The sequence below is a fragment of the Varanus komodoensis genome, unplaced genomic scaffold, assembly GCF_004798865.1.
Source record: "Varanus komodoensis strain SLA01 unplaced genomic scaffold, ASM479886v1 scaffold32, whole genome shotgun sequence".
Classification (NCBI taxonomy): Eukaryota; Metazoa; Chordata; class Lepidosauria; order Squamata; family Varanidae; genus Varanus; species Varanus komodoensis.
Window position 1 is genome coordinate 290,804 of NW_025335798.1, and position 137,171 is coordinate 427,974.

The 137,171-nt window shown below is 46.3% G+C and overlaps 4 protein-coding genes across 7 annotated transcripts; 3 read left to right on the top strand and 1 right to left on the bottom strand.

Moving 5' to 3' along the window:
- Window positions 1-2,865: 2,865 nt before the first annotated feature.
- On the top strand, window positions 2,866-24,331 carry ANKRD13D (ankyrin repeat domain 13D). Its single transcript, XM_044438413.1, has 15 exons — window positions 2,866-3,256; window positions 8,165-8,300; window positions 9,070-9,194; window positions 10,589-10,634; window positions 11,253-11,396; window positions 11,512-11,701; window positions 12,378-12,444; window positions 12,583-12,664; window positions 15,344-15,405; window positions 15,589-15,719; window positions 16,000-16,157; window positions 16,658-16,816; window positions 17,125-17,288; window positions 17,886-17,965; window positions 23,250-24,331. The coding sequence occupies exons 1-15, from the start codon at window positions 3,167-3,169 to the stop codon at window positions 23,524-23,526; spliced, it is 1,911 nt and encodes a 636-aa protein (XP_044294348.1). The 5' UTR covers window positions 2,866-3,166; the 3' UTR covers window positions 23,527-24,331.
- Window positions 24,332-28,448: 4,117 nt separating this feature from the next.
- SSH3 (slingshot protein phosphatase 3) lies at window positions 28,449-60,461 on the top strand. 2 transcript variants are annotated; one of them, XM_044438383.1, is made up of 14 exons: window positions 28,449-28,565; window positions 32,691-32,728; window positions 34,439-34,622; window positions 42,802-42,920; window positions 45,955-46,026; window positions 49,109-49,174; window positions 50,095-50,289; window positions 50,904-50,997; window positions 51,268-51,396; window positions 56,119-56,165; window positions 56,492-56,638; window positions 57,838-58,038; window positions 58,796-59,228; window positions 59,460-60,461. In XM_044438383.1, the coding sequence occupies exons 1-14, from the start codon at window positions 28,500-28,502 to the stop codon at window positions 59,958-59,960; spliced, it is 2,292 nt and encodes a 763-aa protein (XP_044294318.1). In that variant the 5' UTR covers window positions 28,449-28,499; the 3' UTR covers window positions 59,961-60,461. The 2 variants fall into 2 exon arrangements, with proteins under 2 accessions (XP_044294318.1, XP_044294319.1); XM_044438384.1 differs by lacking the exons at window positions 28,449-28,565; window positions 32,691-32,728; window positions 42,802-42,920 and having other exon boundaries at window positions 34,450-34,622.
- A 4,965-nt stretch (window positions 60,462-65,426) lies between these two features.
- LOC123027368 (carbohydrate-responsive element-binding protein-like) lies at window positions 65,427-82,910 on the top strand. Its single transcript, XM_044438166.1, has 17 exons — window positions 65,427-66,036; window positions 70,720-70,826; window positions 71,084-71,166; window positions 71,256-71,345; window positions 71,854-71,895; window positions 72,068-72,221; window positions 72,468-72,563; window positions 75,748-75,785; window positions 76,022-76,472; window positions 77,900-77,943; window positions 78,109-78,208; window positions 78,351-78,427; window positions 78,560-78,676; window positions 78,818-78,945; window positions 79,062-79,185; window positions 79,341-79,470; window positions 79,979-82,910. The coding sequence occupies exons 1-17, from the start codon at window positions 65,666-65,668 to the stop codon at window positions 80,098-80,100; spliced, it is 2,274 nt and encodes a 757-aa protein (XP_044294101.1). The 5' UTR covers window positions 65,427-65,665; the 3' UTR covers window positions 80,101-82,910.
- Window positions 82,911-84,659: 1,749 nt separating this feature from the next.
- On the bottom strand, window positions 84,660-90,747 carry POLD4 (DNA polymerase delta 4, accessory subunit). Of its 3 annotated transcripts, XM_044438170.1 has the most exons (5): window positions 90,437-90,744; window positions 89,652-89,782; window positions 88,511-88,618; window positions 87,786-87,897; window positions 84,660-86,679 (listed from the first exon to the last, which is right to left on the bottom strand). In XM_044438170.1, exons 2-5 carry the CDS (start codon window positions 89,746-89,748, stop codon window positions 86,655-86,657), a joined length of 342 nt encoding a protein of 113 aa, XP_044294105.1. In that variant the 5' UTR covers window positions 89,749-89,782; window positions 90,437-90,744; the 3' UTR covers window positions 84,660-86,654. The 3 variants fall into 3 exon arrangements, with proteins under 3 accessions (XP_044294105.1, XP_044294104.1, XP_044294103.1); XM_044438169.1 differs by lacking the exon at window positions 87,786-87,897 and having other exon boundaries at window positions 90,437-90,747; XM_044438168.1 differs by lacking the exon at window positions 87,786-87,897 and having other exon boundaries at window positions 89,652-89,754; window positions 90,437-90,568.
- Window positions 90,748-137,171: the final 46,424 nt, after the last annotated feature.

The following is a 137,171-nucleotide window of genomic DNA, read 5'->3' on the forward strand; positions in this document are numbered from 1 at the left end:
ATCAGTTTTCTTCCTGGACAGCTTTCACTGTCCATCTTTCACACCCATAAACAGTAATCCAGAAAGATAAATGAAGTAAAATATTTGCACTTTTCTAATTTAAGCTACTCTGTTGTTTGACAGTGGGCCAGTTTATCAATTCAGAGAAAGAACTGACTTTTTCCCAAAACTTACTCATGGGTAGATCAACTGGAACACACTTTGGTAAGACTATTATTAAATAGGTTTGTGGGGGTTTGCAAAAAGATTAAAATGGATATATCATTTTTCTGCTTCCCTTGGAAAGATCTTCCTCTCAATAACAGAAAAATGTATAAACATGTTCCCTGCAGTTTCAAAAATGGGAGAGGGTTAGTCTTGGAAGAATGGAATGCAATCCAGTTGAGATGCGTAATAAATACTCAGTTACACAAAGCTTAACTGAAAATGGATGCTTCTCAGAACCAACAGGCTACCAGACCAGACCATACAATGAAAACTAACTCTCTTCCTTTTTCCATGCAGGGAATACTATTACAGATCCTAATAATGTCCCTCATTCATGTGCCCATGTACCTACATCTATACCATCACCTGCACACCAAGCCCTCCTGCAAAGGGGGCATGAAGCTTTTGGCCTCAAGAACCACGAGTGATACACAGGCTGGATACTCACACACACACACAGCTCCAGCAATCTGATCCAGGTCACCCTTTCCTCAAAGTTAGCCACAGCAAGGAAAGAACAAACGCAAAAATGCACATTAAAGAGTACGATGAGTTAAAAAAAACCTGCGTAAAAGGAGAACTGCTATTGTCTCCAGTGGCTGCTTGTGAATGCATCTTTCTGTTTTTATCTTATGCATTTGGGCACTGCATAGAAATATGTCAGCCCTTGTATTTTATAACCATTTGAATTCACTGTTTACATCTCTCTTCTGCAACTATGTGTATGTTTATACAATCTGCCAACTGAGAAAAACACTTCATGAATCTGATGTAGTGGGCTTTAGTCCATGAAAGTTTCTGCTTCCATAAGTCAGTTCAGTCCTGAAGGTACCACAAAGGCTCTTTGTTGTTATACACAGCAGCCTCAATGAACTTGGAAAAAAACTGGGCATAGATGGGCTGGAGCTGCACTCCAGGGCTGAAAGTCCTTTCCCTTCAGTGATCTTGGAAACAAGCGACTGTTCCCCTTATTTTCCTGAGTGACCTTGGAAACAGTGACTGCTCCCCTTATTTTCTTGAGTAAGGCTAGATTTTTACTGGCTGCAAACTAGAACACAAACGGGGACAAGTGTATCTTAACACAGTCTGAAGGAAGAAGTGTAAGGGGGAGGGACACTGGTGAATGCTGGGCCATCATGTGCCACCTAAAAACCGAAGGTCTGACTTTCAGACCTTCCTTCTCTCAAACGTTCCTTCTTTGGGGCCTGGCCTGAGGGGTACAGCAGCAGAGGTGGAGGGGTTTTATTTGTCAGGGATAACATCTCTCAGCTCTGAGCAATATGCAGACCTAACACATTCCAAAAGAAAGGCTGGCTGGCTTCCCCACATGAACACCTCCTTGAGGCTTTAAGGTGCCTACTCTTCACTTCTGTGCTACATTTTTCTAAGGCCTAGTCATGGGAGGCCTCTTTTTTACTGGAGGAAGCTACATCTTGTGCATTAACTGGGTGCCAACTGTACTGTCCTCTCAACCAAGCAAGTCCAACCAGCTGGTTTGGACTTGCATGAGGATTGCATGAGGACTGCTTTTTGCTGTTGGCCTGATAAAGCCCATGCTGGCTGAAACAGCAGAGCGAGGCAGGGATGACAAAATCCACCTCTCTTCAAGTCATCCGGCAGCAAACCAGTGATCTGAGAACAAATCACGATTGTAGCATTCTCCAAGCTGGTGCTGCCCAGAGGTGTTAGGCTAATCCTCTAATTCCCAGCCACCAATACCTCTAGAGGGCACCAAGTTTGGGAAGATGGCCAGTACAGTCCTAGCTGTATTTACTCAGAAGGAAGTCACTGAGTTCAGTGGTATTTACTCTGATTCCAGGATGACACTTATCTGGGATACAGCTGGAGTTACTTCTGTCTAAAGATGGTTAGCATTATGTGGTTAGAGGAGTTTCTTCATCCCAAATAATTTTGACTTGAAGGTCATAAACAGGAAATAGTAATTCTAAATAAACAGTGCCAGATGATCCATATTTGGAGTTGTAGGAACAGAGCAAGATTTCCAGAATGAGAGGTGCTTGGTTCAGGCATGGGGGCGTTCACATGCTCCAAGTACAGCTACGCTGGGGAAAGGAGGGATACACATGCACAGGGGCACTCTTTTACTAATTCACACATGTTCCATAGCTGCACCCTGAAGGAACAAACAACTCGGCTAAGGATCATAGGAAACTTCATGCTCCCATTTGTCCTGAACCAGGCGTCACGGGCCACCCCGTGGAATTCTAAGAAATTTTCCTTGTCCTGGAGGAGCTATAAAAGATGCCAGTGAGAGAGAGGTCCGAGTCAGCCTCCCCACAGAAAGCAACGGGAGCCCAGTAGCTCACTGCCCCGTACGCCGCTCCTTCTGGAGCTCGAAGGCCAAAAGGAAGTCATGGGCGCCCCCGAGCAGTGTTGTAAGCCCCGCAATCTCCATGGTCAACCGATGAGGAGGAACTGCCTAGTTCCGCCGGCTTCTCCGCCGCCCTGATCCCGCCTGCTGACAGCGGTGACGCAAGAAGCGTCGCCTGCCCAAACCCTCAGCGTGGTCCTCTCGCGTGGGCTGGAGCTGACATCCAGGCCGGAAAAGTGCCAGGGCTGGGCCAGGTTTCCGCGCCCCTGCCGCTGTCTCCTCCCTGCGCCCCGCAGGCCCGCCCCTTCTTCCCGGCCCGCCGCTCTCTGGCTCCGGCTCTGGCTCAGCCCCGGGAGCCGCAGCGAAGCTCGGCCAGGCCGCGCGTGCGCCCCTCCCTCCCTCTCTCCCTGCCTCTCTCTTCCTGCCTTCCTTCCTGCCTGCCTGCCTTCCTTCCTTCCCTGTCTGCCTGCCTCTCCTCCGGGAGCGCATCCGCCACCGCCGCAGCGGGGCCCAGCGCACAGCCGCGCAGGACGGGAGCCGCTGGCTCGACTGCCGCCACCCGGAAAGGCCTTGGGCAGAGAGGGATCGGAGCAGAGACCCTGCCGGGCGCGGGGACATGGTGACGGGATGGCCCGCATCGCAGACGCCTTCCCTCTGCACCTGCTCGTCTGGCACAACCGGCACCAGGCGCTGGACAGCGAGCTGCGCAAGGGACAGGTATGGGGGAAGCCATCGATGCCCCCTCCCTCTCACTCACCCAGAAAGATCCTCCTCTCCTGCCCGGTGATCCTGGTCCTCCCTGTACAGCCCTTTACAGCTAGGGCTGGAGATGTGCGGGGGAAAGGAGAGGTGATGTGGGATCCTTTTAAGATGCTTCTCATCTTTGGCTTCCCTTACTAGTATCCCTGCTGGAGCTGGAGGGACTGGTGAGCAAGGCCCAGAAGGTAGCACTAATCCTGAGATGGCTATTTCTAAGCGAGGTCTCACCTGCGTCCTGTTGGACCACCTCTTCTATTGAATTCCTCTATCCTGGCAAAACACACACATGCATGCCCACACGCAGACACATACTGTGTGGAAACTGACCAAGGGATCTCTCTGGACCCTAACTGGGATGGCACCATCATTCTTTCCTCTCGTCCGACCTCTTCTGACCATATTCCGGATCCTACATTTCCATCATCATTCCTGTACCCCTGAACTCTCCTTCCTCTTTTCCCACTCCAACTCAAGTAGCAGGCTAGAGAACAGATGTAAAGATGAACAGCATGCTTCCTTTGGTCTGGGAATTCCCAGCCTCATCATTCCTTACCAGCTTGGCAGCAGAAACCTCCAAGAGAATTGCAGTCCTCCTCTGAGGCCATCTGCTCAGAATCCCACAACCTAAACACCTTCATTCGCTACCCTGCAGTGTCCCTAGCCCAGATTTGGGCTCATAAGGGCAAGTAATGCTAAAGAGTCACACTCAGTGGGTTCTGAAGGAGCATCCACCATGATAGTATGCATGACCATCCCTTGACCCTGAGACCTAGCATGTCATACCCCTAGTGGTTTCTATTTCTTTCTTTATTAGATTTATATCCTGCCTTTTTTCTTACAAAGAGCTCAAACCGGCTTACATCATTCTCCTCCAGCTCTCAGTCTTATCCCCACAACAAGAGCCCTGTGAGGTAGGTTGAGCTGAGCATCTGTGACTGGCCCAAAGTCACCCAGTGGGCTCCATGGCTGAACGAGGACTAGAACCCAGGTCACCTGTGTTCCAGTCCCACACTCTTAACCACTACAGCACACTGGCTCTCCATTTAGTGGATGGATAAACACCATTTTGAAAAGGTGAAATTAATTCTTAAAGCTCCATATGCAGGAAAATACATTCCCTCTTTTTAAAAAATCTATAATTTGAATCTGAATGTCGGTGCCAGTTCTGGCACACTGTTGCGCCAACACAAAAACCGGCTTCCAGGTCTCAACCTCCTGCCTAGTCGAATAGATTAGCAATGAGCACTGAACAGGCACTGGTGCTAAGAAAAGGTGGTGGAGGGCTGAGTGGTGAAGGCAGGCTGGCTAATAGGGCCCAGGTGGGTGGCAGTTCGTTAGACAACTGAACATGTTAAATGTTATCTCTTTGTTCTTCCACCCAGAGGGGAAGATTAGAGAAGAGGGTCATTATGGAGAGAGTTTTGCAAAGAAACTGATTCAGAACTTAGAGAAATGCAGAACAGGCGACGTGGGTTGCCCGCTGGAGAAAGTTGGCAGTGACTCGGAAAATGGGGATTTCCCCCTCTCCTTTTTTTTGCACTTTGAAAGAGGAAATAGGGGAGAGACTTAATTCAGGCACCTGAGAATTTTCAGATTCTTTTTGAGGGGGAGAATATACCCACCCAGATGTCTCTGGAAGCTTACCGATAGGGCATGAAAGTGGTGGCCTTCTCCTTTTGTTTGTCACCCGCATTCAATACACAAGAGGTGCACTGCATTTGAACAAAAACATGCCATTGTCGCTACTAACTGTTGATAGGCCTGTCCTCTCTGAATCTGTCTGACTCTTTCAAAAGTTATCTGAAACTGCAATTGCTTGTAGAACTTCTTTCTGTCTAAACAGGTATGATGGGATGTAAGCATGTATAGGATTGCAGTCTAAGCTGATGGTCATTACCTTCCCTTGCAGTAATGAATTTCAAATGTTTATCATGCATTGTGCTAAGAGATAAAGGTATACAGCAATATTTTACCAGACTGTCTGAATAGGCTTTTCTTTGACTCTAAAAACATGGAAAGTCTGTTCCAAGTATGACATGCCATTACATTACAGCCAATGCTGGATCAGAACAAAGTGGTAATTTCTGCAAGGGAAAATTATTGCCAGGGGGCAGGGGTGTTGTTCTAGGGTCTCTGCCTTCTATTCAGCTTGTGGTCTTAGGATAGTCACCTTTGGCAGTTTCTCCAGTTTGCTTTCTGTTAAATGAATATTGCAGCATCAATAATGAGGTCAAGGAAATGGTTTGATTGATGTTTGGACTTCAAATCCCACCTTTTCCTTGGGGTTCTAATCCCATCTTTATGGTCTTGTATTTCTGTCTAGTCCAGCAGTGTGCTTTTGGCATTGGTCAGGTGAATGCCTCTGGAAAATTTGCAGACAGGCTATGGGATCAACCATTGTGTCTCAAGCAGGTGCAATTCAGAGGCATCTTGACTCTGAAGGTTCCAGATCTCATGATCCTTCAGGAGCAGAGCAGGGATGGGACAAATAGGAAGTGCCTCAGGTAAGGGAAGCAAGGGAAGGGAGTGACTTGGCAGGATGAGTAAGACAGGTGGCCTCCCACATTTGGAGGCATTAGGCACCCCTACATACCTTCCGCTGAGTAGCCATCTCAGGATGCTCAATGCTTTTGCAAGGCTAGCATTAAAGCTGATCTCCAAGCACCCCTAGGTCAGGGTTAGGCAGACCTATGGGATCATCTTTATTTTTTGCTAAAGCCCTAAAAGACACCGACTGGGACCTAGGACCAGTCATACTTTCAAGATTAAAGAATTCTGCATCTAGGAGGTTGTGAGCTCCAGCACTGAATGGAGTTCACTGTAATTCTGCACAAAATTCCACATCTGAAGCTTTCTTCATTTCAGTAGTATAATTTAAGAGAAGTGTGGAGTGATTTTATTGTTGCTATTATTAAGTAAGTGGGAGTCAAAATCCTGGCTGATCTACTGCAAATTGCTGAGAGATCTACTAGTAGGTCAAGATCTACCTTCTGCCCACCCCTGCCTTACATGACAGACTGCATAAAAATACCTGGTTGCTTTCTTTGCTAAGAAGTGGGAAGCAGTGAGTGTAGAAATAGGTGACAAAGTGTTCATCCTGGGAGGTCTTAGAATTTCATTTATACAAGGCAGATTGGGGATTATTGCCTGTCCCAAAGCCATGCTACAGATCTTAAATACATGATATGCTTCTATATGCTAGTTGCTGGGGAATGTGTGTGGGAGGCTGCTATTGCGCTTGTGTCCTGCTCGTGAGCTTCCCATGGGAGCAGTTGAATGGTGAACGTGGGAGCAGAATGCTGGACTTGATAAGCCTTTGATTTGATCCAGAAGGACTCTTCTTATTCAGTGGCAATTTGATGGTGGAGGGATTGTCACTCAGCCTGTGGCCACACATATTCTTGGCAGATAGCTGATTTGCATGTGCGGATAAATTAGTCTCAGCTAATATAGTTACAGTCGATTTTGGGCTTCTCTAAACAAAGCAGTTGGTTTAAAAGAGTTCCGGATCTGCCACTACACAGCCAGATTTGGAACCAAGCAGGGTGGAAAAGCAGAGCATCCTTAGTCTGGCTGAGGGGACACCTGATAGCAGGCTTTGAATCTCTGAAGAGCTGTCATGCATAAGGTGGATCAGACATGTTCTCTGTTCCTCCAAACGGGGGGGGGGGGGGTAGAATCAGCAGGAGGAAACTGCAGGGAAGTAGATTTCCTCTAAACATTAGGAGAAACTTCCTAATGGTATGAGCTGTTTGGGAGTGGAGCGGGTTGCCCGGAGAGACAGTGGGCTCTCTTTCACTGCTGCTATTTAAGCGGGGACTGGATGACCCTTTCTTGAGGATGTTGTAGTTGACTCCGGCATTGTAGATCCTGCATTGAACAGCAGGGTAGGTGAGGTGACTTCCAGCATCCCACCCAAACTCTTTGATTCTGAGATTTCTCTGCAGCTAAGTACTCCAGCTTTGGCTTTTGGACGGCAGAAATGTAATAAATGCAATGAAACAAAATGAAATCATAAGTCAGTCCTTGAAATATAGTGGTTCCTGCACCCAGTGTTGGTAGATGCTGTGCTGCCCTCAACATAGAGAAGATGTCTATCAGCAGAAGGCACCATGATTCCCTCCACGTAATATCTGTCCCTCAAAAGTACACTTTTCCAGCCCTTTGTTTCATATTCTTTTTAAATTAGGGGCCGTGTGATCATAGACTGCAGTGCCTGAGAGCACGCTTCCTACAGCTGAAAGTAAAGCAGATTAATGTTAGCACATGGCAGAGCTAGTCCTGCCTCCTTCTGTAATGCAGGGACAGAGGCTACTGTCGTGAGGGCCACCTTTGTCAAACTCCTGGCAGAAAGCACCTTGCCACTGCAGAGGAACTGCCTTTCAGGACCCAGAAGTAATGTAGGTTTATATCAAAAGAAATTCTGGCTCCTAGTGTACACTAGCTTAGATTATGCCAGCTGTCCCCAGCCTGGTGCCCTCGCAATGTCAGTGCTGGCTGGGGAATTATTGGAGTTGTAGTCTAACATATCTGGAGGCAGCAAGCTAGGGAAGGCTGGAGGAAGCAATAAGCCTTGCTTTTTTGTTCTCCAGCCAATGGATATGAATATGTCATGGTCCCTTGGGTCAGACCCGTCTCTGTTGCAGATGTTAATTCTGTCCTAGAATCCTGATCTCCTTGCAGAATCAGAAGAGCAGAATCTGGGGACAAGTGCCTGATAACAGAGACGAGTTTGAAATCCCCATGGGAAAGACTGAGTCCTACTAAAAAAACAAAGAAACTGTAGGGTTGAGGCTCGGTGCAGATGAAAGTCTCTGCTGAGAAGGATTGCCCATCCAGATCATTAATCCTGTGGTTCCCTTACAGCATGATATTGAGATGTTGGACCCACGTGGCCGAACACCACTGGAGCTGGCCGTATCTTTGGGGAACTTGGAATCTGCCCGAGTGCTGCTGCGACACAGCGCCACTGTCGGCCAGGAGAATGCCAATGGCTGGACAGGTATGGAGGCGTGTGGTCCTGGGGACTGGCTGCGTGCAGAAGGCCCTTGGTTCAGGTGCCCCAGGGGACCAACTGCACGCAAAAGGTTGAGTGGTCAGTCAGGGTCCCGGGGCCAGTGGTCATGGGGCCAGCTTCATGCAGAGGGTCCCAGGTTCTGTCTCTGGCTTCTCTGTTGAAAGGACATTTGGTCACATGGCTGTGAAAGGCCTTTGCTCGAGGCCATGGAGAGCTGCTGCTTGTCAGCATAGACCACATGGGCTCAGGAATAGCCAGAATCTTTGGAATCAAGCTGCTCTTTAAATCCCAGGTGAGGGAGAGCAGGGATGCAGAAGGAGCTGCTTTGAGGGCTGAGCAGGGGATGCCTGAGTGGTTGAGAAACAAAGGATCTGAGACGTCCAGGCTGTGGTGGCAAGGAGCCTGGTGCACGATGTTTTCATTCCAGTAGCCATCAATATATTTTGAAGATGGAGGTGGGTGCGTCCTCCTTCCCTGCAGTTTTGTTGGAAGTACTATCCTTGTCTTTCTGGCTTCACTTTCCAAAGCCCTGCCTTTGCCTGCCAGGCCTGGCAAATGTTTCAGCAGCCACTGAGCAACAGTTAGCATGGTATCCATGCCCTTTGCAGTCAGGTGTGCCTGCCCTTTTGGCAAATCTGTGTCAAGAGTGAGGACAGAGGAGAGCTTGGACTGGACTTAGGGGCAGAGCAGGGACATGCTGAGGACAGAAAACATTTCCCAAAAGCCAGATTGTTCCTCTTTTCTTGCCCTCTAGTTCTGCAGGAGGCCGTGAGTACGGGAGATCCAGAGATGGTACAGCTGGTGCTTCAGTATCGCGATTACCAGCGTGCCACACAGCGTCTAGCTGGCATCCCAGAATTGCTCAATAAACTACGCAGAGTATGTACTTTCACTTTCCATCTGACATTAGTCCTTGAGTGTTTTCTGTCTCCCTCTAATGTCTACAAATGTTGTCACTGGGGTGCCCATTCTAGACTTCGATCAGAAGCCCTGCCAAAGGTTGAGAGACAAATCTTGCCAAAGGTGCTCTTTCCTAGGATCTCTCAGGGGCTGGGTTCCTTCCTTTCTTCTCTCAAACAGCAGACATTCGTTTGGCAAACAGCACTTTATTTCCAACATACAGTCAGCACAGTAAAAGCCACCTGAGGAAGAGTCTTTGAGCATGCACAGAGAGGTTTGTGGAGCCCAAACCAGAAACCGTTTCCAGGAACCCTCCTTTTCCGTTCTTCCAGGCTCCGTCCCACTGGGTGGGCCCCTCGGGAGACAGGCAGACCGACCCAGCCCCTCCAGTTGGCTAGCCCGTCTCCTGATGTCACTTCATGAGGTCAGGGGCTGCACCAGTCTCCCTTGGCTCTTTTGCTGTGTCTCCGCCCAGCGCTTCCAACCCCTGTCAATTCCCAGGGTCTTTCAGAGCACCTGGAGACAGTTGCCTTGACATGAACTCTCCCTCCTCCGTCATCTCAGTGTCCACAGGCCTCACCATCCTCATCGGAAGAGTAGGTGCCACTCTGGGCCTGGAAAGCATAGCGAGAATAACTGCCTCTTTCATTCCCAACGTGATGCTTCTCTTTTTTGTAAAGCACTGATTGTACTTCTGTTTCAGAAGAATAAGCACTCTAGGTCAAGGGTATAAAGAGAGCTGAAAGAGTGTTGGAGAACTGTTTGAGCTCTACATTCCTGTGATGGGGCAGTGCCAATAAGCCAAAAATTAGCAGCAGAGTATAAGGTCAAGCTCTTGCTGCCAGGAACTCTGCCTTAGGACAGGCATTTTGACCTTTTAGAATAGGAAAAAAGGGAATGGGGAATGCACAAAACCACCTGATGATCTGAGAAAAGAGAATGGAGCAGGGGAAGGAGCTCCCAGTTCTTGTTCTCCACTCTTGTTCTAGGTTCTTGTCCCACAGACAGAATCAGCCTAGAATTCATACATCTGCGCCAAAGGCAGGCATACAACCATTCTATTTTCCCTCTCATATTCCCTGACAATGGGATTGAGAAGAGGGTGCATTGAACCCCCCATTTTCAGGATGGCAGCAGAAGTCACCATGTGCCATGCTTTTAGCCCTGATTTCTCTGGGATGCTTGAAAATACTCTCGGACTTTCTAGCTGGATTTGACTGAATACTGAACCCCCATTGGCAAGTGATTGCTTGGATACTGTTTTCTCTGTGGCAAACTTCACTCCCTCCTGCCAGAGAGAAAAAATTTGCTGTCACAGCCTTTCTTCATCTGTACTGATCAATCCCCTCACTTCTGGTTTTCTGTCTCTTCAGGCTCCTGATTTCTATGTGGAAATGAAGTGGGAATTTACTAGCTGGGGTAAGTCAGTGCCTGGCGTTGCATCTTCTGGACACTGGGGGCGGAAGCATTCGCAAGTGATGCAGCAGATGATGGGGAAAGGCTGCCCAGCAAAGCCTGGGGTGGCTTGGGGAATGAGGTCTCCTTGGACAATGAAGGGAGCACTAACTGCTCAGTGTTCCTTGGCCAAAGTTGCACGTTGCTGGCATAGCATGGAATAATGGCCATCACCTGGTCTGCATTTTGGGGAAGCAGGATGCCTCCTCCCCCCGTTTCATCAAGGCCCAGAGGCTATACAGTGGCACACCCGCCACATGACATTACAGCAGTGCTCCAGAAGTTGGACATGGGAAAGGGCCCAGGCAGATGGGAAACGAGTCCCTCAAAGCCCCAAGAAACCCTTGGGCCTCATCTTGACCTGCCCCACAGAGGCTAGAGTGCTTAATTGGAAGTACAGATGTGGCGAAGAAGTTGCCCAGACTCAGCCTTCCCCGCTCTGGTGCCCCCCAGATGTGCTGGACAGCAGCTCCCCCATCACCTGAGGCCTTGCTGGCTGGGAATGGTGGAGAGGGGTCCTGACTGAAGGTGGCTGCCACATGTTCCCTGCCCCCCTGCTCACTCTCTCTCTGCCTCTCCCAGTTCCCCTGGTCTCCAAAATCTGCCCAAGTGATGTGTACCGGGTGTGGAAGCGAGGGGAAAACCTGCGGGTCGACACAACCTTACTGGGCTTTGAGCACATGACCTGGCAGCGGGGCCGGCGCAGCTACATCTTTAAAGGCGAAGGTCAGAACGTACCCTTTCCCTGCGGGGGCTTGGTGAGTTTGGGGGCCTTGAAACTGACCGCCGCTCTCCCGGCGTTACTCTTCCACCTCCTCTCTCTCCCTCCGCTTGCGGCCAGATGAGAATGCCGTGGTGATGGAGGTCGACCACGACAAGCAGGTTGTGTACACGGAAACGCTGTCGCTGGCCTTGCACGAGCCTGAGCTGATGCTGGCTGCCATGCAGCCTTCCGAGGAGCATGTGGCCAGCCGGCTCACCTCTCCTATCGTCTCCACCCACCTGGACACCAAGAACATTGCCTTTGAGCGGTGAGTGGCGGCGGGAAAACGGGTCGGGTGCGGGAATGTGTGGGGTGTGGCTGGGACTGTCCGCGTCTTAGCCAGGGTGTTACATACGCAGAACCGCCAGGGTCCCTTGCCGGGGCTGGCCCTGTCATTGGTAGAGTGAGCAGTGGCCTCAGGTGGCAGGTGCTGGGGGACAAGGCCCTGTGTGCCACTCATCTTCAGCTCTCTGGAATTGCTGTCCAGCTGGCCTGCCCCTCCTGTGCTACCTTGCTGCCTCAGGAGCAGCTGCAGCCAAGATGAAACTGAAGTGGAAAAGGCTTAAGTCTGCCCAGGTCCTTGGGCAGTGGCTATTTCTGCCAGATGACAAAGGGCCAAAGCCCCCACCCTGCCGCTGAAATGGTCTTCAGACTCATTACCATGAACGCCACACCTTTGCATCTCCTTTTTGCCTCTGGTTTGGTAATTGAGAAGCTGGCCATCGCCCCTGAGAAGACAAGTCTTGGTCCAAAGACCTCTACCTGCTGCTTCCTAGTCATCATTTTTCAAGGGCAAGATTGAAGGAGTTGATGGAAGAAAGTGTGAGTGAATGAGAAGTTCACATGTGAAGAAATTAATGTCTTTAGGCTGGAAAGGCAGGCAGTGCTTTATGTGTCAACCAAGGACTCTCTCTTGTGTGACTTGGGGGTCTCGCTCTCTGCAGGAACAAGTCTGGCATCTGGGGCTGGCGCTCAGAGAAAATGGAAAACATCAGTGGCTACGAAGCCAAGGTACAGCTCTCCTGCGTTCCTACCCGTCCCTCGTGTGCATGAGCATCAGGGCTCCCTGCCGCCGGTTTAGCTTCAGCTGCTCCACTTCTGCGAAGTGGGTTTGTGTTGGTTGGCACTAACGGCCTCTGTGCTTGCCAGGTTTACAGTGCCAGCAACGTGGAGCTTGTCACCAAAACCCGTACTGAGCACCTGTCGGACCAGGACAAAACACGCAACAAAGGTAAAGCGCTCTTGAAGGAGCTTCCTGCTGTGAACCACCCTCACCTCAACCGACTGCCTCTCGTGCTGCAGATAACTGCTTCTCTGTTGTGCCGACTGCTTGGTGGTCGCTGACCTCTGACTTCACAGGGCTTGTCTTGGTTGGGCTTGACCTAGGAGAGGCCCTGCCCAGGGCTCACGGCCCATTTAAGATCACCACTGTGAAACAAAAGCGGCAGGTTGACCGACGTTCTGCTTGTGGGCTTCCCGCAGGCAGCTGGCTGGCCGCTGGGCAAACAGAAGGCTGGGCCTTGGTCTGCGCCAGCGGGGCCCTTCTCATGTTCTTACTCCTATGAGGGCACTGCGCATAGCACAGCGAGGTGGGCCACCCTGTGGCAATTCATTTGCGTTGTTTCTTTACGAGATGTGTAGCCCGCCTTTCCCAGTGGACAGACTCGCAAGGTTAGTGGATAGTAACGGCGAACAGCATCAGCAGCCCAGGCCTGAGCATGGCGACTCAGTGCAGCTCACCCCCAGTGTTCAGGACTGCAGCCTGGAAGGGCCCGCAGTACCATTGCAAGCACACGAGGAAAGGGCAGACTCTGCCCGCCTCCTTTTCCGGATGAGAGCATCAGGCTGCGATCCAGTTGTGGCTGGGAGGGTGTCTTGAGGGCCATCAGGTAGCGGCTGCCTGTAGGGAGGAGGTCTGCGGGTGGAGACAAAGCTCTGCTCCTGCAGCCCACCATCAATGGTCCAGTGGTGGTGCCCGAAAAAAGGCGTTCTGGGGCAGATGGGGGCAGTTTTGGTTCCTCCAGATCTACGGCTCTGCTGTTCCTCCTGACGGCATTGGTATAAGGGAGAATATGAGCTCATCCTCGGAGCTGGTGTCTTATTTCTACTCCAGCCTCTCCCTTACCCGCAGCTTGATCTTGGTGGTTCCACTGCTTTGGCTTCCGCCTCGCCCACCATCTTTGAATTCCTCTGTGCAAAGCAGGGGACACTGGGAAACTTGACTTGTGGGGGAGAGTCCAACTGGGCCCCACAGGCAACGTTCCTCCCTTCACTCCCTACCTCCTGCCTGACCTCTAATGGGAATGTGCAGAGGCAGATCACTCCGTGAGCAGGGCGGTTCCTGTGGGAGAGGGCAGCCCTTCTGGCGATGCCTCGTGCTTCTCACCTGCCAGCTAATGCCAGCAGCCATGGGAGCGTTCCAGGGCTAATTTGCCCTTAATACCAAGGCACTACCCAGGACACAGCTCCCCTCTTCCAGTGGCAGGCAACTTGTGGCATTCCGGGTGTTTTGGGCTATGGCCCCCATCAGCCCTGGCCAGCCTGGCCAGTGATGAGGGATAATGGGAGCTGTAAGCCAAAACCCCTCCCCCAGCACTTTCTCTAATGCTGATGTGGAGCAGGGGGTAGTTGCTGGCCACAGGGAGGAGCACCTGTGGTGTCCATGAGGAGCTCCAGGTTCCAGTTGCCCCCCAGCCATGAAACTCACTGGATAAGGTCGGGCCAGTCACTCTCTCTCAGCCTAAGTGATGGATTAAGCAAGCAGAGAAGAATTACGCACGCCAGCTTAGCTCCTTGGAGGGCAGGTGGGATATAAATGTAGTAAGTTCCTGGGAAGAAATGGAAATTGCCCTCTCCTGCTATACCAGCCTCTGAGATCAGCTGCCCTTAGACGATGTGGAAGGACGAACCCGAGGAGGGCCATCTGGGGCTTTTTTGTGTACCGTCCAGGCTGTGCAGCTGGCAGGGGTGGAACGGGAGGAGAGCCGCTTGAGCAGGGGATGGCCGGATTTAGCGCAGGGACAATGCAGCTGCGTAGGCATTCTGGCACCGGCGGCTTTTCCCATCGTGGTGCTGCAGCAATGAGGAAAGTTGCCAGTTTCCCTGCAAGATGCAACTATTACTTATTGTTATTCATGACATATATTAAAACCCTTCAGCAGACAAAAGAAATATAAAAATGGGTCAAGCAGACCACATTAGGGACTTGGCTTTTTCTTTTGATACAGCAACCTGAGAGGGGAGGAGCTGCTTGTGGCAGCAGGCTGGCAGAGGCCATCTTGGCTCTCTCTCCTCCCTCCTGCCTGGGCAGCAGCAGACTTCTTTGCCCAGGGAGGAGGGTCTTAGGTGGTACTTGGACTAGAGCAACAACAGGAGGCGGAGGAGCCTTGTTGCACGCCGAATCTGGCGATCCCAGGCAACAGATCTTCCCCATCATGTAAAAGCCACTCGGTCCATGGGGCTTGGTTGGTATCTGCAGGACACAGGAGAGACAGGCCATCAGACTTCTCTGGAGCTGTGCCTAGGCTTTGACGCTCTTTGCCAAGAGAAGCCCACCTTGCCTCTGCACAGAGGGGGCAAGGTGGGCTTCCACATGCCTGCACCCTGCACGGGTATCGCTGTAAGACCATTTGCCCACCAAGCTGCTGAATGGACCCTTCCAGGCACGTTCCTTTCCTTCCTTCTTTTATCTATTTTAAGGTTTTCTTTACTGTCTCCTAGGACAATAATGTGAAATTGTATTTCATTGTTGCAAAGTTGTGAGTTCCCATGGATGTTGGGCCAAGTAGGCAGGATAGAAACACTTCAGATGCATGAATTAGGCTAGTATCAGACCAGTGGCATTCAAGGTTTCTTAGGATGGGGACGTGGGACTTACCGACTTGGGTCATGCCCTCTCTTCACCACACAGGCTCCAAGACTCCATTCCAGTCCTTCCTGGGGATCGCCCAGCAGCATGCTGCACAGAACGGGGTGAGTGGCAAGGCCCGATCCCGCCCTTGCTTGGGGGAAGGGGCTGGTGGCCCAGCCACACACATGAGCTGCAGGGAGGGCGGTGCTCTAGCAGGGAGAAGGGGCTGCAGGTGCCGGGGAAGAGCACTGCAGGTTCCTGGCCAAATCTGTGCCTGAGGCCACCCCTGCTGCCCACTCTTGCAGGCCCCTGTGCTGCAGTCTGCCAACCCCACCAACCCAACATCGATTACCCCGGAGGAGTACTTTGACCCCAACTTCAACCTGGAGTCGCGCAATATTGGCCGCCCTATTGAGATGTCCAGCAAGGTGCAGAGGTGAGGGGCAGGGAGAGGAAGACGGAACTGGGGCTGGGGTGACAGACAGAGAACCAGCCATCGGGATGCACGAGCTGGGGTGTGCCTGCTGTGGGGCCGCTCCACAGGGCAGCACCTTTTCAGGGCTAAGAAAGAGGCAGAGGTGGGAGAAATGTGAGTTCGACTGAGCAAAGACCCACCTCGGGCCGTGAGTCGCGGGCCTGGTCGTGCTGGGCACTGAGATGAGGAGGGAGGGTGGTGCCTGGGTCTCTGGGAGCCTGACCTGTCCCTTGCTCGCTAGGTTCAAGGCCACACTGTGGCTCTGCGAGGACCACCCCCTCTCCCTGGGGGAGCAGGTGACACCCATCATTGACCTGATGGCGATCAGCAACGCCCACTTTGCCAAGTTGCGGGACTTCATCACCCTCAAGTTGCCTCCGGGATTTCCTGTCAAAATCGGTGAGAGATGCAAAGCGCAGCGGGCTGAGAGCGGGCAAGCAGAGAGGGATGATGCCGGCTAGCCATGGTAGGCCAAGGCCGGGAGGCAGCACTGACTGGAGCCAGCCCGCAGGGGCAGGCAGCAAGAGGAGGGCAGCAACTGCGAGGGACCATTGGCCTTGCTTGTGAAGAAGGGCTCAGTGGCCACCAGCTGTGATAGTCATGTGTTACCTGTAGTGGCAGCAACAGCAGGATGCTTCTGCAGGCTGGGTGCCGAGGATTCCAAGCCGAAAGCTGTTCTTGCACGCTTGCCTTTTGCACACTTCCTGCTGGGCATCCGGTTGGCTGCCCTGCAAACAGAATACTGAACGTAATAGGCCTTTGATCTGATCTGGCATGTGGTTCCTCTTACGCTCTTCTGGAAAATGTCCTGGCAAGGCAGCCAGTGAAAGACTTGAAATGGGTGGCTGGGGGGGGGGTGGTCAGTCTCACCTCCCTCTATGTCTCCCGCTTGTTTTCAGAGATCCCCCTCTTCCATGTGCTGAATGCCCGGATCACGTTTAGCAACTTGTGCGGCTGCGATGAGCCACTGAGCTCCGTGCGGATCTGTACTCCCCCACCCACACCGGAGAGCACTGAGGAGCCGGGCGCCGGGGCAGAGGCAGCCAGCAACACCAGAGGTAGGCGTGCAGCGGGCGGGGAGGAGAGAGATCCTTGGAGGCGGCTGTCAGCAGCTACGGCTTCCGACGACTACAGACTGCGACCAGTACTGGAGGGTGTGTCCCTCCCAGGCTCGGCTCGTTGTGGCGCAACACGAGTGGTTGGGTGCCGTTGCGCTCCTGTCCGTCGTGAGCTTCTCGTGGGCTACTGTGCAGAAACAGAGCTGGACAAGACAGGCCTTTGGCCTGATCCCGCGTGGCTCTTATCATGACCTCAGTCCTTGAGCAGCATATTAACCGTTCCTTTGCTTTTTTCTCCTCGGCCCCAGTGTACCCTTTTCCCTGTGAGGTGGACCCATCGGTATTTGAGGTGCCCCAGGGCTACACAATGCTGGGCGCAGGCCGTACAGAACCCATGAGGGACGAGGATGATGACTTGCTCCAGTTTGCCATCCAGCAGAGCCTTCTGGACGCAGGCACAGAGACAGACCAGGTGAGCAGAGGGCAGCGACGGTCCAGGGAAGGTTGGTTGTGTGGGCACCACTCAGGAGTCCATTGCAGTAACAAAGCAGACCAGCTGCTGGGTGTGGACGCCCCGTGGGCATCGTTCTTGGCTGCCCTGTCCTAATGCAGCACTGCATCCTTTGCAAGACTTTATCTTGTATGCCTTTTATTTCCTTTTCACACATGTGCTCTGGGGAGGGATCTGTAGCTAAGCTCTTAGGCTTGCCCCAGGCCACCCAGCAGCTGAGTGGCTCAGCTGAGGGGCCAGTGCATTATCCCAGGTCCAAGCCTCAAGTCCTTGTCAGCCACAAGGCGGCAGGGGCGGCCGGTCCTATCTCTGGGCACCGTCCAGTGGAGCGTAATTCACATAGTGCTGGTACAGATGCCCTCTAGCCCCATGTTGATAGCATTCACTGATGCGGTGGGCTGTCCAGGGAAACCTGTCCCGTCAGCTAATGCTGCTGGCATGGCCCCCTGGAGGTGGCTTCCTGTGGCCCACTGTAATTCACGCTAGTGCGCATGTTGCCTGGGATGCAGCCCTCCAGGCGCCCAATTTCAGTGTGCGTGTTCTTGGATGTTGCCCCAGGTCACCATCTGGGAAGCTCTGACCAACACACGGCCGGGATCCAATCCCCCATCCTATGATGAAGAACTGCAGCTGGAACGGTGAGTGTGAGGCTGGCAGACATGCACACATGGTTGCCGTGCCTGCTGGTCCCTCTCTTGTTCTTTTTGCAGTGACAGCAGTGGCTAGAAAGGATGGAAGAGGAGGCACTGACGAAGGCTGCTGGGGCGCCATAAAGGAAGGCCAAGGGCTGCAAAGCCCTCTTGCAGCAGGTGCCCACCTCTGCTGTATAATTACACAGATCAAGGCAAACATACATATATTTGCCTAGTGTGCACAAAATCCTCTGCTAGCCCCCTTCTGCAGGCCCTGGAGATTCCTTCCAGCTTCTGAGGTCTCCCCAAGTCATACAGTCACAGTGTTGCAAGCAGTATTAGAGCTTCCTTTTTTTCTTTTAAGAGAAAACCAAGATTCATAAGAAGCAGGGTTGAAGCTCAGCCTTTTCAATGAACTTAAACAACTGATCTTTTGAGTTTTAGTTGATTGGTCTTTTATTTGCAAATTAAAACAAAACGTATGAGGCAAGGAGCAGGCTTTGCTTTCAGATAATCTATATGTAACAGGCATTAGTCTAGAAAAGATAGGCACTCTTACGTGGGGAAGGGGGCATCCCTCTTTGAAGAGGAATTGTATATGCACTTGCATTACAAAATAAGGGTTTTCTTAATCCACTGCCAATTGACTTTTTAAGCTGATGAACAGGTTTTTAAAATTAATTATGTAATAAATTGACCATTGCACTCATAGAACATTCAATTATGTACCCAATTCTGTGAGGATTCAGGATATACACATAGCCCTGACCCAATTGTGGAAGTGCAAGATTTCATAAACTTGACATGAAATCTCAGCACAGTGAAAACAGTACCTTAGAGAGCAACCCCATGGCACCTAGACAGCATTTAGCGGGGGTCATGGGATACTTTGGATCCATGGCTGGATGCAGAACTCTGACGTTATCCATGTTCTAACCTGTTCTGTGCCCCCTGCAGCTGGTGTTGAAAGAACTGCTGGCTGTCTCTCTGAGGTCAGGATGTCGACCTTGGAGAGGAGGTAAAGGGGCACTTGTGGGGGAGGGGACGAGGGTGCAACATAGCCTGTATCCTCAGCAGCCTCCTTCCCTCCCCCTCCAAAGTACCTCTGCTAGATGGCCAAGAACAGCCATCTGGTGAGAATACAAAGAGGGAGAATGAGAGAGGCGAAGATCACTCCAGCACTCCTCCCACTCTGCACTGGATGATCATCAGCTTCCAAGTTCAGGGGCTGCCAGCCATCTTGATAGGATGAATGCTAGAAGCAAATGCATGCATCAACCCCCCCCCCCCCAAAGCCTTTTTTAAAGAAGAGGAAAGCTGTGTTGAGCAGAGAGGAGAATTTAGGCGAGAGAAGCCACAAGCATTTGCAGAGGAAAGTAATGATTTTCCTACATAACACAATTTCTCCTCATCAAGCTATATTCCCATAAGATTCCAAACATACTGAACTTAGCAAAGCATGTTTGGAAACTGCAGCTAGGAAGGGTTAAATTGCAGAGGGAAATGCCCATCAGGGAAAAGGTTGCATGCCACTTCCTTCCACCATTTCTTTGCCTGAGTCCAAAGCAGCTTTTCTGAAAAGAGGAAGGAGAAGGAAGAAAGGGGTACAGAGAAGGCCATGCACCTTCCAATGTACTTCCTGAAATAGGCAAACCATCACTAGGGCCTCCTGTGATTACAATATGCGGAAAGACACGCTCTTTTAGGTTCCATAGCTCAGGCCACTTAAGACTTTGATGGGGCAGAATCCAGTGGGCTGCACACACTTCTGCTCACCAGTTCTGTTGTGCTAGTGGGACCCATCACTTGTGCAACAACAATTTGTCACTTCCCAAAGGAAACCCTGAAACTAGTGAAAATGCTCATTTCTGGACTGGGACAAATCAGCAGAGCTCCCCTCTGCGACCTCCACCGATCTGCCCCATTCCAGAAATGAGCATTCTCTCTTGTTTCCAGTTGTGATGGGTCCACTTGCAGACAGGAATTGTAAGAGAATTGGCAGCGGCATAAGTGCCCAGTTGGATTCTGTCCAGGAGCGGCACAAGCATTTTTAATCAAGCATGGAAGCCCATTTAGCAAAGAGTGTCTCATCTTCAAGAGAGGTGTGATTGCAGCTTTCCCATTAAATCTTCTCTAGTAGTCTAGCTATGGCATTCTAGACCATTCCAATTTTCTGAATGCTCTACAGAGGCAGCCCCATGTGGCGCACACGGTAGTAAGCCAGTCTCAGAAGTTGCCAAGGGAGTTCTCGTGGTGGACTTAGAGCCACCGTGTTTTTTTCAGGAAAGGGTGCTGCTGGAGCAGATGGGAAAAGGTGGTTGCGCCCATCGCCCCCTAAGAATTGGGCTGCATCAACGGATCCAAGAACATCCCCGTTTTAAGACTGGTGGCTTGGTCCAACCAAGTCATTTTTCTTTAGATTTGAGGATACCTAGAAAGAAACAAAATTGTAGTAGCACCTCGGCTCACGAACACCTCAGTTCACGATCAAATCGGGTCATGAACAAAAATTTCATACAAAATTTCACTCAGGTCGCTAACTCCGCATTGGCTGGTGACTGCGATCGTGGCCATCTCCCCCCTGCCCCCCTCCCGAGTGGGAAGATGGCCACGATCACAGTTGCACTTGTGCAGGGAAGACAGGCGCGATCACGGCTGTGTTCAGGGTGGGGTGGGGAGATGGCTGCATTCGTGCTGGGTGGAGGGAGATGGCCAAGATCGCGCCTGTCTTTCCTGCATGAGCGCAACCACGATCTCAGCCATCTCCCCCCCCCCACAAGCGCTCTCGTGATCGCGCCTGTCTCCCCCCCGCCCCCGAGCACGCCCGTCTATGGCCATGATCGTGATTGCGCCTGTGCTGTGGGGCGGGGGAGATGGCCATGATCTTTGTTGTTCTTTGTCACTTTGCTTCACATTTTTCTGATTAAAAAAAATAGTTACAGAACGGATTAACCTTATTTACATTGAACCTTATGGGGAAATTTGACTTTGCTCACGACCAATTTGGGTCACAACTAGAGTCCTGGAACGGATTAAGTTCGTGAGCCAAGGTACCATTGTATCTGTGTTAAAGACGATAGATAGTTTATTGAATAAAATGGAGAAAAGTGGGTGCAGGGTATAAACAAGCAAAAAGAAGCTAACATTCCCCTTTATTGCAGCTGTACTAAATCCCTGTGTAGGCCAAGGGATGCTCCAAGGGCTTCCAAATGTATCTGGGTGAGCAATGCATCAGTGCCTCTCCCAAGGCTGCGAGTGAAAGACAGCGCCTATTGCCAGGAATTTTATAAAGTGCCTCTCTCCTGCTACTGAAGAGTCCAGCAGGATGCACATCCTCCCATTCCTGGAAATGAAGCTGCAAACACCTTTGCTTCCACAGCAAAAGCAGCTTTTATCTACTGAATGGTTGGAGAGGCAGCTTTAAAGCTGTTATCTGTGGTGCTTTTTCTAATACACTGAAGGTCATCAGGCCTTGGCACACCTTCAGAAAACTATCCTGAACCATTATAAATTCCTTCCCATTCACCTGGTGGAACCTATGCAATACAACCCCCTTTATGGGAACCTGCTCTAGGACTCAGAACAGGGCAGACTAACACTCACTCCCTAATTACTTAATCCACCCAGCAGCTACAAATTCAAAGTATCTGAAATGTGTTTCAGTTCATTAGCTCTCATCTAAACCTTCACTGCTTCTATTTATTGATTAATCATAATTATATCCTGCTTTCTTCCAAGAAGCTTAAGGGCCATAATTCTCTTCACAGAACCCTGCAAGACGAGTAAAACTGTAAGAGTATGACCAGCCCAAGGTCACCCAGCGAGTTTCATAGCTATGGCGTGATTTGAACCTGGGTCTCCCCAACATTCTAACCACTAAGCCACACTGGGTTATTTAAGGGTTGTTCTTCCCCACTGGGATTTGAACAAAAGTACATAACTGTGTGGCGTCAGCCTACAAATGACATCTGGATTCCAAATCCTCGCATGGTCTCTTCCATCAGCTTCACATCAATTCTTCCTTCTCTCTCTCCAGTCACTCTCCTTTATATTCCGTGATGAGAGCATCTTCCTTGATTAAATGCACATGTCCCTTCTCTCATCCTTCCTGCCCAGACAGAATATAATGGTTCACCTGGGAAACGATGCTAGAGAGAGAATGAGAGTGTACTTATAACTGCTTACTCTTGGTCACCAATAAGTTCTATTATCCTAAGGTCTGTAACTGAGAGATTGAAGAATTTACAGGGGTACTGCCAGAACATTAGTTTGGCAGTACTGATCCTGTATCACTTTGAAGAGGCTTAAAATGTTCCTGGCCAAACTCAGCGAGATACAAAAAGGTACAGAGAAAAGCTACTGATTCACCTCATCACAGCTGTAGCTGTGTGGATTGAGCTGGTTTAACTTTCTGTCTGCCTTTTCCTGATGACAAACTTCCATGAGTGAGGGACCACAAGCACGCAATAAATACCTTGTATAGAGAAGCCCAAAGTCTCTGAACTTAGTTGGAGGACGCACATGCGTCTAAATGCAGCATGTGGACACAAAATACCCTCCTTTCCTCAGATGGTCAGTGTTGCTAGAACTGTTTCAGCTGAAGCTCCTCTGCCCCTTTCTCTGTACTCAGAGAGAAGCCGAGTACCATGCTCTGACTGGTGAGACTTTGGGAGGTGCTGTTGTGGGCAGAGGGAGGGTCAACTTTATTGTCCTATATACAAGCAAAGCCAGTGTAAAGCATCCTAATCAAAACCGCTACTAAATATCCATAAGGTAAAACACACCCTGATTTGTAAGACAGGCAGTTGCTTGATGACCAAAACTACAACAGCGAAGAGCCTTCAGGACTGTGGCAGTGTTTGGTTGATTAGCCTGGGTGGTTGACTTCTCTGGCAGGGATATTTGGGGTGAACACAAGGGTGTTGCATGTACCCCTTTTCCCCTGTGAGCTGTCAAAAGTTATGAGGATGGCTGTTAGTAGAGAGCCCAAGGTCTTCTACTGAAAGCTGGCTGGAAGGCAATACTGGTGGGAGACAGTGGAAACCGGTCCGGTCAGAGGCTTATGCACTCTTTACTGGTGGCCAGCAGCTGCTGGGAGGCCCTGTGGGAGGAGGGCAAGCCCAGACTGGGTGGGGTGTGAGAACGGCAGAGTGAGGTGGAGATGGGCAGCTGGACCGGTCTGAAAGCACTGAGGGCAAGATGAGATGACAGGCTGCAAAGCATGACCAAGCCACAGATGGCTGCCCTGCCTGCTAACACCATCCCCGCCTCTCCCCTTCTGTCCTCTCAGGGCTATCCAAGAGAGCATGTTCCTTCAGACAGGGCCAGGCCTGGGCACCATGGAGTCGGGCGGTGGCAGTGTGGTCCCTCCTCCCGAGGGCAGCCCAGCGCTCAGCACCAATGGAAGCAGCTCCTCGGTCCTGCCTCCCCCTTACCCCAGCTTTGACGAGCAGCTGCGTTTGGCCATGGAGCTGTCCTCGAGGGAGCAGGAGGAGCGGGAGCGCCAGCGCCGGGAGGAGGATGAGGAGCTGCAGCGCATCCTCCAGCTGTCCCTGACGGAGAAGTAGCATCCCAGCCTGCCAGCAAGGGGCCCCTAAGCCTCCCTCAAGCCTCACGTGACCCAGCCTAACTGTCCTTGCCGTCATTATATTTTTAACCTCTTGGGAGGGTGGGGTGGGGTTCCATGCTTTGCCCCTCTCCTGTCCGGGTCTGGCTGGATGTGAGAAGACAGCACCTTCTGCATTTCCTGGGACTCACTTAGTTCCATCCTCTGGTCTTATTTCCTGTAAGATTTTTTTTTAATTGCTTTATATCCTCATCCTTCACTGAGGAAATGTTTTATACAGCACAGAGGGAGGCGGGGTATGGAGAAGAAGAGAAGCAGCAGATAGAGAGGAAGGCCAAAAAAAAGAGAAAAGAGGAAGATGTCAAGGAAATTTTAACCACCTTGACCTGAGTGTGAAGTTTTCTGGGACTGGAGTACACACACTGTTTTCTGTGTCCTTCCAAGGGTTCGGACCTGTTGGGGACAGGGCAATAGAAAGGGTGGAGTCCTGGATCCTGTTGTGTTGATGTTTGCAATGAGGCCTGAAGCTAGGCTAAGTTTGGCAAATAATTTTCACTCCTGCGTTCCCCCTCCTCATTGTGAGCTGCTGCTCTCCCTCTACCCCGCGTGTTTAATTTATTTTATTTAAAACTCTGAAGATATATACAAGGAGGAGTGGAAGGTGTGTATTTTTTTTTAACTGAATCCAGTGGGTCTAAAGGGAAGAGCTGCAGTTATGCTCAAGCAGTGTTCTCCTGCCGTCTAGGGACCAGGCACATGGGGCCTCTCGGCAGCAGGAACTACTAAATAAAAGTAAGAAACCAGCATTTCCCTCTGTGGCATTCTTCCATTTCTTTTGTCTTACTCTCCGGTTGTGCAGATGTCACAAACACTTAAAACGAGATTCTGCAGCCTCCTGGGATTTCAGTGCTCTTACAGTGTTCCATGCAAATTACTGACCAAGCTGGTTTGTGTTCTCAAAAGCAACTTGTGGTTTGAACCAGAATGTGGTATCAGCATGATACTCCAGGAAGGGACTTGAGTGTTGCTTGCAAAATAACATGCCCCAGCCATCAGGACTGCACAACTTGTACCCCACCAAGCCAAATATGCCAGTCTTCTAGAGGCTTGACAAAACCTCATTTTCACAATCTTAAGGAGGAAGCAGAAACAGGACCATTCAAACAACTAGATCCCAGTAGTCAAAAACATAACCTGGTTAGTTTAACGCATTATGTGAAGCAGTGCCTTCTTCACCCATTTAGTTGCAGTGCAACAATACAAGCAACAAGTAGAATGTCCTTGTCTGGGTCCAGCAATCCCAGACAAGTCATACTCCTTTGGAGCTCCCTTGCAATTGCTGGTGCACAGCCCATCCACCCTCTAGGGCAGGGGTCAGCAACCTGCGGCTCCCGAGCCGCACGTGGCTCTTGAATCCCTCTGCTGCAGCTCCGTTGCTCAAAATACGCGTCACAGCCCCCGATCTGCGACCCATGCCGGCACAGCCCCTGATCTGTTTCATAAATGCAACACACTATAGTTTTTTTATACATAACATAAAGGTAAAAAACGATATATGCAGTGTTATTTTCATTTCAGAGATCAAAAGAGTTCTGTGGCTGTGTTTTGTTTTCTGTGGGAAATGGGTCCAAATGGCTCTTTGAGTGTTAAAGTTTGCTGACCCCTGCTCTAGGGCCTAGATGCCCTAGGTTCAACTTCAGCCCAGTACAATGTTTTCCTTGGTTCCGTTCTCCAATCCCCCCAGTCATTGCTTCCACAAGTCCTTGCTTTTCAGGACACAACCTTCCTTATCCTACCTACTTTGGCCTCTCCCTGGGAGTCCCTTCCCTCTCTCTGTAGCTTAGGATCACCAGCTGCATGATGGGACTTTCACCTCTTCCCTCCTTGCAGTCTTTCCTCAAACTTTCTAGAGCGGATTTTAAGAAGAGATGAAGGGCTGCAGGGCACAGAGGGAGTCTCCTCCCTCTTTGTCCCACTCACAAAAATAGTTCCAGCAGGGCAGAATTTAGCAGGCTATTAACCATGGAGAATGTGCCTCTTCAGTTTAGTCCCTTGCTTTTATCTTCTGAAGGCTTGTTCTTCACTAAGTCTTTTGTGAAACCATTTTTTTTCCCTTCAGGCTGTTACCTACTCTGAACTTTTCAATGTTCTTGCCTTTGGCCTCCCATAGTTTCCCTAGGAACTTCTTCCGAGTTTCTAGTCTGAGTCCTAGTCAAGCTGACAAACTTCTCCTGCCTCACAGAAGCTAAACTATAAAATTACTTTGAGCAACTGAAATTCTGAGTCATCACATCTGCTCAGCCAATCAGTGTCCAAATTTTCAGAGCAGCAACCCCAAAATTATACATCCTGTTGTCCTTATCTGGCAGTATGCATATCCCCATCTAGTGTCCACTGATGGAACTAATTTGTTCCTGCATCCTCCACCCTTTTGCTCAATCTGGTGAAATTTAAGAAGTGGGCCACGATTGTACATTGTGTGAGGAACCCTGGCTAGCTCATGAAGCTATACGATTGAGCTGGGACAAGTGCAGAGTTATCTGCCTGCAAGAAGAGCAATGGGGCCAATATTGCTAATATAGCAACAACCACCATTCGCCAGTGTTCATTTGTCCCAGCTTTCCCTACTGTATGCATTCCTTTATCTTGAAAGGTGTGCCAGGAACCCCAGAGCCACTGTCCATCTTGTAACGGCCAAGCTCCATCACTTTTCTTTAGGAGAGGGGCCAGAATTCAGTGTTCAAACATGTGCTTTGTGTGCAAAAGGTTCCATGTTCCACTGCCAACAACTCCAGGTAAGGCTGGGAAAGACAAATCTGAAGCCTTGGAGAGCCCTGGCTGGTTACAATACAGTGTGTGAGATGCACTGGTGTACAGTTCATACTGGTATGCTGTGTCCTGGGGTGTGTTAAGACTCTACCTGGGACTAACTGGCATGGAAGATTGAGGGAGGGTGGATGAAATACTAGGGTTACCAGCAGTGAACCCCCAGATCCTACCTGTTCCTTTTGAAAGCTCTAGAGCAGTGAGAAAATGCAGTTTACTGACACACCTTCCCACCCCAAGCTGGATCCACAGCATAAGAAGACAGCAGTGGCAGGGAGCACAGTATTTATGCATCTTCTCTCTTGTGTTAAGAACATTTAAAGATCAAATGTAACATGAGCCAACTAATCCAATATGTGCAAGAAGTAGCAGTTGGTATAAACAATTTTCCTAGAGATTAGCTGCCTTTTGTCAGTTCATGCTCCACTTGCAAAATCCAAGCAAAATCTCTTTGAGGTTTAATATGTATTTACTGTGGTAATTGCAGAGTGAAATGGTATAATGTAGTGCTTTAATGTTTTCAATTACACCATCATAACCCCCCCCCCCCAAACTCCATCCCCCAAACAAAAGGACTGATTGTTTGAAATCCTATCAGTTGAGTTTGGTCAGTATCCTCCTGTCCCTTTTGCAGATCTGAACCTTTAAAGCAGCCTTTTCCCTGTCCATCACCCTTGCTTGGTGGTGGTGACAGGGGTTGTAGGCCCAACTATCTTGGGGGCCCCACGTAGAGGCAGGTCATTTGAAGGGAGCAGCCAAGATTTCTAGTCAACTACTGGTAAGCTTACCCCAAATGCAACCCAGCAGGACTCCGGCACTGCACGCATTTTTAAAGGGAGATGTTGAGTTGCCTTGGCTCGTTCAGTCGGTGCTGTTTGAAGGCCTTTCTGTGCTACTTGCCACGGCTTCCCGGCTCCGGATCATAATAAAGTAGGAGCCGAGGGCGCTTGAGGAGGAGGGAGGCATTGTACTGCTTTCCTTGTTTTCTCTCTACACGACCCCCCCCCCTTCCCAAATCTTTGCTTTCCCTGGTTCTGATACTCGGCTTTTGGCTCGACCACCTGCTGAGTCATTGTAACTCCCACCTGGGCGGAGTTTTCTATTTTCAGCTCCGGCTCGGGGTTAGCGAAGAGATTTTGAATCTATGTGCAGGAAAACCTATCAACGCATTGCCCTCCACCATCATGATTAAGCCACATCAAGTGAAAGAGAGAGCCCCCCGCCGCCCCCATCCTGCATGAAAAGACAGCAAAGGTCGCAATAATGTGCAGAAAAGCATTAGGCCTTTCTTCCCTTGCATAGAAACGAAGGACGATGCCTTCCAATAAGTCTAGACCAGAGGAGGCTCTCCGAAGTTTCAGACAGGAATTTGTCCAGCCCCCACCCGCTTAAAGATGCCAGGACTGAATACGGGATCTTCCTCATAGCAGCATCTCTTCCACCGAGCTGCGGCCTTTCCCATGACTCAAAGTGCTACCCTAACAGCCAGGTGATGTTCTGTGTAGCTCTTCCTTCCAGCCTGAAATTCCACCTAATTCATATCTAAAACAATAGAGGGGTGGTTCGCCTGATATCTTTAAGCGGCCAGGCATGGTTATTAGATGATGATGAGGGCACTCTGCCCATCTTCAAAGACGTTCTTGTTATTCGTACTCCCATGTTCCAAAATATGAAGGCCTGGCATTCAGAATAAGTGCCGAGGCTGTGCCTTGGAGGAGGAAAAAAATCGCGAGGGAGCTGTGGGTGGTGGTTTGCTGCCTGGAAGAGCGAGTACACAAGCAGCAGCCGCAGCAGCCGCAGCAGCTCGGCGCTCTTCCTCCATCCTGCCCTACTCAGCCGTGAGATCCCCTCGCTTCTTGAGCCGCTTCCCTTAAGAGCCTCCTCCAAGATGTGCCCGATGTTACTTTGCAGGAAATGGTGGCTTCTCTTCCTGGTTGCAGCGGCCGGCTGAGCCGGAGTAGAAAGTTTCCAGCTGGTACTGGGTCCCACCCCGAGCCGGGTGAATGAGTGGCTCGGTACGCCCGCCCCCTGGAGGTTGCAAGCGGCGGCGGCGGCGGCGGTGGTAGTGGCAGGGCTGGCTCCGAGTGGCACGATCTCTCCTGCTTGGCTTGTGGGCTGGGAGCGGAGGAAGAACTCCAGGGTCTGCGCATGGCGCTTGTGACCGTCTGTCGCTCCCCGTCGGGGAGCGGCCACTCTACACCTACCGGCGGCAAGGTGAGCTCCCCACTTTTCACCCGCCCTGGCGAGGCGAGGCCAGGCGAATCTCTTTGCTCTCAGCAAGGCTTGGATCAAGCTGCAGCCCCAGCCCGCAGAACCCCGCCCGGAGCGACGGTGCTTCCCGCTGCTCCGTTGGAGAAAGCCTACGAGCCTCCCTCCATCTCCCCCTCCCCACTTTCCCGTGACAGGCGTGTGGGGATGCCTGGGCGCCGATTGCACCCTGCGCCCCCTTTCCTGAACGGACACGCCGTCCTTTCTTGGTGGTCTTCACTGCAAGCTGCGGACCAGGCTGTACAGCCAGCCACTGACTGCAGCTTTTCCTACTGTCCGGGATGGAATTTGTCCGTTTGTTCTCGCATCACCCTGCAGGGGTCGCTGTCGGAAGAAGGGCAGCGGGGGAAAGTGCATAGCTTGGTGGGACTTTGAAAGGTCAGATAAGAGTTTTCACACTTTCTCTATACCTTCTGGTCCCAGTGGAAGGAAATGCTGGACTGAAGTAGCAGCACTGGTAGAATGGCGGAGTAAATTAACCGTGCCACTCAAGGCACAGTCTGTCTTCCTGGCTATAACAGACTCTAGCTTCCTACCTCACTGCTCAAGGAGGATCAGCCAGCCCTTTAACAGGAATTCCTCTAACCCCCCTCCCCATGTTCACCATAAATGTCTTAATTTTTAAGGTGTCCCAAGACTAGTTATTTTAGCAGCAACAAACTGATGCAGCTAGTCCTCTGGAAATTTACAAATGGGATAGCCAAAGAGTGGTAAACAGGTGATTAAAAATGGCCAGCCTTTCCATGTAAGCTTGGCTTAATGCAGAAAAGGCATTAAAATGTTTAGAAAAGGAAGCTGAAGAAGAGTTTACCCTTTGGATTAGTGGTTATGAATGCAAAATCAGGAGGTGGTGGTTGCTCTCTGTTATCCAGTGGTGATGGGGGGTGGGGGAGCAAAGGCCTTTCCCAGTTTGGCGCGATCTTCAGATATGTTTATTTACAATTCCCACTGTCAACACACTACATGCCCAGAGGTCCTCAGGTTTGGAAAGGCTTGAATTGGTGACATACACCTTTCCCAGAAAAGTGGACTGGAAGCTATATTGGCCTTTGCCTTGTGTTGGGCACTCACAGCCAGCAGGGCCTTCCCCAGAAGGGGCCTTTCTAGGGAAGGCAGCACTCCAACTCATGGCAGCATGTTTACTTGAGTCTTGGGTCCTCCCGGGAAGGGACTGGTTCTCAGACAAACCTTCAGCTATCTCATCTTGCATGGCCCTTTCATCCAACAGAGGGTGGCTTATTGTAGCACTCTTTCCTTTCCTGCTCCAACTGCTCCAGTTCCAACTATTCCTTGTAAGGAAACAGTTTAAGAAAACTGTGGAAGAATACCAGTGACCAATAGGCCTTTTTTCCCCTTGTGAATCCCACAAAGATGCTGTTTTGCTAATCAGCTTTAAACAGCTCACAATTCTGGGCACTACTGGCATGTCAGTAAGTTTCACAATCAGCCACTTCCTGCTAGCTCCTTGTAGACTGCAATGTCAGAGACCCAAGGAGTGTAGCAGAAATGGCCCTTGCAGAATGATCTCTCTTCCTTCAGAAGATGAAGAGTCCCCAGACCATAACACCAGTGTGGGATACGCCCTCATGTTTCTTGCACTGCAGCACCTTACACTGTGTACACATCCCGAGCTGAGCCTGGCAGTCTGTGGGACTGATTGAGTTCCAAGTGTAATTAGACATTATGCAAGGACCTGCTCATTAGGAAGTGGACTAGGAACATTATTTGTCTGCTTTTTTCCTATGCTTAAAAATGTCACAGGAAATTGCCAGCAGACTGGGAAGCACATAGATAAGGTTATGCAAGTGCTGGAATTCAAGGCTAGCCCAGCGGGAAAAAATATTTGCAACCATTCCAAGAAAACAGAGTAGCCATGGACAGTGCCCTAAAAGGGGAATCATTTTGTTCCCTGCATATGCATTTCCAGGCGTGGCATTTGTTGAAGTCTCCTGTTGCTGTGAAGCTGTGATGTCTACACATTGAGTAATGCACCAGCCTAGGGACAGACATATATTGTGGTATATCTACTAGCATTTAATAGATCTTCTGCTTTGCTGTCTATGCAGGAATGGACCTGTTGTGTTCCTCCAGATGTTTTGGCCAATAATTCCCATCATCCCTCACAATTTGGCTTGCTGGCTAGGATTAATGGAAGTTGTTGGAAGATATCTGGAGGAACACAAGTTGCCTATCCTAGTTGTGCAGCAAGGAAGTACAAAATAGGAGTGTTGTCAAGCACTTTACAGCCCATTATATGTGCCCAATAGGAAGCGTTCAGCTTGATGGGCTGTAAGATGTCTGGGCTTGGTGCAGGAAAGCTAGAGTAGAGCTCTAAGGTTTCCTGAAAGCTGGAGTAGTGGCTAAGAGTGTAACCTGGAAGGTCCTTCGTTCACTTTCTACATAACATTGGGAAAGCCACTCTCTCAGTCGCATCATCCACTGTGCAGAGATAAAAGTATTGATTTAACTTACAGGGCTGTTGCAGGAGTTTGGAGAGTATGTATTGGGAAGTGCTTTCAGTGCTGAAAAGTGCCATCATAGTGAAAATGTTGTGACAAATGTATGTTGTGACAAATGTAATAATGAGTCAGTTTCATTGTCATAGTTGGTTCCGCTTGCTTACAGCTTTCTGCGCGACTGTGTGTTCTAGCCACTTAAATAGGCCAAAAGTCAGCATTTATGAAAGCAGCAGTTACAAAGCAGAATCTCTAATCTAGTCCTTGTTTTGCACCCAAAGCAAAAATTAATTCGCTTTTTTGAACTGAACGTTTCGTTTTTCATTTTTCTTTTACTGGTAAAGAGACTGAGATCAGAGACAGAGAAATAGCATGCCACTAAAATACATTGATCAGAGCAGCAAGTTTCTATTGTTTCACTATAAAGTTTTGATGACCTGTATAAGAAAGGATACTTCCATCTTTTCAGCATTTCTTTATTTAAAAGGGGCCCCTATTATGAAAGCATATGATATATTTATCCACACAGGGAATTAAAAGTTCCTTTTCTTTTCCTTTTTTTAAAAGAGTCAAGTCTCTAACCTTATTGGTATGGAATTTGTTTGAGAATACATGTGTGCTTCACATGAAATTACAGAAGCCTCAAGAGGGACTGAGCAAGAGTTCTTAGTCCTCAGGGGATGAGCTTCAGTATTCACTTATCCTCATGACTAGCTGTAGCAAAGCAAGGTATCCAAAATAAACACACACAAACTTCAGGCTGCACGTTTTAGCCAATAGCATTCAGGACTGTAGCAGGACAAAGTAATCCCAAAGGATACGCCTGGGCCACAGAGGTTGTTTAGAACAGGAACAGTTTGTCACACAGGGTTCTTCCTTGACAAGCTGGTAGTACAAGCGTTGTTGGAGGATGATTCAAAAATACCTGGATTCCACATAGTTATCCTGGAACTACAGAACTGCCAATGTTGAAAGACCCACACCATTACTGACCATTGATCTAAACAGCAAGAATTTGGATTTTTGCTAGCAGCTGGCATACAATTGAAGCTTTGACTGTGCACTTTGATGATAAGTAATCATGTATTTAAGGGGTTTTATCTGCAGTATTTATTATGTTTGTCTGTTACTGGATGTCAATGGCTACTTGTCATGATAGCTGTTCCCTCCAGATTCAGAGGCAATTTGCTTCTGACTGCCAGTTGCTAGACAACACAAGAGGCAGGGTGCTATCACACTTGCAGCCTGCTGTGGACCATTGTGGGAAGAGAATGCTGGATTAGAGCAGGCCTTTCATCTGATCCAGCATGCTGCTTCTTATGATTGTGCTGTGCCCTGTGGTCTAGACAAATAAACTTATCTGGCACTTAATAGAATGGAGCCTTCTGTCACTCCAGGTTCCAGCTAAGGAGAGGTACAGCTTTGCCTTGCCAGGGCCTCCATGATTTCACTAAGATGAACTGTCAAACCCTTTTGGAAAATCCTTCAGAATTGGCTTATTGCAGCATTTGATACCAAGAATATAGAAACAAGCAGTTCTTTTAATTTGTAGCAGGAGATACTTCTGCTCTTGTGTGGAGCAGTGGTGACTAATCTACCTGGAATTCCCTTGCAGGATGAAGATGCTCCCAGGAGAAGGCAGCTGCAGAGACGGTGAGGAGGTGGCCTTCATAAACTTGTTCTTTTCTACTCACAAATGTAAATAGTCCAGTGTCCAGCTCACAAATGTAAATAGTCCAGCCATGGGGTCCTCTGGGCTTTTGCAGGTTATATTTAAGCAATCTTATAGGTTATAGAACTAATGTGACGCGCACACACAGACACACTCTCCCATTAGCTTACTCTAGCATCAGTACTGCAATGGATGGGAATAGCCAGGCTGCCTATTTTAGGTTTGCAACCTAAAATGGAAAGGGAAGGAAAGAAAAGAAGATGGCTCCAATACTAGATTGAAGTGAAAAATGCAGAAGTATGTGTGTGTGTATGTCTAGGTTCCTGAAATGTTGGCCCAGAAGAGGACTCTAGCTGTTTCTGAGCTTTTTTATACTGATGTGCACAGGTGCTCAAGTAGTAAAAAAGCATATTAGACCACCTAGGAGAAAAATAGTTCACAACTGTGAGTATTTGGTTGCAGGAAGGGGAAGAATGGTGTAACTTAGTAGTAATGCATACTATCCATGTGGACACATGAAACTTACAGAGCCAAATTCCACATAACAATTGCAATTGCATTGTGGGAGGAATCACATTTTTCCAACAGATGTGTAATCTTGAGGGAAGACATCTGCATTGAACACAACGAAAGTGTAACAGCTGCTCCTTTATTGCTCAAAAATGCACCGTACAGAAAAGTCCTCAGAGAGAGCAACAGGGAAGTGGGTTAAGTATTTTCTAACAGAAAATGTGTAACATATAAAAATCCTGATGGAGTCATTAAATATCTATGCATAATGGAATGATCTCTAATTCTGGAGAATGGCAGGATCCAGTTCCTTCTGCTTCCATAGAACTCTCTTTTTTCAAACAGATTTGAACCTTAATGGGAATGAAGAAACAGGAAAGCTTGTGGAGCTCCTCCCCTTCACACTAAATGTTTCCTTTCCATAGAGCAGTTCTGTTTGCAAAAAATAATGCTGGGGCTCTCTTCCTTACATTAGCATGTAAAGGGCAGTCTTAAGCAGCCTGACACCATCCAGGTACCTGCCTATAATTCCCACAGTCTCAGAGAGAGCCTATGCTGGTTGGAGGATTATGGGAGCTGTAGTCCAACTCTACTGAAAACAGAATTTTGGATAAGTGGGGCTCTCTTAGGTCAAAAGTTAGATGATATATTTGAAAAGTCATACTAAATCCATGTTTACAGTTCTTTTTAAAATGAAACTGTAATTTCTAAGATGCTTGCATCATCTTATGCTCTCAAGTGGAGTGTGTTTACAGTTAGTCATGCATTCCTCAGAATCAAAGCTATTTGGTTGTTTTTTAAAGTTGAAAATGAAATATTGTCTGCAATTTAGCACTTCTCCTGAACTCATTTAATGGGTTTTCATGGTTCAGGCTAACTGTGTCTGCTTATTAGTTTTCCTCTGAACTCAGAGGCTGCCTCTCCTTCAAATGATGAGATTTGATTTTGTAGTCACAAATTGTTTCTAATGCTTTCCACTTGGGATAAGGCAGGACTTAATGGGGCAAGCTCTCTTCTCCCCTAGAGCAAACCTGGGACTTGACTCCCCCATCATTTGCTGCTGCTGGTTTCCCAAAGCAGGGGCCAAATCTAATCCTGTGATCTGTGATTTCCACCACTGGAGAAGAGAGGGGTCTTTAAAACACCACTTTCCTTTTTCTTCCTGGCGCCTTTTTCTCCAGCCATAGCTTTGTCATGGTCAAAGGGGCAGCTCTGCTCCTGCAGGATGAAGAAAAGTTGGAGGCAGTGCAAGAGGGTCCAGCTACCCCTGTAGAGTCTAAGAGTGAGAATGCGGCAGCAGGACAGCAGGAACTGCACTTGCAACAGATGGTGGGACTGCTGCGGCCGGAGGACACCATTCAACTGGTGAGCCTGTTCATGGGAAAGACGGATATGGCCATGTGGGAAAGATGGAATCTAGGCAGCAGCTGGCCTGTGTGTTGTCCTGGCTGGGAGCTTGATTTGAGAGATCCCCAGGAATTGATATGCTAGATTCAGATTTGCTTACAAGGAGACACTATTGTTGCAACAGGCAAATTACTAGCTAGCTTTTCAAAGGGTTTAGTAGCAAGTCACTTATAACACTCAATGTGAACTAGCCTGCAAGGCAGGCTCCAGTCAGCTGGAATGGAGGGTCAGTGAATCCCCCTCAAGGATGTTGGTGCCTGACCACTAAACAAAGGAAAACGGCCAGCTTATATAGGTTGACTGCCAGAAAGAGAATGGCTGTTACGTAGGTGCTGTGACCTAAGTGGTGTGAATCTATTTGTTTACCTTGTTAGCAGGCTGAAATGTATACCAGGTGCAGCTTCCCATCATTGTACTCCATGATGCATGAAGTTTTTCATCTTCATTAGCCTGCCACAAGACATAACCCAGGTTTCCCATCCTGGCCAGTCGGAATATTTCTTCCCCATGTGCCAAAATGTTAGGTTGTAGTATCATATGTTAATTAAGCTAAGCATACAACAATGCATAAGCTCATTAGCAGGTTCAATAAGGTCCATTCTCCCAAAGAGGACAGCTGCTTGTCCTTCCTTTGGCCATGCCCTTCTTAGGACCTTTGGAAAACAATACCTAGTAAGCTAAACAAGGTGACTATAGAGTAGTACTATACTGGTGCTAAGCAAGGCCTGGAGTTTACAGCACAGGCCCAATACAGCCTGACCACAAAATGTTTTTTGGATGAACTTAGTAAGTCTGCAGCAGCTAGTTCTCTAGTTTAGTGAATTCTATAGTAAAGCAGCTTCCTGATGAACAGATGCCAGAAGGAGGCAGTAGCATCAGATTCCCCCTACCATTCCTCTGGAGTCCCCTAAATTAGCACATCAGGTGTAGTGGAGGCAGGCCTAATATCAGGGGCTGGCAAAACTTGGCAGCTGCCAAGGGCCATGGGCTGAGAAAGGCCTGCCTTTGCTGACCCTTATGACCCTTATCCCCTCGGCACTGCCACCACGCATGCCCTGGAGAGCCTTGTTGGCAGAAGAACACGCACGAGGTATTTGCCCATCCCCTGCTTAGGCTAACAGGATGGGCAGCTTCTCCCGCTACCAGTCCAAAATGAAACAAGAGTTAGATGAGATTCCAAGGTTGGAAAGGACTCAAATAGCTACTGAGGAAGAGCAAAGGACAAGTACAAATAGCATTGCTGCTAACGACATGATTAAATCAAAACCAAAAGGAAGGCTAGTGGCTGACATGCACGGAAGTGAAAGCAAAGTTCAGTACTGCACAGCACATGCAATTGGAACTTGAACTGTGAGGAGTATGGGTCAAAGCAAACGGGAAACCAAAGCCAGAAATGGGATGCTTAAGCATCACAGTGCTTGGTGTGAGTGAACTAAAGTTGACTGGAATGGGTCATTTTCAGTCAGAGAAACATCAAATGTTTTACTTCAGAATGACGAATTCAGAGAAAACATAGTGCCTCTAATACTGTGCCTCTAGGCAAGATGTGGTACAAGCAGTGAGGGGCTATAAGGCAAAGTCCAACCAAATGATATCAATCAGAATTGTCAGAAAACCTATCAACATAACCATTACTCAAGCCTATGCTTCAACAGCAGATGCTGAAGAAGAAACAGCAAACTCTTTATTCGAGTGTTCTAGGAGATCAATTGCTTGTAGCACAGATGATCTCCTAAAATACCTCTCCTCCTCCATACTGACCTGGTTCACATGATAAAACAGCCCATAATGAGCAGCTAGCCATGGTGGGTTTTTGTGTCATCCAGGCCATGGGCATTTTCCATGGTGTAGCTTATGTTTTGGGAGCAAGTCATGCGAAAACCCTATAGTTTGTTGCAGGGTTGTGTTGTTCTTGGTCGTGATAGGTTGCCATGTCAGTGGCTGCTCTTCTACCAGTGCCAAAACAGCACCTTGGAAGGATTGTCATTCATTCACCAGTGTTTTCTTTTTAAGTTTTAGTGCCTCAGGAATGCATAATTGGAATTGTATTTTGTTGGTGGTGCAGTTATTTGCAAGCATGGTCTCCTGGCTGTCCAATATGTGCAGTCTTGCCCAATCAATTTCCTTCTCTGTTTTAGCTGCAAAGGGGAAAGAGCGAGGGGAAACGAAGAGAGTAAGTGCACCAAAAAGGGTGGGGAACAATCTCTCTCCCTTGGCAATGTGATGCTCTTCTCTTTAAGAGTTGAAAAGGTGGAGGACATTGAGAAGTGTCAGTTCAGCACTTCCCTAACTTTCCACTTACTCCAGAAATGGAAGATAATAAAACCCTCACCCTTTCTCCAGCTCCTTACCTCTGTAGTTATTATGGTAGCCTAATAACTCCTCTAAAAGCCCTTAGAAGATAGCTGCAAGGGACAGAGCAAATGGGGCCCTATTATGGGGTGGGTGACTATAACTGTTGTAGTTGGACAGTATAGATTTCTACAACATGCTCTACGTGGGGCTGCCCTTGAAGACAGTCCGGATACTTCAGATGGTGCAAAATAGAGCAGCCAGGTTGCTGACGGGGACTGGGCGTTGTTCTCATATAACCCCAGTCCTCTATCAGCTTCACTGGCTTTCCATCGAAGTCTGGGCTCAATTCAAGGTGCTGGTTATTACCTATAAAGCCCTTAACGACTTGGGACCTGGATTCTTCCATATTTGCCCTTCCGTCCCCTGAGATCGGCAGCAGAGGCCCTCCTCCGGGAACCCTCTGTGAAAGATATTAGGAGGCAAAGTACCTGGAGGAGGGCTTTCTCTGCCGTGGTGCCCCGCTTATGGAATGTGTTCCCCAGAGAGGTCCGCCTGGAGCTGTCGTTATTTGTTTTTTGGCGCCAGGCCAAGACCTTTTTATTTCAGCAATATTTTAATAAGTTTTAATATTGTTTCCTATATGTTTTTAACTGCAGCCAGTGTGGGTCAGTAATTTATTTATGTTATATTTTATGTTATTTCATTTTTGTAAGCCGTCCTGAGGCTTTTGCGACAGGACGGCATATAAATATTTTAAATAAATAAATGGAAAAGCTTTAAACAAACAAACAGACTGATAATTATGGCAGGTGCCCCATTTGTTCCACCTCATTCTACTGCCCCACAAGGGGTGGTTGCTGTTATATGCCATCAAGTTGTCTCCCACCTAGGAATGAAAGCCCTCCAAAATGTCCTGCCCATAACAGTCCTGCTCAGCTTTTCCACGTTCAAGGCTGTGGCTTCCTTTATGGAGTCAATCCATCTCATATTTGGTTTTCCTGTTATTCTTCTGCCTTGAACTTTCCCTAGGGAATTTTGCCTGCTTGTGACGTGTCCAAAGTATGACAGTCTCAATTTTGTCTTTTTTTGCTTCTAGTGAAAGTTCTAGTTTGATTTGATCTATGATCCACCTGTTCATCTTTCTGCTGGTCCAGGAGATTTACAAAGCTCTAAAAGTGGTGTTTTTAATTATTGGGAATATTTATTTATTTATTTTTGACCTGGAAAGAAATGCTCACAAATTTAATGACTGGGAAGTACATAGAGTGAAATTTACACAAACATAAGGGCTAGAAAGTACATGGGGGCAAGACCACGTCCCTACAGTAAAGCAGCAATCAGTGCAGCTGTGCAAATTTCTCATCCATGTATTTCCTTGACATTAAATTTCCATACGTTTCTGCATTTTTAAAAAAACATCAGGGAACCACAACAATAAGGAACTCTGAAAAGGAATAGCTTAGAGAGTTGTGGGGGACTGATGCTGAATGGCATCAATTCAGCACTTAAACATTGCCCCCCCCCCCCCACACACACACACACACTCTCTTTTACTGTGTGTTCTCCCTTGGCTCTCCATATACCCCAAATTTAGTGCTTCTGAATTGCACTACTGAATGAATCTCTCTTTTCTCTTACTATGATTTCTCCCCTGGTCCTTTGCAACCGTGCACCAATAAGGCTACATGCAACCACACCAATTTCATTGTATGTTGCCTGTTCTACTAATCCACTACTTTTGACAAATGGCACGAAGAAAATTGACCAGGAAAGATTATACGTACCAGAGAGCCATAAGAGTGTACTTGCTAAAGACTGACAAAAAAACAATTAAGAACAATTGTGATCCAATTGTGTACTTTTGAGGCCCCAAAAGTAAATAAATTTTACTATATAGCAACTGGAGCAGGGAGGGAGAGGCAAGTCAAATTTTGCCATGAAGTCCTTTGGGATATGCACTGGATCCAGCTGGAATACTGAGGGGAAAGGAGAAAGAGAACAGGCCAGGCTGTCTGTCAGGTGTATCATGGCTTATTCTCAGGGTGGCTTAACATGATTTGTGAACCCACCCAATGTTTGACTTTGAGGCAGGATCTCATTAGAACCAGAGTTGTGCCAGTGGATGGAAGGGAGGTGAGAGGACAAGGTGCGGGGAAGTGGAAGCAGAAGCTGGGAGGTAAGAGGAGGTGGCAGCAGGAGGGGCAAGCAATGGCAATGGAAGGAGGTCAGGAGCCTTTGGCAACGCCACGCACGACGGTACCCAAAAGTGTGGCACCAGCCCCATGTGCAAGACACACTGGTTGGATCCTGCACATCAGGGGTGCAGAACCTCATGCCTAGGGGCCCAATCCAGACCTCTCAGTCTGGCGCTCGAGTTCTCTTGAAAGCTATACACTCTTGCTCTGACACCCTTCTCCCTTTTTCTCCCAGGCGCTGATCACTGGGTGGCTTCCTAGCTTTGTGCAAGGAAGTCTTTCCCCCATTCTCAAAGGATGAAATGCCTCATTATTATTATTATTATTATTATTATTATTATTATTATTATTATTATTATTATTACATTTCTATGCCGCCCCTTGCCGAAACCTCGGGGCGGTTTTGTGGTTTTGTGACTGGAAGTCAGAGCTTTAGTGAAAAATTGCCAGCATTTCACCCAACACACACACTGAGATTACCCCTTTTGTCACCAATAGATTGTGGCCCTTGGGAGCTTCTCTGGCATGGAATTTGGCTCTCTGGCTGAAAGAGGGAATTGGATCTTTTGCCTCAGGTAGTATAATATTGTGGGCCAGCCCTGGCTTTTATTGCCTTGTACAGGAGCTTGCTCGGATCTGTGCCCTTTTCCCATCAGCTCCACTCTAAGTTAGCTTTTCTGGCCAGTGCCTGCCAGGTCCAGCACTCCCTTCCCCATCGTAGCATTCCTCACTGGTGCATAAATACACATCCCACACCAAACCAGCTAAGGTAATTCCAGGCAATCAAATTATCTTATCTGTGGTATCTGGTTTTGTGCCATATGAAGCCAGAGGAGTCATCTTGCCCCTCCGTATCCATGGCAGCAGGCCATGACATGCCAGGGGACTGTTAGAAATAGGGGGGAAAGTGTTGTTTTACTCTGAGGAAGCACTGCTTCAGGAGAGGTGGTGTAAGGAAACCTACATTTGGACACGCATCACTTCAGGCCACTTGACTGAGAGAGATGAGTGTCAAGGAATTCAGCTGCACATAGAAAGTTAACTGTTTGGAAGAAGCCCTTTTGCTGAGGCTTCTCACTGACTTGCTTGTTTTGCAGACATGGGGATGTTATGGATTCCAGCACACACACACACACACACACACACACACACACACACACACCATTCTGTTGTGTTCGCTCACACCTGCAGGCTGAAGGGATGCTTTTGAGAAATGTGTTTACTGCCTCAGCGAGGATTTCTCCGTGACCCACATTGCTTCCCAGGCTACTTCCAATTTTCTGTGCAGTTGTCATCAAAATATCGCTCCTTGTTTATGACCTGACTTTGCCTTTCCCTCTCCCTCCACTCAGTGCAAGATCAGAATCAGCACTGCCTTTTGCCTGGCATTTGTGAATTAAATGGCCTCAGCCTTGCCTGCTGCTCTGGAGATCCAGGACTTTCTGCTTGCTGGGGCACATCTTGGGCCTCACTGCCCGTGCTGGTGGAGGCTTATTTGGGGGTGGGGGGAGGGATTCCTTTCCTTCTGGAATGTGGCTTTCAGGCAGACATTCAGACCAGAGCTGCAGCCACTTCCCCATTTATGGCCTTCAGGTCTTTTGTGCTCTTGGGCAGCCAGCCAGAGAGCTGGCGTCTCTGCTGAGCCTGATCCGAGCTCTGGGGACTCTGCTGGGAGATTTCCAAGTGGGCTTAAGTAACTTTTTTTCTTCTGTGAGAGAGTGTGTCACAGCAGCCTGCAAGCACTCGGGACAATTCTTTAAGGCAGTGGCTTTTCAGCTGCTTTCTGGTGTACCCTGATGTTTTTGGAAAGTTTACCAGGGTGTGATCAATATTTTTTTAAAAAAATATTTATATTTGTTTTTTCCCTGAAAGGAACCCAAGTGTCTTACATAATGCTCTTCCTCCTTCTCAATTCATTCTTGCGACAACCCTGTGAGATAGATTAGAATGAGAGTCAGTGACTGCCCCAAAGTCACCCAGCAAAATTTACGGTCAGGTGGGAACTAGAACCCAGATCTCCCAGATCTCCAGTCTGCCAATTTGATGGCAGACAAGCTACCCTGAAGACAGTTTATTTATCATTGCTGGCCTTCCCCTGTGGTGTGCAAAACAGAGAAATGTGCATCTTCTGGGTGTGCTTTCTCAATTCAAGGAGGGCAATAGTGAGACCCAACATACCTGTGCAGTATGCACACACCAAGATCATATGCACCCTCCTAGTACTTGCCCCAGAATCTTTGGTAAAGCTACTGGTGTTCTATAGCAGAGGTCAGTGCAGAAAGACTTCCCTGAAGGCAGGAAGTTTGAGAACATCGCCTTAAAACTGGGTACAGAGGTTTCTTCCCTGAGATTCCATCATAAAACTGGACACAGAGGTCCATTTCCCGGGTTCACATCATACAGTGCCATCAACTAAGGGCATTTTCACTAATGAAACTTAAAACTTACCTGAACTCCACATGTGAAAATACCTTTAATGACAAGGGTTACATCAGTTTGCAAGGCAAACATTTAAAAATTGTTATTACATTGCATTAATATCTTACCTTTTTCCTCTTATGAGGAAATCAAGGCAGCTCCGTTTTAATCGTCACAACACTCCTGTGAGGTAGGTTAGACTGGGAGTCTGTGACTAGCCCAGAGTCACCCAGTGAGCTCCATGGCCGAGGGGGACCAGAACCCAGATCTTCCAGGTTCCCAGCCCAACACTCTCACTACCATACCACACTGGCTGACTTTATATATTTTATTTCCATTTAATGTTTACAATTAATATACATTTGGTTTATCTTTCATATTCCATCCTGCATTAGCAACATTCATATAACATTCAGTGGCAAGAGAGGGGATCAAATACAGTACACTTTTTCATGGCAGGTAAAAATTGTCTGAAGTTTATAATAATCTGGTAGTCCAATGGATAGGGAGACCTTGTCTAACCATAGACTACCCAGCAACTGATAGACTGTACTTCCATCCATCATTCTTCTGATGCTATTAAGGGACTCCCAGCAATTTGACATCTCAGAAGACTACATTTCTAGGCCTCTTGACCTCAGAGGAAGTAGCAGAAGTGGGTTCTGAAGGCTGAAATGCTACATGACCAATTTAAAAATACTGTTCTATATTCTGCATGATTTCGTTTTAAAGCCCTACACAGTATGACTTTAAAGGCATGGTTTGTGATTTTGAGAATCTGGGTTTAGCTGCACAGGGCCTTTTAGTGAGACAGAAATATGATGCAATAGGCACTTCCACTTACCTCAGCCATTGGCAGTGTTACAAACAAATACATTTATTTTTGGATAAATGTCAATAGAGTTTGCCTCAAAACCGCTGCTGCTTTTCTTATACTGGAGACTGCACAAATGGCTATAAGGAAGGAGTGGGATGCATCTTCCTCCCTGGGTCTACCTGGAACCCAATGGAGCCATGCTCATGTGCTGCTAACAGCATTATTTTCATGCAAGTACATTAGAGACTTAGCCACGGCAGTGGCCTCAGCATCACAAGGGGGCTGCCAGTGCTTAACTAGGCGCTGCTCCTGGATGAGCCCCCTATTTTCAGTTGCAAAAAACATCACTGGTGAATCTGTGGGTGACCCAGGAGGACAAGCTTGTGAGGGCCATGTGTGTGTTCTCCTCCAGGCTGTGAGGCTGGAGTCAGCTCGAGCTCATCGAATCCGGTACTTGCTGGTCGTGTCAGCAGCGGAGATGGAGAGGAAGAACGAGGTGGTGCTGCTTGGAGTGGACTTCCCTGAGGAAGGGTGAGAGGGCAAGAGAGGGAGTGGACACGGGGCGGGAAGGGGCTCTGCTGGTGAGGAAATGAGTGAAGGAGGATATGAATTATTTGAGCCATGATGCTCTAGACCAAGGCAAACAGCTCGCACTGTAGCCCTCCAAATGTTCTCTCCTGCAACTCCCATGATCCTTCACCACCCTTGGGGCTGATGGAAGTTTTAAGCCAAAACATCTGGCGGGCCACAGGTTGCCCACCCCTTCTTACCTAGAAGTCAGTCCTATTAATAGAATTGTATGGCTGGTACTCTCCAGTGAGGAAAAGCTATATAAAACTTCTTGTACCCAAGCAGGAGTTCTAATACTGGTCAAATATTTCAAAGAAGTAGGCACGGGGAAACATTAAGACTAGAGGAGAAAAGTTAAAGGAGCTGAACCCTGCCATGAGTGATACCAATTCAGCCATTGGGTGGCTATGGAAAAACAAGTTTCTTTAGCTAACTTGCCTTGCAGGCAAAGGAGAGGATAAAATGAGAATGCTCTAGGGTGATTTTCTCTCAGCTCTTGGGACAATAAAAAAGATCAGTAACATTTCTTTATATCCTGTTCATGAAACTCAGGGTGGTTTTCCTCCTCTCAATCTTATCCTCACAACAACCCTGTGAGGTTGGCTAGGCTGAGAGTCAAAGTCACCCAGTGAACTCCGTGGCTGAATGAGAACTACAATCCAGATTGCCTGAGTCCCTGTCCTGCACTCTTTAACTGCCCACCCTTTTGTAGCCTGGTTTCCTACATTGGGACTTCCAAGTAGGAGAAGGAAATAGGGCTGCGGGGTGGAGAGAAGAGCTGAATTTTCTCCATCCAGTCCTGGATTCAAAATAGTGTTGGGGAGCATAGTACTTCATAGAGGTGTTAGTTCTTTTTGAAGCCATGTAGTATGCTTGACTGTTGCCTGACCATCGAGTTGTTCAGACAAGTTTTCATGGGGTTTGACCCATTTTATTAGCTTAGCTCTGGCTCAGAAACAGCAACTTGCCCAAAGTTATCTGAAGAACATTCCAGCTCAGGAGCACAGATTTCAAGCTAGGTGTCCCAGTCCAAGTCCAGCACTAGTTTTCATCACTCCAAGCTTTGATAGTTTTCAGATTTGTAAAAGGAACTTATGGTGCGTATGTATTTTAGTAGAATCCTCTGGTCCATCAAATGGAGCGGGGTAGCAAAGTTGCTGACCTACTGCAGCCATGAGCCATATCCTGGATTTTCCCAAGTGTTCGAAACTCTATCTGAGCTTATTAAAGAGGAGGAATTCTAGCAGCATAATGTAGATGTTTCTATTTGTGCTGCAGTTAAAACAGGAGCCAGGAACCTCTGCCAATCTGCAATACATCATTGATCAGCTGGTCAGTCTTCACCCACCTTCTGCTTAATTCTGTGCCAGTAAAGAAATTGAAGCTTTTTGCCTTCCTGCAAAATCTCCCCATTTTTTTAACCTTTGTTTAGTGCAAAGTCCTCTGCTGTTTGGCCATATCATATAGAGGGCATTATAATAATTTGCTAGAAGTGAAGTAATGTACTTGCTAGATAATACTTTTGTTAGAATCAGTATCTCTTTTCCAAGGCATGTTCAGAGGGCAGTTATATTCTAAAGTTCAGGAATATTATTTCAGCACTTCAACTTCCTGCAACAGAAAGCTGCTGCCTGGAGGCTCTTGTGGTTGAATTCAGCACCCAGACACAAGCCATTTTGTCCTTGCTTTTGTTTTCATTTTCTTGGAATACCATTTCTAGCTCTCCCACTCTCAGTTATGTGCACATGTGTGCTATAGGATGGTATGTTCCAAGTGGCTAATTGTGAAAGAATGAAAGGGAAGGAGACACTGAGCCTCACCAGTTCTCTATCATTTGCAAATCCCAAATAATTTAGAAATACAGTCACAAAGTTTAGACAAAATGGATTCACAAAGCAGAACATAAACATGGAAAGAAGCACACATACTCTTGTTAAAATGAAGAAAGATAAACAAGCATTTTATTTTAGAAAACCTCCAGTGGCTGGTAGTTCCTTGTTTTGTGTGTTCTGGTTGATATCGTCCAACAAGGCAAGCATCTATATGAGTCACCACAGAAGTCATTTGAAGTGCTATCTATGCAAGTTTAGACAGAAAAGTTCTACAACGCCCAGCATGGCTGGAGCATGCTGGGAGTTGTAGGAACATTTTTCCCTCTCTGAACTAGCATAGGATTGTATCCTTAGGCCACAGTCTGATGCAGATGTGCTTACAGGCAACTCCCACTGAACACCATGGGCCTTACAGTTGAAATGCTCACAGGGTCAGGCTGAACATTCTGCTCTTCTAACCATGAGTTGTGATCCTAACCATCATTTGCTGGAAGCAAGTATCGTTGAACCACTGGAAATTATCAGTGCATCTTGGATCCAGCTGCACAAGGCCTTTGCTCACCTTCTATGAATTTAGTGCATTAAAAAAAACTTTATTGGAATATTCTTTGCTTTAGAGTTGTTTCATATCTTCTTCATGCATATCTAACCTGTTTAATATGTTTTGCTCCCTGGCCAAACCAGTTTGGCAACTGTTTTCCTTCCTCCTTCCCAAAGTATATGCTCCAGAAACCTTTGTTTATATATTTAGTTAGCTCATAAGTATTCACAGGTGTGTCTCATTAAATCAGGGAGCTGAATGGAAATGTATTTCATCTCTTTAACCACAATAAGGAGTCCATTTCTCAGCCATAAGGTACAATCCACCTCTGTGATCAGCGTAGAGTGTTTGACTTTGCAGCTATGAACCATTGTAATATAAATTATCAAACTATTGCAAAGACAGGCAAAGGAGAGAACATAGGGATAATTTGAATGCTTTTGAATATTTGTTTACTGTATTAATCAATAGAGGTCTATAGTTACTCACTTAGTGTGCAATCTTATGCATGTTTAGAGAGGAGAACGCTCTACAGTTCCCAGCAATTGCAGAATCTTTTTCTTCTCTAAAAATGCATTGGTTCAGAACCTTGAATACTGATCTCTTTGTGTTTCTTTCTCAGCTTGGCTGGCTGTACCTTGGGAATGGTGCTTCCACTATGGAGTGACACCCAGGTCTTCCTTGATGGCGATGGGTAAGATGCCCCCACCCAACATGCCATTAATATTACCTCATGTAATAGTAATCTGTAATAACAATTGCTGGGTTAGCCTCTAACACAAGTTCATTTTGCAAACAGACTAAAATACTGAAAAGTCGGGTTTTGTATGTCTTGATTTTTCTCCTTCCATGATCATGCCCAGGGCGAAGGGAAAAAATAGGAGGAGCCTCCTCCCAGATCTTAAGACTCATCTCCATAGATTATGATTATTACATTTCACAGAACCACAGAATCATAAAATAATAGAGTAGGAAGGGGCCAGAAGGCCATCAGATCCAACCCCCTGCTCGGTGCAGGACATCAGGTTAAACCATCCCTCTCAGATGGCTGTCCAGTTGCATCTTGCAAGCCTCTATTGCAGGAAAGACCCCAGCCTCCCTAGGTAATTGATTCCATTCTCATGCTGCTCTAACAGTCAGGAAACTTTCCCTGATATCTAGCCTCAATCTGGTTTCCTGTAACTAGAGTGCATTATTCCATGTCCTGCACTCTGGGATGATCAAGAAGAGATCGTGTCCTTCCTTTTCATGGCAGCCTTTCAAGTACTTCTTGAGTGTACCATATCTTCCCTCAGTCTTCTCTTCTCAAAGGTAAACATGCCCATTTCTTTCAATCTCTCCTCACAGGACTTTGTTTCCAGTCCCTGGATCATCCCCGTTGCCTTCCCCTGAACCCTTTCCAGCTTGTCTGCATCTTTCTTAAACTGTGGTCCCCAGAACTGGAGACAGTTCTGAATAAGAGGAATATGAGGCTGAATAAGAGGAACTAGTATCTTGCCTTTCTTCTTGCAAGGAACTCAAGGCAGCTTACAAAGATCTCCTCTCACAACAACAATCCTGTGAAGTAGGTTAGGCTGAGAGGAAGTGACTGGCCCAAAGTCACTCAGTGGATTTCATGGCTGAGTTGGGACTCGAATTCAAATCTCCTGTCTAGCACTACACCAATGGCTGGTGTAATGATAAGAACAAAGAGATGCTAATCAGCCCAAGATATTTTAGTGCCTCAATCAAAGCATCCAAATGGCATTTCCAATCCCCAAGAAAAATATAATAAATAGATTATAATTCGCCACTCTTCAGCGGTGCCCAGAATTTGCTGTCTACCATTCTCAGGTTACTATGTCCACATTCCACCACAAAGTTACAACACTTCACTCTGCACTGGAGAAGCTCCACGGGCTGCATGGGGGTGGGAAATTCATGGTTCCCCAGATAATTTGGCCTACAATTCCCATCAGCCCTAGCCACCATAACCAATGGCAAGGGGTTGTGGATGCTGAAAACATCTTCACGCTTTCATCCAGTCTGAGGCTTACCGCAGCAAGGCTTTTTCTTTGAAAGACAGGGACAGGAATGGAGTGGAGAGGACACACAAACTGGGAAGCCACCAAACAACCAGTGGGTCAGCAGAGAAGGCCCCATCTGTTTCAGGAACCAGCATGGGTCAGACTAGAACCCAAAGCAGGCCAGCCCTTACCCACTGGCCTCAGGTTCAACATCCCTGTTTTAAAAGCATCAGGATGTTAGGATGTTTTCTTTTTCTTTCTAAATGTGTCTGGGACATATAAAAGGTTAGTGTTGTGCTAACAGGGACCCAGACATTACATCTGGCTATTTTAATTGAACTTGTCCAGCATATAACTAAAGCTTAAAGCTGGAGATTAATGGGCTCAAGCAGAGCACCCAGAGCACCCCAGTGTGGCAATAACTGCTGCCACATACTCTGTTAGGCATTGCCGCCCTATCTAAAATCAAGCATCCCTTCAAAAGGACAGTGGCCACTTATTAAACCACAAGCAGTCAGGTTTTTCAGGTTTTCTTGCCTCCTAGAGAAATAGCTCCTTGAAGGAGCTGAATAAAAATATATTTTTTCTCCTTAGCCCAGTAAGGAGTCCCTGCCTCAGCAGTAAGGTACAATCCACCTGTCACCAGCACACAGTGTTGATTTCATTTTGACACTGTAAAATAGATTAGCACATTATTGCAAAGGCAGATGAAGGGGGAGCACATAGAGATAATTTGCATGTATGTACTTGAATATGTGTTTACTGTATAAATCAACAGAGGTTTGTGCTAACTAATTTAGGCTGCAGACCTAGGCATATTTAGAGAGAGAAAAAATCTTTTGTATAATATACACATAAAGGTTTAAAGTAACATTCCAACAGGTGGAAGACAAACTGCCCTGTTCCATGTATGCTAAGCAATGAACGAAAACATTATTCTTAACTTCTGAAATCACACGCATAGAGCTTACTGCTTTAAGATGATTGAAGCGAGTGTGGGACAGGGGTTAGAGTGCTGGACTGGAGCTCAGGAGATTTAGTCCCCACTTTGCCCTCATGAGGCTAACTGGGTGACCTTGGGCCAGTTGCTGACACTCAGCCTAACCTACCTCAACGGGTCATTGTTGGGAGAATAAAATGGAGAAAAGCAGGAGGATCATGCAAGCTGCCTTAGGGTCACCGTAGGAAAAAAGGCAGGATATAAATATAAGAAAGACAGGGATGGGGAATGTGTGACCTTCCCAGTGTTGTTGGACTACACATCCCATTATCCATCAGCATTGGCTATGCTGATTAGGGCTGGTGGGAGTTGCAGTTCACAACATCTGGAAGTCACATATTCCTCACCTCTGCATTATACTTTTTCTGTTGTTTTGTTTTTTTGCCAAATCCAAGTACAGCTCTACAAATTTTCCATTCTTTGCATAGCATTTGCAAAAAATTGTGTAGCTATACAATAGAAGGATTCCTATAGGAAAACAAAGACTCTCTAAAAGGATTGTGCAGTGCAGATGAAGAGCACTTCGCATACTAACTTAAATTGGATAATCCATTTTTAGAACTTGCAAACCAACCAAGCTTATATATGCCAGAAGCAGAAAGGTCAGTATTTCTGTTTGCAAAATGGATCTGGATTTATGGTAAAACTTAGGAGAGATACACAATTATGCACATTCTTCTGCTCTTATTTTTTTATTTCTATGTATCTGTATTCCTGATGGAAAACTTCCAAAAAGCTACGGAAATCACACTCCTCTTCTCTTTCCCTAGGGGCTTCAGTGTAACATCAGGGGGACAGACGCGTATCTTTAAGCCCATTTCGGTCCAGACCATGTGGTGAGCGAGGCTGCTGGGTGTGGTGAAATGCTAACAAGATGGGGTGGGACAGGATCCATGAGTCCCTTTGGGAAGGAGGATACAAGTGGCATGATTGCTTTGGCTGGCAAGCTGGGGAGGGATATTAAATGCACTGGCTGCAAGAGAGATCAACTGCATTTCTCTCATGTGGCAGTGGAAGCTTCTAAAGGATTTTAACAAGGAGGCACACTGAAGAGAGACCCGGATGGGGTGGGCTACTCCTTCCATCCTCTCTGCTCCATCATTTTACAGTTCCTAAACTTAGGCCCTTTCTGCGGTATATAAAACACAGTGTGGGAAGCCCTTTTTGACCCAAGAACCAATTGGATTCAGGGGAAACACAGTTGGGGGGCGGGTAGGGAGTGCACTGTAACAGCGAGTGGGGCCTGTAACCCAAAGTTGGTGAGGAAGCTGGGCATAATTGTCAAGGACCCGTTCCTTCACCCAGCAATCCTCCATGGCACTCAAGTTGTTCAAAAGCCTGACTGCATCTGGGAAGGGATGATTTTTCAGAGAGGGACACAGTGTGGGAGAGGGGTGGGTTAGAGCTTCCCTTCCCTGCAGTGACCTCCTGCCCCTGAAAATAGCTTTACACATACACACCACACTGCAGTGAAGCTTCTAAAAGCTTTCACTGGCGCTAATGGAGGGTTTTTAAAAGCCCCATTGCAGTGTGGGAGCAGGGAAATTCCCTGCCTCCTTTGGAAGTTCCTCTAAATTCTCTGTCAGGCTCACAGTTGCTCACTGAAATTAGTTGGAGTTATGATGACATCTGGAAGGAGGAGTGGGTGGAGCTATTGTTACAAGGTTCGCCCCCAATCCACCCCTTGGTGTGCGGCCTGCTGTTGTGGACCCTTCAGTTGCTTCTTCCTGTTTCTGATATCTGACTTTCGTCCCAGGTCAGCGTTGCAAGTGCTGCACAAGGCGTGCAGCGAAGCAATCTGCAACAACTATTTCCCTGGAGGGAGTGCACTGAGCTGGACCGAGTGGTATCAGAAGGCTGTGACCTCTGAGCAGAGCTGCATTAACGAATGGCTGGCCATGTCCGACCTGGAATCTGTGCGGCCCAGCTCGTCTGCTGTCTTCTCTGAGCAGTCAGTGATGACCCCCGCCCCCGCCCCCAGGGCCCACCATAGGCTGGGGTTGGCAGTCAGTGGAGCAGTAGTCCATGGCAACCACGGAAGCTGCCTTAGACTGAGTCAGGCCCTCGGCCCATCTAGCCCAGTGCTGCCCTCACTGATGCTCAGCGGCTCTCCAGGGTATCAGGCAGGATTCTTTCTTCTCTGCCTGTGGAGACGCCTGGGATCAAGCCTTCTGCATGCAAAGCCCGTGCCCTACCGCTGACCTACAGCTCCTCCACATGGACAGCTAGGATAGCCTTGCTAGTCTCGCCCTCCACTGGCTCTGGTTCCACTTTGGCAGCCCAGGCCAATAACCCAGAGGGGAGACTTTCTTGGCACGCAGGAGATGTTGATCAGAGACATCAGGACAAAAGCCCCACCACAATGCTGGCACCACAGCGTTCTTTTCCCACCCTGAATGAATAAAGCTATGTAGGGGCACGCAAAGCTTCAGGACTGCATCAGATGTACAGCCCTGCTGCCCTTGGGATGTGGGAGGGCTCTGCAGGGGAAACCTGGCATCATGGTGTCTGGGACAGAGTCTGGCAGGCCGAGAGCTTTGCCGACCCTCTGTCTCTGTGCCTCAGGCCGACAGCACGGGAGATGACAGAGCGGATGATCCGGGCCAAGCTGCGTGAGGTGATGGCCACCACTGACCTGGAGAACATCACCTCCAAGGAGGTGGGATGTTGGGACAAGGGGGTTCTGGAAGAGGACGTGATGGGGGGATGTGGAAAAAGAGGAAGCAAGGGAATGGAAGCTCCTGTGTTTGGAGAAGGGGTTTGGGAAAATGCAACAGGAAAGGTTCTAATAGGGACAGGGAAGGGGAGAGTTTGGGGTAATTGGGTAAAATGCATGGTGGGTGATGGGTAAGGATGTATAATTTAGCAAACAGCCAGGCCAGGATATGAGAGACACTGGCTCTCAAACAATCTCTCTCTTCTCCCACAGATCCGTACAGAGCTGGAGCAGCGAGTTGGTTGCAGTCTGAAGGACTACAAGGAGTTTATTGACAATGAAATGCTGCTCATCATGGCCCAGATGGATCGACCCTCCAGGATCTTCGACTATCTGTACCTGGTGAGAAAGCACAGATAGTGTATGGTAGCCAGGACACCCTTCACCTTGGCTTGTAGGCCCTCAAATTCTTCACTGATGTTAGAAAGCCAAAAGTCTTTAATACATTTATAACCCACCCAAGGCGGCTTACATGGTTCTCCTGCTCTCCATTTTACCTCCACAACAAGCCTGTGAGGTAGATAAGACTGAGAGTCATCAACAGCCCAAAGACACCCCGTGAAGGAGGGCTACAACCTGAATTTCCTAAGTCCCAGTTCAGCATTCAAACCATTACATCAGCCTGGCTCTTACTGACACCTACTAACTGAGGTTTTCTCTCACTCCTATCATAAGCAGCAGCAAAGTATCCTACTGCCTCCTTTCCCCCCCCTCTTACACTACCTACAAATCTTGTTAAGAGAGTGCACAGTCTTACTTCATATGAAATGGAAGGCCGGAGCCACCAGGTTGGGCATGTCACCTCATTACCTCTGTTTGTAGAGAAGGAGCCTTAAGAAGAGTGCTATGGAGGATAAAGTTAGGGAACAGGTGCAGGAACAAAGCCACTGACTCTTCTGTTTACCCATAAACTGGATTTCACACTAAATCTTTTGGATGCAGAAGCAAAGAAAAACTGATGTTTATTAAAAGATAGATAGATGGTGCAGGACAATTTGAGTGTGACGTAGTGTGATGTAAAGCCAGTGTGGTGTAGATGTGAAAACATGGACTATCTGGCTTCTTCTATCTGGCTTTTAGTCCCCACTTGGCCATGAAGCTCACCGGGTGATTTTGGGCAGTCACAGACATTCCTATCCTAACCTACCTCACACGGTTGTTGTGAGGATAAAATGGAAAATAGGAGGACGTAAACTGCCTTGGGTTCTTTGCAGGGCAAATGGAGGGATATAAATGTAATGTGATAATACGTAAAGCATTCCAAGACTTGTCTCTTCCGATAGGTTTATTATAATGCATATAAATTTGGCAGTCATTTGCTGTAACTAGCCCACATGTGTTCTCTGGGAATTGTGCTTGTGTTCCATTATACTCTCCAAGCACTGAAGAAATCTGATACTCTCCCAGTGGTTAATAGCAGCCCTGCTGCTGTTATTTGCCTTGTGGAATATGGTTTCGCATGGGTCACAGCCATCTACTGGTGCCTGTCAATGACCTGGTTTATTTAGCCTTGCAATTAAGGCCATGATAGTTACCAGTTTGGCAAAATGTTCTCACCCACCTCTCTCACCCACGTCTTCTATTTCAGTCTGTTGCAGTGTATGGCTTCTATTCTTCATTAGAAGCTATAATGAACTTCTTTTTACTACTATGGGCAACCATACAAATGGCTACCTAGACATCTGCACTGGAATATTTCTGTGCCATTGACAGTGGTTCAAATTCAAACACAACCCAAAAATATAACAGCCCAGATAAAATAATAAAATACTTAAAAATTACAGTGTTATAAAAATAACAATAGAGTAGCAACAAGAGACCATCCCAGATGAGGGAAAGTTAGTGTGAATAACTGTATTTTCCATTTGCTGTCATTTCTGCCTCTCCAACCCTACGCGGTTCAGCTATTCCCCATGGCCCAGGCCACTTGGTGTGGCTTGTTTCTTTCCCATGCTCTATTCCAGCAGCTCCTAAAGTGGTAAACAACAGATTGTCACCATTCAGAAAGACTCTCCTTCCCATACCATCCATGACTTGTGAGAATAAGCACCAAATGCGATTTGGACACACTTCTCTTGATTGTGTAGCCCTTGATGACCATGTGTTAAATGCTGTTTATTATTATTCATTTTATTTCTATACTACCCAATATCTGAAGCTCTCTGGGCAGTTTACAATACTGGAGCAATGAAGTTCAGGTTAAATTATACAGCAGCATCATAACAATTTCAACATTGTGAGCTGCTCCGAGGCTTTGGCGAATGGGGCGGCATAGAAATTTTCTAAATAAATAAATAAACAAACATAGGTGCACATTTTTCAAGGCTGGAACCTTCAAACATTGCAGTTTATGGGTGCTGACTAATCCTCTATACCTTATTTTCAGTTTTGGAAGAATGTAAAAGATCACCCTTTAAAACAAATACAAGTTTAATTGTCCACACTTAAATGGTTCAAGGAGTTGTGAAGCTCAGATCCAAAATACTGGAAAGCAACTGTACCTTATCTGCATTTCATTGGGTGCAGTTGTAGCAAGTCCTAAATTGAGCATCAGCTGTGATATCAACTAACAAGCATTAGATAGCACTTTTCCTATCATGGAAAAAGATTCTTCATCCAGGGACATGTTTGGTGGGGCAGGGCATGCTGGTGGGGTGGAGACGGGCGCGATCATGCTGGCGGGGGGCGGAGATGGCCAAGATCGCAGTTGTGCTTATGCAGGAAAGCCGGGTGCAATCATGAGCACAATCTTGGCCATGTCCTCCTCCCCAACCAACACGATCGCGGCCATCTCCCCCCTCCCCCTGAGTGGGGAGATGGCCGCGATCGTGCTGGGGGTGAGGGAGGGAGATGGCCAAGATCACGCTCATCTTTCCTGCAGGAGCGTGCCTGCAATCACGCACATCTTTCCTGCACGAACGCAACTGCGATCGTAGCCATCTCCCCACTCGGGGGGGGAGGGGAGATGGCTGCGATCTTGGTCACCACCCAATGCAGAATTTGTGACCCACATCAAAATTTTCATGAAATTTTTGTTTGCGACCCGATTTGGTCGTGAACCAAGGCATTCGTGAGCCGAGGTACCACTGTACTTACCTGGGAGTGCATAGGACAGCACTGTTAGAAGCTATAATGAACTTCTCTTGTATACATTCATTTTAGATTTAATTTAATAATGTGTTTGCTTTCAAAAAAAGCAGGTGCACAAAAGGAAAAATGCAGGTTGAGTTTAGTAGACCCTGTAAACCAGACTTTTAAATCTTGCTTGGTTTAAAGGGTATGCTTAACTCAACCTGTATTCATACTCACTTCTCAAAGACCACAATAGAAGCAATGCAAATGCTGAGTTGAGCAAAGTCTTCAACACCATCCTAAAATAACAACATTCCAAGGGAGTTCAGTCAAATGAGTATCTTACATCTTTCTGTAAAGCCAGTGGATTGACCAGTTGTGGAGATAAGAACCTGCAATCTATTCAGATAGCTTAGCACTTTCAAAATGAGCTTCCCCCAAAATATCTAATATTACATACACAAAACAGCATTTTCGCTGAATTTTGCCTTCATAATATCTAAAGTGAGACAGAAATCACCAATGAATATGAGTAGACTATGAACTGGCAGGCAAGCCCTAAGCCAGTGATGGCGAACCTTTTAGAGGCTGAGTGCCCAAACTGCAACCCAAAACCCACTTATTTATCGTAAAGTGCCCACACTGCAATAAAACCTGAATACTGAGATTTTAGTTTAGGAAAAACAACTCATACAAAAGAAAACTCAAAGTTAAAATCTTGTGTTATTCAAAAGGAATGTATTTAAACTCACAGCCAATCCGAGCAAATATATATATATCTCCTTGGCAGCGCACTGATTGACCATGCAAAAGCTCAGACAAGTCGTGGCTAATAAGTCACGGCTCGTGACATCATCGCCTGGCGCCGCTACTCCTTTCCGAGCATGCGCATGGCCTCTATCTGCACTGTTATCCAGTGCTCAGCTGCTGGGGCGATGCTGGGGTGACTTGGCTCGTGTGGCAACAGAGAGGGTCCTGTGTGCCCACTGCAGCACGCGTGCCATAGGTTCACCACCACTGCCCTAAGCCATCTTTTCCCAGTTTTGGACTTCAATTCCCAGCAGCCCCAGCTCAAGAAACCTGGGAATTGTTGTCCAAAACAGCCAGAGGAAATTGAGAAATGGTGCCTGATCCTTTAACCACCTCAACTGAGAGGATGATTGTTGTGAAAGGTTGCTTAAGAGAGAAGTAGTCAACATTATTTAAAGCATATATTCCCTGCCCTTTTCCATGTGTGTATTCAAAGCCGCTACCAATCCATAAACTTCTAAATAAAATCTGACTAAATCCAGTCCATAGAATTGGCAAAATCATGACACAGTAGCTGCAAAATTAAATTTTTGCATAGACCCTACAATAGTACAACATACCTTGAATTCCATGATCCTCATAAGATCTCTGGAACAGGTAACACATTTCCTAAAGGAGTATGAAAAATGCCATATATACATCCTTGGAAAGAGAGTTCATAATCCAGAGGCTACCACTGAAAAGACCCTACAATAGAGGCTATACAAATGCTGAGTTGAACCCAGTCTTCTATCTAGCTTCAACAGGCAGCTGAACATACAGTACAGGCTTGGAAGTCATCCTGAGAAATTGGGCACGTGTACATGGGAGTAAAAGACATTAGGTGGTTGTCTAGTGAATAAGTAATCCTGACTATAAACTCTAAAGCAAAACAGATACATTGGGTGGCTGAAGTTACTTTCCATACATTCTTCCCATGCCCACCAAGCACAGCAGAAAGAGAAGCTTTTGTGCAGTTTTTCTACATGCATATATTCTTTTTTCCTTCAAGAGATAGCATTAAAAACACAGCTTCACCTGTAGCCTCAAGTGGTGCAGGATTTGCTGAATGCGTGGCTCAGCTCTTGTAGGGCTTGCTGCCAGGGGTATTAAATGAGCGAGTCCAGGATGTGTACTATGTTTAATGGTTCACATACCGCGGGACTGAGCTGTGTGTCTCATGTTTATTCCTTTCTGTCTCAGGGCTCTGAATGGAACGCAGCCAACCTTGAGGAGCTCCAAAAGAACAGGTATGTTATCTATATGCACTGCTGCCCGGAAAACAATGCTAACACTTTCAGGAATCCCATCAGAAGTGGAATCCTTGGACTTTGAGATAACCATTTTCTATACCTCTCAACTCAAATATTTTCTTTCAGAAGAGATTTCTGCTCTAGATTTCAAGTCCATTCTGAGATACCACGAAAATGTTGAGTTGTTAGTTAGGAGACAGGACAGGGTATAGTTGGAGTGGAACAAATGGCACTAAAATAATGACAAGGGAGATCCAGTAGCCATCACCACAGGAGGGCGAATTAGGAAAAGCCAGCTGATTTCCTCCTGCCTTGCCTTTTAGAGTGACCCACATCCTCAACGTGACCCGTGAGATTGACAACTTCTTTCCGGAACACTTCACTTACATGAATGTGCGGCTCTACGATGAGGAAAACTCACAGCTGCTGCCCTACTGGAAAGAGACCTACAGCTTCATTTCAAGTGCCCGGTGAGAAGTGGGCACCAAGATGGAAGATGCATACATGAATGCGGCTCGGCATCGTGCATTGCAAAGAGGTTAATTAGCGTTGCCCCAATCTAGCCGAGGGCACTGCATGCACGGAAATGGGTTTTTAGGTGCCAGTACCAGGACTGAGCTCAAAGGGGTGGGCCCACTTAATGAAAAACCTCATCCCCTGCCCAGTGCCACATGCACATACTTCCCATGTTTGGTAAGGCCTGTCTCCTTTCACCCTGGAAAGTGTGGTGGGTAAGAATTTGGCAGACTTAATGTACCCCCCTCCCCACTTTCCTTAGGAACTACCACACAGAGGAATGCAGGCAGCTGCTTTTAATTGAATCAGACCATTCAGGCATCTAGACCAATGCTGGGCTGAGCTGTGGGTTACTGTGTTGTCTGAACTCATCTGCACTAACAAGCCATGGTTTGTTGATTCACACCCACAATAAGCCATGAGTTGTCTTCCTGAGTCATTCTCACTTAACAAACCATGATTTGTTAGCATGGCTAGGTGCAGGTAACACCACAGCCACATTTCAAAAAGTACTCATGGTTCAGCAACAACCCATACTCAGTTGTTAAATGCAGGTCCTTGAGTTGGAATGTGTAGCAGAAATGCTGAGGCTACTGAGCTGTGGGCTAAGCCAAGCAGCTGGCAAGAACTGGGTGACCTCTGGTTGCGGGAGATCCTGTAGAACAGGGAGGGTCAAAGGGGAAAGGTGTGAATTTATCAGCCCAGTGGTTTCTTCTCATGAGTGGCCCAATTATATAATGTCTGGTATTCCCACTATCCAGCCCACAAGCAGTGCTAATCTCCCTGAAGGTGGAGCTAGCTTTACCTGGAGCAGAAGGGAGGAGGGGAATTCAGTTTAGAATCAACGTCTAACGTAGTCAAGAATTAACCAGCTCCACAAATGAGAAGGATCATTACCTTGGTAGATGCCTGTTAACAACTTTTCTCTTATTCACGCTGCATTGCAAAGCCAGCCTAACTCAATAAAGGACTGCCTTTTGTCTTGATCTGCTGGAAAGGGACAAAAAGAAGAAACATGCTCGTGAGAGTTAGGCCAAGAAGCAGGGGTATCTTATACACTGCTGAAGATGGTGCATTCAGATGCTCAACCTTAGGTTTGTCCCAGGTGCTGCAGTACATAACGTTGGATTACAGCCAAAATTCTCCCCTGCAGGGATCAAGGCTTCCAGGTGCTGGTGCACTGCAAGATGGGTGTGAGCCGCTCCGGCTCCACAGTGGTTGCCTACGCCATGAAGGAGTACGGCTGGTCGCTGGAACAGGCCCTTCGTTATGTGCAGGAGCGACGCCCCATTGTCCACCCCAATCCAGGCTTCATGCGACAGCTGGAGTTTTACCAGGGCATTCTGGATGCCAGGTGACTGCAAGGGAAGGAAGTGGGACGGAAGGACAATGTTCTGGTCTGGGCAGTGCACCTGTAAGAAGCCAAGAAATGCTGGTGGGGCCAAAACTGCCCAGTACGGTCTTAACACAGCTATGAAAGGAACGGGTGTTTCACTGTTGTCCAAGGGCCAAATGACACTGTATAAGCAAACACATGTAACTGTTATCCAGTGAACCTTTCTTAATTGGAAAACCTGTTTTAAGGCAGCGGTTGTGGAGGCTGTTGGGCTCAGGGAAGAGGCAGTGTGGAGGGGTGGTTAACTTCACTCCCCTTCTGAGGTTTTTAAATAACTCTGCCAAAGCAAGCACATGTGAAACCCACAGCAGGGGAAAGCTGATGGGAGCGAGAAAGCAACAGGCAGAGAAGGGTTAAGGAAGGAGAGGCCCGTATGCACACACTCAGCTTCTCCAGTCCAAGCTGCCCACTGCAAACTAGTTCTTCCAGTTTCAAAAAAGAGGGTTACTGTTGGGCTACTGTATGCAAACTTTATTTGCTCTTGATGAGCTACAGACAACAAAATGAACTCAAAATAAGACTGCAGTCAAGTTAGGAAGGAGTTGGTCATGATTTCTAATAATTTCTTTTATTGCTGTCACCAGGGTTTAAGACCTTTCCAAAAGGGAATATGCTGTTCTTTAATAACCTATGACAGAAGCTTGACCATGTTCATAAAAAACCCAATTACCTTTTACCTCTTAATAGATCACATTCACTTCATGTCTCTATGCAGCCGACACAGCAGCCTATGGGAACAAAAGGCAGTAGACACCCAGGCAGAAGCCTCTCCAGATATAAGTGATGCCAGCAGTGATTTCTCAGGGAGCTCAGACTACGAGACCCTGAGCTCAGAAGATGAGCAAGAGGCGCAAGTGACAACCCCCCAGTATTGCTTTCGGCCTTTGCGGGAACCTCCAGAAGAACCCAGCCATCCTCTGGATTCCCCTGATGGCCCCAAAGTTAGTCTCCAGGCATCAGAGGAACCTGGGACACCAGACGACTCGGGAGCTGAGGAGGTGCAAAGACACCTAGCAACTATGAGAGTACCTGAGAAGCCAGCTATGCTCCGACGGGAGCGCATTAACCTCTATGCTATCATGCGCAGCATCAGTGAGATGGATAGCCCAGAACACATCTCTCTGCCACATACTGCCACTGAAGAAGAGGTATGGGGTCATGCAAGGGCAGGTTCCTAGGGAGGGGTGTGTGGAGGGAGTAAGCCAGCTCATAACGGAAGGAGGAACTAAGGCAGCAGTAAAGGAGCCTAGGGCACAGTATGGGAAACAAATGCAGAGCACCTCAGACGTTAGTGACATAGTGAGGAATGGCAGGAGTAGAATGAAGAGGAATCTTATGTAGTTCTTTATGCCTCATCAGTCTCTCTCTTCTTTAAACAGGTATTTCTTCACGCTGAAAGGAAGACTCCTGTGACCGTCAAGTCCTCTCCCAAAACAGAGGAGAGTTTAAGGTCAACAACAGACTCTACAGAAAAGCAGTCCCTGCCTAGGGAGGAGCACACACAGGTACACAGGCCTGGACGACGCAGGCGTAGGGCTCCGCGGGGCCGCTCCAAGCCCTGCAAGCAGCATTCCTTCCACCCGGCCCCAGGCAGGGTGCACAAAGTCGTTCGGCATATGGAGTGTCCTGTCCCATTTGGCCGCAAGCCCCCCTTGCAACACCGCCTCTCTGTAGCTCAGCTGGCTGATGCTGCCCTGGTGGTAAGTCGGACCAAGGAGTTCGAGGAACAGGCAGATCCTGAAAGCCTTCACAAGCTCCCGACGCCTTCTCAGCCAAAGTCCCAACCTGAAGAAAACACTGCCCCCCATCCCCTGCACTCCTCGCGGTCCCGACGGGTGGTACGCCAGGCCAGTGTTGATTTGGAGCCCAGCTCGGGCTGAAAGCCTGTTTCTACCTTTCTCTGGTTATTTACTGGAGTGACTCATGGGACCGAGAGGCTTACCAGAAGAGTTATCTCTGACCAAAGGAAACTTCCTTACTCTCCCTAAGGCCTGGAAGATGGCCTTCTGAACGAGGAGGAGGGGAGACTAGCCCTTCAGGAAACCACAACTGAGCTCATCTCCACTTCCTTAGGCAGAACTGGTCAGAAAGAGAACAAGTGCTCCTCAGGGGCTTCCCTCCATCTCCTTGTTTTGGGTCTCTCAGTGGTCCTGAAGACTGCACAGCTCCAAGATCTTGGTTGAAAGGCACTTGTGGTTCGCTGCTTTTAATTTGCCTATGATGCCCCTATATTAGAACCAAGACAGTAGCCTCTCACTGTGATCTCACTGGGGAATGAACTGCCCCTACTGATTTTTGCACACGCAAACACATACAGCCCCTGTGCCATTGCCAGCTTCATTCAGCCTGAAAATAAAGAGTGAACTCAATTTTACCATTTACTGGAGCTCTGGTCTTGTCCTTTCCTTCAAGGCATGTCCCATTCCACGAACCTGGCCAGAAGTGAGGGGGAATAACAGAGAACCTCTCTTCTTCCTCAGGACTGCACTTCTACATCAGGGAGTGAGAAGTGGCTGACAATTACAGATAGCCAGGCCACTCCTTGCTTTTGCATCATGAGTAGAACAAGGCACTCCATGAAGGACCAGCCATGCAGCACACAGATCCACCAGCCACTGCAATGTCTAGCTGCCTCAGGAGCCAATCTTAGGAACCTGAACCTCAACCACCCTTAACCATGTGAAGCATAAAGGGTGATAAGCAGGGTTGGCACCAAGGGGTAGGCACAGTTGAGTGCCTGGTGAGGGTCCACAGCTCAGCAGGGACCCTTTGCCCTTGGACTTGCTCCTCCGCTTCACCACAGCATCTTGTTGTTTACCTTCGCCTCCCTCCATCCCTGACGGCAGTGATGGTGAGGAGGAGAGCAGGAGATGCCACTGCCTGCTTGGCTACCAGATCTCTGCCTGTCAAGCAAGTAAGCATTAAGAATGATTGGGGGCGGGGAGCACAGCTGGAGACAGTAGTGCTGAGAAGGGACCCAGGAACTCTCCAAAGCCACCTAATCAGCACTGGTTGATATGGCCTAACTTCACAGACTTCTGAGGGAGGGGTTAAGGTTGACCATCTCATGCCTCTGAACCAGAGCCTCCAGATAGGCAAGACTGTATGCATGTTTACACAGAAAGATGTCCTGCAGCTCCTGGCATGCCCCATGTGATTCCACAGTAAAAGCCTCTTCTGGAAATACCCTTTGTCTACCCATGGAGAAACAACAGAGAGGCAATTTAACATAGGTGAGCTCTGCAGTAGTCTTGGTACCAGGAATAACAGGGTTCTCTGATGCATGTGTTCCTTTTTTAAGTGCAACTTGACACAACATAATTCCAGGAAGAATGGGGAGTTTAGTTTAGGGATGTCAAATTCACATAATTTTGAAGAGAGCCAGTGTGATGTAGTGGTTGAGAGCATGAGACTGGGACTCGGGCAACTTGGATTCTAGTCCCTGCCCAGCCTTCAAGCCAACTGGGTGACTTTGGGACAGTCACAGACTCTCAGCGCAGCGTACCTCACAGGGTTGTTGTTCTGGGATATAAGATTGAGAGCTGGAAGAGGAGAATGATGTAAGCTGCTTTAAAAAAAGAAAAAGGTGGGGTATAAATGTAATAAATAAGGAAAAATGCAGAAGTTGTATTAAGCTAGCTTAAGCTTCGTTATGATTCTGAACTCTGATCAAGCAAATCTATTTTTCCCTCTGCCAAAGACTCCCCACCCCCAAGAAAGTCGGTATAGGATACATCCTGCATCTCAGAGAATGTGATTCTAAGACACAAGGCATGCATGTGAGAAACGCGTTGCACTGTGCAAGATACTGTGCCGCTTTGCCTCATCCCACTCTCAAAATTTCTGGCACCACCCCTGCCTGATTCAGTGTAGGGTTATTATCTGCAGAAGCCTTCTCCAGCCTCGTGCCCTTCAGATATTGTGGACTTCAGCTCTTATTATCTCAAACCATCAGGGCCAATAGTTGGAAACAGTGTAAGTTGTAGTCTTGAACATCTGGAAGGTACCAGACTGGGGAAGGTTGGCATACCCAGAAACTGAGCAATGTGCTGTGCTCATCTCACCTTCCCCAGTTCTTCCCTAATGAAGTCTATTAATCATCTAGTATAGAAGCTCAATACAGTCAGTAAAAACTAGACCAGGAGCTGACTGTGGCTCAGATCATAAGTTCCTTGTTGCAAAATTTAGGCTTAAATTGAAGAAAGTAGGGAAATGCACTAGGCCACTCAGGTATGACCTAAATCATATCCCTGATGAATATTCAGTAGAGGTGACAAATAGATTTAAGGAATTAGATCTGATAGACAGAGTGCCTGAAGAACTATGGACAGAGGTTCGCAACATTGTACAAGAGGTAGCATCTAAAACCATCCCAAAGAAAAAAGAAATGCAAGAAAGCAAAATGGCTGTCTGAGAAAGCTTTACAAACAGCTGAGGAAAGAAGGGAAGCGAAAGGCAAGGGAGAAAGAGAAAGATACACCCAACTGAATGCAGAATTCCAGAGAATAGCTAGAAGAGATAAGAATGCCTTCTTCAATGAACAGTGCAAAGAAATAGAAGAAAACAATAGAATAGGGAGGACCAGAGATCTCTTCAAGAAAATTGGAGATATGAAGGGAACGTTTCATGCAAAGATGGGCATGATAAAGGACCAAAATGGCAGGGACCTAACAGAGGCAGAAGAGATTAAGAAGAGGTGGCAAGATTACACAGAAGAACTATACAAGGAAGACCTTAACGTCCCTGATAACCACGATGGGGTGGTCACTGACCTTGAGCCAGACATCCTGGAATGTGAAGTCAAATGGGCCTTAGGAAGTCTGAGCAACAACAAAGCTAGTGGAGGTGACAGTATTCCAGCTGAGCTATTCAAAATCTTAAAAGAAGATGCAGTAAAAGTGCTACACTCAATATGCCAGCAAATTTGGAAAACTCAACAGTGGCCACAGGATTGGAAAAGGTCAGTTTACATTCCGATCCCAAAGAAGGGCAATGCCAAAGAATGTTCAAACTACTGCACCATTGCACTCATTTCACATGCTAGCAAAGTGATGCTCAAAATCGTACAAGCTAGGCTCCAGCAGTATGTGGACCAAGAACTACCAGAAGTACAGGCAGGATTTCAAAGAGGGAGAGGAACTAGGGATGAAATTGCCAACATACGCTGGATCATGGAGAAAGCTAGGGAGTTCCAGAAAAACATCTACTTCTGCTTCATTGACTATGCTAAAGCCTTTGATTGTCTGCATCACAACAAATTGTTGCAAGTTCTTAGAGAGATAGGAGTACCAGACCATCTTATTTGTCTTTTGAGAAACCTGTATGCGGGTCAAGAAGCAACAGTGAGAACTGGACACGGAACCACTGATTGGTTCAAAATTGAGAAAGGAGTTCAGCAAGGCTGTATACTGTCGCCCTGCCTATTTAACTTATATGCAGAGCACATCATGGGAAAGGCGGGGCTAGATGAATCACCAGTTGGAATTAAGATTGCTGGGAGAAATATCAACAACCTCAGATATGCAGAAGATACCACTCTAGTGGCAGAAAGTGAAGAGGCACTAAAGAGTCTCTTGATGCGGGTGAAGGAGGAGAGTGCAAAAGTTGGCTTGAAGCTCAACAATAAGAAAACTAAGATCATGGCATCAGGTCCTATCACAGGTGTATCAAACTCGCGGCCCACGGGCCAATGGCCAGGCTGGGCAGGGCACGGGGGAGGGGCCCTGCGGCCTTCAAAGCACCGGCGGCACCCGGGCCGGCCTCGGGATGAGCGGCCCACTACCACTGCGGTGGTGGAATACTTGATGCGGCCCAGCCTCACCCAGACTCTATTTCCAGCGGCCCCCAGGTAAGTTGAGTTTGAGACCCCTGTCCTAATCACTTCCTGGCAAATAGATGGGTAAGAAATGGAGGTAGTGACAGATTTTATTTTCCTGGGCTCCCAAGATCACCACAGATGGGGACTGCAGCCAAGAAATTAAAAGACACTTCCTCCTGGGGAGGAAAGCTATGGCAAATCTAGACAGCATACTAAAAAGTAAAGACATCACTCTGCCAACAAAAGTGCATATAGTCAAGGCTATGGTTTTCCCAGTTGCAATGTATGGCTGTGAAAACTGGACCATAAGGAAGGCTGAGCGCCAAAGGATTGAGGCCTTTGAATTGTGGTGCTGGAGGAGACTCCTGTGAGTCCCTTGGACCACAAGGCGATCAAACCGGTCAGTCCTAGAGGAGATCAACCCTGACTGCTCTTTAGAAGGTCAGATCCTGAAGATGAAACACAAATACTTTGGCCACCTAATGAGAAGAAAGGACTCCCTGGAGAAGAGCCTAATGCTAGGAGCAATAGATGGCAAAAGAAGAAGGGGACGGCAGAGGATGAGGTCACTGGGGCAGTTGGTGTGAGCTTGAGTGGACTCCAGGGGATGGTGGAGGACAGGAAGGCCTGGAGGAATGTTGTCCATGGGGTCGCGATGGATCGGATATGACTTCGCGACTAATAACAACAACAACAGACTGATACCATTAATTACACTAACTCTACGAGAGAATAAAAACCACACTTATCGGTATCCCATTCGCATGGTTTTTACGCCTACACCAGTTGCCGCAATGCATTTCGGGATTTGTAGTCTTAGTGTCTCATTCTTTCATCATCTCACGCCTGCTAATTAGCAGAGATAAGAAATAGAAGAGTAACGCGTCTCATTGTTCTTATAGAAAGGTTGCGGAAATACACAGGAAACAATGTCTTGGTCTCTCCCGGGTGGAACTGAGAATTGTCCATAGAACTCTATGTAGTGTAATCCAACGTTTTACGATATCAACGATGGGCTGTATTATGCTTATGCAGAAGCAAAAGATAGCAGATTTTAAAACTTGGCCTACCATTGCCAGTACAGCCAATATTACAGAGGTGAAGACGTTCGAGCATTTGAGACTAGATGTGAATGGCTTTGACTGCCCTGCTATTGAATCCGCTGTTAAAATAGCAGAAGAAAGATGAGGCGCAGATGAGCTTGAATTTCCTTCCTTAATCCAGCATATTATCAGGTCGCAATAAAATGTCGAAGTTACTAATTTAGTAACACCTCCCGACCCCAATACAGTTACATATATACTCAGTTACATACAGAGAACATGCAAGCGAAAGCGCTGAACTTTAAAATGTAATAAATTGGAAGTTGATCTCTACATATAGCCTTAGAGTGGCTTATTAGAAAATCCCCACTACGAGTTTGAGCTCAGGAAGGAAGTAGATTTAGAACTCCGATGACCATCATGCCATGCGGCTGAGGTTATCTTGAAGACGCATGCGTAGAAAAGTTTTTCCTCGTTGCTATGGGAGCTTATGGGACGGCAGCTGTCAGGACGAAGTTTCTTCACTGAGCTTTGCTTTCCTTTTGTCCTACCTCTGTGGCGGCAACTTTTGGCAACTGGGGCTAATCTTTTCCAATCGTGGTTACGCTGGCGGCGATATCCTGTTGCCATGCTGACTGCAGAGCTGCTTTGGGCCTCCTAGCCATGCTTAGGGCGGTGGAGGACAAGGGCAGTGGGAGCGGCAACAGGGCCTTCGCTGTGGATAATGTCGCGTCCCCAGATCATCCACAGCGGCCATTTCATGGTGTCGGAGCCCCACGCCGAGCTCGACCCAGACCCCGATCCAGACCCCAACTCCGAGGCGGCGATGAGCCCTGCAGGTCAAGCCTCTGCACGGCTACCGCAGCCAGGGCCGTGCATGGGGGAGCACGGTCAGAGAAGAACCGGCTCGGGGTGGAAGGCCGCGGCTGGGAAGGCCCTTGATGGGGCCCAGCAGGGTTGTGGGGCCACTTACGACTTCGTCACGGTGGACGAGAGTACGTGCCTGATCTACCGCTACGGGCCACGAAGCAGCGGAGCCCTCAACATCGACTCCTCCCTCACCAAGCTCTTCGAGTGCATGACCTTGGCCTACAGGTGAGGGGGACAGGGCAGGCTGGACAGTGAGCGCCAGATGTTTAAGGACTGGAAAGGAGGCGTTTTCACCAATGAAGGGGTGCATGCATTCACTCAAGCCACCGCTCGATTAGGCATACCCTTGTCCAAAGCAAAAACGAAAATGTCCTGTGCCTTGAAAGTACAAGTGCTTGAGCATAATTGCAAAAGCAATGTTTTTCAAGCTGTTGTAAACCGTGACGGCAAAATGTATTTTGCATTTCACTTGAGTGTAGTGCAAGGTCAAAGAATGTACGTCCCATTTAAAAAGGGATCTCCTACTGTTATGTATTCTACATGAAATGCTTTTATTCAAGAGCACAATACTCTGGGGGAGGGGGGACTGAAAGTCTCTGGGTGGTATCTAGTGTAAAGTAGATCTATTGAAATAAATGAGACTTAAATTGGTGATGACTAATTCAAGTTTAACTTATTGCCATGGGTGTGTTCTCTGTAGGATTAATGCTAGATATTAGTCTGAGAGTATAGAGTTTAAAAACAGTGGGAAGAAAACAAAGATATTTCAGTGTTAGAAAAATATTAGTCAATTGAAACCAACAAATTCTATGGTGTGTGTTTCTTTCAAAAAAAGAGTTTGTCAAGGAAAATGCATCATATTACCTTATTGTTATTCTGTACAAGGTATCCTAATACAATGTAAAGTTTGCATCTTTTGATCTAACTGAAACTTTGTGTGGTATTATTACAGGAGTGGCTAGTCTGACATAGGCTATAAGAATTTGTGCATGTCTGGCTTGACTATAACATAGAGTTGGGTCTGATTCTCTAGCATTGCATCACTACTTACTTCCTGGCACAGTAAATTAGTAGCATATGAGGGTGGCATGCCCTCAGACTGGACTTGTGACATACCTGTCAGGTGTGTGCATGGGGCAGGGGTGAGGGCTGCCTATCCCTATATTACTAAATCATGTGGTACTACCATATCTTCCTGCTTAAACTTTATCTCTGATCCATGCAAACTCCTTTGTCTTTTTGGTGTTCTTATTTCTTCTGGCTTCAGCCTTTCTCAAATTCTATCTGTCTTGTTTGGTAAGCAGTCAAGCCCTTTAATCATCAGAAACATATTTCTGGTCATATCCTTTGATGTTTAGAAGCAGTAGAGTGTCGTATATAATAGTGCAATGCCTTTATTAGGCCAGCTCAAAGGTCATAAATGTGCAAGCATTCAAAGTCCCCAAATCTCTTCATCAGTTAAGAGGTAGGAGTGGCAGCAGCCCTGACTGAATGTTGTACTAGGGGTACTTGCATAATCAGAGTATTAAGATGATAAGGAGGAGGATGGTTTGTAGACATTCATATTGGTTTCTCCTTCATATTATTTTATTTATTTTATTTATTAAAACATTTTTATGCCGCCCCATTCGCCGAAGCCTCGGGGCGGCTTACAACAATATTATCTTAAGATTCTGACCATGCAGACATTCTAAGATTTAATCGGTATTTTCTGCCCTCCCCTCCTGCTTTCTGTGACATCTTGTCTGATGAAGAGACCTAGATATTTCAAGGTTTGCCCATTTTCATGACATTTGAGTTGCCCTAGTATTACACTAGGGATTTTGGAATATTTTTAATAGTTAGCATTGCTACCTTTGTTTCATAAATAAATTTCTATATGACAGTATGCAGTGAGCAGACAATTGTCACCAGTGTACATTTTAAGTAATTAGTAAGCCATGTCCCTAGCCCTTCCCGCTCCAATAATAGAAATTATAATAGCAAAGTGCTTTCAGGATAGGGAGATACCAGAAGATTCATCAACAACATCCTTTTCTTGTAGAATAGTTCATGAAACTTAACAGACTCTTCTAAAACTGGGAGTTGTTGCAGAGCATGTATTTTTGCCCTTGCCTCTCTTTATCGTCCTAATTTGGTTTTCTTGTTAATTCTTGTGTATAATTTCAACATCAAGACATGGTTTATCTTGCATAAGTCCAGTGTTACATTTTGTTATCTCTTATTCTTGGCATTTTGTGGGAAATAAAGGCATGCTAATTCCAGTTGTGGAATTAGCTGGATGTACATTCTCCTTTCAAAGTTTCTGAGGTGCAGAAGGGAGAACAAATTGAGCAACAAAACAAGCTACTCAGGGAAAGTTACAAAATTTTCTTCCTTGAGATTTCCCTAGAGAAGCAGAGTAGGTAACTCTCCAGAATATTTTAAATTCTTTTCTTCAAGACAGAAGTTGGACTATATTAGGGATGGCAGAGCTGCAATCTTCTAGCAGCATATGACAAACAAAACAAAAAAGACCCCCCTATTCTAATGGGCATATCATACAGTTCATCCACCTCTGATCTTAATGACTTTGGAATGTTTAAATAAAGTTTCTATAAATAAATGAAGTGAAAAATGCCACACTGGAACAGCCTAGATTTGTTTGAAACAGTGTCCTGTCCGCAGCACTGTTCCACACTTAATTTTAATGTAGAAGACCTTTGAAGTAGCTGTAGTCTTTCCACAAAATAACTGCTATCCTGATCCTGCTTTCAGACAAAGCTGTTATTGGGTAATTGCTTTACCTAATCCAAGGAAATTTACTATGGTCCAGAAATTGTCTTCAGTCTTTTAGTTCTATTTTTCCTACTGCTGCTTCTACCTTTTTCTTACCACAAAAAGATCTATTAAAGAAGGAAAAATGGAATAAATGCACAATACCCTTTGATAGCTCTGGAAGCACCGATAAATTCTGATTATCCTTCTTTCTTTTTCACAGAATTACTCAATGAAGCACCTACCAGGTTTATGGGGTATAATAGAGCAGAGTACAAGGGGTTGATCAGAGAATGTACTCTGTTACACTTAGCTTGTAGATCTTCATGAGGAATGCTTATGCACATTCACATGAACTTCAGAAGGACAGGGTATCACTCTGTATTGCTATACACGGTGATTGGTATGCAAACTGCTAGTTTCAGCTTGTATTCTCGAAGGGATGTCGGTTTGTTATTTTTAATAATTACCTCTGACAGCTAAGCCTTTGGGTGGCAGGGGATGTCAGTGTAATTAAATAGCTAAAAACTGATGCTACACACATTATAGATAATGAGGTACTGTTTCTCTTTAACAGTGGTGAAAGGAAGAAACACTGAAATAACCTCTCTCCTGTCTTGTTTTTATCACTTGGGTTAACTAAATCAACACTGTATTTCTCTGTTGGAAATAAATGCTTTTACAGATTTAGATAATAGTAATATTAAAATGCAAATCCACTAGCCAAGGGTGGCATCCATTGCAACTTCCTGTAATCCTCCAAATTCCAGAGGATTGTGGACATCCAGCCAAGGACAGAAGAAACACAGAGATGAGGATTTCCTATGTTCTTCCTCCCCTTGACTGCCTAAGTATTTGACTTCAGCTCATGAGGAAAAATGCTGGAGGCATCACAGGGGCTCCTGACAGGATGGCAATGACTTGCCTTTCCCTGTCCCTTTCTCATCTACTAAACACTAGCTCTGAGGTCTGTCTTGCAAGAACAGAGAGTGAGCACTCCAAATTCAGAGATCCAGCTCTCACCTCGGACTGCTTTTCCCAGGTCAGATCTGGGACTCTGAATTACCCTTTGGCCTTCTAGACAGCATCTAGGATTGCATCCAACATGTTTTAGATTATGCACATAATGTGTTTTTGCAGAATAATTGAATTTGGTTTCTGTCCAGAAATGCTAGACTATGGACTTCTCATATTTGACAGTAATTAACAGTGACAGCAGGAACACTTGCTATAAGAGTGGGAGCTTGTCCTTATCTTGCTGTCTAAAGCCAGGACTATTTTATATTCTGTGGTAAAGGCCACATGGCCTGCCACACAGAAATTGGTAACTAACACATGATTTTTCCAAAGCAGGAATCTTCATCCTGCCCCCTCTTTTGTGGAAATACACAAGAAAACAGGAAAATGTGTAATATAGAGAGCTATATTGTTCTAGGTCAAAGGTTCTGTGATGGACTTCTTTTCCTGTACTTATTTACAAGCTATGTTTAAATACCAGGACAAGCCAGAATTCTTTAGCTCAAACAAGCCTGTTAGTGTATACTGCACAATCACTCCCACTTTGCTGCTCCTGCCAGCAGGAGCAGCTCATGCCCAGAGACTCAGTGTCCATGGTTTATTTAGCATGATGTCAGAACTCTTCTTTTACTCTCAAGCCAAAGTCATAAGCCAGGGTTTATCCTTGGCAGGAGAAGCTAAGCAGTAAGAATCAAGCAGCAGGTACCAGCATGACTGCTCAATCAGAGTTTTAAAGTGTATTGTTGTGACAAATACAGCCCATGGTCTCCATTTGTTTTTTGCACTTATAACCCTGGTGATTACTACCCATTCATCTATCTCCTGTCTCCTTCAGAGTTCCGTAAAATCCAAAGTTGAGGAGGGACCAGCTATCCTATGTCAGGTCTCAAAGCATGTTCACTGAATAGAACTTTGTAACATTTGCATACATTTGAATGAAAAATTGACTGACCCCTTTTTGGCACAAAATAGCAATAACTTACTATACCAAAAGGCCTTTCAAGAGATGCTTCTGCTCACTCTGGCTGTGGGCTTTCTTGATCTTTTTTTTCCTCTTGGTGCACTGTTCCCTTGAAAAACAGATGTATTTGGTGATGGAAGAACTTTGTAATTATTTTCCTTTTCCTTTTGTAGTGGAAAACTTGTCTCTCCCAAATGGAAAAACTTCAAGGGGCTAAAGTTGCTACAGCGAGACAAGATTCGACTAAATAATGCCATCTGGAGAGCCTGGTATCTGCAGTGTGAGTAGCTTGGAATGGGGTGAAGTCAGTCCAATCTCAGTAAGACAGTAAATAGCTCTTCATGAGCTAAGTAGTGTATTTTGTGCAGAATAATGGATTGCAAGCAAAACTTTTATGTGGACAAAAATAGTGTATTACATTGATTCTGGATTTGAAAATTGTGGCACTCCAGCCAGTCAGCAAGCATCCTTGCCTTTTGGTCTGCCTGAAACGGCATGGGAGTTCACAGATCTCTTTCTGTTTCACTGTGGACACAGATGTGGAGAAAGGGCAGAATCCTGTGTGCAGTTTTGTGGCTCCTCTAGAGTGCAGTGACATCGATGAGCACCGCAGGCCTGAGGTGAGCAGAGCCCTTAATGCTTTGTGACTGAAAGAGCTCGTACCTGTGTCATTTCAAAAGCAAACCCTTGGTGCATCTTTATTTGGCAGGCCATCATCATGGAAGAGAAATACTGGAAATGCCAAATTGGGGTTGTTGGTAGAGAATATCGGAGATGGAGGACATTCTACCATACCAGGGTAGGTTTCTTCTGAAGCAAAATGTATTTCATATTGTCCCTTTCAATTCTAGATCATATTTTTTCCACCCAAGCTGAGTCCTCATAAAATTCTTGCTAGTGCCATCGAAGGGAGTCCAGTAACCCTATCCTGAAAGATTGTGAGTCTCTTATATCTTTTCAAGAAGGTGGCTTCCTTAGATGCTTCTTGCCACCACAGAACAATGGTAGACTGCAAGCAGTGGTCATGCAGAGACCTGGTATTAGACTTATAAGCAGAGTATTCTGTTCAGCTTTCACAGGTGCCTCTGCCCATATACTCATGTCTCTGGCTGCTGCAACTCATCCACTTGCCTTCTTTCTTATTCACAAAAAGATATTGCTCATCCAGCCATTCCCTTCAGTCACAGCTACCCATTGAGGCACCCTGATGCATTTGATTGAGCTAGCTATAGCTTTCTTCTTGCTAATAGCAATTTTAGCTTTCTCCAAAAGCTCTTCTAATCCCAACAATCCTGTATTTGTTTTAGGTCAAGAAAAAGATGAATAAACCAGTCTGTGGCCTTACTCAGGTGCTGTTTTGTGCTCCACTTCACCTTGTCCTACCATATACTCACAAATTCCCCTCCCTGTGTGGCTGCAACTTGGGGGATTGTTTGCAGTTACTAAGCATTCCAAATTATCATTTGCATGTGCCCAGTGCTGTACTGGCATTTACAGCTCTTTCTTTCCTATTCTGTATAGGAAGCAGGTGGTTGCATTCCAGGGTTAGAGTTGAATGGTGGGACAGCGAGTGGAAACCCCGTGGAGCTTGACCCCCTGCATGAACTGAATGCAATACTGGGCACCATCTTCTCCAGTCGCACCCCTTTTGGTGGCCCCAACCTACGTGGACTTGGTAAGATCCCATTACATTTATTCTTGGGATCTTCCTGTTCTACCAGGAAACTCAATTTTAAGTCTTCCCCCCAGGGATTTCTAGTGAAACATTTATTCTCAATGCTCAGGAGATAGCCTTCTCATATAAATCACTCCATATAATAACCTGTCCCTGGCTTATATGGGCTGTGTGATGACAGGCAATACTTTTCTGTGGAACAGAATGGCCAGCGAATTATATCCTTCCTAATGTTTGTGCCTTCAGATCACCAGGGTAATGCAGACATGATCCAGCCCACGCTAACCCAACTCCAGCCCTTCTTTGGTGAAGAATTCATGGACACTATGGATCCCATTCATGGTAATGTCACAGAATCATCAAATTCATATGGCTTACTTGAGCTCTGTGGTCAGGTGAAACACGTTTCAGGGAAAAACTGCATCTTTGCAAGGCTTCTTAGAGCTACTTCACACAATGCATTTTATTTATTAATTTCTTAGAGTTAATCCCACTTTTTTCTTTTTTAAAGAACTCAAAGCAGCCTACATCATTCTGCTTCTCTTGCTCTCAGTCTTATCCCCACAACAACAAGGTTGGCTGGGCTGAAGTCTGTGACTGGCTCAAAGTTACCCAGTTGGCTCCATGGCCGAGCAGGGACTAGAACCCAGATCACCTGAGTCCCAGACCACTCTTAACCACTATACCACCCTGCGTCTCATTATGTATCTATATTATGCACACTTGTATTGTAAAATCACAGCTGTATTCTAAAATCTGTGCAATGTGGATACATGCTGCTGCTCCTGATTGGCTGTAATTCCCTGTGGAATCTGTGTAAGGAAATACGTTTTCCCAATACAACCTATGATTCCTCAGATTTCTGAGAAATGTAGCATATATATTTTATAGAATTAAGTTTTCAGTTCTCATGATTTGGGAGAACGTTGAGGAAAAATTGGTAAGTGTGCCATCACTGTCCCCAAGCAAATGTAAGTCGCTGACTTAAAAAAAACCAAAAATGGGTTGATCCCCAAATCTTAAAATGCTGACTTGTGGCTGCAAAAATAATTAATATTAAGACTTTGGGTCATATGCCCCGTTCTTGGGCAAGGTGTTAGAGCAGGTGGTGGCGGGACAACTCCAAGCACTCTTGGATGAAACTGATTGTCTGGACCCATTTCAGTCTGGCTTCAGACCCAGGTACAGCACTGAATCTACCTTGGTCGCCCTGTACGATGACCTGTGCAGGGAGAGAGACGGGGAGTGCGTCCCTGTTGGTTCTCCTGGACCTCTCAGCAGCTTTCGATACCATCCACCGTGGTATCCTTCTGGATAGGCTAGTGGGATTGGGAGTAGGAGGCACTGCTTTGCAGTGGTTCCGCTCCTATCTCAATGGCCGATTCCAGAAAGTGGTGCTGGGGGACTATGGCTCTGCACCATGGCAGTTATGCCATGGAGTTCCGCAGGGGTCCATTTCGTCCCCCTTGCTATTTAACATCTACATGAAACCGCTGGGAGAGGTCATCAGGAGGTGTGGGCTGCGGAATCATCAGTACACTGATGATACCCAGCTCTACCTCTCTTTCTCAACCAATCCAGGTGAGGCAGTGGCTGTACTGAACCAGTGCCTGGCCGAGGTAATGGGCTGGATGAGGGCCAATAAACTGAAGCTCAATCCAACAAGACGGAGGTCCTGTTGGTGGGTGGTTCAGACTGTGGGGTGAAGGACCTGGACCTTGTCCTGAATGGGGTAGCACTCCCTCTGAAGGACAGGGTCCGCAGCTTGGGGGTGCTTCTCAACCCAAAGCTGACCTTGGAAGCTCAAGTGTCGGCCGTGGTGAGGAGCGCTTTCCATCAGCTTCGGCTGATCCATCGGCTGCGTCCCTACCTGGAGGACGATTGCCTGGCGACAGTGATGCATGCATTGGTCACTTCCCAATTAGACTTCTGCAACGTGCTCTACGTGGGGCTGCCCCTGAAGATGGTCCAGATACTTCAATTGGTGCAAAATAGAGCTGCCAGGTTGTTGACGGGGACTGGGCGTTGTTCTTATATAACCCCAGTTCTTCGTCAGCTTCACTGGCTCCCCATTGAAGTCCGGGCCCAATTCAAGGTGCTGGTGCTTACCTATAAAGCCCTAAACGGCTTGGGACCTGGGTACCTGAAGGAGCGCCTTGCCCTCCTGCCCTCTAAGATTGGCGGTAGAGGCCCTTCTCCAGGAACCCTCCGTGAAGGAAATTAGGTGGGTGAGTACCCGGAGGAGGGCCTTCTCTGTGGTGGCGCCCCATCTGTGGAATGCGCTCCCCAGAGAGGTCTACCTGGCGCCATCATTATTTGCTTTTCGGTGCCAGGCCAAGACCTTTTTATTTAAATGTTATTTTAATTGATTATTAAATTATTTATTACTTTTATCTAACTCCGGGATGTTTCCAATTCTGTATATTTTTGTATATTGTTATTTATTTGTTGGAAGCCGCCCTGAGGCTTATGTGAATGGGGTGGCATACAAGCACTCCAAACAAACAAACAAGCTGATTGAAAGCTATAACTGGTGAGAGGGGCCTTTCCAACCTGTTGTTGATTGAAAGTTCTGGCTGCCAGAAGGCCATTGCAGAATGTTGCTGAGGAAATAATGACACCTCATGTTAGATCTCTTAACATCTGAACTATTCCAACAAATACTGCCAGGAAAGGTAACTGAAATGGTTGGGGTTTGGGTTTTTGTATCTCAGAGCTTTGCCTATATTCTAAAGCTGCAGCTTTCAAAGATTCTTGTAAATTCATATGATTAGGGCAATATCAGATTAGAATACAAAACAATGTATAAGAACTTTGTCTCTTTGGCTATTTCTTCATAAAGATCAGGACAGGCTCTTAAGGTCAGGACTAGTAGTAATGTGGTCATTATTTTAGCATGAAGTGTGCCTGGAAAGGGTTGAGATCTTGTTATTTTAAGTATTTATAGCATCAAGTCTGTTGACTTACTTTAGGATTTTGAGAATTTACATTCTATAACTCCTTTATATGCATACTGTGCACATATGCAGAGTATACTTGATACGTTATTTCTGCACCACCTCCACATTTTCTGATTTAGTTACACCAAATTCTACAAAGGTGTTGGCACTTCCCCTCCCACTCCCCAGTGTTATAGGGAGAATAAAATAAGTGAAATTAATCCTGTATGAATTCTTCATTTGCAACATTTGTAGTTTCAAATGTTTGGTTGCAAGGTTAACATAATAGATCTTCAGCTTGCTTCAGTCTCAGTCCTGCTGTTTGTGACAATGAAGCCAACAACTGCCACCTGCAGATTCTTCTGGCACTTGACTTGCTCCCCTGTCCAGGGGTTTTCCTGAACTCTTAAATCTTAAAAATCTCATTTCCTTGCTGTTGTAGCCATAGTTCATCAGCTGTTTCAATTTCCTGGAATACAAGCATGTTACATGTATAGTGAAATCTTTCTACTGTATCTTAATTCTTGCTGTTTGTCCCTCACACCCCAGCCTGGTACCATTCAGTTCTTGCTTTTCCCCCCACACAGAACTCATCACTACTTGTCATTCTCAGCCAACAGTCCAGGTAAGAAGAATCAGTTTATTCGGTAACTCACTTGCGGGCTTCTCTACCCCAATGCTTGTGGTCAGTGTCTGCTTTTGGGATATGAAGAACCTTTACAAAGGGCTGGACAGTGGAAGATCTGCCACTTGTGGCTGATTTCTGCTTGGGTCTGTATGACTCTCAGTGGAGCTGCCTCCAGGTTGGATTCAAACCTGTACCTAAAAATTGGGGCCAACTCCCTTCTTTTCCCATCCTAGGCTCTTGCACCACTGACAGATGCTGCTGCCTTAGGCCTGTGTGGCTCAGATGTCTCTCCAGCTGTCCCTGGTGCCAAAGAACTCCTTCCTGAAGATGCTTTCCTTCCTGTTCCAATCTCCTTGGATGTGGAGCCACCCCCTCCTCTGAATGGACAGCAGACCTTCCTGCCATTCTTCCCTACCTCTCCATGGAGCATCAGCCCTCCACCACCGGCTCCTCCTGTCCTGCACATACAGCCGCAGACCTCCTTGGTCTTCTCTGTCATCACGCACACGGGGCCTGGGAACAAACCCTCCGTGTCCTCACCAGCAGGCACTTTTGCTGTGCCGAGCTCTGCTCCCACAGCCAAGAGTGGGAGGTGCCGGCATCTGCAACGGATTGCTCCAGCGCCCTCCTCTGGCTGTCAGCCAGGTCCTCCCAGTGCCTTCCTCACCCACTTGCTTACAACTGGTACGTGCTTGCTAGGATGGGCTCTATATAGGTCACAATGGGGAGGAGCTGCGACAGGGAGCAGCAATATCCTGTATTTGGACTTGACTTGCTCCCCTGCCTTGCTCCCTTGGCTCCTGTAGCTTTGTCCTACCCTTCCTGTTGTAATCTACTTATTCCCAGTTCTCAGACTATGAACAGCTCAATTTTTCATCTCTGTAACCCCTGAAGAAGCACAAAACTTTTTTCAGGAGTCTCACTAGATAGAAGTATTAGTTGTCCTTTAGGCAACTGAATGAACTACTAGCCTTATGAAGTATAGTGCATGTCTTATGGACTGACTGGTCCACAGAAAAGCAACACAGTTTTGTTCATAACAGGTGCCAAAGTATAGGTTTTCATCTAGTTTACATATCCTAATCTAGATTTTAGACTAGCACCTACAGGGATGTGTAAAGATATAATTACAAATATGCAGTGTGATTCTTGTCTTCTGAAGGGCATTGCCCAGCTACTACCCCCACATTTCTAGAATATCTTGTGTTATAATGTGTGGTAACTGCAGTTGAAAAAAAGAGAAAAATGCTCTTCCACTCCCCAGATTCTGGCTTTGATCCCCTTCTTGTTTCTTTGGAGTGAGATTGAAGCTGGTAGTTTTGTTGCAGGAGACAGATTGAACCATCTAAATGACACTCAACTGCACACGTCTGTTTTTCCAAAGACTATAGTTAAACAAAATTCTTAGCTTACTAGCTGAAGTAAAATGAAGGGTCATTGTTAACTACAAACATTTAACAGGTTTTTAAAACTGTTAAAACAGTTTTGATCCTGCCCCCATGTATTTTCAGCCCATGAAATCTAATGGTTTCTCTGAAGCCATGCTGATCAGGACTGTGGGGCCTTTTTGTAGCTGCTTGGAAGGGGCAATAGTACCAATGGTTGTAGTTCCTTCTCATAAGGAAGCATTACAGTGGCAGAAGCTGCATTTACAAAACTTCTTCCACCATCCCATTTATATTCATCTATTAAGGTATAGAAATCCTGTCTTCTGTGTCTGACACCAAAGACTCATTGTCACACTGAAAGTTTATGAGAAAGTTTATGGGAAAACTAATGATGGGGAAGCCAGACCTCCTCAATATATTTTGGAAGGGATTCTCTGAGTCAAGGAGCCTCATTAGCTTCTTTGCCAGGTAAGGTGTCATGCAATTAAGTGGAGACTTTTGGCATATATTTTCAATTACAGTGGGTGGGATCTCATAGAACAGCATGGTTGACTAAGTACAATAAAGCAGCCCATTTGTGGGCAGTTAACTAGGACCTGCTACAGGGAGCGGACTTGGCTGTTCCCTGCCGGTGCTCTTGAACCCGCTAAGCCCTGCATAGTACCTGATGGAGGCCAGGAGGAAAAAGACCAAAAAAGAACTCTCTCCTCCTTTCATCTCTAGGTCTTGCACCACTGCCCCTCACTCTAGTCATGAACTCTGCACAGGTAAAGAAGCTCTTTTTACCATCTTCTAGAAAGGCTGGCTCTGCCACCTTCTGCTGAGAGGCCTCCAATACAGAGCCTTATTTTCACCTACATGGATTGACAGGCATGATTTCTTTCCATGTTCTTTGTTGCTCTTTTCTTAAGACTGTCTCCCCTCTCACACAGGAGCGTAGCACCCCTGCTAGTGTCATACTGGGCTCAGTTTCTCCAACAGAGGAGTCTCCTCTGCCAGACTGTGCTATGGCAGCAGCCTTCTCCAATGCCGGTAAGCAGACAAGGCAGGGCATGAGGCTTCCCGTTTGAGCTGCATCTCAGCTGCACTCACTATCCCTCCGTCCACCAAGATGGAAATAGGAAATAGACTTGTAAGGGTGAACTCACCTGCCCTATTTTTGGGAGTCTTCCAGGTGCCAAAACCAAGGAGAGAGCAACGAACAAAACTCTCTGCAGTCTTCAGGAAAGGAACAAACGCTACACTGCCAAGGTAATAGGAATATCCCTTGCCCCATACATACACACTTGTTACAGCTCTTTCAGAGATTACAACCAAGGGGTCAAGTACCTAGTCAGGAGTTCAGCCATGTTTGAAATAATGTGTCTCGGTTGTCCCTTATAGGGAAGCTGCCGATCAAATTTTCCATCCACTGACTGTGCTCGCCGTATGGTCATCCGCTCTGGCTTCAACACTCTTGCCAATCTGGTGCTGCCAGGATCTGACCAGATAAATGCTAAGGTACATGTCCCCTCCCTGTGCCAGAGTGGGGGGAGGTACACTTTCTTTGCCCCTTTTTTCCCAACAGGCTCAGCCCCTCTGGAGCAGTTCCTGCAGTTTTTTGTCTTTCGGTTCCATCTTGCATCTTTCCTGTGCTCCCAGTTCAGCAAAGCAGCGCTCCTGCAGAAGAGCGTGGCCTATGTGAGTAGACTGCAGCAGGAGCGCCAGCAAGCTCAGGAGACGGCAGAAAGACTGCGTGGTGAAATCGAGGAGCTGAGTGCTGCCATCGAGTGAGTTATGGAGTAGATCTGAGAGCTTGTGTTGTCCTTGGATTAGGATAAGGGATAGAATTTAGCAGGCAGGAGTGGAGCTCCGTATACGAGTTGTGCCTTTTCTTTCCTCACAGTGTGTTCCAGCACCAGCTTCCACCCACTGGGGCTCCTGTTTTACCACCACAGTCAGATTGGGCTTCTCAGCTTTATGACGAATATGTGCACCAGCGCACTCTTCAGGACTGGCGCTTCTGGCTTGTATCCCCCAGGAATAAGGGGCGGTGGTGTGTGGCTGCAGCAAAAGGAGCCGTTTGAGAGGATGGAATTTGACATGAAGGGAGAGCCCTGCCAAATATTAAAGGGGAGTGGGGAGGCCCAGCTGTGTAGGCTCCTTAACTCCTTGCATCCTGTAGTTCAGCGTGGTGATTAAGCCACTGTTTGAGACGTACACCAGAACAGTGAATACAGGCAACATCAAGGAATTTTGCCAGTCAGTGCTGAGGTGGTTGGAGCAGCACTGCGCACTACCTGTCTTACGCCCTGGTATGGATTAACAGGGAAGATTAGACATTTACTTCCTTTCCTGTGACTGACAGGGATACTTGCCTTTCTTCTGCTATAGAGTTCAGCACGTGCATTGTCTGCAGTATTAAATTTTCCCATCTCACTTCAACTCAATGTGCTGTTTTGTGTCACACTTAACCAAGAATCGGAGTGGACCAAAACTGCAGCTTATTAGTGTCAGAGCTAAGGCAGAGCTCCTTATTCACCCCTACTTCCTTCCCATCTTGCTAAGCTACTAGAGTTGATTTCTCAGCATTGTAAGATGTGATCCATTTCATGAAGTGAAGGCAAGATTCCTGGGAGTCCAGTCTTACACCAAACCCCAGATTTGACCCTTGAAAGCTGCCTACATGCTGTTTTGAAAAATCTGACTGGAATTTCCAGCTGTTCTTAGAAATCTCTATCTACTCCTGACATCTGCTTAAGATGTATAGAAATCAGATGATATGGGTTACTACTAAACTTTTGTTTGGTCTTGTTTTCACAGCAATCTCTGGATCTCTTCTGCAGCTCAGCAAGATCACGTCCATATTGACTCAGCCAGCTCAGCTGCCTGAACAAGCTCTGAAGGCAGCCTCTTGCCCTTCTTACAGCAAAGGCAACAGTTAGGATGAAGATGGGCTCCAGTGGTGAATAGTTATCTTCACAGTGCTCTGGATGCTGCCAGGAAAGCCAACAGTAGGGACCTGAAACCCAGGAATGCCTTTATGGTGCAAAAAATTGCACAAGCCTATACGATGGTATTGGAGCTGGGAATTCCAGTGAATTTTTAGGGATTCACTTTGGTGCTGGCTGCCTCTTAAGCCTCGCATGCTTACAGAACAAAGTGTAAGATTTCAGATTGTAGAGTGGGGGGTATAGAGACAAATTCTTAGATGTGGAATGTTAGGCATGACTTCAACCTCCCTCCGTACAGGGTGAGATGGGCTCCAATATCACTGTGGCTGCCCTTTCCTGTTTTCCCACCAGAGGGCAGTGAAGTGACTGTGCTATCAAGAAAGGGGCTTTCCTGTATACAATTCCAGGCTCTGTTCCTCACTGAATTGGAATGCTTGTGGTAAACTGTCCGCACAATGGATAATGCTACACCGGAATAATCTGCTCAAGTTTTGGGCAAAACTCCCTGTGCTCTACAAGCTAATGGCAGATTGTACTAAGGCAACCATGCATATGAAGCCTCCCCTAGATATGGGTCATCAGTTTTTCCTCTCTTTGTTCCAGTTCGTAAGTCTTATGTTGGCCCAAGCATTTTCAAGGCACCTCTTAGAATTCTACATGAGGGTGGAATCTGATCTCCAGCTCAGAATTTTACACTTTACTAATTTCTGCTTTGAGGATATCCTCCCCCTAAAAGAACATCACATAGCAGGAATGAACCTTTGAGGAGCTGTTTTCCAGCACGGTCATCTATGTTCTGATCTTAAGTCCTCTGAGTTCACTGGGGCTTACACCCAGGCAAATTGTGCACCCTATACCTCCTGTTCCCTAGGCCTCTCTTTCAGCTAAAGGTTTCTCTGGTGTAGGGTTTGGGGTACAGTATGCCCCCGTGAAGTCGTGGATCAGCATTTGCGGCTTCAGTCTTTCGTGGGATTTTTCTCTGAGCGAGTCCAAGCCGATCTTGTGAGTAAGCCGGTGCCTCCCCATGTGGAGGCTTACTCGCAAGATGGTTTCCTCCGAGTTTGGACTTGCTTGAAGAAAACAGTCTCTGTGCGTGTGCGCCCACCGCCCGGCCCGGCCCATGCCTCCCACCCACACCACCTTGACAGCCGGTGCCCATTGCCTGCACCAAATTTGCGGTCTTTCACAATTCACAGGCACTTTAGGAACATAAGCCCCGTGAATTTCGGGGGACTACTGTATACTGGTGCAGAACCTGCCCAATCTCATCTTTGTGCTTCTCTAGGCTCCCTGATTATGTGTGGATCAGCAGTTTGAAAGTAGCATAGTATGGTAGTATGAAAGATACCACTTACCATTGATACTTTGCTGTGTTTCCTCTTTGCCAGTGCAGTCATAGAAAAGCAGCAGTTACTCTCTGGCAATCAGCAGACCTAATTTCTAACTTCCAGGCTACGGTCTGATGAAGCTGTTGCTCATTAAAATGGAAGGCATCAGCCTCTTCTCAAATGTTCCAGCGGGAGCAATCCTATGGCCCCTAAACAACATCTAAGGGACCATAGGATATTCTGAATATCCTGATTTGAATTCAGAGACAGCACTTCCAATACTGGCAGGCCTCCTCTTTGCAGTTGTTTTGCAAAGAATTGTGCTGGCTTTTTCTGGTAGGGAGAGGGATGAAATAGTGTTTCAGTGGGGAAGAAGAAGGCAGCATAGTGGCCAAGGTGTAATTTATTTCCTATCTTCCTTGCCCTTGGAAATGCTGCTGCTAGATGGGCAAAAATGTCTCTCTGGCAAAAGTGCAAGGCCGGAAGAAAGGGAGGTAAAGATTATTCCTGGCACTCCTCCTGCCCTGCATAGGATAAGCATAAGCCTCCAAGTTTAGGGACTTAGAATAATTGCAAAGGGATTCTGTCCTTAATCATCAAATTCTTGTGCACATGGGTAAATGAGAACCACAATAAAGCCTGCTTTTCCTTTCCTGAATTTTCAGTGGATTCTGAACCAGCTCAATATGTTTCGCACTTGAAGCAGAAAATCCAAATGTTACTCTTTCCCCATCCATCCCCACCAATTAATATGAAACTTTAGTCACCCAAAATGCTTTTCCATATTACCTTTAAAATGAACGGAAGCCACCGTAGGGCCTAGTGGTGTTGCATAACTCCTGTTACAAGCATGCCCAGGGCCACCATTTGCCTATCATGCTTTTCCTAATTTGTACCTCAAATCTATGAGCAGTGACAGCTGCCTCAAGGTATTTGATGCTATTGATGCCTGTGGGTGAAAGGACTAGACAGGAGATAGCTTACCCTAAAGAATTTATGCTACACACTCCACTCAAGATTATTCCTCACTACTCTGCCCCATTCTGGTATAAAAAGACTAACAGGGAGTAAGCCAACTTCATATTGAAGGAAGATGTCTCCAAGCTTGCAGAAATTAGAATTTACTCTTACCTGCTGGCATGGAAGGTGTTCTTACATGGGAGAAGTTGCATCTTGAAAAAGCTACATAGATAAGCTCAGGGTACTTGGTTGTTTTTGCTGCTCTTTAATATATTCTGCAAACATTTGGGGTTTGTTTTCCTATTCCATTTGTAATTTGTTTGATTCAAATATGGGTGATCTTTGACAACCATTCAGTGAAGTTAGTCTCTTCTTTCTAGTGTTCCCCTTTTTCCTACTGTATTTTCCTGAACTTCTAATTTGTATACCCAACTACCAACAATGTTCCCCCTTTCTATTTATGCTTTTATAGAATGTTTTATTGCTGCTATTACAGATTTTAAACAAATCAAATTTTGTGTTGATTTTGTTGAGCTATTGATTCTGAAGGTTTCAGCTTCTCTCTTCAACTGTATATTTCTAGTTTGGCCTTCCATTGTCCCACCCATTGCTTTAACGATCAGAAAACCTGCTACTTCCATACATTTAAGTGGAACAAATTATCCAATGGAATCGACCCCTAAATTCATGCCAACAACTGAATCAACTCTTTTGTCTCGGCAACTGCACATTTTTAGTTATAACATACCTCATTATTTCAACTGTATCCTACTCAAAACTCTTTGTTAAGGAACTACTTTCAGATCCACACATGGAGAAAATGTCACTATTGACTGGAAAATGAATACATACATGACAGTTATTCTTTAAATCTCCACTAGTTGCGCAAGCAACTTAATATTCTAATATTCAAAGTGGGCCATGTAGACCTATCTTTCACCTTTTAATATTAATATTGGCCCACAGCAAGCTTAATAAAAACTTGATTTCCCCTGTACCTTCTTAACAAGGTTGCTTGATTGAGAAGTCAAGCGATGCACTCTCAAAACGTAATCTATTGCCACTATTCAAGGAATGACAGAAGCAAGGGGATGCTGAAAGAAGTAAACTCTGAGCTTTTTCAACACCTGGTTAGCGAGGGTTGTGCCTTCTAGAATCATCAGTGGTAGATAGTCAATAATCAGACAGCCTTAACTTAGCCAATAATCAGACAGCCTTCACTTTTCTAGAGTTTTAACCCCTTGAGAAAACCAAATCTATGTATTTCTCAGCTGGAATTGACAACCACCTTAACATATGCTAGCCTTAACTTTTTCTACCCTTACGTGTCCACACACAATTTAAAAGGAAGCTCATAATTGGTTTGCTTCTACTTACTGTGCTTATAGAAAACATGGTTGGTTTCCAGAAGATAGCACTTTAACTCGCATTCTTAAGTAAGTTTGACAGAAAAAGGCCTACAACTCATTCTATAATTTATAGATCTCAGTTCACATTGGCACACTTGGACAGGAACTGCCAAATTCTGCTATCTTCTGTTGAAAGCAATTTTGTGCAGAGTACAAACTGATAAGATGGTGGGTTTGACCTTTACAGTTGTGGAATAATTGCTGTAAAGTTAAAATTGCGTATAACTTCAAGAACCAGTGGGATGTAGTGCTTGGTCTGACTGAGACTTGGGAGTTTCAGGTTCTAGGCCCCTCTCAATCATTAAGCTCATTGGGAGACTTTGGGCCAGTCACTCACAGTCTAACCCACCTCACAAAGAAGCAGTGAAGATAAAATGGAGCAGAGCAACACCATGTAAGATGCTGTAGGATCTTTGCAAGAGGAAAAAAGGCAAGGTATATATAGCTAACAAAAGTAACAAAAGAGCAGGAAGATAGGTGGGATAGTGAAGTTTTCCCTAGCTCAGGCCAGTGGCAAATCTTAAATTTTGAGTCTGAGATTTTAACTTGCCAAGTTTTAAAAGGTGAGGTTGGCTTGATGTCATTTCTGTTGGCCTTGGAAGCAATACTGCCTACTGCAGGGATTACTGCAAAAATCCCTGAGCTGTTTGGCTCCTGTCTACTTCTGTACTGAATATTCTCAATGGATGAAAAGTTCTATTATATGTTCTCATTTCCATACATTTGGTGCTATCTAGAGGTATCACTTCTTTCCAGATGTGGTAAGTTATGAACTAGGAATAGAAAATGGCATTTATAATACAGCCTGGGTTGAAGTCCAGACTCTGGCAAATTATTTCAATAAGACACAAGATACCATTTCCAAAAGTTTATCCTTTATGATTTCCATTAATAAAATCTTGTTTCTTTCCACCTTTGGTTGGAAAGGTAGGTTACAGACTTTGAATAAGTAAGTATTGGTTATCCTTAAAGGGTATATTTATGTATCTGAATCCATAAAATGACCAATTATCTGGAAAACTGAAGAAGCCTTTCATCATAAAAAGAATAATGTTACTGCAAGGAGAAATGCTGAATGTGTCAAATGGATATAAGAACATGAAGGGAATTTTTAAAGGTTTTGTGCATAATCTAATGAAAGACCTGCTGAGAAACTGCTTGAAGAAGGCCACCTAGTAGGTAACAATTCAGCCTTCTATGTAGTATGCTGATAGTATTTGAAATTGGTTTCTAAGCAAGTTAAGATTCAAGAAAGCACAATTCAGTATAACAGGCAACACATTTAACACAAAATCCAGACTATTAGAGAAGCCCACATTTGCTTCTGAGTAGCTGTCCTGGAAGCATAAAGACACTCCTAGCTGCTAATGAATGCCTCAAAACTGAGCACATGAGTGTGTGGCAGAGTGTGAAATGTGCAAATCTGACAGCATTTGAAGCTAGCAGAGAATGTAGAATGCACAGTGATGATGATCTATGGATAGTGTAAAAAGACACCGGGCACACCAGGCATCTATTATTCGAGGTAGAAGGGCACTTGTTTTGAGCTGTGAGGATTTCGGAGATAAGGAGTGGCATATAGGCTAAGACACTAGAAAACGGCAGGAAATGCTAAGGCCCATGGTGATGGGAATATTATTTGGGGTGCTGGTGAAGGAATTTTGGTAGGCAAGTTACTGGTAGCACTTTTGCTTATGATTAGAAAATTCTTTGCATCTCCTGGGGGACTTTGCCATTCCAACCCATTTGAATTTGCCCCTGCTCTGTAGTAGTGTTTAAAGCTAGAAAGTTCAGCCTCACTTCCAGGACATTCTCATATGGCTTATGTGGTGCAACTGCTAGGAAGCTTGGTAAATAAGATTGCACTGAATTGGTTTGTGAACTAGAAATAAATGACAGGAGGGGAACTGAAACTGGTTTCAATTCCTTGTTATTTCTAAGGGTTAGGTGGAGAAGTGAGCGGGAAATGTGCATTTTAGAGCATGTACTGATTTTCCTGGTGTATTTTGGTAACAGATGTGGAAACCCCACCCCGCAGCCCCAGTCTCTTTCATGGAAGTTCCACATGAGGCCAGCAGAGGTTTCTTGGGTTCCTCCAAGAGGAGGAATATCCTCCAGATACGCAGAGTGCACAAAGCCAACTCCAGAGCAAGCTAACACTCTTTCCAGTGCTGGTTAAGTCCTTGTGTGGTGCACATACTGCACAAAGCCAAGAACCCTGTATCTCCAAGGGAGCGTGGTCCTCTTCTCCACGCCGAGAGAGAGACGGAAAGCAGCTCCCTCTTGGTATAAAGAAAGACAACACAGATGTGAGTAGTATGTTGGTGGAGGATGGAGTGATACCCATCAACCTCATCTGGCCTAGGAAGGCATTTTCCTTCCTTCAAGTTGGTTTGACACCCTGGACAAACTTAATTATTGTCATCTTCATCCCTTGGCTACATCACTGCCAATAATTATTACAAAAATCAAGCAAGTCTTAAAATACCATATGAAAAAGGAACGAAATGCCACATCAAGCACGACATCAAGAGCTATTCAGCTTGGTTTGTGTTTCAGCACAGCAAACCGGCAGCCACTTGGCCTGGGCCTCCTCGGTGCTCGCTCCCTGAGACGCCGTTCCTCTTTGATCCAAGTGGCAGAAGCCCCTCCTGGTAGGAGCCCCAGGCTGGCTGCAGGCAGGCTGAGGCCAGAACCATGACTGGGGACCCGCTGGGAGCCTTGGCCACCTTCCAGGGCTCTGACCTCCCACCACCACGCAGCGTCCGCTGTAGGAATGAAGGAGTTATTCAGAGAGCCAAAGCAGCAGGGGCTCCTTCTCAGCCTGAGGTACCACCAGTTGCTCTTCTCAGAGGGAGTATTCATGCCACAGGCTGCAAGGGAGGAATTTGGAGCATGGTTATTTTCCGGGAGACGCTGCCTTGGCATCTTACGTTCCTCTCCACCCTTGTGCCAAACAGCTGGAATAGGCCAGGCTCCTTCCAGCGCCACAATGGCGGTCTCGGAGCAGATGCAATTTTATGGTCAACTTAAGCAAATGATCCATCCGGAGCCTGACTGTCCCACGGCTCTCAGCTTTCAAGGCAAGCTCCAGGCCAGAGAGAAGGAGATGGTGGGGGGGGGGGGGGGGCAGGAATGATCACCCAGAAGGGAAATAGAGGAAGAGAAATGGGAATAACTCTTGCTGAATTTATCTGCACTCCCATTTGAATCTTTTGTCCTCTTTGAAACTTCCATCACTCTGTTAAAGCTGGGTGCTGCTTGTTCTGGGAGTGCCTGCCGCTATGGCAATGATGCAGCAAAGGAGGCAGGAGTTCTTCCATGCCTGGATGGGAGACCCCTGGGAAGCTCATGTCAGCTACTCCGAGCTTTATGAGTGAGCAGCTATGAATATTCATTCATACTACTGTTACATGGTGACAAAAAGGCTTCAGTACTCCTTTACGCATCAAACAGGGCTCTGATAAATGCAGTGGGTTGGAATCACAGCCAAAGAGTGAAGCAAAGTCATGATATACTTGTGTGTCCATCTGCCAAGATCCTAGTATCTCTGTAAATTTGCTGGCAATCCATGGGAATGCTTGCCACTAGGACTGTCTATCATGAAGTGACCATTAAGGTTTCTACCATAGTTTCTGGCATGAACACCAAACAAAGGGAACCTGACTAATCCCTTATGAATGTACCCTTGCCTCTTTCAATCCCTGAAGATATCTGGTGGATTTCCTTTGTGCTCCCCTTATATCTGCATTTGTTCCACTTCGGGTTGAGTCGTACTGCTTTAGATGAAGTCACTGCTCATTCTTACAATTGAGATTAACAGTTGGGTTCGGTTTCAGCCAGTAACATTTCCTAACATTGTTGTATCTCAATGTAATCTCACTAGTCTTGCCTTTTCACACTGGTTGCTCTACTTTAGTAAGTTCATTCATTGGCGGGGAGGGCAGTGGAGAGAGGGGGGCAGGATGTTTCTACTAACCTGTGTGTAACAACTGGGTCACGGTTGTACTTCAGCAACAGCTCCTGCACTGCAGCAGGAGGGCCAAGACCCAACGAGTCTGCTCTCTCCCAGCGCTGCAAGCGGGTGATTCCTGTCAGCAAAGTGAAGTGTGTGCTTAAAGGTGGAGTGTTAGCAGCAATGCTTCCCCATCAGATTCCTATTAGGTGAGGCACTACGGCAGCTGAGAAACCCTGGGACTCTCCCTTTCCTGCTGCTACTGTTATTTCTCTGGCATGACCAGTGTGCATTGCGCATTACAGGGTTCCCGTCCTTAACTTGCAATAAAAAATTCAGCATGGAGGTAGGCAAGAGTGGGGCAGGGCAAATATTTATTTATTATTTATTTATTAAAACATTTTTATGCCGTCCCATTCGCCAAAGCCTCGGGGCGGCTTACAACAATAAATTAAAATAATTATAATCTTAAAAATATAAACATTACATTAAAATACAAAAATACAATATACAATAAGCCACCCTGGCCAGATAAAATTCAATAATATTAACATTTAAAATGCCGCTTAAATAAAAAGGTCTTCGCCTGGCGCCGAAAAACAAATAACGACGGCGCCAGGCAGACCTCTCTATTCAAATAATATATTATTTGCAGTGCTGTCAGGCTTGCTTGTACTCAGTAGCCAAAGAGTTGTCTTGCCTAAAGGGCCAGACAGAAATTTAATAAATAAAAGGCTGTAAGTTCTTACCTGTGCAGGGGCCATATTTCCAGCTGAGGTCAAACTGTTTCAGCAGCTCCAGCTCTTCTGGCTGTGCAGCATCTTGTGGGAGACACTCTGCTTGAACTATCACTTTATCTGATGAGAGATAAATGGATTCACATCACCCTGTCAGCGGCATTGACAAGTTTCCCTTGTCTGAACTGTGTGCCTAGGATGGCATTAACAACACGCCTTAACCAGTGTTATTATTTCCTCTGGCCTGTTTGCTAATCCAAATAGCCATGGCCATGTTTTTCTGCATTTTTCATCTACATTTGTTCCCATATAACAAAGAACTCACAAACAGGGCTAGAATAGCATTAACTTCCTTGCTGATTGTGACATTCTTCATGTAAAATACAGAAGGGAGGTACCTTCTGCATTTTTGCATTGGATTTATATTGTATGGCTTATTTTCAGAGATACTGTTCATTTTTACAATAACCCTGAGACTAAGGTGCATGCAGAGAGAGAGAGAGAGAGAGAGAGAGAGAGAGAGAGAGAGAGGGACTGAGATTGAGATTTCCCCATGTATTAAGTGAGGAATAAGGAATTTAGCCACAGCCACCACATCCTCCCTACTCCAAAATGTTGCTCCCTCTTCCACCATGAAAATGCGGCAACTTCATCACCAAATGCTCTCATCTGCTTTGTGTGCACGGAACCCCTGAAAAATGCAGAGGCCACCGGTATCATCACTACTATTGCAGAGCTGATTAACTGTCATGAGGAAGATGGGTGAGAAGAAACAAAGTAGTCAGACCCTATTTTCTCCAAAGGAACATGGCTGCATATATTCTCTCACCAGGGCTTATTGCTGGTATAATACCTGCAGTGTACACACTTAATTTTACTCATCAAGCAGTAAGCACATTAATCACTGTTGATGATTTACTAATACAAAACCTACAAGCAACTTTGGAGATGAGTAATGTGTAATGTTCACATGGGTCAACTACTGAGCTAGGCCTGTAAGAGCCAAGGTCTTGTGCTGCCACTCAAACGAGGCATTGGCTTATTCTCCTACCTATAATTTCCAAACTGTATTCCTATTTTGATTAACAGCAGGGAAACAGAAAGATATGAGCTTAGTCAGGACACTTTATCCAAGCACTTCATTAGTACTCACCAAGGGGCGGGCTCTGACCCTCCTGTACTTTCTTATTTCCCCTTTTTCTCTTCTTCACCACTTGGAAGCTGTCTGTGATGAGCCTCCTCCTGCCCATGGCTCCCTGTGATGCCAGAAAGCATTTACAGATACTCCAGATAAACAGGAAGAGAAAGAGTCTTTCAGGCAAGCTGCCAGTTTTGTGGTTTCAGCTCTGCCTTGCCAGACCCCTCTGCTCAGGTCCCACCACCTACCCAAATTACCCTATCAACTCAACAGAGAGGTCCTGGGATACATCCCTACTTTGATGGCATACTCTTCCCATAAATTCTAACCCCAAACACCTTAATCTGCCTCAAAGCACAGTGCTCTTCAAGTGTAGACAAAAAAGGCTTGCAACTCCTACTTTGTCCCTATAGGCTTTTTTTTTTCTGTCTACACTTGCAGAGCTTTGTGCCCAACATTTAATAATAGGGATGGGAAAGCATTCTTCACATGCTCAAAAGTCCTGCTTCCTTCATAAATTCATTTGCATTTGCCAGGACTGTTTCTTGCTCCTGAAAGATCCCGGGGCAGTTCATTATCTTTCCTCTATGTAGGAGAGTATTCCCTGGTCAGAGAGCAGGCAGAAAGCCCCTCAGACTCTAATCTGGCCTCTTGCTTCCCTCTGCACCCCTGTAGAGAGTGTGGGAACTGACACTCCTTCAGTTGTCGAAAACATACTCGAGGATCCCTACCCTCAGTTATTTCTAACCCTCCCAGGTAACCCGGGGAGCCTGGATCAGAAACAACACCCCGCCTTGTACCCCTCTGAGTCGGTGCTCGTTCTTTGGGAGTCGGATCCTGCTGGCCAGCTTCCCCGCCCGCGCAGTGCTTCCGCCTTGTTCCACGATGACCCAGGAGTTCCTCTCTCTTGCCCAGTCACCGGATAGTTCCGTGCACGCCCCTTTGTCCTAATACCTGACAAACAATTTAAAAAATGAAGAGCGCCTTGGGGCGCTGAGCCACTCTGGCCTGCGGAGGCGGCGGGAGGCCAACCCGGAATAAATGCCCCCGAGTCGCAGGAGCTCCGTCGCGTGTGGCCGCCACAAGCGGCGCCGCACCGCCCGGGGTCCCGCGCTGGGGAAGCGGCTTGCGCTGGGGCGCTGCCGATCCGCCAGCCTTCGTCCCGCTCCGGGCTAAGGAGCTGCGCTTGTCGCTCTGCGGCAGCCAATGGCAGCTCTGCTTTCGCTTTGCGGGCGACCCACAGAGGCGCTCTCCGCGAAATGCTTCCTGGATTAGGCATGCCTTCCAAGCTCTTATTTGGGTACGATAAATTATCGGTGCCGCATCTCCAAAACTGAAACCGCCTAATTGGAGGAGACAACTTTCCTTTATTCGTTCCTTTCAAACATTTTTCTTCGTTATCATGATTGTTCCTTTGCTCTAGCTTGGATGCACAAGCCATGGGAAATAAAATAAAATAAAAATAAATCACATTTCTAGTCTTGCGTCTGCGGCTGCTTGCCTACTGATAGAGTGGAGCTTGGCGGCTCGCCAAGACTGTCCCAAGGAGCTCAGTGCGAAAGAACGGAAATTCCTTATCCTGAGCTCTCGTGGGGACCAAATTAAACGTAATGCTAAGGCATTCAAACAAACAACCCCGCCTTACAGTTTCATTAGTGGGGGACAACAGTGCCAGATAATGATCCGACAAAGCAGGGGTCCTCAGGCACCATCTCTCCCCCCTCCCCCAGCTCTCCTGCCGGTATCGGGGGGGGGGGGATACCCTGGGGAAACAGTGGGACAGGATAATATGTGGAGAAAGCGGGCACTTGGGGCAGCTGTCATCCGCTTTGCTGCCTCATGTCCCTGCAATGCCAGCAGAGCAGCATTACTGGCAAGTGTCCCCACTCTCCCAGAAGAGGCAGGAGCACAAGGTGGGGAACCCAGAGCAGGGCATGCAAGCAGCAGATGCCCATCCCCCTCCTGTTGTACCAGCTGCTCACACCCTCTGCCCAATGACCCCCCCCCCCGCCATGGGGGTCACAGCAGCCTGAGTGAGAAGGTGCATCCCTTTCCAGAAGGTGGCAGGCACTGGCAGCAGCACCACCTGCCCTGTCTTGGCCAAAGTGATGGAAAGGAGGCCCTTTCCCCATGTCCTTTGCCCACTCTGCAGGCCTCCTCCTCCTGGTGGAGCTCTACCAGTCACCAAGGCGGCAGGAGATGGCCTCTGCTCCGTTTCATCCTCTGCCCAGTGGAGGAAGGAAAGCAGAGTGGCTTCTTCTTGCCCATCAGCAGTGCTGCAGCTGCTGGTGCTATCCAGCTGCTTGGCCCCGCTTCCTCTCAAGGAAGGGAGACTGAGTGGCTGGCCACTTCCCCAGTCCCCAGATGAGGTCTGAGGGGGCAGCACATGGGGAAACCTGGTGGCTTTCCCCTGTACTCCCGCCAATGTTGGGAGGAGAATGAGATTGCTCATGAGCAATCCCATCCATCCGCCTCCATGCAGGCATCAGTAGGATCATGAGAGAAAGGCACCACAGCCCAAAGTGCTGCTTTGGCCCTTTGTTGGCTGTCAGCAGCTAAGTCGCTTGGCCAGAGGGGCAAACGTTTTCGGCCACTTTGACCACAGGGCTCTCTAGCCCTTTGGCCTGACTGTGGCTAATTCCCTAAGCCACACTACTGGCCATGGCTACTTGGGGTAGCTTATGAACCCATCCTTCAGAAAGCAGGGTAAGTTCGCATAACATGCTAAGTCAGCCCACCTCCGATGGCTTAGCATGTCATCTGAACCTAGTCACTGACTGCTAAAGAAACAAACCATCCTCACTGTGTGCCACCACTTTGCTATTTGGTCTCTGCCCCACTTTCTCTAATATTCCCCCTGCTTCCTGCCACTGTACCAGCCCTGGGCTCCTCCCCGTTATCGCAATCCAAGCCCAGATGTATCTCCCCCTTAATAGTTTAACCATTCTGACTGATGATAAACCTATAAAAATCACTGTCATTTTGTGCAAGCTTTTCCAAAATAGTTAAAGCAATGACACCCAATAGATGCCAGACTTCATGCACCCAGTACTTAGGCTGCCCTTAAAAGCATGTCAGGACTGAATATGGCAACTCAACACTGTCCTCAGTTTTATAGTCAGTTATACAGGATGTTAGGTAGTGCTTCTCAGTAATGAATGCAGGAAGCTTCATGGTGTAAGGTTTCTCTATTCTCAGGACAACTAAGGCCGTTGTTAAGACAGTTGGTTTTTTTTAAATTTATTTTATTTATTTAGACAGCTTATATGCTGCCCCTTTCACATAAGCCTCGGGGCAGCTTACAATCATTAAAATCCCGCATAAAAATACAAAAAAAAACCTTAGAATAAATAAAATACATAAAATAGTGGAAACAACCTGGTCAGTTTAAAATCAACAAATAAACCTTAACAATTAATATAGCGTTTAAATAAAAAGGTCTTGGCGGTGCCAGGCGGACCTCTCTGGGGAGCGCATTCCATAGGTTGGGTGCCACCGCAGAGAAAGCCCTCCTCCGAGTACTCACCCTCCTAATATCATTCACGGAGGGTTCCTGGAGAAGGGCCTCTGCTGCCGATCTTAAGGGGTGGAAGGGCATATATGGACGCAGGTGCTCCTTTAGGTAACCAGGACCTAAGCCATTCAGGGCTTTGCAGGTGATAACCAGCACCTTGAATTGGGCCCGGACTTCAATGGGGAGCCAGTGGAGCTGACGGAGGACTGGAGTTATATGAGAACAACGCCCAGTCCCCTTCAGCAACCTGGCAGCTCTATTCTGCATCAATTGAAGTATCCAGACTGTCTTCAAGGGCAGCCCCACATACAGCACGTTACAGAAGTCTAATCGGGAAGTGACCAATGTGTGTGTCACTGTTGCCAGACAGTCGTTTTTATGCTACTCTTCCCTATTAAGGGCTTTGGATGTTTTCACAGGGAGTGGTCCATGTTCTATTAATCAAAAGCATCTTACCTTTTTGGGGTAAGAAAAAAGATGGAACACACAATGTGGGGGATTAAAGTCTATCAATGAAGCAATGCAATTACATAAGAACCTCATCTGGAAGCACCTTGTGAGTAAGAAATGGGAAAAAATGGTTGAAGGCAAAAGAGCCACTACATAAGTTACAAAATTATTATTATTATTATTATTATTATTATTATTATTATTAGAACATTTCTAAAATGTGTTTCAGGAAGGCACTTCCAAGTTGTGGTTTTGTAATGTGTGATGTGCTTTGTGCCTTGGCAAAGTTGGTGTGGTCAGATATGAACTGGAAACATTTAATTACTTGCCCATTCTGCTCAGTTCAACACTGGCTGGGGTTTTGCTTTGCTTTTCCAATCACTTGAGAAGCTCTGTGTTTCCTGCACTGTTTCCAGTGTGATGAGCTCCCTGCGTTTAATGAGAGCAATTCCAGATTTCTCTGTAACAATGCAGGAATGTTGTAGGGCATATTCTAAATCATGGGTCCTCAAACTAAGGCCCGTGGGCCTGATCCGGGGCACCATACCCATTTAACTGGCCCGCCCCAAAGGTTTTGCACTTGCTGGGCATGCGCATGGGCGCATGCGAGCGTGCAGCTTGCTCGCAAGGAGGTAGTTTTGGACTCGCTTGGAGAAAATGATTGGCGGCCTGCGCCCACTGCTGGCACCTGTCAACTGGCCCCCTGTTGAAAAAGTTTGAGGACCCTGTTCTAGATCAGTGATGGCGAACCTTTTAGAGACTGAGTGCCCAAACTGCAACCCAAAACCCATGTATTTATCGCAAAATGTCAACATTGCTATAAAAGCTGAAAAACTGAGGTTTTAGTTTAGAAAAAACAACTCACAGCCAGTCCAAGTAAATATATATATATATATATATATCCTTGGCAGTGCACTGACCGGCCATTTGAAAGCTCAGATGAGTCGCGGCTGATGAGTCATGGCTCGTGACATCATCCCCTGGCACCACTACTCCTTTCCGAGCATGCGCATGGCCCCTGTGTGTGCAGTTATCTGCCGCTCGGCTGCTGGGACAATGCTGGGGCGACATGGCTCATGTGCTGACAGAGAGGGCTCTGCATGCTGTGGCACGCATGCCACAGGTTCATCACCACTGCCCTAACCTTACCGTGGTGCACTCCCCTAACCCTAATAGAGGGAGAAAGTTCCATTGAAAAGAGGGCGATTTTGAAAAAGCCTTCCTTGAGTAGCTTTGTCTGCACAGCTCATCATCTCTGCCCATTCTAAACACATTCCAACCATCGAAATCATACCAGGACACCTCATTTTTCTAACCCTAACCCAGTGATGAGCTCCACTCCTGTCTGAAACTGTAGCAGCAGCAGCAACAAAATCCACTGGGGACTTTGGGGGTCTCACTTAGGGAGGCCTCAGAAAGCCCCCAGCTTTACCACCTCCTAGTTTCAACAGTGCCCCTTCCCAATAATATATGTTCTCATTTTGCATAATCACTCAGCACTAGTCAATTTTGATGTACCATCTGCTTCTGCTGTTGGAAGGACAATGTATTAGTGTGGCAGACATGCTCACTACTGACTGACAACTCCTGTGCTTTGAGGAAGGACCCATGAAAGAGCTTTGAGCTACAGCAACTGGAGGAAACTGAGGACTGATCCACAGGAAGATTTGCCGGTCATTTGTGCAGGTCATTTATGAATCTGAGCGGAACGACCAAAGAGTGAAATTGCCACCTGATATTACTAACATGCCATCAAAGGCAAGGCCTACACCTTCTACACATATCCAAAAGGGACAAGCATACCTTCCGAAGATGCAGACTCATCTCACTGGGTCAAGCATTCTGCATTCTCAAATGATCCTTGGCTGCAATCCAAGCACAGAGTCTGTTAATAGTTTATTCATTCTAGCATACATTTCTATAAATTCTCTTCTCTTAAAGCAATGCAGTTCCTAAAGAGATCTGTTGAAATGAGAGACTGAAATAATGGGTTTATATTGCCTCTTGATTTCTTATTCCTTACACCACAAAGACCTGGTTGACTGGAGGTGAGCAGCTGACAGAATATGAGTAGTTGAGGAGCAACTACTATCTATAGTAGAACTTGAAGTACTATCAAGTTCAGTAATTTTTCTGAACTTGAAAGGGAAGGGCTTCTGTAACTGATGGGAGCACAGGTTCCACAAGTTAGCATAGGGATTAAATGGCTTCAGTGAGACAGAAGGTTTCCTAGTTTGGGGAGTAAAGCAAGGCAAAGAGAACTGCTCTCTTTCTTGCTCTCTTTCTCTGTCTCAGATGCTTTCCATTCACACTGCCAATCCCTGCAGATACCTGCCAGGCCATGCTGGCCCTATCCTGTCCTTCCAAGCTGCAGCTTGCAGTAACTGTGGGTTGTATAATCTGCATTACAACTAGGGATAGGGGCCGGCCTCCTGCTAGTACCGCTTACCATTCCAAAGCCCCACATCCAGCATTTGTGGACAAATCTACACATTGATACTTTTGGAGGTGCACAGATACAGGATTTTCATTACAACAAGCAGTTGTCTGAAAAGTCGAATATCATGCAAGTACAAGAAACTGACCGCAAACCCCTACAGAGAGCATGATGGGGTTTTGCTATACTATGGGTGAAATGGCTCCATGAATTCCTGGATCTTGTTCAGCAAGCAGGTAGGAAGTGCTCTTTCAGGCATACCACATGTGTATTCTGGGCCTGAACATCTCTGGTGCAGCAGGTTGAACTCTGAACTGGATATCCCTTCACTGATTCTGTCTCCTTACCTCAGTCTTGTAGGGCCTCCTTCAACTGAGCTATTGCGCCAACTCTAACATGAGACTCTCAACAGGTCCACGGTGTGGTAATGAACATAATCTGTGGGAACCCACTTGGTCATGAGGCAATTGTGGATTCATGGCCAGAAGTCAGAGCAGTCCTCACAGAGAGGTGATAATCTCTGGGGAACCTGAAGGACACATCATATGGAGATACCAGTATACTGTTCAGTAGAGGGTGGATGCCAAACTGACAACTTTCCTATGGCACCAACATACTTTGGAATGGCCCTGTAAGCCTAGAAGACACAGAAAGGAATGAGAGGAACAGAGCAGGCAATGAAAGGCTTGGGGGAATAAAGATATTTTCAATATAAGGAAAGGAAAATGTGGATATTTAGAGGATCGTGAGTACCAGAGAAATAGAAGGCAAGACAGGAGTGATGGTGGTAGCAGTCACCTGCCAGCCTCTTGAAAAGAGTGGCAAGGGATACTTCCCACCAAGGGGCTTGCTAGCTGTTGGATCTTGCACAAGGTGGTTTGTCCTGCCTGAGTTGGGTGAACAGAAGAAGTCACCAAGGGTGACAACTACCACCTTATAAAGCTCAACATGGAAGTGGCAATGGGTGAAGACCCCACTGGCATAGGAGTCAGCAACCTCCCCTGGGTATTGCAATTCACCCCATGAGTTAGGTTTGGCATGCCTGGGGAGTATTAGACTCTGATTAAGATCTTCAGTCAACAAGCATGTGCTGAAGTCAGCCTCATTTAGCACTGGCAGGAGGACTGAATGGTCCACTGAGTTGCCGGATTCAGTCTTGGGCATCTGCCAAGGTCAAAAGGGGCTCTACTTTGGAAGCCCCCTATGCCTGCTTCCCTGTTCACCTGCCTTCACTGAACGAGCAAGGGATGAAGACAAGCTGTAACCTTTGAATTTGTTCCACACCCCTCAGGGAGGCAGTGCCAATGTGTCGTGTGCTCTTGTCATGTCAGATTTCAGGCGCACACATGGGAGGCTATTCATTCTGGTGAGTCAGATAGCTCAGATTCCAAAGATGAGATTGATTTTGAAATGGTTCGAACCCTAACTGTGGTCCAAGGCCAGAAACCCCACAGGACTTGGTTGTGGGGGAGATTAGCACAAGGACAGGTGAAGGGACCATGCGAACAGGGAGGATTGGCAGCCTGAAGGAGGAGACATTGAAATGGGTAGTTTTTCTAATGGGATCTCTTGCCTCCTGAATAAGTGGACTTGGTCACTGGTATCAGAATCCCGGAATCTCAATTTGAGAAGAGGGAATAAAACTCGGGTTCGTGGGAAAGACCAGCATCCAGACCATCTGAGGCTTTATTGTATTTACCCCAAGGTTCCCGCGGTACTCATGATAATGCATGCATTACCGGGCAGGCAGAGGTGAACTCTGCTGAAAAGCTTCAATATCGTTGCAGGGTACTTTATAGGTACACAGGTACAGGGCAATTGATAACAGAATGCAGAGATTACAATAAGATTCTGAGGTCATCACATACAGAACAGATAAAGAAATGTCAGTCAATCACACTGTAACAATGAGATTAATTAAAATCTTTCTAATTGTCTGTATTGACACTTTACTTGAGTAACTTGAACCCATCTCCAGGTCTGCTCAGACATGCAAACTCAAGCCACTACAAACTACTCATGATAAGTTCAGACCCTTATCTCTACTCTAAACATTCTGCATGATCAGGGCACATGAAGCCCTCTGGGCCATCAAAAGATTATTGTAAACTGAATTCCAACAATGACTATTTACAATGTATATTTGGGCTAAAATGGCCTACTGTAGCCTACAGCTAAAGGTAAGAGAAAGGAGCGGGGGAATGCCATTTTAAACAGTGACAGTTTGGTTTTGAGAAGGAAGATAGGATTTGATCCTACAATGCAAAGGCACACAGGAGTAACGCTTTTCAGACAAGATTTATCCAAATTTTCCCAACACTGGACATAATCACTGGAGAGAGGTCCAATTAGGGCCACGAGGGGAAGAGCCTAGGAGTGACTGCTTTCATGGCACCCTTTCCCCGGAGACAAGTAGCAGAAGAGTTCATAAGCTTTGGGAAAGGTTTTGGTTCAACATTTCTCTCTGTGTTTGCTCAGAGACTTGAATGTTACGATAAAAGATCATTAGCAAAGAAACGCTGGTGAGACTGATATTGCTTGGAGGGAGAAGCACTGCTCAAGGCACAAAGAGGCCCATAGACAAAGGAATGGGCAGCACTGTGACAGTGACAAGGAGGAGGTGGGCCTTCTCTTTTTAATTTTTTTCCATAGTAGGGTATAGAAAAGAAAAACAATACCACGGGACCTTACACAAATTTTACATATAATATCAAGATCAATTTTTTTCACAGAAAGTCAGTAATTGTTATCTCTTCTACATTCAGTTAATTAGTACTTAATTGAACCTCATAGAGCCATTATTCTAATTTATCATTCTTAATTCTAACTTTTCCTTTGAAAATAATTTAGAATAACAACAAACCATTTATATGAAAATTACAATTCAGTAATAATATTTTACAAGTTCTATTTCCATTATTAAGTAAAATGTATATAAAAAGTTTTCAATTTATCATTAAATTGTTCAGCCAGTCTTTTATTTATGTAACAAGTTGGTTTTGCAATGTCTGCATATCCTGCTAGCTTATTTTTCCAATCTTCTTTAGTTGGCAGTCTTCTGCTTTCCATTTTGATGCAATTATAACTCTATCTGCTGTTATCATATACTTAAATAACTCTACCATATTCCTTGGCAGAGTTTCTAGTATAATACTAAATAGCATAGTCTTAGCATTCATAGGAAAGTTAATTTTCAAAATTTTCTGTATCACATGTATTTATTTCTAAACTTTTAAAATTTTATTACACACCCACCACACATGGCAAAAGTCCCATCCACTTCTTTAAGTTTCCATCCCTTCCTATTATAATTCTTATCCCAGTTCTCAATATCTTTTGGTGTAATATATCAATGAAAAAACATATTGTACCAATTTTCTCTTAGTGCTTGACTAGCTGTGAATTTTATATCCTTCATCCAGAAAATTGAGGTGGAGGGCCCATTGGGAGCCTCCTGTCCACAAGACCTCACAGAACAGGCACTGTAGAAGTACGTCCTTCTAAAGCAAAATGTTCCAGATTCATTTGCCACCATCTCAAAGTAGGGCTGGGGAAAAGCCCTCCCTGAAACCTCAGTGAGCTGTTGCCAGTACTGGAGTGACTGGACTAGCTCAGTATACAGCGGCTTCTTATAGCTTACTTTGAAAGGAGGTACAGATGTTCAGTGGAAATATTTTTCCATTTGCTTGTTATCTCCATTCTGAATTTTGCAATTGCCAATGACATCCCCATACTATATTCTCATGGAGCATCCTAGATATTTGCTGCAGGTCTCACCAGAACCCTATTTTTACTGGCAGGTCTGTTGGGCAGTGGAAACCCAGTTTGGTATGGAGTGGTGGTCAGCTCTTGGCCAGAAGTGGTCCTTACCTGCCCATGTAAGGAGAGAGAAATGAAATCGGAAATCTGCCTCCCACAGTCTCCTGGCCCAAAGTCACAAAGATATTTCTGCACAGGTTTATCATTCATCACAATAGTTAATTTGTTAAGGAGGAGATAGGTCTGGGCTGAGATTGGGGTGGAAGGGAGGAGCCCAGGGCTGGCACAGTGGCAGCAAGCACCTTGGAGCAGTGGAGTGGGGAGTAGAGGTGGTGGAGCAGAGGCAGAATTGCAAAGCAGCAGAGTGGGGTGAGGATGGCTTGTTTTATGGAGCCAGCAGTGTCTTAGCAGTCCGCATGCCCTTCCAAAGGAAAATTGCTGCCAGGGGCTTGGCTTTCCAAATCCAGACCCTCCTAGCAACTCAGATACAGGTGCAAAGTTCCCCCAGTCCTAGGAAGACCAGGAGAAGAGAGTCAGGAGATATTTCCATTTGCCCAGACTCTTGTAGGAAAAAGTGTTTTTTGTGCTAGAAGGAGAGCTATCTGGAAAGTAAAGGCACAATTCTATGCATATTTGGACAAAAAGATCTATAGGGCCCAGCATGCTGAGAGTTGTAGATCTCTTTTCTGTCTAAACTTGCATAAGATTGCACTCAGAGACGGTTGACTCAGTAGTGTCAAATTTGGATCTGCTGCAGGGTCTGGACAGTTTGAGGCAGTCTTTGGGATTAGAGTGATTCACGGAGAGTAAGGTTATCAATGGTTAAGTGAGAGGACAGCTGTGTGCTCCTCCAGAATCAGAGGCAGTATGATTCTGGATTCCAGTTGCTGGGGAACCACCAGAAGGGACTACTGTTGCCTTCACGTCCTGCTGGTTGGCCCTCCCAAAAAGGTTTCTGGACAAGATGCGCCTTTGGGGCTCAGCATAAGTTATTTCTACTTTCCAGCTGGAGAAACAGTGAGAGATTGAGTAGCATGCTTGAATTGCCCCAATGTCAGTTTGTGTCCCTGATGGGAGGCTTTGATTTCGTGTGTGTGTGTGTGTGTGTGTGTGTGTGTGTGTGTGTGTGTGTGTTTTAAATAATTCTATAAATGCATCTGACTCATGAGAGCCCACCAAGAAAGCTAGGCAAAACACAGTGCAATCAAAAGTCAGGACTTTGCCACCACTGAGAAGCCATACTTAGGGTGGGTAATGGGTCTGGGTGTACTGAAGGAGAGGGGAAAGAACAGAGAAACAGAGGCTGGGTCAGACATGTGAACGTGCCCAGTTGAACATGTGAATGTATCCAATTTCTGCACATTCAGAATGCCAAGATTAAGTAGGGAGAGGAGGGATCTGCAGACACTCAAGCAAGGATCTCCGGGTTATGGCTTGGTTATAATTTGGACCTGGATTTGGTTTGCTAAAGGGAAATTGTTAGATTTCTCCCCTTTGAAATATAAACTACAGAGGATGCTCAGAAGAACTGTTTAACTTCGCTAACTTTCACTTTCATATGTTTTCTTCTGGCTGTTTAGTGTGCTCGGTGAGGGGACTTGGCTAGAGCTTCACTCTCTGCTGATACCACTCCTCCCATTTATTGCACAACTGACCTGTGCTTACATATAATTTGAAACATAATTTCCCATCTATCTGGAAAAATTATGTAAGGTATATAGATGTGAGAATCACTTTTTTATTTTGTTCCTCAAGGAAATGAATCCGTGACACGAATTCAAGCAGCACTAAGTTTATTATCGCAATTGCAGTGGCAGGTGTCCCACAGAGCAGGCACACCAAACATAGCTCACCATTTCTTTTTTACTCCTTATCTCTGTCCGCAAGAAGCCTCCCCCTTTTTGCCCATTTGCTGGGTTACTGGAGGGTTCATAGCCTTTCCATCGTCCGCCTACTTCATGCAATTCCTGTCTCATCCTATTACATACATCTACATACATTGCATGTGCATTATAATTAGCCCATTGTCTATTCAGGGTGTGTGAGTTAATATTCATCAACCTATTACGCCTGCGTGTTCATAACTACAAGTTCACTAGTTCACTCCTTTCTAACTTCACCTTGCCCTACGACCCCCTATCTCATAAACTACTGGGAGGATGAGATAGGAAGCGGCACACTTTCTCTCAAGTCATCATTATCTCCTCTCCCCTCCACATTCCTTCAGACAGGCTTCATGACTTAACTAATGGCTCCTTTGTTTCTCAGTCACTGTGTTACTTTTGCTTTTCAAATTAAGCTGCCCCTCCTGTGTGAATACAGGAATCAAAACTTATTCCTAATTTATCTCAATTTCCTTCTTACACTGAGTAACAGTTCAACTTTGTTTTCCACAGAAATAACTGTGAAAATGCTGCTGTATATTTATAATTATGTACGCATTTGTTAAGTAAGTAAATGCATCCCTATTTCATTAAAATCCTCAGTGTCTGTAGGGCCTTATATTGCAGTCAGTGCTTTCTGGACTTTCCAGAAGCATTTAGCAGGCACCATAATCTCAGGAGAAAGCTGTGTGCACATTGGCCTCATAATCCCAATTATCTTTCCTCATTTATAGGAATCCTGGCACAGAGTTGCACCATGAATGTTGGGCATTTATGAGTGACAGGCAATGGAGATAGATGGGCTCTGGGGAAGGTGACTGGGTCAACATAATGCAGAAAAACCAAAGCAAGAGTCAGAGAAAGGAGGTGAACGCTGGGATTGGGAGCTCCACAAAGTGTACCTCTCCTGGCTTTTCTGCTGCAGTTGCTGATATTTCCATGGGCCTGTCTCACAAGAAAGGTAATTGCTTGTGTAGATCTTTGTAATGTTTTTCCTCCCCTACTCACATTGAGTCATATGTAAAGACTGGAAAGGAAAAGGTCAAAATTGGGAGAACCATTGCAGATATTATGAATTTATGAAAAAGTGGGGATACCTCGTTGGTTGGGAAAGATCCCTTTTCCAGCCGAAAGAGACATTCAAGATTCTCCTAGTGCAAGTTACCAGGAAGAGATATCAGCTCAGGAACGTCACTCAGATTCTTGTCTAGAATCATTAAATAAAGTAGTTGGCACGTCTGCCAGGCCTCCCTTCATTCTGCCTCTGCTTGTCAAAAGAATCCCCGCAGTGTAAAAAGAGAAAAGTCGGAATAACAGAGAAGGAAAGCTCTCTAGCACCACCTGTAGCCAACTCAAAGGAACAAGAAGCTTGCAAAATGCAGGAAGATGGTCTCTCATGCACCCAGTGGAAGAATATATGATAAAAAGTGACATATGAAGGCATTCCTGCTGAGAATCCATTCTGCATATTATAATGGCAAAAGATAAATATTTATTTATTTATTTAAACTATTCCTTGGCTGCCTTTCAGGGCAGGAGCTTTCCCAAGGTGCAGTACAATCCTAAAACACATAGTAAAATCAATGTGGCATTATAAACTGTAAAAAACACAACAGAAACAATAGACACAGCAGCAAACATTCTAAAGCTCAGCAACCACAAGTGTAAAATAAAACTTACAACTGCAGCCAAAACCCAGTCCAAGAAAGAATGCAGCAGAGCAGAAAATCTTTAAAGGAACAATAGAAGTGGTCTGATCAGATGTGGCTGAGGAAGATGTGCAGGACTCTGCAGCTCTCAGATTATCCTAAGAATGACCAAGGTTAAAAGACACATCTCAGTTGCAGAGAAGTGCTTCAAAAGGAGGGCACCAGCAAGTATCCATCCCCAAATGGAGTAGATGAGCATAAAATAGATCTTGAGGGACAAGGAGGAAAACAGACTATATGCTTTTTAGAACGTGCTTGCAAATTCATCTGGTGTGACTGCTTCCATCCCCATCCACTCTAAACTATTGACTTGGAACAGAGAGAACACACTGCTTGCTAGCAGCTTCCTCATGGACACCACAGGCCTTGTGCCATCATCATTATATTATGATATAAAGGAAATATTACAGTTATAGAGGAAATTATGCAGAAACAGAGACATATTTTTGCAAAGAAAGATGTTAAACTTCTTCCCCTGGTCCTGTCTCACCCTCTTTTCATTACTACCTCAGGATTTGGCTATTCATGAAGGCTAGAGGAATGGCTAGATCAAGGAGTGGAAAACTTAAACCAACAGTCTTTCCCACCTAAATGGCAGGCATCATGGAAACCAGCCAAGCAACCCCACATTTCTAGAATTGGCAAAAGCTGGACATTTCATGAGAGAGAGATGAAATGCTGAAGGCCAGCAAGCCAACTGCAGGGACTCGCCTGGCCATTGTACCTATTTCACAGCAAAAGCCCTTGCTGCCACCTAGTGATGGACTGTAAAACCTTGCGTTTCTTTAGCCTCTGGGAATTTAGTATCCCGCTTCAACCTCAGCCCAAGTCACACTCACACATTCTGCTTTGGATCTTTTCCACTCGGTCTTGTATCCATCCCTAAATGCAACACACTCTCTTTGTCATGCATTCCCAAGGACATTAAATATCACCTGGAACATGAAGGGGACAGTAGACCCCAAGAAACCATAATAAGTCATGAGACATTAAAAGCATTTAAACCCAGACAAGGATTTCTTACCACAGGCCTCTCTGCACAGACTTGTCGGCTGAGCTTCAGCATGAGTCGAGAATAATGGGTGTCGTTCAGTCGGCAGTGGCAATGTAAGTAAGGCCTGAGGCACTGTGATAGTTTCACACACCCACTTACAATTGCAAGTATTAGAAGCAAACAATTGTAGAACTTGACAGCAAAACTCTCAGTAAAGACAAAACTCTTAGATGATGCTCTCATTTTTACATCTTTCTATGATCTTAAAATGAAGAACCATGGCTAATGGCCACTGCAAATATAAAAATAAGTTTTGGAACAACATAAAGATAGGATGACATGTGTAATGCCACATCAAGTGTGGCAGCAAGAGCTATTCAGCTTGGTTTGTGTTTCAGCACAGCAAACCGGCAGCCACTTGGCCTGGGCCTCCTCGGTGCTCGCTCCCTGAGACGCCGTTCCTCTTTGATCCAAGTGGCAGAAGCCCCTCCTGGTAGGAGCCCCAGGCTGGCTGCAGGCAGGCTGAGGCCAGAACCATGACTGGGGACCCGCTGGGAGCCTTGGCCACCTTCCAGGGCTCTGACCTCCCACCACCACGCAGCGTCCGCTGTAGGAATGAAGGAGTTATTCAGAGAGCCAAAGCAGCAGGGGCTCCTTCTCAGCCTGAGGTACCACCAGTTGCTCTTCTCAGAGGGAGTATTCATGCCACAGGCTGCAAGGGAGGAATTTGGAGCATGGTTATTTTCCGGGAGACGCTGCCTTGGCATCTTACGTTCCTCTCCACCCTTGTGCCAAACAGCTGGAATAGGCCAGGCTCCTTCCAGCATTGCAATGGCGGCCTTGGAGCAAACACAATTTTATGGTCAACTTAAGCAAATGATCCATCTGGAGCCAGACTGTCCCACGGCTCTCAGCTTTCAAGGCCAGAAAGCTCCAGGCCAGAGAGAAGGAGATGGAGGGTGGGGGTGATGATCACCCAGAAGGGAAACTGGGGGGGGGGGGGGGGTGGGAATAACTCTTGCTGAATTTATCTGCATTTCTTTTTGAGCCTTTTCTACTCCATGAGTTTCACATCATTCTATTAAAGCTGGGTGCTGGCTACCATAGCAACAGGCACTCCCAGAGCAGTGATCAGCAATGGAGGCATGAAGCTCTTCCATGCCTGGATGGGAAACCCCTGGGAAGCCCATGCCAGCTCCTCCGAGCTTTATCAGTGAGCAGCTATGAATATTTGTTAATGCTACTGATATATGGCAACAGGAAAATGGCTTCAGTACTCTTTCATGCTTCAGACTGGTTCTGATAAATGCATTGGGTTGGAATTGCAATAAAGCGTAATATTTAGTAGTGACAAACTTGCAGGGTGGGGCAGTCTGCCAATATACATACTGACCCTAGCCAAGGCCTTCTCAAAGTATTTAGGCACCCTAGGAGAGGCATGAGTATTTTGGCATGCAAGGCAAGATACAGTTCTGAGGTGTATGTCAGGAGGCAGTTGGTAGCACTGGAACTTCCTGGACTGGCCAATGCACCACTTCCTCTTCTTGTGTGCCAAGGCTTGTCCAGCCAGTATTGCTGCTGCCTGCCTGGGGGTGTTTTGGTGCCCTGGATCTCTTGACACCCTATGTAACTGTTCATTTTGCCTCCCCCAAGAAAAGGCCTCAACTGAAGCCTAAATAAATTTGTACTCTTTGCCATTAGGACTTCCTGCCATTGTGTAGCCACAAGAATCTATGCAGTGCCTGGCTAAGCTTCGGACTAGAGGCCTTCCTCTTTAAGGCTTTTGGGAAGAATTTGGGGGAGGGGGGCGTGGTCTGGATTTCAAAGTTTGAAAGACTTCAGTCTGGTCACAGTCTTTGTCCAAGCAGGTTTCTTGCTAGTTCTCCTTGCTGCTGCAACACCAAGCATCCCTTCTTCAGTCATGTCCCATAAGCTACCTCCTGGGACTAGAGCTGAGCAACTCCACCACAGCCCCACCCCATTAGTTCATCTCTGAGATGTCCAAGAAGTTCACAAGGATTTGATGAAGTCTTTGAAACTGAAAAGCAATGATGTACCTGTGTCTACCACTTGAGTTTCAAGGCCAAGAAGGCATTTGAAATCAGATCTCTTGATGTCTAGGCCTAATTCTCCAATGTGATAGGCCAGGAATGGGAAATGTGTAGCACTGATATTCCCCCACAATCTAGTTTCCAAAACCCTATTCAAGTGATCAGACCTCTGGCTAGAGAGTTACTCCTCCCATAGGCAGGATGGGGAAAGGGAGAGTGCAAAGAGGGAATTGGATGGGATTGCTCGCTCTCTCTCGCTCTCTCTCTCTCTCTCTCTCTCTCTCTCTCTCTCTCTCTCTCTCTCTCTGTGTGTGTGTGTGTGTGTGTGTGTGTGTGTGTGTGTGTATGGAGGGGGTATCAGAAAAAGCAGGGGAGCATCAGCTTTGGCCTCAGCCACAACTGGTATGTGGCCTCCAGCAGATTACCCCTGAAAGAATGCAGAAAAAAGGCAGTCCCCTCCCCTGTTGTATACAATATATAACTGTTCCTCAAAGCCTCCTAACATCTGAGTAACCCTATGTAATAAATAGCATTTCCATTTATCCAGAACTCCTCTCGTCCAGGAATTCTGAATATTTCCCCAGGGCATCTGAACATAAGAACTTGTACTCTTATTTGAATTCAATTCAAACTGTCAACTTCACTTAAATTGCCTCAGCAATGTTAACTTCATTTAGTTCACCACAATAACTTTGACTGAAAACACTTCTGATGTAACCTGTGGGGTGATTAATGGCATGTCTGATTGAGCCAACTCTGAGCTTAAGTCAAAAGTCACAGAACAGTCAATTCACGCATACTAAAAATTGCACATGAGATTTCAGGCTGTGGTCAATCAATGAGGAAGCACACCTGTTGGGGAAGTTAACCGAAGTGATGAGGTAGACCTTCTTATATGTTGTGACTAATGTAATGGTCACATTTGAAGGCTGATTTGGTCATCCTTGTTCCAGTGGGAGAGAGAGGTATACTAATGATCCTGGGCCAAGTTGAAACAGAATATAAAGAAATCAAAGTGCTTCCCAGTTTTGGGCAAGGAAGCAGTGTAATGACCAGTGTGGAAATCATAGGTTCCATTCCCACTGAGCTCTCAGTGGATGGGTCTGGACCACTTAATGCACCTCACAGCCTTTTTGAGAGGAAACATGAGACCAGCTGCAGTTTGTTTGTTTGTGATAGTTATATGCCAGCCCATAGCCTGAGGGCTCTCTGGGCAGCTCACATAAACCTGAGCCATTCCACCCACCTGGCCATGCAGAGAGGTAATAGCCTTTGCAGATCCTGAGGGACACTTTATAAGGAATGTCAGCAGGGAATGCTCTTAAAAAAGTGGGAACCTCCAAAAGGTCTAGCTAAATTGGGGAAAAGCAGGAAGGCCATGATATCTATGAATTCCTTTTAAGCATCAGATGCTTCTTATAAGTCTGCCCACATGTATGCAGCATTTTGCAAGGATCTCGATGACCTACATGGATGCAGAGCACAGGTGCTGTCAACCAGGCCCACAGGTTTTGTATTTTTGGTAGTAGACAGTTTTTCTGAACAACATGAAATAGGAAGATGCTGCAATGGCTTTGGAACTCATGATATGACCCTGAAAAGCACATTATATCTGACTCTCGGTTCTTCAGAAGGCCATTTCATTTGTCCACAACTTAGACATCTTATTGGTTTAAATCTTTTGTGTGCTACCTTGATCTCTGAACAATTTACAATAAATAATCAGAACCACAATTTAGGGTGCAATTCTTATGGCGGCTTGATGCTGCCTCAATAGGCACAGGAAAAGTCAGAGTTGCACTTCCAACCTCAGAAAATTGCTCTAAGATCTGTTCTTGGGCATTGACCTCAGAATGCTCTCCCTCCATCCTTGTATGAGCTTGGTTGTTTCCAAACTGGAGCAGCTCCAAAGTCAGAAGACTGACTTCAGAGCTGGTGCTGGGAGGGTGGGCAAGTGGGCCAAGAGGGGAAAAATAGGCACAGCCATCTTTGAAGAATCTTGATGGTGTTTCCTGCTTTTCTCTTCACAAGCTGGCGTAAAACATGTAAATAGCTGAAACTGGCTGCCTCTGTATTTGGGGCATGAAGGGAAGCACAGAGGTAATTGCTGCCTTTTGTTTCTCCTGTTGTCTATCCATTGGATATCTGTAATCCTCCAAATTCAGAGGGCCACAGGCAACCTCCTTGATTGCACTGACCACTGCAAAACTGAAGATGAAATCATGGAATCAAAAGCAACAGTAAATGAAGTTAAATATACAGGCTTTAAAACGGAGAGATAATTGTTCCTTTTTCCATTGTTGTTGTTGGTAGTGGTGCTGTTGCTATTACAGGGTTACAAACTCTGGATTCTGGACAATAATTAAAGTTCCCTGGTTATTTCATTGCCATCAGATTAAACACCATCATAGAGGGACTGGAATGAACTGGGAACCAGTAACATTGGTAAAATGCTGACATCATATGATCATAATACCCAGTTCTAGCTGGTGTCTTAGCTGCCATAATCACAAGGTCAGTGAGCCAAAATAACACATAAAAAAATCTGGGTTATTCTAGATGACATGGTGCACTAAAGCAACTGCTTCTGCTGCAAGCAGGAGCAGCTAAATAACCCATCAACTTTTAGCATTAAAGTGTGAACCAGGAATTCTGATTTTCCCCAGAGTCTTCCCCAGAGAAATAATCCAGCAATAAACCACGGGTTAGGTCTTTGGCTTTACAAAGGAAAGACAAGGCACAGTCCCTGTCATGGTAAGCAAACCACAGAGGGAAGGTCCACAGGTTGTTTAGGCATCCTGCTTGCAGTGCAAGCAACTGGGCACTGAGCACCCGTCTCATTCATGATTGCCCAGATTTTTTTTTTTTTCCTAAATCTGGGTTGTTATGACACGTGGTCCTCATGAATGTGGCAACCAGGGTGCTGACTGGATCTGGGCATTATGATCACCTTCTGCCAATATTATATAATCTTTATTGTTGCTGTGCACGCTATCAAGTCATCTCCAATGTATGGTGAGTCTATGCATGAATGCCCTCCAAAGTGTCCAGTCCTTGGCAGTCCTGCTCAGCTCTTGTAAGAATATCACCTTTACTTAAATTTAATTTTTAAAATCTGGGTTGCTGTGATGCACAAAGCAGGCCATCTTGTGCTAACTAAAGTTTCTTCAGGGGCAGCCCCCCTCTCCCCCACGCAGTGCATTACAGAGGGCACATACACAGGAGGCAATGCTTTCCAAGCCTGGCTTGCCAGCCGTGGATGGTGAAGTTGCAGGGTAAGCAGACAGAAAGAAAGGTAGGCTAGAGGTATGAAATGCAGAAGAAGCAAGCCCAAGATATGCACAAAGAGGAAAATATTGACCAAGCAAGGGTGCCAAGATGGCCAATAAAAGGAGGGGATAATAAGAAAGCTCTGATGAGTTAATGAAACCAAATGGAAGCCAATGAATAGCATGTCATGGAGAAATGTGGGCAAAGCAACATACAAAACAACTTATGGCAGGGGGGACACCAGTGCAACACAGAAATAGCTGAACAAAGAACAGAAAAGAGGGGGGAACAAAAAGAGAAAAATCACAATTGTCAACCTAGGCAAAATAAGAGAATAAACAGGAATAGAAACCAATATTTATAGCAGAAAGAGACAGAAATAATAAGCTTTAGCATGATGTAAAAGTTACTTTTAAAGATGTTTGGCAAAAGACAGACTTTTTACTAATTAATTCCAAACAATGACAAAATGTTGCTTCATTCCATCATGGGTTCTTTTGCACTCATTAAAACAAATGACAATACTCATTCCACTTATAAACATGCACAGAATCAGTACATGGGAAATCCATATTTTAGCCTCTCATTACTCACCCACTTATGTATCTTTAAAATAGAAATGAAAGAGTAACTAATCTGCGCATTGTGATTTTGAATGTCTATTTGATTTCTACCTTCCCTTCTGATCCCAAGGGATCCCCCAGAGAGCAACGTAACATGATAAAGAGCAATTCAGGTGGGCTGCTTGCATCATCTCTTGTCACGTAGCATTGTTCTAGGATGTCATCTGGCTCCCCATCCAACCCACAATTTTCATGAGCTCGCCGTGGCTATTCCCATTGCCTCCCATACTCCTCTGATTGCCTGAAATGGCCGTGGTCAGTTGCTTGGCTATAAGTGCCTTACTCTCTCCCCACCACCACCTGCCACCTAAAGGCCTAGAGGGCTTCTCACTGTCCAGAGGTGAGCTGCACAGCAATAGCAGTTGAATATGTGCATCCAGCACAACATCATGCCCACCTGCCCTTTGCTTTGTAATGTTTCCACAGGGAACTAGATGAGATCCACGAAGTCAATGCCAATCAAATGCAGTTGGCAACAACTCCTTTCCTCACCTACCAGCACCCCAACCAAATAAGTTGCTTGAGTATCAGCAGGGAGTCATATCTTGCTCTCCTGCCACATGTTCCTTTGGCTTATGGTCCTGCTGAAGCACCACCTGTGCTGCCTCCAGCTGGAGAATTTTCACTGCCAGGATGCCCATGATCAGCCCTGACATTTTCTCTTTAGACGGCCTTCTCATGGCTGCTGAGACAGCCCAGTGCCAAAGGCAGCAGCATTTCGGGGGGGGGGGGGCTCTGATTTCTCCAGGAAGAGGCCAGCGAGGTTTGTGCATAGCACTAAATCATGATTTGAGTAACTCGTGTGTTCTTGAATTCTGAGTTGTTGTGATGTGCTAACTCAAACATACTAATAAACCACAGAGCTTGTTAATCATAAACAACCCAGAAAAAGAAACCATGGTTTGTTCTTGGGCTGTGAAATCTGGGTTGCTCAAACACTTGGTTTTCATTATGTGTGTACCCAGAACTGTGGATTGTTCATGGCAGGCTATAGAGGTAGAGTGATGGGGGAAAACCATTGTATCTGCTGTTACTGCAGTGCTGGAAAGGCATTTGGGAAACAAAGAGGGAGTAGATAAAGGAGAAGAGAAATAGATGACTCTGGGAATTGCCCACAGAGGTGTTCTGTGCTTATGGGTGGGATATAAATAAATAAAGAATTAAGAAAACAAATCATAGTTTGCTTGATTGTGTGCCAGAAAAACCATGGGTAGAGCTACAAGTGGTGGTTTAAATAAATAATGGGCGAGCATTATATGAGAACCTGGTCAGGGAAAGAATGTCACACAAAAGGAGGCTTGAACTGAAGGTCCGTTTTAGAAAAGGCACCTAACTGCAAAATGTACATTTTTAGCTGGTTGCATTCTTCTTACCTCTCTGCTCTTTCAGTCTGGATGCTGGCTTTACATTCCCCCCCCCCCCCCCAGTAGCTCCCACATTTCTCCATGCCTTCCTCCTTTTCTCTCCTCCACTGTTCTCTCTCTCATTCCTGGAATAACCTTGCCCCCACCCCAGGCAGTTAGGCATAGGAAGAAACTCTTCCATTAGTCCCAGTGGAAGGGTTTTTCTAAGTTTATTTGCCATATGGGAATGGGGAGGCATGGCTTGCACGGAGTGTAGGACATCCTAACTGAACCCTTTGGAAATTCTCCCTTGCATGATAAAGCTTAGAAAAAGGTTCCCATTGGCACCAGTGGAAGGGCTTTTCCTTGCTGTGCATAGGAGGATGTTTTGTGCTGCAGCATGGAAGGCGTCCAGGGACAGCCCTTCCCTCTCCAACCACAAACCCAGTTGAAAATAGTCACCTACATATCACTTAAGCTGAGAGGAAGGACACTTTCTACTGGCACCAGTGGATATTTAGGGCTCTGGGGCCCTTGGGATTTGGGGCGAGGTCTCAGTGGACCCGGGCCTAGCAATGTACTTGTTGTACACTTCAACATTTGTTTTGGTTGCACTCTGTGCCTTGTGTGCATCTACAGCAAGCCCGTTCCTCAGTGTCTATTTGCATTTGTATGGTACCACCTACACATATCAGCAGGCTTCTGAGGACTCCAAGGGTTGCAGAAGTTAAAGAAAAAGTGGGGGAACTGTCTTCTAAATATACTAGAAGACAGCATGACTGAAATCCTGAACAGGAGCACTTGACACTGCAACATTTTATTGCAGAGTATAAAGGTACATGTACAGAACAGCCAGTGTAATTGCTTCGCAGCTTTGTAATTATCTTGCGGTTCTCATGTGAGTCATAGACCTATTTCTCACTCCTCCACTCTCCTCCTGTCATGCACCTGGGTCACATGTTGGAAAGAGGTGGGGGCTAGACAGGCAAATCAGCAGTCCTTGCCAATGGCAGCGATTACCTAGGTAACACATGTTGGGAAGACAACCAACACCCATGGGTGCCCTCAAGATAGCCAAATGTAGTTCTCTTGCAGCACATACCTGTGCGTTACCCACAGACAGCTTTCATCCCAGTAGCTCAAGATTGCGTCACATACCAACTGGGGAGGAAAGAGTGTCTATGTTGGGCAAGGTAAGTTGTGCCCTGGAGCTCACACATCATGAGTCAGAAATTCCTTGCTTCCTCTCTCTGCCTCTTTGATGGAGAGGGAGAGCCTAGATAACTCATCTGCCACAGGCTCACTCATCCAGATAAGTGGGATATGGTCATCTCCAGGTATAAACTGCATAGGAAAGACAGGGAAGGGTGTCCCGGATGAGGAGGACATAGGGTCCGATCTAGGGTGTGAAGGCTCCTCCACAGAAGAACCATGGGTGAAAATTCCTGGCTCCAAACTAACCTAGTAATAGGAGTGTGCTGTTGATCCTCAGACCAGAATGCTCAGGTTGATCCTGAGACGGGAAATGAAATCAGGGAGGCCTCCAACAATAATAATGGGGGACTTCAACTACCCACACAGAGAGACTGAATAAATGCATGTTTCAGTTCTCACACAGAGGTTATATTTCCTAAATGACTGTGCCCCGGAGCAGTTGGTCACAGAACCAACCAGAGGGGAGGCAGTCCTGGATTGAGTCCTAGGTGGAGTTGCCCAGTACACAGTACAGGATGTAAATGTTGTTGAGTCATTAGGTAAGAGTGACCATGCTGGTATCAAATTTAATATACAGTTAGGTGGAAGAGGTCAAACACAGTTGTGTTTAACTTCAAAAGAAGAAACTTCTCAAAATGAGAGAAATGGTAAAGAAGACATTGAAGAGGGGAATCAAGGAGTTTAAATTGCTTCAAAGCATTTGGGGATTACTCGAAAACACAATAATAGAGGCACAGATAATATTCATTCCACTGAGTGGGAAAAGGTAGCACAAAGACCAGAAAATCACCAGCTTGGTTGACACGTAGAGTCAAGGAAGCTATTAGGGAGAAGAAAGCTTTCTTCAAAAAATGGAGGTCTTGCTCAAATGAAAAGAACACACAGGACCACAATCTTGCTCAAGGAAGATGCAAGCAGACAATCAGAGAAGCATGGAAACACCCTGAGAAGCACATTGCTAACAATATCAAGAATTCTTTAAATATATCAAAAGAAGGAAAGTAGCTAAGGAAGCAGCTTGGCCATTGGATGCTAATGGAATCAAAGAACGCTAAGGTGGGATGGGAGGAGATGAAGAGATTGCGGAAAAGCTGAATGATTTTTTTTCATCACTTTTCACAGAAGAGTATGCATGGCAGATACCCGCCCCTGAGTTTATGTGTTCTGGAAGCGAGTCTGAGAAATTAAGGTGGATAGTAGTAACAAAAGATGACATTCTCAACCTTATTGAAAGTCAGCAAGTCACCCGGCCATATTGGTATCCAACCAGAAATTCTCAAAGAACTCAAGCATGAAATTGCTGACCTTCTTGCCAAAATATTTAATATGTCCCTAAAAACAGAGCTTGTACCAGAGGAGAATGGCCTAATTTAACACCAATTTTTTAAAGGGTTCCAGGGGGGATCTGGGAAATTACATGCCCATTAGCTGAATTTCTTCACACAATGTATGAACCATGGAATTTGCTGCCATCAGAAGTGTTGCTGACCACCAGTCTGGATGGATTTAAAAGGAGATTGGGCAGATTCATGAGGAAAGAGGCTCTCAGTGGCTACTAGCCCTGCTGGCTACGTGTGTCCTCCTTTACCAGAGGCGGCCTGCCTGCATACCCCAGTTGCTGAGGAGCTTGGCCAGGAGGAGGTCCTGCACCCATCCTGCCTGCGGGATCCTGTGGGCAGCTGGTTTGCCACAGTGCGTACAGAGTGCTGGACTAGAGGGACCTTTGGTCTGATCCAGCATGGCTTTTCTTATGCTTTTATGTTCTTATTCCTTGACAGGTGGGTGGCTATGGCATCAGCACCCACATGGTGTCCCTACACGAAGACAGCAAGCAGAAAACTGTCCCGATCCACCACTGCTGCTTGAGTGAGGGGCTCCCCAAAGGTCAAATCTGATCGGTGCATTCCAGCATCCGAATCATGAGCAGAGATAACAGGCATCATTGGCTCCAGTCGCAACCAGCCAGGCTGATATGATCCTTCATGGCTTCAATATCATTATTTATTGAACACATGTAGCAAGTGCTACATCTATTTGGCAAAAGGTAGGAACCTCAGTGGAGACCTGGGTGGAGTGCAGGAAGGGAGGGGATCTTCCAGTCTTACTCATAAGAAATATGGTTTTAAGACTGCATAGCTGTCTTAAATATAATAATTATATTCAAGCCCACATCCCTCCAACTCATGTTACTCACCTGAGTGTAGGTCTCTGGGGAAAGCGCATGCTCTGCGACTGAAATCTTGTATGGATTTCAGGCTCTGGGGTCACTCCAGAGTTCTTGATCCCCTACTTATGGGGAAATGGGAATTTCTGTTGGGGGGAAATGAAGGAAAAGGTGAATCTGTTAAATTACATATCCAGTCTTCATGTTCCTTAAAACTAGAGTCAGATTACAGCAAATAAGTAGTTGGCAGGACAAATTTATAGTATGGGGCCTGAATAGGGAAGGATCTCAGCTCAGCTCCAGCAACATAACAAACTATTCCAAGTATTTTGAAAAAGTATTTGCTTCCCTTGTCCCACTACCTGTATCCCACCCTAAAGGGACAATCATTCCTCTACCCAGATGAACACTACAGCCTCCTTGAAGCTTCTATGCCCATCTTTAAGGCTGTGGAGCAAAACTTCCTGCTAATTTTAAAGAGATGGTTTCCAACTGCAGTGTGCTTAATGAGAAAAAGTTGCAAATGGAAAAGCTGTGAGACTTCAGGGCAACTTCCTGCAACTCTGCACTACAGCAAGAAACTCCTGAGTGTACCATATGCTCCCCAGACTCCCCCTCCCTCCCTTTCTCCCTCTCCATGGGAGAACAAGTCAACTGGCTGCTTCCTCTGCCTTTTTGGTTTGGGGTGAGAGGGATCAGAGGACAGAACTCTGCCAGGAGTGCCAACAGACCAGAATCATAGCTTAGTTTGCTCTTGTGCCTTTGACTGCGGACTGCTCTGTTCGAATCAGCAGGTGTTCTCATAGCATGGAAATAAACTTTATTACCTGCTGCTTTCCACCCGTCAAGTTGTGTTGGGCGCAGCTACAGCCATTAGTCGAAAGGTTGGCCACTCTAATGTATACTATAGACTCCTGTTTCTGCAGGAGGCAAGGATGGCCTACCCATGAAGCAGAGTGAAGCGCCAGCATAAGGCCGTGAAATGGAAAGAGGGCGGAACCACGCCGCCCCAGCCACAGAATGCATCGTGCCCCCCCACTTCTCCATCATGGTGTGTGCCTAGCACGAAAGTGGCAGCCAGGGCTGTTTGGAGAAGCCTTCACCCTCTGTTGTGGGAGGGGGGGTGGCTCTGGGATTCTGGTCAGATCTTGGCCCATGGCTGACACCTTGCAATATCTCAGCCCCGTGCTGAGTCCTTGTGAGAGCCTGGAGCCACTGAGATCTCAACACTCCCTGCTCCTTCCACTGCCGTGCAATCCTCCCATCCTGCTGCCACCAGCCTCCGCCCAGAACCCCCCGTGGAGCAGTGGAAAGGCCACAGGCTCCCCTGGCTGGGGGGGGGGTGGCAGGGAGGGAGGGTTTTGTGGTGGATGCAGCAAAGAGTGCTGCACAGCAGCAGCACAAGTTGTTTTGGGTGGCAAGAGGGCTCACACCAGGCCTGGCAGGAGGTCACTTCTGTTTCTGATTTCTCCACTCTCTGCCCTGTTCAAACAGTTGTGCCTGCATTTAAAATTAAAATCAAACTGCATCTTGCAGCTTGGGTAATTTTTTAACTTGTTATTAAGACAGGATCTCTGAGGCTGTATTATAAGACCTAGAGGGTGGGAAGGTAATTCATGCATTCAATATATGTTCAAAGGAGATGAGGTATTTTCACCATTGATAATGAAATAGCCACTCTTCATTTATTCACTTTTTAGGAGGTGTGTGCAAAGTGTCATAATGAAATTGGCATTGTCCTTTGTGCTCCCCCATGTTCCTTCCATCTTTCTGGAAATAACCACATAGGAGCGCAATAGCACCCCAATAAATCACCATCGTGGTGGCATTTTTTCCCATTTAATGAAGCATTCAGAGAGCATGACCATCAGCCCTTTGCATCCCATTCTTTTCTGTTTTTCTTCAGACCTGGACTGTGTATGAATGTTGCAAGAACTCAAGTAAGGCTGCTCAAACAGGCAGGCAGTCCCACACAGTTTCTTCCAGTAAGACTGAAGAAGGGGGCACAGGTCACCTCTCGAGGTCCTCCCTCCCAATTATGTTCACACACCCCTTTGCAACATCCCCATTCTGAACAGCCCTCCATGATGGGTTATATCCAGGATTGGATTGTGAATTTTAACCATTATCAGTACTGCAGCTTAGATACTGCTTGCCATCTAGTGCCAGGTAGTGTTGGGGTCATCCTAATAAAAGTTATATTTTAATATTTTACATTAAAGAAATCTTCACCTCCCTTTCTACACACCCAAATGTCCAGGGTTTTTCCATTCAGGCTCCATCTATGGGAACAAATATGGCGCCTCAGGCTATGTGAATGAATCACCAGTGGGCCACCATTTATTCAAATACACAATGATGCAGGCAGAGCAAAGTTACAATGTAACCAGTTTGAATCCACATAATGTATCAGCTCGCTAATTGCCTGGTATGCAGCTGTGCCTGCCTTGTCAGCATCTTCCGGCAATGGATATTGGTGCAACAGTAATCTTGCCAGAGCTTCGGAAATAGCTACCAGCTGCTTCTCCGCTTTCTATCTAAATACTAATCTGGTTTACTCTTTGTCTTTATGGAATTTCCTTCCTCAGACTGTAAAAGCAGACATTGAAGCCTGTTACATTCTGTACCTTTGGACTGTTTTATTTTTAACCTGCTAAGCACCCGATGTGTCACAATGTTTTCCTGACGATTTCTGTATTGCCCTTGTGTGCTTCCATATTGCTCTTGTATATCACCCATTCAAAGATTCGTTCCCATCCCTGAAATGTGTACATGACACCGACTCTATAAAACAGTCTATATGCTCAGTTCCCTTGTAGCTGGTCTTAAACTGCCTACACTGCAGCACTATTGTAGTTCACTATACCTGTTCACTCCTAATAAACTGTTGAGTGCTTGGCTGTTCGCTCCCTTTGGATACAGACATTCATTCTTTGCAGGTCTGAAATCCTGACAGTAGCAATATATTTTATTACAGCACCTTTGGGTGTCTCTAGGTGGGCCATCAGCAAGGAGAGCCTGGGGAAGCTACGCCTACAATAATAATTTAGAAAGGTATTTTGGAAAGTGAAACAGCAGGTTTCCAATATTCTGGAGAGAAATGGAATGGGAAAGTAGAATGCTCCCTACAGCCCAGTCAGTGAGAAGCTGCTTTCGCTTCCCTGTGTACAATTTCTGTAAATTCAAAAATAAAGGTGCTTTACAAAAAATGTGTATATAGGGCACCACAGAAAATGAAGAAAAAGCTGGTTAGTTCCAGTAGATGCTGGCATAGCAATGAGAACAATGCACTGCTGTGGCATATAATGTGGTTATGGCGTGTGGTCTCTTGTTTCTGGTTGGAAGTGACTGTTGCCTAAACTTCCTTCTTGAAAAATCTGCAATAATAACAGATGTTCGTATCCCTTTAAATTATATCCTTTTGTGCCTTAATGGTTGCAAAGAGAATCACGCTTCCAGCATGGACAGATAAACACCCACCCTCTCTCTTTCGCTGGTCTGCAGATTTTACTGTTCTTGCGGTATTTGAATATACAGTATATCCTACAGTCCTCAAGTTCATCAGCTTATTTAGTTCTATGGACTGCTTCTATTAGCAAAGTTGTTTGAAAAAGAACTGTTGACTCTTGCTTGCTCTTTTAATTAATGTGATGTGAATGATTATTGTGAATGAATACACTTCTTTTGTAATCTATATTTCCTTTCCTTTTTCTTTGCCTCTCCTTAACTGCATCAAACTCTTCCTTCATCCACTGCTTGCCTTGGAATCTTCATTCCTTCTCCTTTTCAGACTGCAGTTGAAATTCTAACTCCCTTGTTGGGTTACAAGGATGCTCAAAATAAATCCAAATATATTCATGAACATTTAACTATTCTGATTACATCATTCTAATATATAGAAGCATTACACCAAATGGCATCAAATATTCCTCCCCTGGTGCTGTGATTTCTTGTGAAAAGATTTTTTATTAAACATTTATTTCTATTTTTATTGAATGAGCTTTTAAAATTTTATAACAACTTTCACAAGACTTACTCTTGTAAATACACCAATAAGCAACTAAAAGAGAATGTAGGAAGGGAAAAGGGAAAATATAATTGATGAATTTCCCAGCATGGCTCTAATCTGCCCATTCTTCTTCAGTTGTAGACAGATATATATTTTTGTGGCAGGTATGCAAATGAAGGTCTTTAACATACAAAGCCCTACATGATATAGAACCACAGGGCCAGAACCTGACTCTGTCTGGATGCCAAGAACTACAGCTGAGGCCTTCCTATCAAGGGAAGCCTGGAGGGAGGCAAAGGAAGGAGGACCTTTTTAGTGGTGGCTGCCAATTTTGAAATGATCTCCCCACTGAAGCTGCCTAGCGCTAGTACTAACATCTTTTTGGCAACAGGTTAAGACTACTCTCCTACATATTAATTGTATGTGTTGGGACATGTTAGTTGTTTTAACAGGTTAGTTTTTATTGAAATTATTGTAGTTGTTTGGACTGTTTTCAGTTTTGTATATTGGAATTTTATCTATTTTATTATATTTGTATTTTTATTGTCGTGCATTTTCATTGTTGTACCTATATTTATTGTGAACCAGGATCAGAGCTTTGGCAATTATCAAGTACAGAAATGAAATTAATAATAAGTAGGAGCCATCTCCTGCCCAATGGAGAGAAATATGGTACGGAAGGTGCTTTAGAAGCATAGAAGCTGTGAAAATTATGATTGTAATTTCAGTATCCACAACTACAGCCTACATTTTTTTCTGAAACTCTAAGTCACTTCTGTCTTGCATGGCTTTTCAAGGCACTGCTATACTTCTGCCTCTGTCTATATCTCTGTCCCTTTTCACATGCTCCCCAACCACCCCATCCTTCCTGAAACCTGCCAAATATTCCCTATTTGACCAGTCACGCTGATCCTGGCCTGTCCCTCCAAGTTTTAGCTGCTAGACAATGTACTGCAAAGTAGCAAGCCTCGCATATTCTGGCAACCCTCACCCACCAGCATACTTAGTGTTTTTACCCTTTCCTGAAAATTCAGCAAGGGACGTTTTCCACATCACTGCCTGCTCAGGAGCCAGCTTCACTCCCCCACTGGCCTTTCCCAGACAGCTGGAGAGTCCCCCTCCCCAGACTAGAGGGGACACCTGAAGCAGGAGTCATGCGGGATGCTCTCAAGGCCGCTGACCCTGTCGCCTGGCTCATTTCTCTGTCTCTTGCTCCTGCTGGTCAACATTAACCTGACCCAACCAGCTTTCCCAGCACGTGTCTGCTGCTTGCATCCTTCAGTGCTCCACTTTCACAGTACACCTCTGTCCTATAACTGGCCAAAGACACCTGGGATTGCTATGTAAGCTTGCACACTGCTTTCTTTTTGAATGCACGTGCCTGTTGGTTGTCCCAAAAAGAAACAGCTACTGGACATTGCCAATACATCTGTTTAAAAGAAGCATTAGTCAGTTTGTACCACCAGCAACTAGCTGAATCTGTTATTAAAGAGGTGCTGCACTGCACAATAAACATGAAACAAACATTTTTTCTGAATAAGACACAGCCTAAGATCCAGAGATGCAACCAGTAGAAACCAAAACACTGACCTCTGATTAGGCATTTTGTGGAAGCTGATGAAAGGCTGCAGGAGGAAGGCTAATTAATAAGAGGAAAGACAAAATATGTTAATGACAATTGTTGCACCTGCTTATTTTCCCAACTGATCTTGCGCCTACATGGAAACCAGTATTCAGGAACAGGTAGGGTAATTTGTAGAACCAATTCCATGTTGCCAACAGGCTTCCATGCTTAGTCATTCTAGGAATGTAGACAGGTGCTCTTTTCTTCCAATTTTGTATTGGCTGCCTCTTATTTTCCCCTCTGCAAAGGCAAACTCAAAAGCTGCCTTGTGCAACCTCGAGAAACATGTCCCTCACCAGCTGACCATATAACTACATGGAACAAGTATCCTCCAACTCCTTACAGGCCACAAACCTAGTTGCAATAGCCTAAAGGTGTTTAAGAAGGCTATGTGTTTCTTTTTTGTTGTTTGAGTTGGAAACTGTCAGTTGGCACAACAAATCCATTGCTGACAGCTGTTTAACTTCACTTTAAGGCTATTGCTGTATCAAACTAAGAGCTATTCCAAGCCATGCAAAGTCAGCCCATTCACTGGTAAGTAATTAAACAAAAGTATACAAAGTTATTGGCAGCTTAGGCATAGGCCGGTTTCCTTTTTCATTAGTTGAACTGCCATGGAAGGAAGAGAAACGCCATAGCGCAGTGAAGGGTAGCCTCTAGGCAATAGCCCAAATCCAGGCCAGCCTGATTCCCAGTCTGGCTTGCAAAGCTTTCCCAGGGCGCTCCACCTGCTTGCCAACCTCACTGCCCACTCATATTATCTGCTGTTTTGTTCCGCTAGGGGGATGCCAGCCCAGACAGGGTGGGTGCCACATGCCCAGTTCTGACCTCTGCATCACCCATTTTTCACCCCTTCAAGTTTGCCTCTCTAACCATTTTCTCTCTTTCCCCAGAACAGTTTTTTGGCATAGCAAATTGTCTCTCGTGTAAAGTCCTTTCTGTACGGAACCCTTTGACACGATGAGATCATTGTCTTCCTCCATTGCTGAAAAGCTCTTACAACTGGGGATTATTTCTCTTCAGTTGGGATCCAGAATGACCCATGCACATGTGCAAAATACTCCCACGCACAAAGGAATGGGGGTGGGGGGTTGCCGAATTTTCTTTCTGGCGGCAGACCCTCATTTCTCATTACAGGGCTTCAGAGGAGTACAGAGCCTGCTGCCAGGAGCAGGTGTTAAAAGCCCTCAGGTGTGTATGGAAAATGTGAATGAAACTTGGGGCCCCAGACATCTTTTCTTGTTGTATCCTCTGTTGATACAAAAATCAATTGCTCTGCTCCGACTGTTCTATAAACAGACATAAACATATCCCTGTTAAATGTGGTTTTCCTTCTGGCCTAAATATGGCCATTGCCTTCTGGCAAGCATTTCTCATTTACCTTTTAGTTCTTTTATCATCCTGCAGCTCTCCAGTGAACCATATATCTGTTTAGGACCCCCACTTCTTGTTTCTCATACCGTCAGGCAAATTGTTCTGCACGATGGGAATGGAGCTTGGACAGACAAATCGGGGACTGTTCTCTCTCAGCGACAGAGTGGTCTACTTTGCAAAATATACTGCAGGCCATTCAACAACCCAGCAACCCAGATGCCAGAAGTGGGGGTAGGCAACACTCAGCCCTTGAGCCAAATGTGGGCCCCTGACCTTTTTCTGGCCCCCTGGCCAACACCCCTGTTGCCACCCGTAAATTTGACACAGCGGCAAGAGAAACATGGTGGCTTTGCTTTAAGAGCAAGTACTGTGTTCTAAAGCAAACGCACCCCCCAGGGAACTTCCCTGAAGCACAGATTTACTTAAAACAAGGGTGGACGCTGGGCATGCTTTGTTTAAAATGACATTCACTGCTTTCATTTGTTCCCACCACTTTGCTAGAAGAATGCAGCCCCTGGTGGGGGGGAGGGGAATGTAGCCCCTAGACTCTAGTGGTTGCCCACGTCTGCCCCAGAGACACAGGTGTGCCTGGGCACGACTCCCAGGCAACTTGTCCTTGCCGCCTCACCACTCAGATTTCAAGGTGCACCTTTAGGCCGAGACCGGCAGGTGATGACAGAGAAGTGGGATTGCTCTGCTCAGTGTCACGCTGTGGGGATATAGAAGGCTGCTAGGCACTCCCAGGGAAGCCATTGCCTGGGCCTTCTGCATTGCAGATACAGGGTGGTCTCCACAGACAGTGAGAGTGGGACACTGACCAGCTCACCCCTGCCCAAGAGAGATGCAGGGCATAATCTGTAGGCTGGGCCAGATGGGGCCTCTCTCTAGCCAGCAAGTTTTTTCTGCTGGCCCATTATGTGCTTACTGGTTTGCTCATGAGCCAAGAAACCTCCTCCCTTCTCACCTTGGGAAGCGAGCCCCAGCTGGCCCCTCCTAGGAGTCAGCTCCTCCTAGCTAGCTTGCCGTGGCCTCAGGGTCAAGGAAAGCCAGGGCTGCATGGTTGCGCTGGTGGAGAGAATAGCTGGAAAACTGTGTCTTTCGCCTGCACTGCAGAGAACCAGTCCACCAAGCAGGCAGTGGTGTACATGGGCTTTGCTATCTTGTCTCAGGCAGAGGACATGTTTATCAGGACAGCAGCCCTAATCAAAAGACTTGTGAGCTCGTAATTCTGTGCAGAGAACCAGAGGACCATGTATGGAATTATTTGTGGCAGGAGGCAGCAAAATCTTAGGGGTGGGGGTGATAAGCTTCAAAGGATGGCTCTAGATCAGATCTCAAAAAGAGGAAGAAGAAAGGGAAAGTCTAAAAAAGCACTTGCTACGGTTCCTTTTCATACATCATACTATTCAGAGACATGGATGCTCCAGAGGAACAATCATGCAATCTAAGACAAGCAAGGGGTGACGGGAATTTGCTCTGTATTCCTTGTTGCAGGACCACCCAAACCATCCCCTAAGCTACATGCAGCACCACAAGTGCTAGAGCTGAATTCCTGGGCCTGTACCTAACACTTCAGCCAATGCAACTACCAGCAAAACAGCTTTCCCTTTTTGCTCCCCGTCCCCATCCTGGCAACCTCTCCCTACTCCCACAAAATCAGTGTTGGGAATTCTCCACTGCAGAATCTGGGAGCACCCAGTGGGTGCAGGGAGGAGGAGAGCAGGGAAAGATCTGTGAGGCAGATGGATGTCTGCTCATGTGAAGCTAGATTAAGCCCCCAGGTAGTTTGTGCATGTGTGTATAAGAGATTTTGTTTTATGAAATATGGTGATTTTATATCTCTACAGTGGAAACTGCTTTGTTACCGCTTGACCCTAACAGGCAACTTAATAAACCAGGCAGCATCTGATATGCACAATTTCTACAGTGAAATATAGGGGTGCTTTCAGTGCACAGTGAGCCTGATAGGAGGATATGCATGAAAAGGAAGGTGAGAGATGACTCACATGTGTGGGAGAAGGTTTCCCAGCTGCCATCATCCACAGAAGGTGGCTGCTTAACATGCTTGCCAAAAAGGGAAACATCCCCAAAAAGAGGATACAGATTTGCATGAAACATGCTTATGCCGGGTTATATTTTGATTTATTTATTTACCAGTATTGATTAATATTGATAGGTTACTTTAAAAGACATTTCTTAGCAATACCCATAATAAAATACCACATGATAGCAAACTGATCACTGTTCAGTTTGTTTGTGTTGTTTTTGCCTGCCATCAACTCATCTGCAACTTAGGATGATCCTAAGTGATGATGATCCTCCAACTTATGAAGCTCCTCCAAAGTGTCTTATCCTCGCCAGCCCTGCTCAACTCTTGCAAAGTCATCACTGTTCAGTAGATGCAGCAAATCTGGGAGGGTTGGTGCTTGTGAAACTCGTAGTGCTAGGAAGTTCCACTTGTCATCTCTAGTGCTGGAGAGTGGACATTTTCTCTGCCATCCTGGACCAGATTGCTGAAATCTTAAGCACTACCAAGCAACCAGATATGGAGGTCAGAAAATCTCTTAAGTATCCTAGTCCTTACACATGGTCTGAGCATAGGTGCAATATGCTGGTAATACGCTGTTTTGTTACCCGCCTGACTGCAGGAGTCTGCACTAACTGCAGTTTTGAGGTTTTGAGGCACATGGACTTTAGTGGTTAATCTGTTCAGGAACATGAATGTATTGTGCATTATTATTATGAGTCATTGTAGAGAGCTGTAGATCTTTCACCAACCTAAGTATCTAAGGAATCTCTCCTTCCCGTTCCTGCGTATCAGAAGGTGCAAGCACATCATCTCAGTTTTGCAAAATGGGGTTGAGGTAGGGGAAGGGGGAAGGTTTCATCAAAACATCATGCCAGATTTCATTGCATGTAAATTGGAAAAGGAAAACTGGATAAGGAATTGTTTTGGTTGTTTTGAACAGCACAGTTTGTTTGGTGTGTCTACAACATTCATACTTTCAAGTTATGCAGCTCTTCATCACTTAGGTAACGTTAAAGCCTCATACATGCCCTGCCAGAATGAGTTGATCCAGTAAAACTTTTGCCTGACTTGCGCAGCTTATTTGTGGGGATCATTGAACCAACAGGCGCCTTTGCCAAGTTTGACATTTGTTCTTAAAATTCCAGAATCTCATCTGCACCACTACAGAAAAGAGCAAATTAACCGATTCGCTCATAAGAGGGAGCATTCAATCCAGCACAACAAGAAAAATGCAAGTTTGACAAATTTGCCGCATATTTGAGGGACCGATTCTAGCATACCTTCAGAAATCTTCGCACACAAGTGAGGGATAAAAGTGTGAGGGACTTTTTGTGACTGTCTTAGCTCAGTCACATAGAAAACACGCTTCCTTAGGTTCATGAACTATTGTCTCTGGCCACCAGGTGTCACTTTCTCCACCATAAAATGTTGTTGTAGGACTCACCTCTATTTAAGCAGCCCATGAAAACTAATGCAAAGGCCAGCACTTAACCCTTTAATTTGTCTTTATCAAAGTGGAAGAAACTAAAAAAAATGGAGATTAGGATTGTACAAGGACGTGTTCATAGTAAGACATGCCTAATTCTTATTGGAGGTGTGGTCTCTAAAATTTCCAATGTTAAGGAATAATGTTCTGGAAGTATTCAACATGCACTATCTTTCTATATCAGGGAAGGACAGCTTCCTGCCTCCAGATATTTTGGGCAACAGCTCCCATCAACACTAGAGAATATGGCCAATGGAGAGGGGCCATGGGAGCTGAAGGCCATAACACCTAGAGGGCCATGAACTGGGCACCCCTATTCTATTCTAACAGCTGACTTTCAAGGGGAAAAGTATCCAGGAGTGCTCTAATTTTAGTCTAAAGTATCCAGCAGAGATGAGAACTTTAGTCCAGTTTTATTTCCCTTTAAGATGTTTTCTATTGTAGAGTTATTTGTGCATATATAGTGCAGCTAATTAGCTATAAAACGTTCAGCCAAAACAACAAGCTAAACTGCAGCCATTCTAAAACTCTCCTTTTGAAAATTAGCTTGTTTGCATCCCCTTCCAGTCTGGAAATATCTCCTCTGCCTGAAACTGAAATTGGACGAATCCCCATCAAATACCACAGTCATCCTGCTCTTTTGCTGCCCTTAATGTCTCCCGCCTTTTACATTCTGTAGCGTTGCCATCTTTTCTCCCATCTTCCACAAGCAGGTCCATTTTTTCCAGAGCAGAGATGCAGCAAAAGCCACTGCTGAATTCCTGAATTTCTGCCTGATGTGTGGTTCCAAAAGGCACAGAGACTTGATTGCGGCAAACCCTACAAAGGTCCCTTTCCACATCTGGTTGGGTACTGTATTCTGTGCGAACAGAGGTGTCTCTCATTTCTCACCGTGTTGCACATTGGTTTAACCTGCAACCCTATTTTCCACATTGTGGATACCTTGGAGTAGGGGAGCTTCTAAAAATGAAGACCAAAAGCACTCTTCACTCATACGCTGAAAGCCATGCATACAACATCCTCAGCCAGCACCTGGAGTATTAAGAGTGAGCTTCTAGCCACTGTAGCACGGGCCATCTACTACTACCTCTCAGCATCTTTTCCTCACACCCTGCTTCAGGCAATGTTTTCTAGGCAAAATGGTGCTTAAGGATTATCCCAGCCACCATGAGATGTAGCATTGGATCCTCTGGCTATGGGGCGGTGACAAACCTGATGGATGGATAGATGCATGGCTGCATGTAGCATGTAGAGAAGCTGGTGAGGTGTGTACTTAACTAGAATGCTGCACTATCTATGCACTGAGGGAAAGGAGGATCAACACCAGATGGAACTTCTCAACTTCAGACAAGTGCAGAATGGTACCCATCAGTCCCTTTCATGGCCTGCACAGTCAGGGAATCGCTAACCCAAAGTTTAGCTCAACTTCTACACATACTCTCCCTCCCTCTCTGAAGGCATGCCCAGGTGTTGCTGCATGGTTGCATCTGCCACGGGTTTTGAAAGGCAGCTGGAAAGTTGCCTGTCTCCGCTTGCGTGTGGCGATTACACCCTCTGCCTCCTGTTAGGCCATGTGGAGTCCTCCTGAAGCCGCTGTTTGCCCTGCTGCCTTATCTAGTAGGCAGCTATCTCAAGGCCCAGCTGTAGCCTGGGTGTTTCTCCAGACTCCACGTACTTCATGCTGTACAGTACTTTGGTCCATGGAAAATGCCTTCCTCAGCCAGAGCCCTTCTCCTTTCCCTTGGCCCTGAAAATGAAGGATTTGGAGGCAGCGACTACAATAGCACGTATTGTGTCATTTGGGCTTGTGGTGGAAACCGCCCTTTGGAGGGCCATGATTTCACACCGCAGGCCGCCTGGCCAAAGCAAAAGGATGGCTGAGGACAAGGGCCAGAGGTGCTTGGAGGGCAGTGGTTGGCTCAAGGTTGCTTCTTGGCATCCTTCACGCTTCCCCCACCCCAGAAAAGCCCATCCTGGGCTTTGTCTCCTGCTGGGAATCAAGACTGAGTCAGTTGCTTTCCGGAAAAGAGACTCCGTGAGCCAAAAGCAGAGACAGTGTGAGGTGCCAACCCCAGTCCCTGCCCCAGACTTACCCCCAGCAGGCCGGCAAGAGCAAAGAATCCAGCAGGCCATGAATCATCAACCTCCATTCTCTCCCCGACCCCACAAAGAGCAAGCAGGGCTCGAGAGAACGGGGCTCTGAGAACATTGGGACAAGGATCAATGCATCCCCCCCTCCTGCGCCACGTCGCCCTCAACTTTCCTTGTATCCTGTGGCTGTAGAGTGACTCATGGTTTTCGCTAGGCTCAGCTCCAGCCATGGTTGCCATTTTGTGGCGCTATCCTGGGGCCTGACCGGTCTCACTAGCCAAAGTCTACATTGCTTGACCTTGACTCAGAAAAAGGCATTAAACCCAGTGGTTTCAGGGAAGAATTACGAAATCCCATTTCACAGATTTGGCCCATTGTGCTGTTCCCAGCATGCAGCTCTTGCCCGGAGGTGCGGGGGGGGGGGCACTGCATAATCTTCACTGATCTGTACTTACAAGGTACATTCTCTTATTTACATGCTGTTTGTGCTGGTTGCTCCCATATGCTTTATCCTGGAACCTAATTTCCAGCTGTACCTATTTGCTTTCCTTGCTTTCTTGCAAGCTTTCCTACTTTTACAGAACTGGATCTGACAAAAAAGCTCTTTCATGCTGACAACAATAGCATTAGAGAAGTACATTTAAACATGATTGATTTGTATGTACAAGTTTGTGGCATCCCACTATAATGTTTTCCACATGTAAAACATACATATATTTTGAAGATAAAAATTCTTTAGTAGGTATAGAAAGCACCAGACTCCATGAAACTGGGACATTCATGCCCCATGTTCCTTCCTCTTTTGTAAGGACTATTTATGTTCAACTTGCATAAAACAAGTGTACCTCATTTTGTCTAACAAAATTGTAGGATGGGATGGGATTGAAGCATTTGTGTTGTGATATACCTACCCCAATAGGAGCCCAGCATGTACACTCATGTCATCAGATTTTCATGCAGGTGCTTCCCTCTATCTGAGCTAACTGGCAAATGGCAAGCAGGCCTTCTTGGTGGTGGCACCCCATTTCTGGGTTCATCCAAAGATGCTCACCTGGTACCAACTTTGTTGTCAGGTAAAACTCTTGTTGCTTTCACAGGGTTTGAATTTTTAACCTGAGGTGGAAATGTACTCAGCTGCTAACTTTATCCTCCTGATTAATTTAATTGTATTTGTACATCTGTTTTTATACTGTTTTCTGTCTGATCTATGTACAGTATATCACCATGAAAATGTTATTACAATGAAATCTGTGAATAAATTTAAATACATAAATACACTCAAAATGACCTCCTGTGTATTTATTATACTAAATGTTCTTTATTTCTGACTGTACCTTGAAGATTGGGTTCTAGTGCTGAAGGAATTACCGGTACAGATGAAAAATAAAATGAAAAGTTTCCACCCAGCCATACATTCCAAAAAGTTAAACTTTTGCTAATGAACTTCAGATCCTGCATTGCAAAATTTGATTTTCCAGATGATGAGACTTCTACTTCCAAGTAAGCATCATACTGGAAATAAAGTATCACTCTAAAATGCATGTTTCATGCTTCTGATATTACATTTTTGTAAAATTCTGTACAATTCTTACAATTTTGTACAATTTGAGGTTACTCATTAGTTCTCTGTCCCTGCAGTCATGATTTAAGAAAAGGAAGCTAAGTAGGAGATAGATTATTGATATAATTATGAATGTATACAATTCTCGGTAACGAATACAGGAAAGAACTTCACTAATTTTCCACTACAACCCCTTCCCTTCCGTATATCTCAAACCTCAAGTGATTATTCTCAGAAGCATCTGCATTTCTGGCCAGCTCCCTGAATGCTCAAATGCTGGGTAACTATTTGCATACCTTGTACACATTGGTATGTGTACAAGGTATGCATCCCAAAGGCACACCTTCTTCTTCTTTTTAAAAAAGGTGAAAGTTTATTTTACTTAATAGATTAACAGCCTGCCTTTTTCCTCCTGCAAGGAGCCCAAGACACTTTATTTAATCCTCCTGCTCCTCCTCTCCATTTTACCCTCACAACAACAACCCTGTCAGGCAGGTTAGTCTGAGAGGCTGTAACTGGCCCAAAGTCACCCAGTTGGCTCCATGACTAAGTGGGGACTAGCACCCAGGTCTTCTGAGGCTCAGTCCAAGACTCTACCAGCATGTCACACTGGCCTTCATATTCTTACAGCGTTGCTATAGTTATTATGAGATATTAAACACCTCGCAAAAGTTATCTTAAAACTCAGGGGGAAGATTTAATGATATGTAATAACAGAGCTTAAAACAATGTAGAGAACCTAAACACCCTCCCTCTCTTCAGTGAAATATGTTTGTGCGTGCGTGTGTGCTCACACAGACTGTGCAATGGTTCCCCAGCACAAGTAAAATTTTGTATAATAGTGTTCATGAACTAAATACGAGAAAGCACAAAATGGTGTTCCTATAGCAGTTAAGTAACAAATATATGACACACTAGTCTGCCACGTAAGCCCATGTTATGACTTGGAGGCAATGTGCTAACAAAGTGATGTTACATTTGTCAATAGATGAGTAAACTCCCAGTGGAGGAGACAACACATATTAAAGCCAAAGTGCATATGCAAAAAGGCCACACCCATTAGGAAACGCCTCTTGTCAGTTCTGGCACGAAAATAAAAGTAGCTACAAAGGCTTAACAGCTTTGTGTAGAAAAGCTCACATGGTAAGGAGAGGGTTTTGCTTGCAGAGCCTCCCTGTGGGAAGTTTTAAGCTGGTCACTCAACTGGGCATTGGTTGGGGGTGATGGGAGTTGTTAGTGCATCGTATCTAGAGAGTTCCCGGTTGGGGAAGGCTAGCCGAGCTTTTCCTTCATCTGAGACATCTGAGCTTTTAGGATCCTGTCTTCTGCCTGTGCAGGCTTTTTGACCTATGGTGGTTCTCTTGTGCAGAGGAAGATGAGTAACCAGTGGGGTAAAGTGGGATTCAGGGTTTATCTAAGTTCTGGTCCATCCTCAGCCATGAAGCTCACTGGGCAACTCTGGGCCAGTCACCCCCTCGCAGCCAAACCTACATCACAGGGCTGTTGTGAGGATAAAATTGAGAGGAGTGGGAGGAAAATGTAAGCTGCCATGGGTTCCTTGCAATAGGGAAAAAGGCAGGGCAGAAAATATAATAAAATAAATAATGTGGTCAGCCCAAGAGAAAAGGAAACCACTTGATTTTACTGCTTCTTACACATTCAGCTTAGTGCTATGTAGTCAAACTATAATAAGGAGAAATGGCTGTAGTGACGTGCCAGGAAAGGAAATCGTGTTAATGAATGCAAGTCATCTATGAGGAAGAGACAGGAAGAAACGGTGTCCTGTTCCCCCTGCCCCCCTCCCTCCCATTCCTCGAAGTACTTCTGTATCTCTGCAGGACCAAGGGAACTGGGGAGGAAGTGAGACCATCCAAGACCAGATATAGGTAAGAAGCGAAACAAGAGGAAGCAAACTGGAGGGAGCTGTGTGAGAAAGACTGCCAAAGGGTGGGAGAGGAGAGACAGAGCCCCCTGAAGGGCTTGTAAACACACACACACACACCTGCCCCAAGAAGCAGGTGATAAGGAAGAATTGCGCACATGGCCCCAGGGAGAAAGCAGAGGCTGCAGGAAACCTGGAAGCGACTGACTGACGCAGGGTTGTTGTCATGCAGCAGCCTGGAAAAAGGAGATAGGGAAGAATCTGCCAGGTTACCTGTAGGAAGCAAAGCAGCAGGGACTGTTATGTGTGGTGGATGCAATGGGGGTGGGGATGGTATTTCATGTCTCTGTGTGACGCCTTGATAGGAGAGTGGCCAAAAGATTGGTCTTGGTTTCCCCCTCTCCCTCATCGAACACTTTTGTGATCTCACCACAGCTGGAAAGAGGTCAAAGCAGCCACCCTGGATGCAAAGGCCCTCTCGCGATCTGTCCCCAGGGACCACGGCTGGCCTCTCACAGCTCAGCATCAGGCACGTTTCAAGAAAAGCAGCATGGGAGGCCTGCTAGTTACAGCATGGCTGAGGAAGGAGGCTTGGGCCAAGGAGTCCTAGACCGTATTCCTGGGATTGGCATGCTGCCTCGGGGAAGAACTGAGAAGGATGGGCCTGGGAACAGGAACCAGTGCAGTCTCTGTTGGGGACTAGGCCCGCTTCTCTCAAAACACAGCATACCTAGGTAGAAAGCTCCGAGTCTGAGGTGAGGCTGAAGAAGAAGAAGAAGAGGGGTGCCAATTTTAACCAGCAAGATTAGCCAATCAGCTAGTGAGAAACAGACTCCTCTGGTTCTGGGCAGCCATGGGTAGTGGTGGGGGGTGGGTGGGGGGAGTCCCTAGAACAGGGAAGGCTGGGAGGTATTAATTCCTCAACCCAGTAGTTTGTCCTCAAGCAAAACAAGCAGACCAATTAAGTAATGTTGGGCATTCCCTCCATTGACCCATGAACAGCACGAACTTCCCTGAGGCAGGAGCCAGGTCCTTTTGGAAGAAAAGGGAGGAGCAGGACTCAGCTGGAATTCACTCCCAACATAGGCAAGAGCTAACTTCACCAGCCAGAGGGATCACTACTTTGGAAGATGCTACTTGTTGACAGCTGTTATTATGCACTCCAGTGCACCAGCAGAGGTGAGAGGCCCAATCAGATGAGCAGCGAGCAGAGAGGAGGCACGCTCGCTTTCAGAGAGGGCCTCTTGAAGGGATAGGGCACAAGTGGATTCATAAGGAGAGTTTCAGAAGGTAATTACCAGATTAGGTTCAAGAAACTGCTCTGTGCATGCTCAGAGATTCAGGCCTTGTGACTTGTACTAGGGGCAATAAAGAACATTGTAAGAAAAACGGACTGTGGCTGGTGCTCGGAGGAGGAGGAGGAGGAGGAGCCTTGCCTCATGACACTCATGGCCACTGGCCATACTGAATGGAACTGACTGGCTGGGAAAGGCTGCCTTTGATGCCCACAGAAGGTTCTGAGTAGGGCAGCAGCCATCATGGATACAAAAGAGAAGCCAGAACTCAGCATGTGCCATAATTTGGGCACCTGCTACTCTTACCCTTGGTGTCGGCTGAGGACGGAATGTGAGTTCTGCCATCTCCAAATCAGGGCGACATCTAAGAGATTCCCCTCTGGCTTCTAAGCATGTTGTCTGTTCCTGCTCCTCACTTGCAGTGCAAGATGCCCAGTGGGAGAGTCTGTCTTTTCTGATTTTCTTAAATCGCAGGACCTCTCCCCCTCTCTCCAGCTCTCATGGAACTACTTTATTCTCATTTGAGTTTGCATTACTGCGGTATCTTGGCTCACAAACACCTCAGTTCACACCCAAATTGGATCACTAACAATAATTTCATAAAAATTTTGAACTGCAACCGCGCCTGTCTCTCCCCCCAGCAATTGCGGTCATACTTGTGCGGGGAAGACGGGTGTGATTGCAGTTGTGCTGGGAGCAGCGGGGGAGATGGTCGCGCTTGAAACTGAGCAGCAGGGGCTGTTTGAAGGTTAAACAGTTCTCCAGTAACCGATGATCTGTTGGCAGGTTATGGTGTAGCAGTTAGCATCTTGGGCAGGAATTTAGGAAATTCAGGTCCTACTCCCCACTCGGACATGAGTGATGTTGGGCCCATCACAGACTTTCAGGCTAACCTATTTCAGAGTGAGGGTGAAATGGAGAAGGATCGTGTACACCATGGGTCCTCAAACTACGGCCTGCGGGCTGGATCCATGCCCATTTATCCAGCCTGCCCTAGCTCGCCATGCACACGTGCTTGCTCACAAGGAGATCATTTTGGACTTGCTTGGAGAAAAGGACCTCTGCACACACATGCCCCTGCCTTGCTGCACGCCCCCACCCCTGGTTAGCATCCCCCGCCCGCACTGCCTTGGCGGTCCGCACCCATCACTGGCCCCCTATTCAAAAAGTTTGAGGACCCCTGATGTACACCAACCAACTGGGGCTCTTTGAAAGGTGGGATTTACATGCGCCAGATAAATAGCTAGTACATAAATTGTAGCCAAGTAACCTGTGTGCCCACCCGGTATCTGTCCAGGTGGGCACACAGGACAGATGTGTGCCTGTTCTGCTAGCCAGGTGTTAACATCAAGGCTCATCCCTCCCTTCTGCTGGTTCTTTACACCAGACTTGGAGGGCGCAGGCCGTCAAATAGAGAACCCCTACAAAAAGAGGGCTACCCTTTGTGATCCAAGCACCAAGCATGAGCCACCCCATTTATGAGAGCCTTCCATTTTCTCAGTGTGCTCTGCTTTCCCCTTATGATATACAGCTGCTGCTCTGATTCCCTCCAAGTACAAGAGGCCTCTGTACGCTGCCTTGGGTTCCTTGCAAAACAGAAAAGGTAGTATAGAAACACCATGTAATATTATAAATAAATGAATATTATTAACTACAGTCCTTGCATGTTATGCAAAATTACTTTCAGATTACTGTTATATTCTAAACACCATCCAACTGTGCATATTCAACTTGGTGGCAGAGCTCTACTTTCAAACATTCACTCTAAAGATGGGGGGCGAGAGGCATCCAAGCACCCTCATTATTAACATGGGTCTCTTTCCTTCACTTTAGATCTGCTTCAGCCTCCGGTTATCCTCTGAATCAGTGGACCCAAACCAAAGACTAAAGACAGTACAGAGACAGCTTCTCAAAACTGTTCCCTAAGAGAAACTGATGCTGGGTTTCTTTGCAAGCCTATCCCATCCTCTGCACAAGATGGGAGAAGGAAAGCATCTCCTCCTTGAGCTGTTCCCTTCTGCTCCTGGTAGAGACAGCTGCCTCTGGAGCCATTTCCTTTGCTACTGCCTCCTGGGGGACAGAGCCGCAGTTCCAGAAAGCTTAGCAAGTTTCGTTGGGAGAGCGGTTACCTTTTTATGGACAGAGGCTCTGTGCTGGGGTGCAGAACCTCCCTGAGGCAAGGGACAAACCAGAGAAGATTTTGGGGCAAGGGGGTGCATGCTCATGGTGAGCAGGGGCAAAAGCTAAAATGGGTGAAGCTACAAGACCAGCATGCTGTGGGTTGAAGTCCTTCCTATCAATAACTTAGGAAAAAGATGCAACCCTTTCTGAATGAGGGTAAAAGTGCACAAAAGCCAGGAAAGGACCAAAGGATCTGTGATCAGGCAAAAGGAGGGTGGTGCCTGGGGAAGCAGCTTAGGGCCACCTAGGAAGCCCCGGAGGGCGGGATTGGGACCCTGAACCTCTGCGTTCCTGCTCTATGCCATTGGGAGATGCAACTGCTGAGCAGAAATGTGGGAGTAAATTTTCTCCCTTCCCTACTGTTCGTTCCAGGCGGGGTGAGGAGGGATTTTTTTTTTTTTTTTTTTTTTTTGCAGTTGTAAAAGCCTTTGAGCTTGTATCTATAGAAAAAACAGGAGGGAAAAGACCTATTCTGGTTGGTGCTTCAGTGGGAGATCACCAGGGGAACCCCTGTGTGCTGTCTTGCGCTTATGGTGGAAGGAAGGAGGATAATGAAAAAGAACTGATTGGTTTGCCCAAGATCTTTCGTGCAAGAGATTAATTCTGCACTCCTGGTTCTTTACCCTCAGTTGTCCATGAACCCTTTAGATGAGATCACACCTTCAGTTTCACTTCTAATCCAGTTTCACTTCTGTTTCTTAACAGTACTTTCCTGGAGATTTTTTTACAGCAGGAAAAACGAAGTATTGATACTGAAAGCAAAAAAGGTCTTTTCCTACTTATGTAATTGAGTTATTCTGCTATAGCATAGCCATGTAGCAGAAAAATTGGAAAGGCTCATTGTAGAGAACTCCGATTTCAATTCTGCCAAGAAACCAAAAGCAGGTAAGGCAGATTAACAGTGTTGTATCAAAAAGCACCCTTGTCTCCTTTGTGTTCTACCCACCAGTTCCCTTCAAGTAACTCTTTTCTGCCCTCTTCTTTCATGTCACCCTTATATTATTCTACCAGCATGATTCATACCCCCTACAGTTCTCCATCCATCCATCCATCCATCCATCCATCCATCCATCCATCCATCCATCCGTGCGTCTCAGAAATGTACTCTTTGAAGTATGTTGCTCTTCTTGCAATGTTCTGAAGTGCAGACCCTCAGAGATGCCGGTGCTGGCACCAATGACCCTCCTTAGTAGGTTTCAGCGGGAGGCAGAGGAGAAAAGTTCAGTGGCCACAGCAACAGCCATGTCAAATGAAGTTCTCTTTGCAGGGCAGCTGGAGAAAGCAGTACTGGGCCAGATGGGCTGAAAGAAAAGGGTACACGTGTGAGAACCTCCAGCACGGAGGATTCAGAGTTTCTCTGCTGCAGGCCCTTTCCTGGCACCTCAGTTGGAGGAAGTGCCTTGAACCCAAACAAGAAAAACATACCAATTTGGGATGCAACAAACTTTGATGGATGAGGTCATGCTTCCTCCCATGCAGGCCTCTAGTCCCAAAAAGCTTAGATGATAATTAATATATTTGTCTTCAAAATGCCACAAACCACTTTGTTGCTTCTTGTTACAGGCACCACCCCTGGGGAAAGTCTTCCAGCACTTATATGGATTCTACTGCACATACACGGATTAAATCAGTGGAAGGGAAGCTTTTTTCAGCCAGAGGACCAAATTGCCTCTGGGCAAGCAAGTGGTGGAGCTCCTTGATGCAGGCATGTAGTCCCTCACTGCCCAGACCACAAACACACACCTTTCCCTCCCCAGCAGTGCCCCCCCAAACGTCACCCCCACCCACACAGGTGCTTTGAAATGATCTCTACAGGCATCAGTGGAGAAGTCCAGCTGCACCAAGGGAGAGGGGATTTCTCAATGTGCATGTGGGAGTTTGGGGGAAGCCAGCCTTCCCTCTAGTGGGCTTTCCCCCCGTTTCACTGAAATTAGGCTGGTCCTGCCTCAACGAAATGTGTATGTGCGAGAACGGCCTGGCCTGGGGAGGGCCTGGCAGGCCGGCAGGGGAGCCCAGCACGGCAGGGTCTGGAGGTGTGTCCCAAGTGCCTCTGTCCCTGTGCTGCACATCTGTTAGCAAGTGTGATGGGGGCCTGTCCAGACATGTGTGCAGTGAGAAAATAAGGCGAATGCAGCTCCTGGAGAAAGCCTTTTATTTGTTAATACAAGAATAGAAATTCTGCAATAAATACAATCTAATAAATAACACCTGAAAATAAATAAATATTAATACGGACAAACTGCGAATAACACAACCTGACAGTGGGGAGGAGAGGTGGGGTGGACCAGGGTGTGGGGGATGTGGCCACACGTGAGGAATGCCTCCTCTTCCTCCCTGGCTGGTGACAGTGTAAACCACACAGCTGCACCGGGCCTGCCTGCCACAGCGCGGAGGGAGAGGTACGGGCAGGCAGGTGGCGACCGTGGCTGGGGCTGGCTGGCTTGCCTGAGGGCCCCACCTACCGCTGTGGGTGCAGCCGTTGGCTTGGACGCAACAGGCAGGAGTGAATGTACAGAAGGCCACTGCGGAAAGCAAGGGAGGCAGGAGCTCAGTGCTGCCTGCACTGAATCATGCCCTGTATATTCAGAGGC

Coding starts and splice junctions, on each gene's coding strand:
- POLD4 (XM_044438169.1), bottom strand. CDS start 89,748: ATGGGCAGGAGGAGGCTCATCACAGACAGCTTCCAAGTGGTGAAGAAG. Junction 88,619..89,651: donor GGGTCAGAGCCCGCCCCTTG/GTGAGTACTAAT, acceptor ATCTCTCATCAG/ATAAAGTGATAGTTCAAGCA. Junction 86,680..88,510: donor GAAATATGGCCCCTGCACAG/GTAAGAACTTAC, acceptor CCTCCCTTGCAG/CCTGTGGCATGAATACTCCC.
- ANKRD13D (XM_044438413.1), top strand. CDS start 3,167: ATGGCCCGCATCGCAGACGCCTTCCCTCTGCACCTGCTCGTCTGGCAC. Junction 11,397..11,511: donor CTACATCTTTAAAGGCGAAG/GTCAGAACGTAC, acceptor GCTTGCGGCCAG/ATGAGAATGCCGTGGTGATG. Junction 15,720..15,999: donor ATGTCCAGCAAGGTGCAGAG/GTGAGGGGCAGG, acceptor CTTGCTCGCTAG/GTTCAAGGCCACACTGTGGC.
- LOC123027368 (XM_044438166.1), top strand. CDS start 65,666: ATGTCGCGTCCCCAGATCATCCACAGCGGCCATTTCATGGTGTCGGAG. Junction 76,473..77,899: donor CACCCACTTGCTTACAACTG/GTACGTGCTTGC, acceptor TTTCATCTCTAG/GTCTTGCACCACTGCCCCTC. Junction 77,944..78,108: donor TAGTCATGAACTCTGCACAG/GTAAAGAAGCTC, acceptor CCTCTCACACAG/GAGCGTAGCACCCCTGCTAG.
- SSH3 (XM_044438383.1), top strand. CDS start 28,500: ATGGCGCTTGTGACCGTCTGTCGCTCCCCGTCGGGGAGCGGCCACTCT. Junction 42,921..45,954: donor GTGGACTTCCCTGAGGAAGG/GTGAGAGGGCAA, acceptor TTTCTTTCTCAG/CTTGGCTGGCTGTACCTTGG. Junction 49,175..50,094: donor ATTTCGGTCCAGACCATGTG/GTGAGCGAGGCT, acceptor CTTTCGTCCCAG/GTCAGCGTTGCAAGTGCTGC.